General features: G+C 38.2%; 2 protein-coding genes across 2 annotated transcripts; one reads left to right on the top strand and one right to left on the bottom strand.

Moving 5' to 3' along the window:
• Nucleotides 1-43293: 43293 nt before the first annotated feature.
• On the bottom strand, nucleotides 43294-45797 carry SIX6 (SIX homeobox 6). Its single transcript, XM_053602770.1, has 2 exons — nucleotides 45063-45797; nucleotides 43294-44004 (listed from the first exon to the last, which is right to left on the bottom strand). The coding sequence occupies exons 1-2, from the start codon at nucleotides 45632-45634 to the stop codon at nucleotides 43836-43838; spliced, it is 741 nt and encodes a 246-aa protein (XP_053458745.1). The 5' UTR covers nucleotides 45635-45797; the 3' UTR covers nucleotides 43294-43835.
• A 29728-nt stretch (nucleotides 45798-75525) lies between these two features.
• Nucleotides 75526-138925, top strand: C9H14orf39 (chromosome 9 C14orf39 homolog). The gene is made up of 17 exons (XM_053602669.1): nucleotides 75526-75706; nucleotides 75798-75854; nucleotides 77225-77351; nucleotides 83278-83367; nucleotides 86679-86866; nucleotides 86961-87003; nucleotides 88755-88875; nucleotides 91417-91508; nucleotides 93301-93431; nucleotides 94140-94216; nucleotides 107913-107998; nucleotides 108095-108153; nucleotides 111840-111901; nucleotides 118422-118600; nucleotides 120287-120431; nucleotides 126366-126417; nucleotides 137879-138925. The coding sequence occupies exons 1-17, from the start codon at nucleotides 75655-75657 to the stop codon at nucleotides 138073-138075; spliced, it is 1758 nt and encodes a 585-aa protein (XP_053458644.1). The 5' UTR covers nucleotides 75526-75654; the 3' UTR covers nucleotides 138076-138925.
• The last annotated feature ends 217 nt before the right edge of the window (nucleotides 138926-139142 follow it).

Genomic DNA, 139142 nt, shown 5'->3' with positions numbered 1-139142 from the left:
TTGCGCTTAGGAAGTTTCTACCCTATTTTTGATTATTAGTTTCCCCCTGAAATTATCATAATATTCTGTACTTATTTATTGGTAAGTATATAAGGACAATATTTTAAATGAATGCAGGCTTGAAAGTTTGAGTTTTTACTATAGAAAATGGCTAATAAAATTTGTGGTACAGGGCAGAGAGGTGAGAATTAGTAAAGTTTTTTTAAAGAAACTGTTCCAGACTCTTGGTTTCTGTTTGTTTTGGTTTTTCCAGACCAAGAAGCTTGCATTCAGAGTTAGTATTTCATAGGTAAGATGTTTTCTCTGTAGTGGATGAGGATATGAAATGAAAGCCCGAATGTCTTTACATATTTGTTCTGGAGTTCAGCCCTTTGTCACTTTTGACAGAGGGACAGAGAAAACTCTTTAAATAGACAACGATATTGTTCAGAGATTAGTTATTTTGGAGCCCTAAGACATAGTAAACACCACACCGAGAGAAGAGAACATATTTCCTAGTTATTCCAAAGAAATTGGTTCCTAAAACATAGAGTGAAATAATTTGATTTAGTACAGAATGAAGTCAGAGCTTGTTTCATAGCTGTGTGACATGTGCAGCCACACAGGGCCCTGTGTAGAGGGACCCTATGTGTGATTAAATGCTTTTCTCTCATCTTAAATTCTAATTTTTTTTTTTGAGACAGACTCTCATTCCGTCACCAGGGCTAGAGTGCCGAGGTGTCAGCCTAGCTCACAGCAATCTCAAACTCCTGTGTTCAAGTGACCCTTCTGCCTCAGCTCCTCAAGTAGCTGGGACTACAGGCATCCTCCACGTCCCGCTAATTTTTCTGATTTTAATAGAGACAGGGTCTCAGTTTGCTCAGGCTGGTCTCAAACTCTTGAGCTCAAGCAATCCACCTGCCTCAGCATCCTGGAGTGCTAGGATTACAAGTGTAAGCCACTGCACCTGGCCTCCTCTTAATTTTGCACTGTGTCCTGAAAATCCTGTAGGCGGTTTGAATGACATAATAGACTACTGTCTTCCATCCTCCTGTTGGCTTTCTTTAGCGAAGTACTAGCAGTTATCATCCTTAGTTGCACTTTAGAATTACCTGGGGAGATTTTGAAAATTTCAATGCCCAGGCTTCCCCAGACCAAAGACATCACAGTCTCCGGGGGTTGGTTCCAGGTACTGCTATTTTTTAAAGTCCTCATATAATTCCAATTTGCAGCCCAGGTTGAAAATTATTATACATTTTGGAGCTTAGTTTCTAGACCGTTCCTTCTATACCAATCTGCCATGTACCAATCTGCCATACTTGGATTGCTCTTGCAGTTTAATGGATCTGTAAGATTTTAGATTCTGCACACAGGCTTATGCATTAGAAGAACAAAAGTGCATGGAATTTGAATCCTTTATATGATGTGCTTTTTTTTTTTTTTTTACTATTACTTTAAAGATTGTGGAGTTACAAAGAAAACCATCTTTCTTAACTATGGGTCTAATCACTTTTGTATTCACTTTAAAGTAGCAAATTAATGTCCTCTGGAAAGAAAAACCTCAGATATTTAGTGAAATTAAAACTAAAGAGAGAAATACACAGTCTTTCCTGTTCTTTGCTAATGGCTGAATGTTGACTAAGCACCCTGCCCTGTCTGGGCCTGCACTGGATTTCATTAAATGCCTCTTTTCTATCTGAAGGGTTTTGGGGGCACTAATTGTTTTTTCCTTTTGAGTCACCTGTGGGCTTTGGCAATAATCTAGAAGCGTCTCGTCTCAATCCTTCTGGATTACAGGAATTGAAGGCCCCAATTAGAGACCTGGGGTCCTGCAAGGGCAAATCCTTTTAACCTTAATTCACTGGGGGCCTCTTCTGAGCAGAAGCTGTTTTTCTGCCTTCCCTCTGACAAAACAGCTCTCTGCAGTATGTCTTCCCCAAGTTGTGTCTACACGCAGGTAATTTAGGGATTAAGTCCAACCCCAGATATTTAACTATGAGAATTATATTAAATCTTTCCACTTGTTTAGCTCTGAATTGGGCATTGAGCAGAGATATAGTAACTTTACAGCAAAGTAATTAAATGTTTAATGAAAATATTAGTTAGCTGTAACCGAAAGAGGATGAAAAATAAAATAATCCTTTGGCTCTTGGAGCTTGAGATTCAAAGTCACACAGAGGCAGTGTTTTTATGGTTATGATTTAAGGCCAGCGAGAAAGATGGCCTGAGGAGTGACCTAAATAATTTATGCATATAATTTCAGATTTCAAAAAGTGGATTGTTTTTTATATATGTCATTGTCTGATTGGAAGTGTGCATTTTTTCAGGTTCATATGAATATCACTTAATGAGCCCCTACTAGATACGGGATATTATGCTGGGTGCTTTATGCATACATAACCCTCAGGACAATCATTCAAAGTCCTATTTTGTTTCTTCCTCAACTTTTTGGAAGAGTTTGAGAGGGATTGGTATTAGTTCTTTAAATATTTGGTAGAATTCAGCAGTGAAAGCACCAGGTTCTGGAATTTTCTTTGATAGGAGACTTTTTATTACAGACTTAATTCTGCTTTTTACTGGTGTGTTCAGACTTTCTGTTTTTTCCACGATTCAGTCTTGGTAGGTTGTGAGTGTGGGAATGTATCCATTTCTTCTTGGCTATCCAATTTGTTGGTATATGATTGTTCACAGTAGTCTCTTACAATCATTTGTGTTTCTGTGATTATTAGTTGTAATGTCTCCTACTTCATTTCTGATTTTATATATTTGAATCTCTCTTCTTTTCTTAGTCTAACTAAAGGTTTGTCAGTTTGCCTTTCCAGAAAGCCAACTCTTAGTTTCATTGATCTTTCTATTGTTTTTCTAGTCTCTATTTCATTTATTTTTGCCCTGATCTTTATTATTTCCTTCTTTCTGCTAACTTTGGGCTTAGTATTTTACTTTTTCTAGTTCCTTGGGGTGTCACATTAGGTTGTTTCTTATTTTTTTATTTAGGTATTCATTGCTATAAACCATTGTGTTAGAACTGATTTTTCTGCATCCCCATTGTCCCATTGTAGAGATGAAGAAACTGATCCTCTGAGAGGTGACTTTCCACAGGTCACACAGACTTTTAAGTATCAGAACTGGGACTCCCAAACACCTCTTATCTCCAGACTCTATTTCTACCCTACTACACAGTCTCTAGAAGTTACGGGTGTAGCATTTTTTGAAAATTGTGATAAATTATACATAACATAAAACTTCTGATTTTAACCACTTACAATGTACAGTTCAGTGGTATTATAGTTACGTCGTTGGGTAACCATCACCATTATCTATCTCATGAACTTTTTCTTCATCCCACATGGAAACTCTGTACCTGTTACATGGTAATTCCCCATATGCAGTTTCTGGGAACCATAGTTTACTTTCTGTCTCCATGAATTTTGTTACTGTAGGGGCTTCATGTAAGTGAAATCATACAATATTTGTCCTTTTGTGGCTGGCCTATTTTACTTAGCTTAATGCCTTTAAGGTTCATCTATGCCATAACATGTATTAGAATTTCATCCTTTTTGAAGGCTGAATAATATTCCATTGTCTGCATATATGTGTATCATGTTTAGTTTATCTATTCATCTATTGATGGACCCTGGGTTGTTGCCACCTTTTGGCTATAGGTGATCAGTGCTGCGGTGAACATTAGTATTCAAATATCCATCCACGTCCCTGCTCTCAATTCTTTTGGGTATAGACCCAGAAATGGAATTGATGGATCATATAAACACATAAGGTAATTCTGTAGTAATTTTGTGGGCAGACAACCATACTGTCTGGAAGGCATCAAATTTTATATTACGGTATTTGATTTAAAAAGCAAATACTCTACATAGAATGTTAGGTGAAATTCAACTACAGAATAACAAATTGGCCACCAGAATCAGGTTTGTCTCCTTGGTTTGTAAGATTCTTATCAGGCACAGAGGTAAGGGAGCCTAGAAGTCATCGAAAGGGAACAGGACGAAGAGATCTTCCTTCCCTCACTGTGGGTCCTTTATCAACAAGTGGCTTTACACATCTGCCTGGTTCTTGCCCTGGGTGTTCCACTAAGAAGGAAATTCTTTTGAAAGTATTGCATTGGTACGGTTATCTTTCTCAATAAAACTACACTGAACATTCTTTCCAGGCGCTGGAGGGAGCAAGGACCAATCTCTGCTGATTTTATTGTGCAAATTGCATTGATGCAGAACCACCCTCAACTCTACATATTGAATAATTGCCTTTTTAAACTAGTTGTCATCATGTTTTTGTATCATAATGCTGCTAATAGATACAGCGGCTGCTGTGGTCTTCTTTATCTGTGGGCCCCAGCCAAGTAAGAGCCAATGGTAAAACAAATGAATAAATAAATAAATAAAAACAGCATTTAGCAGGGTGGATGTTGGGCAATTAATGATGATTTACTAATAGATTTCAGCTGTGCCTCTAATGCCTTCTGCATTAATGGAAATTTAATGGCATCTTATGAATTTACTTTGGCAACAATCATGTGCGCTGGTATTCAATCCAGCAAACATTTATTGCATGTCTGTTCTGTCCTACTGTTAGAAGTAAATAAACAAAGAACTAAAGGGCACACCAGTGATTACCCAGACACTTACTCCCAGATTTTCTTCCCCATTTAAACAATGATAGACTATGAAGAGGAATCATAGAAGTTATACAGTTCAATCTCTCTCTTCCTGCTGCATTTTTCTTAAGTATTACAGATGAGGAAATGGGCCTGCAAAGATGAAGTTGGTATGAACACAATGATCTGGGTTCAAATCCCCGCTTATGTGTGTGCATTTGGGGGTAACATTTTATTTTATTTATTTATATTTTTAGTGACAGAGTTTCATTTTGTCACCCTCAGTAGAGTGATGTAGTGTCACAGCTCACAGCAACGTCCAGCTCTTGGGCTTAGGTGATTCTCTTGCCTCAGCCTCCCAAGTAGCTGGAACTACAGGTGCCCACCACAACGCCTGGCTGGTTTTTTTGTTGCAGTTTGGCCAGGGCCGGGTTTGAATCCACCACCCTTTGTATATGGAGCCAGCACCCTACTCACTGAGCCACAGGTGCCGCCCTTGTGGTAATTTTTTTTATTTTTATTTTTTGAGACTGAGTCTCACTTTGTCACCCTGGGTAGAGTGCTGTGGCATCATAGCTCACAGGAACCTCAAACTCCTTAGCTCAAGAGGGATCCTCTGGCCTCAGCCTCCTGAGTAGCTGGGACCACAGGCACCCACCACAACACCCAGCTACTTTTAGAGACGGGGTCTCACTCTTCTTGCTCAGGCTGGTCTTGAACTCCTGAGCTCAGGCAATCTATGCACCTTGCCTTCCAAAGTGCTAGGATTACAGGTGTGAGCCATTGCACACGGCTCCAATTTGGGGGTAATTTATTTAAACTTTCTTATTCCCAATTTCTTCCATTTCTTTCTTTCTAAAGCTTCAGACATTGTCCTTATTCTGAAATATTCTCTTCACTTTCTGTACCTTTTCACAGTCTTCTCATTTTTCTCTCTTTTCATAGCTCTTTCTCATTGACTTTGTCTCTTAAATGTGAGAATTCTTAGAACTCCAAAAGAGGCCTTCTTCTCTTACTTCTTTATATTCTTTCCTTGGACAATCTCAAGGAAATTAGCTGGTCACCCCTAATCTGCATCTCTCGCTCTGAAATTTGTCCTAAGCTCCAAACCACATGCCCATCTCTCTGCTTGGAATCTCTCTGGGGACATCCCATAGGTCCTTCTGTTTAAACTGCACACGACCAAAACTGAACTGAGGATCTTTATCTATACCTATTCCTTCTCCAGTATTTGCTGTCTAAATAAAATAATAATTTACTGAGTTTTCCAAGTCAGAAACGGAAGGATCTTTTATACCTAACCAAATCGCCAAGTCCTGTTGCTCTACCTACAAATATCTCAGTTATCTGTGTAATCCTCCATCCCTTCTGCCTCCCTATTGCCACCATCCTCATTCAGAGTCCTGAACTACCATCATGTCTCCTAAATGATGGTCCTGCTGCAAATCTCACTTCCTCCTGCAAATCATCAATCCATTCTGCAAACCATACCCAGAGTTAGCTATCACTCAAGTGCATCTTCAATAGAGGAGCATCTATTCCAATGGCCTCCTATTGTCCTTAGACAAAACCCAAACTTCTAAGCCTGTGTAGCAGAGTGGAACATTTATTATCCTAACAACTGGAACTAGAATTTCTGTTATTAAGGAGACAATGGTCTTTGTGAAGAAAAATACTCCAACAAATTACCAGAGGTGAGCTGAGAGAAACTCTGATGGCATGAGACACCAGAAGCCAAGGTAACAAAATAAATGTCGGTGAAGATAAAGGAAAGTATGTGGTTGATGGAAGTCCTGATGGTGAAGTGTTTGAGGACTTTAGAGGACCAAAATTCTAATGTTCACTTTAACTTGTACATTGCAATGATATAACTGTCTGATACACTGTAAAAATATACTACTTACACAAATTACCTGTGTGTGGGGGTGATTATGTGTGTGCACATGTAATATTGTGTGTGTTTATGTGTGCATGCAAAAGAAAAGAAAGTGTGTTGGTTAACATTATGTAGGAATAGGACCAGGACTCATTTGTTGCAGTGCTGACCTTTGAACGAATCAGGAGTTTACTGCCAGTGATAGAAACCTACCAGGAATGGGCTGAAATCTTGGGAAAGGTTTTGAACTTTCCATACTCCTGTGGAATGAGTTTTCATTTTGCTTATCTAGATCTTTATGACATTGCACCCGATTTACAATGTCTTTCCTTATCTCTTCACTGCCTTTCTCTTCAAGCTTATATCGTATCTCTTTCTGCTGGACTCCAACCACGATAACTTCTTCCATTTACTCAATCTTGACACAAATCATTGCTCTTCTCCTTGCTCTTGCAGATTGGAGAACTGTTCTTCTGATTTTTAACTAAGGTAACTCTCTTTTCCCTTCAGATTGCAGCTTAAATGTCATTTCCTTAGGAAATTTTGCCTGATCTTTAACGCTGTTTATAAGGTAGGCTGCAAGTGGATTAAGTACCTAATCTATACAGAAAAAATAAAACTATGAAGTTAATAGAAATAATATAGGAAAAATATTTTTATGGCCTGGGGGAGAAACAAGAAGCATAAGGAGAAACACTGATGTACTTGATTCTATCAATAATTGTTTTGGTCAACAAATAATAATATAGACAAAGGTAACAGTCATGACAGGTTGGGAGAAAATATTTGTAAGAACCTAATGTATAGAATATATAAGGCATTTCTGCAAATCAATGAGGAAAGCACAGAAACTCCAACAGAAAAAAACAAGCAAAGCTAATGAATAAGCAATACACAGAAAAAGAAACACGAAAGGTTAACAAACATGATGAAGATATGCTCAAACTTAGTAGTAGTTAGAGAAGTGGGCATAAAAATAACAACAACAATATCAGACATTAGACAGACAATGAGCCAGTTAGGTGGTGCCGAGTGCTCTCAGGGAATAAAGGTAGATGAACCTGCATGCCCCACTTGGCAATCTTTTAAGAGATCAGTCTGGTGCTACATGATCAAATTAAGATCAAATTAAATGTAGCATGAGCCACCAGTTCTCTCCTTGGCATAGATTCCTCTACAGGTCTATAAGGAAACGTGTTTTTTTCTTTTTTTTCCAGTTTTGGGCCAGGGCCAGGTTTGAACCTGCCACCTCTGGTATATGGGACTGGCGCCCTACTCCTTGGGCCATAGGTGCCACTGGAAATTCCCTGGTTGTTTATTTTTTTAAATTTTTTCACAGTTTTGGCTGGGGCCAGGCTTGAACCCGCCACTGCCGGTATATGGGGCCGGTGTCCTACTCCTTGAGCCATAGGCGCCGCCCCAGAAATGTGTTTTTTGATGTTAGCCCCTGAGCTATTTGTACACTGGGAAATTGGCAGTAAATTAGGTATCCATCAGTAGGGGAATAGAAATGGGAAAAATTGGTCAATACACAGTGTAGAATACTATAAAGCAAGTAAGAAATAATCCATTAGAGGCCACATAGCAACGTGGAAAGACCTTATAAACATGGCGCTAAATGAAAAAGTGAGAAACAGGGTGAGATCTTTAGCAGAATACCACTTAACAACAAAAAAAGTAGTAGAACCTGAAAGCTGACTACCCAAGGGACTATAACAAACTGATATGGACAAGGTCAACATAAGTAACTTCCATTGAGTACCTGGGGTGGTGCGTGTCTGGTCTATGAAAATTAGGTCAACTTAAAGAGGTGGTCAATGTAGGGAGTTGCTCAGCTAGGGAGGTTCTACTGTATAATTCGAATATTACAAGTTTTATAAAAACACATATGAGAAGACTTTTGGTTTCTAGTCAGACATATAAAGAACTTAGAGCTTGTCACTTTCATTCTTTCAATAAGAAAAAATCTGAGCAGTTCTTCTTAAATCCATCAGAGTGGTGATGTCACTGCCCCCAAACTGCAGAGATAGATAGGTGGCTACAGAGGATCACAGGTTCACAGAGGTAGAGGAACCCATAGCCGAGGCTAGTATCAGTAGGAATATTTTAAACTTTAATTGATACAATACTTGGAGGCTCAGCGTACACTAGTTTGAGAGTTAAAAAATGAGGAATCTCATGGTTATCTCATGGTTATAGTCTTAAGGGGAGGGGTACACTTTCATGTTTGTACCTCCAGATGCTGTACCAGGTTCTCAGCTGCAAAGACTGGAGGAAAACTGCCTGGTTCTACTGGGGTTGCGGGTAGCGGTTAGAAGGAAGGCAACCATTTTGAAATACTCCCAGGGTTCTCCCTTCACCTTAACAAGGCATGCTGGCGAGGAAAACTGTTTTACCAGAATCTAACCAACTGGGGTTTACCAAAGTCTAACTGATTTGGTGGAAGGAAAATATCAAATTCAGGCTCACTAAGAGACTGAGCCATAGTAATAGAGGTTTAGCAGACTCCCTCTCCCCCCAAACCCCAACAGGGCTTCTGTATAATATTAGACAATTGCAGCTAAAAGAACTGAAAGCCACAGACTCATTTAAGGAGTCTCTAAGGACACCCAGAAATAATAAGAGAGACAAAAATAAGGATACCAGAGGAAGTTTTAGCATCACAGCAAAATCAGAATACCATAAGGAAAAGAGAGAGGAGTCAAAAGAAACTGCTGCTACAAACAATGGCTGAGAATTTTCCAAAATTAAGAACAAACACCAAACCACAGATGCAAGAATCTCAGAGAATATCAAGCAGGATAAATACCAAAAGAACTACACCTAAGGATATCATAATCAAACTGCAGAAAAATCAAAGACAATAAGAAAAACTTGAAAGAATCCAGAGGGAAAAAACCACTTTACCTCCAAGGTAACACTTTACAAGCTAAGCCTTACATCAGACTTCTCTTCAGAAATCATGTAAGTAAGAAGAGAGTGCAGTAAGGTATTTAAAACGCTGACAGAAAAAACCCAACCTAGAATTCTGTATCCAGCAAAATTATCCTTCAAAATTGAAAGAGAAATAAAGATCAAAATTGCATGACTTTGTTGCCTGTAGACCTGCAGAGAGAAAGAAAATCTGGTCAGAAACTCAGATCTATATAAAGAAAGGAAGAATATTAGAGAAAGAATAAGTAAAAGTGAAATAACATCTTTTGTTTTTCTTCTTATTAATTGATCTAACAGATAATTTGTTCAAAATAATAATAACAATGTATTTGGTGATTACAGCTTGTGATAAGTAGAATGAATGACTGGATGTTAGGAATAACAGGAGAGAGGAACTGGAAATACTCTAAGATACGTGTACCACTCATAAAGTAGACTTATTTGAAAATGGATATAGATTAGTGGTAAATGTACTTTGCAACTCTAGGACAACTGCTAAGAATTTTCTAAAAAGAGGTGTAATAGGTATACTAAGACAAGGGAGAAAACAGAATTATATAAATTGCTCAATTAAAACTAGAGGTGGGGGCCAGGTGCTGTGGCTTACGTCTGTAATCCTGTCACTCTGGGAGGCTGAGGCAGGTGGACTGCCTGAGCTCAGGAGTTGGAGACCAGCAAGTGTGAGATTCCATCTCTACTAAAAATAGAAAAACTAACCCTGCATTATGGCAGGCTCCTATAGTCCCAGCTACTGGGGAGGCTGAGGCAAGAGGATTGCTTGAACACCCAGGAGTTCAAGGTTGCTGTGAGCTGTGACACCAGGCACTCTACCAAGGGTGACAGAGTGAGACTTTCAGAAAAAGAAAAAACAAAAAATGAACAAACAAACAAAAGACTCCACAAAATACCAAACCAGAAGAGGCAAGAAAAGTGTGGCAAACAAAAAGAGAAAGGAAGAATAAAAGAACAAAGCAAAGAACAGAGAACAGTTACAAATATGACAGATACTAATTTAATGATGCCAATAATTTTTTAAAATTATCTAAATATGCAAATTAAAAGACAGGCACTATCAGTATGGACAAAAACCAAAACATAAATATATATTCTGTACTAGAAACCTACTTTAAATATACAGACAGAGTAAAAGTAGAGGGATGTGGAAAGAGTAGAAAGCCCCAAAATAGACCACATAAATTCAGTCAACTGATTTTAACAAAGGAGCAAAGGCAATTCAATGGAGAAAGGGTATGTTTTTCAACAAATGATTCTGGAAAAACTGACATCCACATGAAAAATAATGAATCTAGACACAGACCTTACACTTTTCACAAAAAATTAACTGCAAATGGATTATAGACCTAAATATAAAATGCAAAACTGTAAAACCTTTAGAAGGTAGCATAAGAAAAAATCTAGGTTATTAAGAGTTTTGTGATGACTTTTAGACATAACACCTAAATCAAGATCCCTGGAAGAAAAACTGCCATGTTAGACTTAATGAAAACTAAAAACAAGCTGCTCTGTGCAAAACATTATTAAGGGAGTGAAAAGATAGGCTGAAAGACTGGGAGAAAATATTCGTAAAACACAAATCTGATAATTTGAATCTAAAATATACAAAAAACTCTTAGAAGTGAACAATAAAACAACCCAATTGAAAAATGGGCAAAAGATCTGAACAGGCACCTAACCAAAGAAGAGACATACAGCAAATAAACGTGAAAAGATGTCAACATCATGTAGCGTTAGAGAATTGCATGTTAAAAGAATGAGATGCCATTACCCATCTATTAGAACGGCTGAAATCCAAAACACTGTCAACATCCTGATGAGAATGTTCTGGTCAGTCCGTGGAGCAACAACGAGGAAATGTTAAAGCTACTTTGAAAGGCAGTTTCTTACGAAGCCAAACACAGTCTTACCATGCAACTCAGCAATTACACTCCTACATATTTATCTAAATAATTTTAAAACATTTGTCCCGACTGAAAATCTGCCTGTGATGTTTATTGCAGCTTTATTCATAACTGCCCCAATTTGGAAGCATCTAAGATGTCCTTCAATCGGTGAATGGGCAAACTGTGGCACAGAAACACAAAAGCATATTACTCAGTGACAAAAAGAAACGAGCTCTCAAACCATTGGTGAGCCACAAAGAAACCTTAAATGTGTATTGCTAAATGAAAGAAACTATATGCCAACTATGACATTCTGAAAAAGATAAAACTATGGAGACAGCAAAATGAGCAGTGGGTGTCAGGGTGGAGGGAGAGAGACGGGAAGGAGTGAGCAAGCAGCGCAGGGGAGGCTCAGGGTCTGGATGATACCGCCATGGTGGAGATGTATACCATAACACAGAATGCAAATCACAAAAACTGAACCTTCATGTAAAATACGGACTTCAGTTAATAATGTATCAATGTAGGCCCGTCGGTGTTAACAATGGAATAGGGGCACAGAGAGAGAAAGTATATGGCAACTCTGTGATTTCTGTTCCATTTTTTTCTATAAACCCTAAACAGTTCTAAAAAATAAAATTTATTTTTTTTAATAGCAAAAATCCCTCCAAAATGAAACAAAGCAGGTGCAAGGGCCAGCACAGGAGAGTGGAGAAGCCCATACACTCGGGAGCTTTCATTCTAAGCTCTTTCCACCTTTGGAGGTCCTGGTGTCAGTGATGATGACCTGGGAGATACTAAAGAGGCAGTGGTGCCCAAGGCAGAGCTCTGCCCACACTAGGAAGATGTATAATTTAGTACTCAGACTCTCTAGGGGGAAAACTGTCAGTGCCTGGGGACACTCCTTTAGAGTAGAGGAATGAGAAATTGGCTAAAGTTACATGGTTTGCATCAAATCTGGTGACGGGAATCTGCCCCCGCTGCAGAGTATAAAGACAAAAAGACAGCTGGGTGTGGTGGCATGTGCCTATAGTCCTAGCTACTAGGGAGTCTGAGGTGGGAGGATCATCTGAGCCTAAGAGTTGGAGGCCAGCCTGACGACATAAGGAGATGCCATCTCTTAAAAGAAAAAGATAAAAATGTTTTTAAAAATTAAATAAACAGTAGAAGATTAAAGGTTCCAACTATAGCCTATCATAAGGAAATGATGAGATGATAAGAGGTTATCAAATGCCTGAGGCCATTCTGCCACTTTCTAGTGATAGAAAGTTATTCATCTTCAGAGCGATAGGGTCCAGCCAGGGAGCATGAGGTTCATGCTACGTTTATTGTGGCAGCTAAAATCCTCTCTTCTCCACTTAGACACTGTTCTCACTTAGAAATACTTTTAAAACACATTTTGCTTTAATAATTGATTTTGTAAGTTGGCACAGATTTTGTAAGTTTCGCTTAGCACTTAGAGAAAAACTGTTTTTAATGCTTTTATGTATGATAACTGATCAATGAGCAAAAACCCACATGGGAATAAAAGGGGGCAGATCACACTGAACACATTAGAATGATCGCATGCTGGTAGGGAGGGGATAGGGACGCAAAGGTCTAAATCAACAAAACCAGCGATGACCTTGCTCAGACCAGTGATTATGTTGTGTCCTAATCCAAGGATGAGTCCTTTAACTCTCTACCATGGTTTTAAAAAATTATCAGTAATTTCCATGTGGGGAGAAGACTGGCATATTAGAATCTCTCAGGGGAATTAGGGCAGAACAAAGGCTGAAGAGGAATGAATTAGATGGTCTTTCCCACTGTAGACTTGTTGAAAATAGTTTGATGGAATGAGAAGAACGCTGGATTGAGAGTCAGAAGTGGGTTCTGCTGAGGCTACGGCAGCAGCACAGGTGAAAGCCTGGGTTAGGCCAGCGGCAGCAGGCCTGGAGCAGGGGTGGGTGGCAAGGGACACCTTGGAGGTGTAATCATTAAAACAGAAGATGTTTGGGGGGCCTGGGAGTAAAGAAAAAGAAATATCATGATCTCATTTCCTTAGGATGGCTAGGAAGATAGGGAACACAGAGAAGGAAGGTTTGGAAAGAAGAACTGACTTTGGGTGTATGAAGGTTGAGCTGCGCAGAGATGAGGACAAGGCCTCTCTCAGAATCTGCTGACTGAGGGCCGCTTGACTGACCAAAGGCCCTAGTGCTGCTGGTCTCTGACATCTGGTTGGTCCGTCAGCCCATGCCATCCTGCCCTGGGCTGCCCCCAGCCAGTGACTGGGTGTGGCAGGACTGCTGATCAAGCTGTCCAGGTAATATCAAGATTTTCCTCCTTTCATCAGCAACACTGACTTGAGGTCTCTCTATTGGCCTAGCTGAACTTTCTTAGAACTTGATAGCAGCCTCTGGCTCTTCCACCCAGGATTCTTTCCTCCCTCTCCCCCCTTCACAAGGGGGCAGAGCAGTCTGATGACTGACTTTCCCTGCCTCTCAGGCTTTCTCTCTGTTTTCCATCATCACAGGTCCTCCCGAGTCATCTTTTGCACGTTTAATCTTGTCTTGATTGTCCATACAGTCAGATTGTATAAAAAAATCAACACATCGTACCCCACATAAGCATAAATATATTCATCAGCTATGTGTATATGACTTAATTAAAAAAAAAAATCTTGTCTTGACACCTGCTTTTTAGACAACCCATATTTACACAAAGTGTTACTGGGACATCCATTTGGAGATGCCAGGGTGAACGCTGCAGATAGAGGCTTAGACATGTTAGACATGTTATGTCACTTGGAAAGCAAGTAATAGACCAGCTCAAGCTGGCCTAAATGGCAAGGAAATTCCTAACTCCACTTAGCAGTGGGTGCATAGAAAGGGTGGTTTCCAGACATGACATGATCAGGGCTCTAGCGCCATTTCTCTGAGATGTTAGGTTCTTCCCAATGCTCTGTGTGGACTTTGTCTACAGGCTGTTATATAAATCAGAAGCTTGCTCATTCTCTCAGCCTCAGCTCAAATGTCTCGCACTCTTTGGCTCACCGGTCAACCCACTTAGAAGCCATTTCTCTCTCCTCCAAACTTAAATCTGTTTGGTATTATTTTATTCTGTTTGTTAAGGTTCACCTAGATGTCTCCTTTCTAAACTGGAAGGGAAAGTAAAGACTATATTATATTAATTTTTAGTCCCATTTAATACCTCGCACATACTGGTATTTAGTATTTCTCTAATTAAAGTTATTGTCATTTCTTTGGATGGAGAAATGGAAACAGAATCTGTGCTAGAATTTAACATTTCAAAATTATTTAGAAAAGGAGCCACATAGGAAAGATTTGAAATGCATATGTGTTGTCTTGTCTCACTGGCTGGTGCAGCACCATGCTACTGTTGATGAACCGCAGAGAGGGATAATGAGGCTGTGGCAGATGGGCAACATATAGGACTTGCAAGTTGGGAATGATGCATATGGCTAATGAGTTCAAAGCTACGATTTCCAGCATAGGGACAGGTTTTAGGAGTCCATATTGATTATATCCTGAAGGTTTTGACCTAATATGTTGCCTCAGCCAAACAAACAAAAGCAAAGGCAAATAAAAGCATACATACAGAGGTGAAAAATAGTAACATCCTCATATTCAAAACTAGAAGTGAAGCAGAAAATACTATTCTACCTGTGTGCAAATTCCTATCTCTTAGAATCTTGAATGTTTCGAAATGAAGCAGAAAATATTATTCTACCTTTGTGCAAATTCCTATCTCTTAGAATCTTGAATGTTGAATCTAAAATTAAGAACTACAAAAGACTGTACATCTGTGAGAAGACTAGGCGAATAAAAGAATTGTTGCGTGAAGATAGATTGACAACACAGATCTTGGGTGTAGAATTACAAAAGTCTGAGAGAAAAGATAATGAAATAAGAGGCACTGTATAATATGGAAAAAGACCATTTCCATCAAATTCCAAAGTCCAAAAATTGAGCGGCATGCTTTAGTTTTAACAAAGCAATTTTACAACAAATAAGAACAAAAAACTTTTTGTAATAGGCAGTCATTCAACTCAATACTCCAAAACCAAGAGTGGGATTAACTTCAGAGCTATTCAATTTATGCTAAGTTATTAAACTAGGCTTGGTTTGGAAATACACAGAAATGTTTTGAGGTTGATGTCACGGGGAACCATCGGGCCCATCTGCCAAATACCTTTGACGTCATGGCCAGACGTGATTAAGGTGACTATTTCTCAGTGATCTGTAGCCAATTGGTCTTCTCAGTGGGCCATGAATGAATCCAAAAGTGGCTTTCAGTTTAATACACGTCTAAGGGACTATTTGCCCACTGGTATGGACTGAATTGTGTTTCTCCCCGCCCCCAAATGCATATGTTGAAGCCCCAATATGATTGTTTTTGGAGATAAGGTCATTAAAGAAGAAGATAATAAAGGTTAAATGAGGTTGATAAGTCAGGGCTCTAATCCTGGTGTGTTGATCTGAGTCTGCTCAGGCCGCCATAACTAAGTTCCCTAGAAAGAGTGGCTTAAACAACAGACAATTATTTTTCATGGTTCTGAAAGCTGGAAGTCCAAGTCCGTGCCAGCAGATTCAGTTCCCGGTGGGGCCTCCTCTCTTGCAAATGGCTTGTCTTCTTGTGTTCTCACATGGCGGAGAGATACCAGTAGATCTAGTCTCTCTTCCCCTTCTTGTAAGGACATTAACCGCACACGAGGGGGCCCCACCATCATAATCTCATCTAAAGCTAACTACCTCCCCACCTCCTGATATCATCACTTTGGGGTTAGTGCTTTAACGTGTGAATTTGGGGAGGATGCAAACTTTCAGTCTGTAACACCTTAAAGAAGAGGAGGAAGAGACACCAGCTGGTCTTCTTGTGCTTGTGCTCAGAGAGACCATGTGAGGACACAGCAGGAAGCTTTCATCTGAAGGCCAAGGAAGGAGGCCTAACCTGAAACCAGCTCCGCTGGCACCAAAAAAGGAATAAATCTTTGTTGTTTAAGCCACCCAGACTTAAACAGGGTGGCTTAAACAACAAATACATTTAGTAGGTGTATTAGTCTGCTCAGGGTGCCTGAGCAGACTAATACACCTACTAAATGAGTCAGTAAAATTAAATTAAATACTAAAATTTGGAGTCCATAAATGAAAATAAATATATGACTAGGGATACACACAAATACACATATAGTGGGAACACATTATGATGGCTTAGTGGGTGTCGGGCACTTTTCTATGTACTTCGCCTGTAAACACTCCTATAATCTCCACAATTACATATGATATGCATTATTAACTGTATTTGACAGATACAGAAAGTGAGGTCTCCAGATTTGCCCTTTTCATAGAACTGGATTTCAAATCCAGGCAGTGTGAATTCAGACCATGCTCCTAAACACGGAACACACAGGAGTATATAATAGTGCTGTTCAACAGAACTATGATGTAAACCACATATGGAATTTAAGAATTTCTATCAGCCACATTGGAAATATCATGAGAAACAGTTAAAATTACTTTAAAAATAGATTTCAAAACCAATATAATTAAAACATTATTTTTTTAAATTTTTTTATTGTTAACTCATAGCTGTGTACATTAGTGCAATCAAGGGGTACAATGTGCTGGTTTCATATACAATCTGAAATATTCTCATCAAACTGTTCAACATAGCCTTCATGGCATTTTCTTAGTTATTGTATGTAGACATTTGTATTTTGTATTTAGTAAGTTTCGCCTGTAACCCATTCTAAGATGCACCATAGGTGATTCAGTGTGTGCTCAATATAATTTTTATTTTGAAAGATAAAGTCTTGCTCTGTTGCCTAGGTTGGAGTGCAGTAGTGTCATTATAGGTCACAGCAACCTCACATTCCTGGACTCAAGCAATCCTCCTGCCTCAGCCTCCTGAGTACCTGGGACTACAGATGTGTGCCATCACATCTGGCTAATTTTTCTATTTTTTGAAGAGATGTGGTCTCTTTCTGTTGCCCAGCCTGGTCCCAAACTTCTGGCCCCAAGTGATCCTCTTATCTCAGTCTCTTAAGAGTTCTAGGATTATAGGTGTGAGCCACCATGACTGACGGATATAAATTATTGTTAATAAAATATTTTAATACATTGTTACTAAGTTTGCAAAATCCATTGTGTATTTTAAACTTACATCACATAGTGAACACAATTTACATTATATTTTGAGTGCTGCATGGCCACATGTGACTGCCATCTGCTATACGGAACCACAGAAGGGTATAGGGCACCATAGCTTAGTAACAAGTCTGGATAAGATGCCACTAACTCCTACTTTACATAGGTACATACAGTTGGAATTCCTCCTATTTTTCAGAAAGATGTTTTATCATGTTATATCACTAATGACTAATGCTGTCTCCAGTTGATTGTGGTTTTTCTTTCTTTTCTTTCTTTTTGTAGAGGCAGAGTCTCACTTTGTCGCCCTCGGTAGAGTGCTGTGGCGCCACAGCTCACAGCAACCTCCCACTGCTGGGCTTAGGCAATTCTCAGCCTCCCAAGTAGCTGGGATTACAGGCGTCTGCCACAACGCCCAGCTATCTTTTGTTGCAGTATGGCCGGGACCAGGTTGGAACCCACCACCCTCCACATACAGGGCCGGCGCCCTACTCCCTGAGCCACAGGCGCCGCCCTGCTTGTGGTTTTTAATTGCTCCTATTGGTGTATTAATGAAAATATTTACAGAATTGCCCTTATTTTTTCTTGTGAAGTTATATGTGGTTGCCATTTTGTTATTATCAACTTTTTTTCCTAGAAAAGGGGATTATGGAGGGTAGAAGGATTTTCTTGGCCTTTTCCCCATCTCAGTAAGATACAGTTAGAAAAAAAAAAAAAAGAAAAAGAAAACTATGGAAGGAGACAGGGCACTGGTCTGACCCAGACTAGCATTGTTCGTTTGTATTTTTATAACAAGTAAGACACAATTATGAAACATAAATGAGGGAGTTCCATGACCGTGAAATGCAGCCATGCTACCCGGTTTACACAGATCCATTATGTTGAAGGAAGGAGAATGGGCTGCCCTCTCGACAGCCTCGCTGTATGGCGGGGGGCTGGAAGTGTTTTTGAAGGAGTCTTTTCTCTAAAGTTAGTCGAGCTCCAGTGTTATAGAGAAGTGGTTATTTTTAAACAAAGTGAAAAGGAGCTTTGCCATGTTATACTGGCCACATCCCTCAAGATTTAAAAAAAAATGATTTTAGGTTATCTTCTGTCTGTTTCTCTGTATGCACCATTTGTTGTTCCTGGATTCCAAGGATAAGTGGATAAATGCAATGGTTTGCGTTTGCCCTGTAACTAGTTGGAATTGGCTTTCTAAAGCAAGTGTTTCTACTCCTTTGCTTTATCTTTACCAAATGATCTGAACTGAAGCAATCTTTTAAAATGGCCATGATGCACTCAATGTTTTTGAAAGCAAAGCTTTGTAACCATTTAGGTCTTTCATAGTTATTACTGCACTGTGGCTCTTCTGGTAGAATTAATGCATGGAGGCTCCATTAAGCGTTCTCAGAATCCACTCACATGCAGGGCCAATCTATTGTCCTCTCCACTAAGTGTTCAAATGTAAGACTTGGAGAATATTCAGAAATATCACCAATCAGGGAAGAAAAAAATCCACATGTAAGACTGGTAAGAAAGATGCTCTGAAGAGGGTTCTTGGGGAGGGGTGGGGGTCCCAAGGGAAGGTAGAGTAATAAATAGACTGTTAGGAAAAACAGCTAGGCGTTTGGAGATCCGATAGTAACATTCCAAAACCTCAAAATGGTTGTTGGTTTAGAAAATGTATGGGAAAAAAGATTACCAAAAATAAGCTGATTATATTAGTTTAAAGAAAGAGGAAATACAGCCTCTTCAAATATATGAACTGTGTATTAGTCAAGAAGGCTGGTTAAAATCCCAACTCAAACTAGCTTAAGTGAAAAAGAAACTTTTATCTGTTCACACAACTGTCCAGCCTGAGGAACTTCTGGCCCGGGGGTCCTTGGATCCAGGGTCTCAAACACTGTTTTCCTGGTTCTCATTCCTTGTCCCTTTCTCATGTCTGTCCTTCCTACTTAGTTGCATTCTTTTCCACTACATGAGACATTTCTTCCCATAGCAGCAACGTGTCCCTCAGCAACGCAGGCATCTTCACCCCACAACTTCAGCTCCAAAAGAAGAGAGACACCTATGCCTTAGCCTCCAATTTGGAAAATTTCATAAATTATTTGTTGTTCAGGGTTGGATTACTTGTCAAACTGATTCCTTGAACCAGTCACTGTGTCCAGGAGGCTGTCATCCTGTAATCAGCTCAGTCTGGCTCACAGGCATACCCCCTGCTGGTAGGGGCAGGAAAGGTGAGACCCTCTGATTGGCAGGTCCACATAGAAGGGCAGAAGGTGGGGTGGGGGCATGTCAAGTTGAAATAGTGTAAAGATAGTGAAAATAGCTATGCGTTTGCCATAGCTACTGAAGAAAACATAAGTAGTTAAGAGTTCGAGAAAAGTGCTTTTCAAATTTAAAGAGTATTTTTTTTGTTGTTGGTCTTTTTTTTTGAGAAAAAGTCTCACTTTGTGGGTGGCGCCTGTGGCTCAAGGAGTAGGGTGCCGGTCCCATATGCCGGAGGTGGTGGGTTCAAACCCAGCCCCGGCCAAAAAAAAAAAAAAGTCTCACTTTGTTGACTATGGCATCACAGCTCACAGCAACCGCCAGCTCTTGCCTCAGCCTCCCAAGTAGCTGGGACTACAGGTGCCCGCCACAAAGCCCAGCTATTTTTTTTTGTTGTTGCAGTTTGGCCAGGGCCAGGTTTGAACCCACCACCCTCACTATATGGGGCTGGCACCCTACTCACTGAGCCACAGGCGCTGCCTGGGTTTTGTTTTGTTTTTTTGAGACAGGGCTCTCTTGAGCCCAGAAGTGTAAGGTTGCTGTGAGCCATGATGACGCCACTGCACTCTGTATTATATTTTACCTGAGATATGTAATAGCCATGGTTCTTTGATTTCCTTGAGAAAACTGTGGGTATTTGATTTCCTGGAGATAACTACAGGAGTGGGGGAGCGACAGAATCTATGCAGAAAGCAGAAACAGTTGTACACATTTGGGAAGTAATTGAGACACAACAACATGTTATGTTTTATGGCTGAGAGGCAAGATTTTAAAGGATTCTAAAAAGCATTGATCACAGAACTCCACATTAACAAGTAGATACAAATTAAAAACCAATAGAGCCCAGGTGGCGTGGCTCACACCTGCCATCCCTGCACTCTGGGAAGCAGAAGAGGGTGGATCCCCTGAGCTTAAGAGTTTGAGAGCAGCCTGAGCAAGGGCAAGACTCTGCCTCTACTAGAAATAGAAAAGTTAGCTGGGTGTGGTGGTAGGTACCCGTAGTCCCAGCTACTCAGGAAGCTGAGACAGGAGGATCACTTGAGCCCAGAAGTTTGCGGTTGCAGTGAGCTGTGATGAGGCCACTGCACGCAGAGCAAACGTCTGTAAAAAACCAGAAACAAACTCAACATGCCAGTGGTGACTCATGGTCACTCAGCTGAGGTGCCCAAGACAGCGTGTACTTAGTGGTCCACCTCAGTCTTTTTGGGGGGCAGCAAGGTGGAGAAGGAGGAAGAAGGGAGGTCAATTTAATGTTTTCCATTTATAGGTGAATCAAAATTATACAAAATTACTTTTCTTGGTTTTTGTAGCTTGATTTATCAAGTGAATAAACGTGTGTTTATTTGATGGAAACTATTACTCCCATCTGGAGGTACAGACATGCTGGAGTCTTTCTATCAAGCAGAAGTGTGTTATTTGACTTCAGAATAGGTGATTTTGGCTCGGCACCTGTAGCTCAGTGAGTAAGGGCGCCGGCCACGTACACCGAGAGTGGCAGGTTTGAGCCCGGCCCGGGCCTGCTAAACAATGACAACTGTAACCAGAAGTAGCTGGGCATTGTGGCGGGCGCCTGTAGTCCCAGCTTCTTGGGAGGCTGAGGCAAGAGAATCACTTAAGCCCAAGAGTTTGAGGTTGCTGTGAGCTGTGACGCCATGGCACTCTACGGAGGATTACATGGTAAGATTCTGTAAATAAATAAATAAATAAAAAGAATAAGATATATGGAGAACACTCAGAGATCTAAAAATAGATCTGCCATTCAATCCTGTAATTCCTCTGCTGGGCATATACCCAGAAGACCAAAAATCACAACATAACAAAGATATTTGTATCAGAATGTTTATTGCAGCCCAATTCATAATAGCTAAGTCATGGAAAAAGCCCAAGTGCCCATCGATCCACGAATGGATTAATAAATTGTGGTATATGTATACCATGGAATACTATGCAGCCTTAAAGAAAGATGGAGACTTTACCTCTTTCATGTTTACATGGATGGAGCTGGAACATATTCTTCTTAGTAAAGTATCCCAAGAATGGAAGAAAAAATACCCAATGTACACAGCCCTACTATGAAACTAATTTGGGACTCTCACATGAAAGCTATAACCCAGCTACAACTTAACAATAGGGGGAAGTTGGAAAAGGGGGGAGTGGGTAGAGGGAGGGGATCGGTGGGATCACACCTGTGGTGCATATTACAGGGGTATTTGCGAAACTTGGTAAATGTAGAATGTAAATGTTTTGGCACAGTAACTGAGATAACGCCGGAAAGGCTATGTTAACCACTGTGATAAAAATGTGTCAAATGGTTTATGAAGTGAGTGTATGATGCCCCATAATCACATCATTGTATACAGTTATGATTTAATAAAAAATAAATAAAAAAAACTGTAAAAAAAAAAAGAATAGGTGATTTTGTTACTTTTTATTTTATAATAATTGGGGACATAGAAAATTTGCAAATACAGTACAAAGATTTCATATGTATGTTTCTCTTACTTCAATAGCTTCCCCTAATGTTAACTGTTGACATAATCATTGTACAGTTGTGAAAACTAGAAAATTAACATTGGTACCTTACTATTATCTAAATTATAAACCTTATTGAAATTTCACTAGCTTTCCCCGATGTCTTCCCCCCCCCCCTTTCAAGACCACACACTGCATTTAGTTGTGTTTCTTTTCTTCAAAGACATTTTTGGTCTTCTCTTGTCTGTCATAATCTTAACACTTCTGAAGAACACTGGTTAGCAGGTAGAACGTCCCCCAGTTTAGCTTTGTCTATTCCTCAAGATGAGATTATGCACTTTGGGCAAGAACACCGAGGAATTCACTCCATGTCCTTGTCAGTACACAGTGACAGAGACACACGGTGTCAGTGCATCTTATTACTGGTGACGTTAATCTTGATGACTCGCTTAAGTTGGTTGTGCGGGGTTTCTTCGCTGAAAAGTTACTATTTTCCTTTTTGTAATTGAGAACTATTTGGGGATACTTACAGAGTGTGCTAATATCCTGTTTTTCCTTAAACTTTTGCCTACTAATTTTTGCACCCGTAGGATCTTGTCTGAAACAATAATATGGCAGTATTTGCTCAATGGTGACTTTATTATTCTTCCTCTCTTTATAGTCACTCTACACATGATTAAAATTCCTCTCCATGGAAACTTTGCCCTTTCTTTTCCATTTATTTATTTATTCAATTATTTATGTTAGTATGAATACCTGATGTTTCTTTATTTTATTGGGTTGTAATGAATCATTTTTATTCATTGGGTTGTAATCCCAATGTCATTTATAATTTAGTTGCTACATTGTCTCAAATTTGTCCATTGGGGGGCTCCTTCGGTTGGCACCTATGTCCTTTTGACTCGCCCGCATCCTTTTTTTGAGAACTTCCTTGTTTTCTGGTACCACAAACTTATTCAGCTCATCCCTGCCCCAGCGCCTGGACTCAACCACTTCTCTCAAGGAGCCCGGGTTCCTTTTATTGGCTGCGCCTTGAAATCTTGTGCTGATCTCTGCCCTGGTTTGTATCTCCTCTACAGACGGTCCTGAGCAATAACTGATGAGCCCCTCCTGGTGACTTCATTGTTTCTCCAAGTGCCCCTCTGAACCATTTTCTTTTCTCCATTTGGCTCTTGGTGTCTCCTCGTTACCTTTTGCTACTGCCTTATCGGTCCTGGGACCATTGGGTCCCAATATCAGAGCCTACTCTTTTATTTACTGTATGACAGATACTAACACCTCTCAGCATAGTCTCTGCCCAGCCCACATCTCACCAGATGGCATAATTGCATATCATGAAGGAACTAACTTTCTTGCTAACTTTCACTGTGCTGATTAGACTTTGGTGGGGTATGGCAGATTTGTTTATCTCTCTCGACCTTGAAGAGGGGAGAATTTGGCTTGAAGTCTTTGTAGGTAGAGATGTCAGAGCATCTGGGAGACAGAGATTGGATAGTCCCAGGAGGTGGAGCCGGGCCAGGAGCTATCCACAGGACCCTAAGAAAGGGTCTGGTTTTGAACTCTGTTTGATAACAGTCACTTTTAGGAGAAATTGTGTTACCTGTTTTATACTTCCTTTCTGTTATCCTTTCACCTTAATTAAGATTGTATTCATATCATTCATGCTAGCTGTGCTTCAGGGATTTTAGTGGAGGGTCTGTCCCACCGGGATATTACATGCCAGGTTGAGACAGTAATTTCCCTTTTGAGGCAAGAGAAAAGTTGCTGCTGGTAATGTCAGCAAGGACTGGTGTACCTGGTGGAGTGGCAGTCTCTGCAGTGACAGGGGTATGGTGTCATGACAAGGTGGTCACAGCAGAAAAACATAAGCATGCCTAGAAAACAATCTGTGGATTTTTCTGGTAGTTACCTTCAAGCGAGCCAACAGAATCCATCGTAATTTTCATATAGAGAGAAAGTATATTCTGTGACCTTACTTTGTAGTTATAGATTGTTAAAGCCTGAAAATTTGGGATAGAATTATTATAAGCTTATCTTGCTTGTTTTCGCCTAATGTTCCAGTCTAGTCAGATCTTGTTGAATTTTGTCTCCGTCATCTATCATATTAATTATTCTTTTTTGTCGTAATTCTGTTCATTGAAAAAAACATGATTTTTTAAAAACCATTCAAGTCTAAAATGAAAATGTGACTTAGGATAGTTTACTTGTGGCACTATACTGTGGTCCTCACTGCAGACAGAGAGAACTATGGCTTAACCTACAGCATCTAAAATCTGCCCTTTTTCCTCTTTTGTGAGTTAATGAGATCACCTTCCCATTCCAGGATTCTAGCTTTTCTCCCTTGTTTGTAGATTCTCTAAGATTTGTGGTAGTGACTTAGAGATGACCTCACAGGTTCCCCTTGAGTCTCAGAATGTAATTCATCAGAGTTTGAATATTTAGATGCATTTAAGAGATTCATTTAATTGCTCTTTTCTGATTTCTACCTATTGGATAGTCATTTACCAATAATTACTTAAACTGTTAAAAGGTGACGAGGCTTTTAGTATGGGTAGAAACCTGAAAATACCTTGCACATAATAGATGCCCAATAAATGTTGAATGAATAAATGGATGATTACAGGATGATCAAATGATCGAATGGACTTCTGACTAATTTAATGACTGAGTTGTGTTAGTAGTACCCTTGGGGTATTGAGAGTAAAAATATTTCTTTATGAGAGAAATGAGATTTCTAACTTATACAAGTTAGGATATTATGTTTACTATTTTAAGATGTTATAAATCAAGCTGCTTTTTTTTTACCTTGCAGGAATGCATTTTAGCTAATCATTAATTAGGATAAGTAGATTATGTGTCAAAAGACCTGACTTTCAACTATTAAACTAGCAGAATGAGGTTAAGATTTTTTGTCTGTAAGTCTACTTAATTTAATTCTTACTAGCATTATCCATGACTAGTAGTTGTATGATTTCATGTAGGTGGCAAAATCCTTCATGATATGGGGTCTGTAACTGAAAACAAAATAAAAGAAATCCTTAGATGAAAATATTGGAGATCATCAGAAAAAGTGTCTAAAATCTCTTTCAATGTAACATTTGACATGTTTTTAAAATCAGCTTTATTGGGCCGTGCCTGTGGCTCAGTGAGTAGGGCGCTGGCCCCATATACTGAGGGTGGTGGGTTCAAACCCAGCCCCCCCAAATAGCCAGGTGCTGTGGTGGGCACCTGTATTCCCATCTACTTGGGAGGCTGAGGCAAGAGAATCGCCTTAGCCCAAGAGCTGGAGGTTGCTGTGAGCTGTGACACCACGGCACTCTACCGAGGGTAACAAACTGAGGCTCTGCCTCAAAAAAAAAAAAAAAGCTTTATTGAGATATAATTTATATATAACACAATTCACTTACCTGAAAGTATAAATTTCAAAAAGTTTTGACAAAAGGACATAGTTTTTAAGTAAAAAAATACTAATTAGTAAACAAAAAATATGAAGAATTCTGAATTCTCTATTATCCTTTATTATTTTTTAAATTTCATTTAAATATGAGGGTACGTATGATTAGGTTACATTGTTTGCTTTTTTAAGGTAAAGTCTGAGTTGTCCTTGAGTCCTTCAACCAGTAGGAGTGCCACACACCCCTATGTTGTACCTGTAAGGTGGGAACTTACTGAACCTCTTTCCTCTCCTTCTTGAATTTGTGCTTTTCTCTCGTGTGGGCCTGTAGTTGTTAATCTACTAGTTTCAATCTAGCACTGAGTACACGGGATACTTGCTTTTCCATTCTTGAGGTATTTAGGAGAATGCGCTCCAATCCTTTCAGGTTAATACAAAAGATGCAAAGTCTCCATCTTTTTATGGCGGAATAAAAGTACGTACAGTGTACAGTCCACAGTACATACACAGAACAGTTTATTTTGTTTATTTATTTTTTCTTTTTTAAAATTTCAGATTAATGTGAGGGTACAAATAACTAGGTTACAATGTTGGTGCTTGTTAGGTAGAGTCCCTTTTGTAGTGTGTCCCACAGCCAACAGATGTGCCATACACACTTACCGTGTGCCCTTTAAGTGGGAGCACATCAATTCCTCTCCCTCCTCCCCTTCCTTCTCTTATTCCTCCCCCCAGCTTGAATTGAATTGATTTTTTTCTCCTGTCTGGGCATGATTAGATTGTCTACTGCCTTCATATTAATATTAAGTACATTGAATATTTGCTTTTTCATTCTTGTGATACTTTACTAAGAAGAATGTGTTTCAACCCCATCCAGCTTAATACAAAATATGTAAAGTCTCCATCCTTTTATGGCTGAATAGTATTCCATGGTGTACATATACCACAGTCTGTTAATCCATTCCTGGGTTGATAGGCATTTAGGTTGTTTCCACATTTGGCAATTAAAAATCGAGCTGTGATAAACAATCTAGTGCAAATGTCCTTATAATAAAATGATTTTGTTTTCGTTCTGGGTAAATGCCTCCTAACGGGATTGCAGGATCAAAGGGAAGGTCTAATTTGAGTTCTTAAGGATTCTCCATACTTCTTTCCAAAGAGGCTGTATTAGTTTGCAGTCACTCCAATAGCACACCACAGTTTATTAATCCATTTATGGGGTTGAAAGGGCCCTTGGGTTGTTTCCATATCTTTGTGATTTGAATTGAGCTGCTACAAACATTTTAGTGTAAATGTCCTCATGGTAGGATTTTTTTTTTTCTGCATGATACCTAGTAATGCATTGTGGGATCAAATGGAAGGTCTATTTTTAGTTCTTTGAGGCTTCTCCATACTTCTTTCCAAAAAGGTTGTACCAGTTTGCAATCCCACCAATAATGCATAATCATTCCTGCCTCTCAGCACCCACACCAGCATCTGCAGCTTTGGGACTTTGCGATGTAGACTACTTTCACTGGGGTTAGGTGATATCTCAAAGTGGTTTTGATTTGCATTTCTCTGATGATTAGTGACAATGGGCATTTTTTCAGGTGTTTGATGGCCACTCATCTATCCTCTTGGGAAAAGGTCGTGTTCGTGTCTCTCGTCCAGTGATGAATGGGGCTGTTCGCTCTTTTCTTGTTGATTTGCCTGAGTTCTTTGTAGATTCTGGTTATTAGCCCCTTTCTCAGATTCACAACATATGAATATCTTCTTCCATTCTGAAGGTTGTCTATTTGCTTTGTTGATTGTGTCCTTAGCTGTGAAGATGCTTTTCAACTTGATCAGGCACCATTATTTATTTATTCTTGTAAATGAGGTCTTCATGAATTCTTTCCCAAAGTCAATATTGTTAAGAGTTTGTTCTACATTTTCCTCTAGAGTTTTTAATGTTTTATGTCTTAGATTTAAATCTTGTACTCAGTGTGAGTTAATATTTGTAAGTGGTGAGAGGCATGGGTCCAATTTCAGTCTCCCACATGTGGCTAACCAGTTCTCCCAGCACCGTTTATTAAATTGGGATTCTTTTCCCCAGCATATGCTTTTGTTTGGCTTATTGAAGAGCAGATGGTGGTATGAGGCTGGTTTCACCTGTAGGTTCTTGGTTCTATTCCATAGATCTATGTCTCTATTTTTATGCCAATACCATACTGTTTGATCACTATAGCCTTATAGTATATCCTGAAATCTGAAATTAACACCTCCAGAATTATTTTTATTTTGTACAATTGTGTTGGCTGTATTTTTTCCTGGTTCCATACAAAATAAAGAATGTTTTAAAAGTTCTTCAAAGTATGATGTTGGCGTTTCAATGGGAGTTGCATTAAATATATAGATCTCTTTGAGTATTATAGACGGTTTAACAATATTTATTATTCCCAGCCATGAGCATGGTATGTTCTTCCATGTGTTAACATCTTCTGCTGTTTCTTTTCTCAGGGTTTCATAGTTCTCTCTGTAGAGATACTTCACATCCTTTGTTAAGTATATTCGAAGGGATTTCATTTTCTCTGAAGCCACTACGAAGGGTATTGTGACTTTGATTTGATTCTCACCTTGATTGTTGTTGGTATATATAAAGGCTACTGATTTGTGAACATTTGATTTTATATCCTGAGATGTTACTATATTTCTTAGTCACTTCCAGGAGTCTTGTGGTTGAGTCTTTAGGATTTTCTAAGCAAAAGATCATGTCATCATCAAAGAGTGAAGATTTGACCTCCTCTTTCCCCATTTAGATACCCTTGATACCTTCTTTTGCCTAACTGGATTGGCTAGGACTTCTAGCAATATATTGAATAGTAGTGGCAATAGTGGACATCCTTGCCTATTCCAGTTCTAAGCAGAAATGTTTTCAGTTTTATTCCATTTCTTATGATAGTGGCTACAGGTTTGTCATAGATGGTCTCTATCATTTTAAGAAATGTTCCTATTTTCTTAAATGCTCTTATCCAAAAAGGATGCTGAATTTTACCAAATGCTTTTTCTGCATCTATTTAAAGGATCATGGTGAATTACATTTATTCGTCTCTTTTTAAGTTATTTCAGTCATAGAATATTTGAAAGCAGACTGTGGTGCTATCACTGCATGCAAATTACATTAGGAAACTTAGTTTTTCCTTTCCTCTTGTAGGTGAATAATCTCTACTCCTCCACCCCCCAAACCCCTCACTTTATGTAGTTACTATTTTATTCATTTAATTTTTTTTTACTTTTCATGTTTTATTATGAAATAATAGTACCATGATTATAAATCTTTGTAGACATTAATGATTATTTCCTTGGGGCAATTTCTTTTCTTTTTTACCTTTTTTTTGTAGAGACAGAGTCTCACCTTACCGCCCTCGATAGAGTGCCGTGGCATCACACAGCTCACAGCAACCTCCAAATCCTTGGGCTTAGGCGATTCTCTTGACTCAGCCTCCCGAGTAGCTGGGACTACAGGTGCCAGACACAACACCCGGCTATTTTTTTGTTGCAGTTTGGCCGGGGCTGGGTTTGAACCCACCACCCTCAGCATATGGGGCCGTCACCTTACCGGCTGAGCCACAGGTGCCGCCCTTGGGGCAATTTCTAAAACTGTAAGGAGGAAAGAGCATTTTCATTTTTTAAATTTTGTACAAATTTAAGCTCTACAAGTGTGCGTGCAACATGGATATATTACATATTAGTGAAGTCTGGGCGTTTGGAGTAACCCAAATAATGTACATGTACTTACTAAGGAATTTCTCATTCCTCACACTCTTCTGAGTTTCTAATGTCTATTATTTCACACTTTACGTCTATGTATACACATTCTTTAACTCCCACTTGTGAGAACATGTGGTATTCGACTTTCTAAGTTGTTTCATTTTGATGGCCTTAACTTCCACCCATTTGCTGTAAAAGACACAATTTCATTCTTTTTTACGCCTGAATGGTATTCCATTGTGTGTGTGAGCGTGTGTGTGTATACATGTGTGTATACCACATTTTCTTTATCCATTCATCAGTTGATGACACTTAGGTGACTGTCTTTGCTACTGTGAATAGTGCTGTGAAAGACATACAAGGGCAGGTATCTTTTTGATAGAAAAATTTCTTTTCCTTTAGGGTAGATATCGTAGTGAGAGTGCTGGATTGAATGGTAGTTTCATTTTTAATTCTTTGAGAAATCTCCATACTATTTTCCAAGAGACTGTACTAATATACATTCCCATGAACAGGTTATGAATTCCCTTTTCTCTGCATCCTCATCAACATCTCTTATTTTTTGATTTTTTAATAATAGCCATTCTGACTGGCATGCGATGACATCTAGTTGTGGTTTTAATTTGTATTTCTTTGATGATCAGTGATATCAAACATGTTTTCATATGCTTGTTGGCCATTTGTATAATTCATTTAAAAAATGTCTATTTACATTCTTTGCCTACTTTCTAATGGGAGTGTTTGGTTTTTTGTTGCTGCTGCTGTTGTTGTTGTTGTTTTAGTTATTTGTAAATTCTGGATATCAGTCCCCTGTTAGATACATAGTTTTGTTAATATTTTCTCCCATTCTCTAGGTTTTCTTTTCACTCTATTGATTATTTCTTTTCCTGTGCAAAACCTTTTTAGTTTAAACACATCTCATTTGTTTATTTTTGTTTCTGTTGCTTTTTCTTTTGAGGTCTTAGTTCAAAATTAGTTCTTTGCTTCAACTAATGTCCAGGTTTTCTCAAGGTTTTCTTCTAGTATTTAATTCTTCAATCTGTCTTGCATTGATCTTTGTATACGGTGAGAGACACGGGTCTAGTTTCATTTTGGGGCATAGGGCAATCCAATTTTCCTAGCACCATTATTGAAAAGAATGTCCTTTCCTCAGCTTATATTTTTGTTGGCTTTGTCAAAAATCAGTTAGCTATACATATGTGGCATTATTTCTGGGTTCTCTATTTTGTTCTATGGATCTATGTGCCTGCTTTTATACAAGTACCATTTTTTTGTTGTTATTACTAGTACTATAGTATAATTTGATGTTGATTAATATGATGCCTCCAGCTTTGTTCCTTTTGCTTTGGCTATTTGGGTTCTTTTTTGGTTCCATATGAATTTCAGGATTGTTTTTTATAATTCTGTGAAAAATGACATTGGTATTTTGACAGGGATTGCATAAATCTATAGATTGCTTTATGCAGTATGGTCATTTAAATGATATTAATTCTTTTGATCTTTCATCTCACTTGTTAAATATATGCTTAGAATTTTTCTTTTAGAGCTATAGTAAATGGGATTGTCTTCTTGATTTGGTTCTCAGCTTGGTTGTTTTGGGTATACAGAAATGCTACTGATTATTGTACATTCATTTTGTATCCAAAAACTTGGAGGAATTATTAGGGTTTCTAGGTATAAAATCATATCACCAACAAATGGAGATAATTTGACTTTCTCTTTTCCAATTTGGATGCCTTTTTATTTCTTTCTCTTGTTTAATTGCTCTGGCTAGGACCCCCAACATTATGTTGAGTGAATGGTGAAAATGGGCATCTTTGTCTTGTTCCAGTTCTAAGGGGGGTTGCTTTCAACTTTTCTCTATTCAGCATTATGTTGGCTGTGTGTTTGTCATATATGGCATTTATTATTTTGAAATACATTCCTCTTATGTCTGGTTTGTTAAGGGTTTTTATCATGAAGGGATGCAGGATTTTATCAAATGCCTTTTCTGCATATTGTGATGATCAGATGATTTTTGCCCTTAATTCTGTTTATGTGATGATCCACATTTATTGGTTTATGTATTCCTTGCATCCTTGGTATAAACACCACTTGATCATGGTGTATTACCTTTTTGATGTGCTGTTGGATTTTGTTTGCAAATATTCTGGTGAGTATTTATCCATCTGTGTTCATCGGGGATATTGATGTGTGGTTTTCTTTTTTTGTTGTATCCTTGTCTGGCTTTGGTATTAGGTTGATACTAGCTTGGTAGAATGACTTAGGGAGGATTCCCTCCTCAGATTTGTGGAACTATTCATTTAGTTTTAACTTTTGAATATGCATTGATTCACATGATTAAATACATTTAAAATAGACAAAAGTTTCCCTCTCCATCCTGCCCCCCATCTGTTCAGTTGCTCCCCCAATCTTGAAACCACTGTTTCTTGTGTGTCTTTCAAGAGTTTATTCAGATATGAGTAAATATAAATATGAAGTCTTAATTCACCACCTTTAAAAAAATATGGCACCCTTCTATATTCACTGTCTTTCTATAGCAATCAGTGGGTTATTGCTTCTTTTATTTTTCCTTTTGTTAAACATCTATTTTGTTAATTTTAATTAATTGTTTATTTATTTATTGCCCTGTGTAGAATGCCATGGCATCATAGCTCACAGCAGTCTCAAACTCTTGGGATTGAACAATCCTCTTGCCTCAGCCTCCTACTACAGGCATGCACCACATATCCAGCTAGGAAAACATTTTAAGAAGGAACTTTAGCTCATTTAGGCTAAAATTTCCTGAAAGATGAGAAGATTCTGACTATCCTTTAGTTATGATCATTCATTCATTTAATTCATTAATTCAGAAAAGATCTACTGATTTTCTGCTGTAGCAGATTTTACACTTGGTTCTTGGAGAATTACAAAGATTGTGGATCTTGTCCTTGAAGAATCTAGTTTAGTGGGAAATACAATGTATGAACCTAAATACTATGAGAGATGTCACAGCAGTTCAGAGAAGGCGGAGATTAAATTCCATGGATCAGGAAGGACCTGGGAGGAAAATGGCCTTAGAGATGAGCCATGAAGGTTGGCTCTACATACCTGTGCAGGGTAAAGAAATGACATTCTATATTATGTCCCAGCACTCTTGTTTGTAAGTGACAGAAAATTATAGCTTCAACAATCTGGAGGATATTATGTTAATTCCTATAACCAAAATACCAATCAGATAAGACCACAGCTGACTTTGAGTCAATAGCATACAAAGATTTTTATCAGCGTTAGCCTTTTCCAACTCTCCTTCTTCCATCCTGCTTCTCCTTGAGGCTCCCTTCTGTAAGAGGTGGTATGCCTGTGGCAACATAGTCTTACTGCTTTCAATCCAAAAGTACAGACAGAACTGCTCCTTTCCTTCCAATTCAGAAATTTCTGGAATTGACAGGCCTAACTTGGTAGTTATACATCCCTGTGGGTTGGGGGTTGACCGGGAGGTCTTGCGTTTGCTAACCTCAACTAGAAACACATTTGAGTTGAGGAGGAGCAATTCCTTAAGGCACCTGTGGTGGAAGAAGGTAGGAAGGGTTGCAGGTCAGTAACAAAGCGTGGGGGTGCGTTTACACCTGCATCATGAGCAAAGGCATGAAGGCTACACATCGCAGGCCATGCTCTGAATATGAAGAGAAGTGCACTTAAGTTTTAGAAGAAGGTGGGGACTAAGGTGAGGCAAGGGAGGCATCTAAGTGTAAAATTTAAAGAGTTACTTATTCTCATATGCCACCCCTGGATTTAGAGGATCTTGAGAAAGAGTGTCTTCTTAAATTTTATACTTCAGTTGCCTTGCTTGCCTCAACCTAATCTCGGCCCTATTTAGAAGGAAAGGATCCTCTTTACAGTAGGAGAGCAATGGGTCAAGTGGTTTGAGGGCCAAGCAGAGTGACCTTTCAGGCAACCATTTTAATGTAATAATGTATGAAGTCTGACAATTAAGTTCATGAACTTGCCACGGTGTGCTTATGTTGGCAGCACTGTACAAACAACTTGGTGAGGTTTCATAATCTCGGAATATCAGTGTCTCCCAGTTATGCTTGTATTGATGCATGGTGGTGTCTTGCTGAGTGGTGTTCACTGTCGTTGTATGTTCCTATGTCCTGCTGTGAGAATGTCGGAGCTTGAACTATAGCAGCAAACATTCACAAATGTCTTGTTAAACTTGGCAAGAAATACCCGGGCATTGTAGCAGGCGCCTGTGGTCCCAGCTACTTGGCAGGCTGAGGCAAGAGAATTGCCTAAGCCCAAGAGCTGGAGGTTGCTGTAAGCTGTGATGCCATAGCTCTCTACTGAGGGCAATAAAGTGAGACTATGTCTCTACAAAATAAATAAATAAATAAATAAACTTGGCAAGAATGGAAGTGGCTCAGGAATACATTAGTCCTAGTTTATAGAGATAATGCTGTGAAGAAAACAGCAGTGTACAAATGGATTGAACATTTTTCTTAGGGGAGAGAAAGTGTCACTGATGAAGAGAGGTCAGTGCAGCCACTAACAAGAAGAACTGATGGAAACATTGCAAAAATTTGTCAAATTGTGTGTCAAAATCATTGGTTGACTGCGAGAAGCGTAGCAGACCAAGTAAATATTGATAGAAAAACATGAGGAAAATCTTAACTGAAAATCTTGGCCAACAACGCATGGCTCTTGCATCATGACAATGCACTAGTTCACACAGCACTGTCTATGAAGGAGATTTTACTACTTAACTGACCTGGCCTCCAAAAACTTTTTTCTTTTAGCTGAAGATTACGGAAATAGTAAAAAGAAGACATTTTGATGACACTCAGGACATGAAGGGCAATATGATGACAGCTTTGATGGCTCTTCCAGAAAGAGTTCCAAAATTGCTTTGAAGGGTGGACTGGGTGCTGCCATTGGTGCTTACCTTCCCAACAGGAGTACAATATCCAGCAATGAGGAACGTAGCACTTTTCCTAGGATGAGTTTGCCAACTTCATTGTCAGACCGAAGATTTAAAATCCAGATTGTTAAGGAATGAATATATAGAGAACAACGTTAAGGAATGAATATATAGAGAAGTAAAGGCAAAGAATGTAGGCTAGTGTCTCATGAAGTTTGGTGGTGAAGAAAAAGATAGAGACGTTGCACGTTGAGGGGTCTGAAATGGTGTTTACTTTATTTTATCCTTAATAATATCTGACCCAAAAAGCAGTCAAATACTTCAGTGGATTGGTTTGTCGGGTAGCTGGCTCTTTTCCAACCAAAAATAATTTTCTACTAGTCTATTGGTGTTGTCTGAATTGGGGTTATTGAATTATAGGATTATCTCCTAGCAGTTAGGCAGTATTGTCCCAGGCCCCTTCTGTAGATAATTCATTAAGATTTTAGCAGCTCTATTTGTATATTTATTGGTGAATTGGTTTATCTGATTTTTGTGGCTGAGAATGGATTTTGATAAATCAGTGAAGAACACTGAAGGGCTTTTGACAGCTTGGGATGGGGCACCTTTAAGGAGGCGAGATGAAGGACCCTCAAAAGGAAAGGTAACCAGGTTTAAAGCTGTGACCTGTCTCCCTCACTGTTCTACCCAGGGCCAGCTCTCCATTGGTGATCTTAATATCTCCTTTACTCCATCAGTAAGTCACTTTTAAAAACACCTTTCTGTGTAATCTCAAAACTTTCTGGGGAAATACATTATATCTCAGGTAATAGACAAGTGTAATCAGTAGTCAGAAAACCTGTTCTCAGCAAACTCTCCCTGGGCCAGGTCAGAGGCAGAACCACCTTGAAATAAATGTTGCTTATACTTCAAAATCCTTCCCTTGCACAGGCTTCTTCTAAGGCCCTGGATGGGTTCCTAGCAATGTGTTCACAATATCATGCACTTTTTCTGTAATTTGTAAAATAAGGTAATTTAATTATAAGAGACCACTGTCTCTTTCCTCTCTGTTCATTTCCCCTTGTGCTAAGCAGCACTGGAGTAAACCAGAGTCATTTCAGGGATCTGGTAGATAAAGGGAAGTTGAGTTTGGAGATAGTTAGTGTAGTTCAGTGTTACATATTCTTAGGGTTTGCTGTCACTTCTTCACATAGTTGCTGCTATTCCAGGGGAAGGGATGTCAGGCAGGAATATTCCTTCTTCCCACTATGCTGATTTATTGTCACAAAATGTATGTGTAAGACCCTCAATCACAAATGGGTTAATGAGGTTGGGGCCTCACGGTGTATGGCACACCTTTTGGGAGTGGGACACAATTATAAGAGGGAATTTAACCTAACAAATGCAATCAGTGCAACCTAATTCTTTGTACCTTCAATGAATCCCAAACAACAACAACAACAACAACAAAAATAGGTTAATGAGTGTTGCCAATGCAATGATTATTTAAGATCATCATTCAAGGAAAGGGTCAATATTCAAGGGTCATTTTTCAAGGAAACGTGGAAGTACCCTAAAATGTTACTGCCCATATATGCAAGAAATTTCCCTGAGGCTTTTCCAAATTTGATAGTAATCCTAAAAATAGTATATACCAGTAATGAGGTATGAAGCCAAGAGAAACTTTTTAAAACTATCAATAACAAAAAATATTTAAATCAGCACATACTAGAAGAAAGATCAAATTATCTTTCTATTTGAAGGACATTAAAGTTGTTGTCATATAAAGAAGGAATCAAGGAGCTTACAGAAAAAAAAGAGAGAAAGCTATTCTCAAGGTACATAAGACAGTTAACAATATGATTTTATTTGTCTGGATTTTGAGGTTTGTCACATTTTCTAGTCTTAGTGAAATTTGTAATTGTTATAATTTCTTTTCTCATACCAATTTTGTATCTTTAATCATAAATATTACCCTCCCTCTCCAAATTACCTAAGCTTCCAGGCCTACAAAGTCTGGATTCTTTCCTGATCCTGTGACTTTGACCAAGTAGTGTGAGCCCCTCTCCTTATCTGGAAACTGGGAATCACTGTATATGTACCTTATCTCATCGGGTTCTGGGGAGGACGTGAGATTATGCTGTGCTGGTGACATAATTTTAACATTAGCCATGTAAGCAACATGAGAACACTGCTTTTACTCAAAGAAATGAGTTTGGCGTTTTTCCTCCAAAGGCTGTTACCTTTTCAATGATTGTCCTTTATATTGGGGGTTATACTGACTCACAGGATGGCCCAAGCTCCCTTGGAAAAGCTACATGTTGATGACAAGCAGCCCAGGGCAGAGTAAACAGGCAAGGAAAGAATAATGTCACATTAGGACAAGCCCATCCATTGGCACTAGTGGAAAACCAACTCAACCGGGGGTGGTTTGAGCAGAAGCTGCTTTTGATACCAAGGATTAAATGCATTTAGCATTTAAATTCAAGAATATTCCAAATATATAGAGGACCTCAATTAAAAACAATTTTAAAGGAGAATCATACAGCTTATTTCTTGGCCTTAGCATTTAACCAGGAAAAATGGGAAAAGGGAAGTTCTACTTACTGAACCCCTGGTAATTATTCGTGAGGGTCTGTGCGGGTGTTTTAATGTATTACCCCGGTAACAGTCACTATATTCCTGGATTTTACCAACCCCATTTTATATTTATTTATTTACTTATTTATTTTTGAGACAGAGTCTCACTTTGCCCCCCTCTCCCCCCCCCCCCCCAGCGCCAGTGACAGTTCACAGCAACCTCTAACTCCTGGGGTGAAGCAATTCTCTTGCCTCAGCCTCCCAAGTACTGGGACTACAGGCGCCTGCCACACGCCTGGCTATTTTTAGAGATGAGGTCTCACTCTGGCTCAGGCTGGTCTCAAACTTTTGAGCTCAGGCAATCCACCCGCCTTGGCCTCGCAAAGTGCTGGGATTACAGCCCTGAGCCACTGTGTCCAGCCTAGTACCAACAACATTTTGAAGAAGTAAAAACTAAGGCTCAGAGATTTGACTGACTTGCCCAAATTCACATTTCAAGCCAGGTTGGGTGATCCCATCTCCTCAGATGCCAGGCCATTGCTATAGGCTGCTTACTACATAGTTTTCTTTTTCCTATTTGAGCAACTGTTTTAAATTGATGGATCAGTTCCTATAGTCACGATTATCTGCAAAAATAATTTTTTAGATGAGTTATATACGTATGCATAAGTCTGCAGTTTAAATACATTATTTACCAGGAATTCATAGAAAATCAGGAATACATCCAATGCAATAAAATATGCTTTAGGTAGTGCTTAATTAAAATGGACAAACCTTTAATTTACAGAAATCTCAAATATCTGAAAATGTTTGAAATGCATAAAATAGGTTATCACCAATCAGACTGTTAATTACCAAATTATTGTATACCACTTGAACTTAGGTGATTGATTTTATGTTAGAAAATTTAATACTAATCTCTTCATTGAGAAAATGAAATGGTAATCAAGTATTCTGGGGTTGTAACTGACAGTGTCAGGCAGGCTAGAATGACCTTTCAGGAGGCACTGTTACATGCATTTTACAAGAAATTCGAAATTATATATAGTTCACTTGCTTCTGCTCATTGTATTTTAAAATTGAGATAAGTTTGTCATCCAGTAGATTTTCACAGAGCTCTTCTGATTTAAGATTTTAATGAAAACACTATTTTTTCCCCCTGTAGGTCAGCTTGAGTATGCGGATGGGAAGCCATTCCATTGTCTTAAAATTGTTCAACTTGTCTGAGTTTGCGATTCTTTTTGATTACTTTTTTATTTGTACATCAAGACTAGAGTAAAATGGGGGGAAAGGTGGGAGTTGTGGGAAGACAGGGATAGATAGAGAAAGGGTTATTATCTTAGTCCATTACTGATGCTATAATAGAGACTGGGTAATTTATAAATAATAGAAGTGTGTTTCTCACAGTTCTGGAGGCGAGGAAGTCCATGATCAGAGATCCAGCAGGTAAGGGCTGTTCTCCCTTCTTCTAAGCTGGTGCTTTCCTCATAGGCAGGACAGGAAGGACACAGAAGGACTAAGGGACTCCCCGATCCCTCTTATAAAGGTACCGATCACATCCCTGAAGGTAGTGAATCACTTCGTGAAAACTCCACTTCTCAATACTGTTGCCTTGGAGATTAAGTTCTAACATGAATTTTGGAGGGACACAAACATTCAAACCATAGCATATCTTGAAAGTGGAAACCTCTATCATTCTACAGCAGTCAAAACCATTAGCAATTCTATTTTATAGGGCTCAGGGAGTGTAACAAAATTTTCAAAACCTAAGGGATGACTCTTACCTTGCTGTTTGGGAACTGTGTTGTGTGAACCCAAAGCCACAGGATCCTGAACAGCAAATATGCTCAGAGGGAAAGAGCTTCCTATCCTGGAAACCTGACCAAGAAATCAGAACCCACAGCCTGAGCTGGGAGGATTTAAGTGAATAAAAGTCCCAGCCAATAAAAGTCATGTTTGCTGTTCAGATTGGGTTCAGATCTGGGAGAGGTTCTGCACGCATGTAGAGCAGACAGCTTTCGATGAGGACCCATCAAGACGTGGTTTTAAAATATTTATTGAGCACCTACTAGTTAGGCTAGGTGCTAGGAGTACAAGGACGAGAAAGTGTGGGTCCTTGCCCTTAAAGAGCTTACATTCTACGCGGGTGGGGGTGGGGGAGTCAAACAGAGACCAGTCAATGAACCAAGTGTTACAAGCGCTGAAACAGACGTCTGGATACGGTGCAGTGGGAGCATTAAAGAACAAGTGAAGATTCTCCGTGTGGGGCCCAGTGCTTTAAGAAAACCCTGGCGGGGGTGGGGTAGGCTTGGCGGATTGACAGGTTAGCAGTGGAGGTAGGACCAACGGAAACAGCGTTAGCAGAGACACGGAGGTGTGGAACTGCTTCCGCAGCGCTGGGATCGCCCTCTTATCACTTCGTCTCCAGACAAAGAGGTGAAAGGGGAAGAAAACCAGTGCGTTCCCTTGTGGTGGGGTACTGTAAAGAAATCTGGGACTATACACCCCAGCAAAGAGGGTCACAAGGCAGGACTAGACCGAGAGATCTGTGAGGCTGTAAACGGGAAATGGGAACCTCAAGGTTTCTGAAAGAACTGGGCCCGGGCAGCCAGCCATAGCTCGACTGTGCGGTAGCGCACGTCTGGTCCCCGCAGCGCCAGCTCCCACTTTCCGCCCCGACGGCCGACTCCCGGACCTGCCGGGCTCACAAAGCCCCCTGGAGGTCTCGGCGCCGGCAAATCCCCCTCCGTGGTTCCAGAACCTTCCTGCTGTCCCAGCCCTGCTCGGTGACTCGCTCGGCGCTGCCCAGAGCCGGTGGCGACCCTGTGGTGGCGCAGGCCGGCCCGGGCCGGGGGCGCCGCAGCCTCCCGCGCAGGCCCAGACCGCGCGGCTGCCCTCGCCTGGGGCTCCCGCCGCCGCGTCAGGTGCCCGAGGGCGAGCGCGCGCCTCCGCGGCCGCTGGAGCGCGCATGTGCGCGTTCATTCTCTCACCTAGGTTTGCTATTGAATCCCGTCCCGGTCCCCAGGTTTTGAGAGGTTTCCCTCCTCCGTCTGCGGGGTCAGACAGTCCCACAGTAGGAGTGGCTCGAGGCCTGCATGTCTGCGAGCTCGCGCCCAGGGCGCTGGACAGAAAAGGTGGGTGCGCGGAGTTCATTCCCTCCGGAGACGCGATCCGGAACTCAGAGAGTACCGAGGGCCCAGCCTGGGCTTCTTGGGAGCAAAGTTCAGGGCCGCCTCCCAGGGGAACCCACACGCGCCGCCGTTTCCCAGCGGGCCTCCCCGGTGGCCGCGGGGCGCGGGGACACGCCTGGGCGCCCGTGCCAGGGCGCGGACAATGACCCCTTCTCCCCTCGCCGCCGCCTCCTCCCGACACCGCCCCCTCGCCGCGCACAGGCAAACCTATTAGCCATTCAGGCTGACAAAACCCTGCGGCCCCGCGCTTTGTGCCGCCGAGCGCCGGCCGCCGTCATTAGCCCTGATTACGCGGAGCCGCCTGACAGCCCCGCGGGCCGCGGCACAGACGCCCCATTCACCGCCGCCCGGGCCCGCCTCGCAGGGGGAGCGGAAACCGTCCGCGCTCCCGCGTCCCGCCTGAATGGGGCGGAAAGCTGCTGCTTTTCTCCTCCTACCCCATTTACGTTCTCTTTGGATACAATATTTTTTTTTCCTTTTTGTTAAAATTAGGGAGAGAGAAGGAGGTCAAGGAAGTCTTTGCTGGAGCTCTTTGCCTGTCATTTGTTTAATGTAAACAAAGAGCAAGCCCTCCCCTAGCCCCAGCCCCTCGTCCCCTCCCGGCCAGATTTTTATAAACAAACTGTGGAGGGGAAGGGGGAGCGAGGGGTGAAAGCCGAGTGGGTCGTTAAAGAGCAGGCGAGGAACTGCGGCGCTGGGGAGCCGGGCCGTCGCCTTGTGGGTGGAAAGGAAATGTGGCTGAAATACAGTATTTATAAGCAGTTAGAAGAGACCAAGCGGGGGCTCAGGGTAAAACCTCACATTGGTTAGGTCCACTGAAATGTAAAAATACTCGTTTCCACTCTGCTGGAGGAACTGGTTTTTGGGAAACTGACAGAAGGAGGCCTGGAAGAGAAAGACAGGAAACGCGTCGTACGAAGATTCCCCAGATTCAGAAACCGTCAGCCTTGCTACTGCCTGGATTTATTTTTTTTTTTTCTTTTAACTCTCTCTAAACTAAAATGAAACTGCGTGAAAAAAAAATATTAAAAAGAAAGCCTTCACATGTCCATAGGAAGATTTGAACCGATTAAAATAAAATAAACCTCCTTGAAAATTTGGACTCATTTCCAACATTTAGTCGCTAAAGAATTGATTATTCACAAAGGCAGTTAGGTGTCACCTGGTTTCAGATTAACATTTTAAAAATTTTCTGTGACACCCTCTTAAGATTCTAAATTGAAATTAGGTAAACGAGTCTCCAGATTATTGAAACAGAATAGCTACTTTAAAATATAAGCCATCTAGGCAACATAGTAATTTAAGTAAATGGTAACTGTAATCTAAAGGCTTTTGAAAAAGCAGGAAGAGAAATCCTCCGGCACTGTTTGATCTTTTTTTGTCTAAGCAATTAAGTGTCATTTAAAAATTATTTTGTAAAAGGAAACCTTAGTTTCTAGCAGTATTACCCTATTTTTTTGACATTGCAAGATTGACATTTCCTTCTGCTTTAGCCATTATTTGAACTGACTGGGTTGGGATTTTTAGAATGCTCAAATTCCTTTACATCATGCCGCTAATTAGGCCTTTCTCAACCCTATCGGACCTGGTAGTATATATATTTAAAGGTAACATTTGCCCATGAACTTCTCCAAATACTGGTTCTGGATAGCACCATAGCTAGAATAGGAGTTTGAGGGTGGGGTGTTGCTGCTGGGGAACAAGATTTTGGAAATCCCGGGATACTTTTTGGCAGATTATGGCTGAGGCCTGAAAGGCACCCAGAGTGCAAAATTTAAGGAGGTACTCAGTCCCACTTGCCATACTTGCATAATCTTGAGATTGAGGACCTCCTTAAATTTTGCACTCTGGGTGCCTCAGAACCTCATGGAAGTCAGGGCCTTCCTCTTTTTGCCATTCTAAGAACTACCTGGGGTTCTAGGAAACAATATTGAGTCTTGAAGGAGCTCTACCAGGCTTGCCTTTCAGGACCCACAGAAGGGCATTTGCTTGATTTGGGGAAGAATACAAGCTTGATCTCTTTCCATCTAGAGGTCTTGTGCAAGAGAGTTTTGATTTTCAAGAATTCTGTGGATAAGGGCCACCTTACACAATGACAGCCATTTATAAAGCCCAACTGAGCCAAATCTGTTTAAAAGATTTAGAAATCAAAAGTCAAACCCTTACTTTTGTCTTGGGCTTCCACTTGCCTGCTTTATGTTTTCCATGACTTCACTCATTTTTATTTAATTTGCTCTTTGGCACTTCTGGTGAAAGAGTTAGGAGGCTTCTGATCTGAAGAGCATCTTATAAGGACAGAGAGGCAAAAGGAAAAAAATAAAGGAGGGAAGGTGGAAAGGGAAGTCCAGCTCAAGTGATGTAAAGCTCAATGACAAATTTTATGATATGCAATCTGTTTTACTAGGGGAAAAATTAGAGACTTTCTGGATAGCATTTACTTTCTTAGTGCAAGAGTGGTAGGTGTTTTGGTGGTGTGTGCTCATCTGCATAGGTGCATGCAGGTGCACACATGCTGGTGAACAAGGAAAAATTAAATGCTTAGAGTATTTTATATTTTTAATCGAGGCCATTATGAGGACAATGAGGCTCTTGATGACTTGTTTCCCGTTTCATGTAAAGATCAGTTTTTCTTTCTTTCTTTCTTTTTTTAGAGATGCAGTTTTTCAAAATGCCTGTCATTTCTCTGCAGCCTTGTTTTATATATACTGTGATTACATCCTTTCCCCATCTCAGAGTCTCTCTTGGAAAACAATTGGCTTGATTAAAACCTTGGTTGTGCAGCAAGAAGATGCTGGCTACTTACATCCTCTCTTCTTGTCTTTTATTTTAATAAAAGCACAATCCTAAATGCAGAATATGTTCACTTTAAAATGATCATGGGTGCCCACTGCTATTTGTATAGGAGAGGGCCTCAAAGGAGCTGGAAGCCTTTCTAGTGGCAGAGCCTATACCAGGATAGTTTTGCATTTTTATAAAATAGGATTTACTATTAATACTTGAGTCCCAGAGTTTAGCTTCCTAAATTGTTCATGAAAACCTTTGACACTTTGATAAAAACCGTAGTTGCCTATGCTGGGGATGTGGGGAATTGCTTTACAGGGCAGGCTCATGTGCCAACTCCTAGGCTGAAATACATCATAATGTGTATGTATGTGTGTAGGTGTAGACACACACACATGTAACTTGATGTGGGAGGTGGTTAGGATCTATCACCTGTTGTTTTTAAAAATAATACCAGGAAACACCAGAAAATGAAAAAGATAGAAGACTTTCCTGAGACCATTTACACAAAGGTTCCTGCCAGCGGAGGGAATGCTTTTTTTTTTTTTTTTTTAAGGAACCTGAGAGCAACTCCCTTAATTAAGAAAGGTTGCTCACCAGGTTGTTTTATTGTTTGCCTTCTCCACAAAGAACCCATCAGCGCCAGCCTGCCTGTTTAAAAGCAGGAAATTCCCCTAGCTACAGAGAAACCTACCATGGCAGTCTCTTAAATAAGTAAATAACAGCATATATGTTTTGTTAAAAAAAAAAACACAACTTTAAAGCAAAAGTTATACATATATAACAGTGTGCCTTTGCTCGTGAAATACCCATGGCGAGACTTAGGGCAGGCGCTCAGCTTGTAGTTCGGCTCCGGTTCTGAAGGCGTCTTTGCAGTAATTTCCTTGGGAAAAAGCAAAATGGTCAGGCCCCACCGCGGGCCCGTGCGGTCTCCGCCAAAGGGCACCAGTGGAGCCAGGCTCGCCTCTGGGCCGACACTGCACCCTGAGCCCGCGCGTCCCTGGTCACCTGGCTTCGCTGGCGCTGGGTTTCTGCTCTCTCATCCTTTCTCCCTCTTCCGTCTTGTTTATCTCGTTTTTACACCAGATTCTGTTACTGAGCATTCCGAGTGGGCAGCTCAGATGTCGCACTCGCTGTCGCTGGACGTGATGGAGATGGCCGACGTGGCCGCCTTGCTGGATAGACTGGCGGCTGGGCTGGCGGCGACTCCCAACGCCTCCGGTGTGCCCTCGCCCTCTGCCCGTAGCGCCCGCCCGGAGCCCTGCGACAGGACCTGCTGCTGGAGTCTGCGAGAAGAAAGGAGACCCTGGTCACAGCGCGTAACACAGCCACCAGGCTTCCACTCCCTCCCGTCCTTGGTCTGTGCTGTCCCTCCAGCCTAGCGGCCCGAGGCTTTTCCTTGACTGAGCAGTTAGAGCTGGGAAGGCAAGGCGGGGAGGTAGGGCTGGAGTCCCCAGCCGCCTCTCTGCGGACCCTACAGCTGTGCCCCGCTGTCAGTCACTCCCTCTATCAGTTCCTCACCTCCCCGGTCTTTGAGATGTTGGGCTCGCAGCGTCTTTCCAGGTAGTTGTCCATTTTGGGGGCGATTTACAGGATTGTCAGGAAATAGCTGTGGCGTAGGTGACAAGGGCGGCTCAGGACCTGGAACCCCCTTCCCAGTGGTGCATGTGAGTCTGTGCTCCTGGGACCAGTTCAGCCCAAACTGAAGGCAGAAAGGGTTGCTTGGGGGTCACACGGAGCGTTTGGGCCTGGGGGGATGAGGCTGTGCTCTTCGCCAAAATGTTTAGCTAGGGACTGTACAGCCTTGGCAGCTTAGTTTGCTGTTTTGACACAAGGGTCCCCTCTTTGTGGGAAGAGGAAAACTCAAACTTCCCACTTCTTCGACACAGGAGTCCATTGAAAATTGTTTTCAATACACTAAAGAGGATAAACCTGGGCTTTGAAAAATGATAATTAACACGAAACTGACGCATTACTAATAAGCCAGGCTTCACGTAACTAGGACCCTCCGCCCAGGCTGACAAGAACTGGCTTTATGTTTTGCAGTCCCTATTTGTTTCTGGAATTTTAAGTTTTATTTCTTGCCTCTTTCTCCACCCCTAAAGAAGCCTTGGTTTGGTGACCCGGACACAGCTGCCGCAGCTACCCTAAGGCACGAAGAAAGAGTGAGAGGGTGGGGACCCGCGAGCCAGGGAGGGAGCCTCGGTCCAGCAGCCCAGGACTCAGCGTGGTCCCCAGTCCTGCTGAATTGGAGTCACCAGGACTATTATGTAAGGGCTCCAGGGGTGCCTCCGCCCGCCACCTGCCCTGTGCCGGCAAAGCGCCGAGGCCTTAAGGTACCGACCTGTTCTTGGCCGCAGCCGCACGGTCCCTTTGTCGGCGGTTTTTGAACCAGTTGCCCACTTGCGTGGGGGTCAGTCCCGTGGCCTGGGCGAGTTCGCGCTTTTTGCTGGGGTTGGGGTACGGATCCTGCAGGTACCACTCGCGCAGCAGGTGTCTCGTGCGCTCCTTGAAGCAGTGTGTCTTCTGTTCGCCGTCCCAAATGGTGCGCGGCAGGGGGAACTTCTTCCTCACGCGGTACTTGTCCACCGGTCCCAGGGGCCTTCCGCGGAGCTTCTCCGCCTCTTGGTAGTGCGCTTCCAGCCACAGCGCCTGCAGCTTGGCGTGCGACTCCTTGGTGAACTTGTGGTTCTCCAGGATGTGGTAGAGCTCGCGGTAGTTGCCACCGTGAAAGGCCACAATGGCTCGCGCGCGCAGCACCGACTCATTCTTATTGAGGGCTTCGCAGGCCGCCGGGGCCACTGGCAGCGACCAGAGGAAGCGACCCAGGCGCTCCACGTCGCCACTCTCTTCCAAGGTTTCGCATACCCCGGCCACTTGCTGGGGGCTGAAATTCAAAATGGGCAGCTGGAACATCGAGGCAACGGCGGCGGTGGCGGCGGCCGGGGCACTGAGCCTGGAGAGGGACAAGCAGCAGATACCCGCGAACCTGGCCGGGTGCGCCAGGCTGTTCTCGGTGAGGCGTCTTGGGGCAGCGAGAACACACGGCCAGCTCGGGCGGCGGCGGGGTGGGGACGGCCGGGAGCAAGTGGCCCGAGCTGGAGAGATGCGAGCTGGGCGGCCAGGGGTTCGGCTGGACTTGGCTCCGGCGCGCTGGCAGGCAGGCTGCAGCTATTCGGGTGGGCGGTTTGGCGGCGCGGGCGCCATGGAGACCCCCTGTCAGTCACCGGTCGGCTCTGCCAATCAAGGCTGCGCCCAGCGCGCCGGGGTCATTTCAGCACCTCCCCGCGCTCGACAGCGCCCGCGGTTCAGCCCCTGGACTTTCCTCGGTGTTTTGCAGAACCTGGAGAATGGATGATAAGACGTGCGAGTGGCTGGGAGAAAAACAGAAGCCAGCGCGACTGTGTTTCACTCCATCTCCCCCCCCTTCCTTCTTTTTTTCCCACCAAAGAGGCAGTGAAGCTACAGAGATTCTCTTTGGCGCGGTGCGCACTCTCAGTGGAGGTCGAAGGTCTGCAGAGGACAAAGCGGACCCGGCCGCGTGGAAATACTCCGATGATAAGTCGCTAGTTTAGTTTTCGCGGGGATCAGGGAGGGGGAAGCGAATCTTCCCATTTCTTCCAAGCATTCCTCTCTGCACGCCTTCCCTTTCCCTTCTCCAAGTGCCCAGGCCGCTCAGTGGGTAGCAAACCTCAAGCTGAGGGAACAGCTTGCTGGATATCGGAGACCGGTAGAGGTCAGTTTGGACTCTATTCCAGTAAAATAATTTTAAATACGAGCAAGAGCACGCTTACACCCAACAGATGCTGATCACAAACATGTCAAGAAAAGGGGTGGCGCCGAAGGGTCCTCCCATCCAAATCAAGATTATGCTTTTTACCCCACCCCACCCCCACAGTTTAATGGACTTGAGCAAATGCGCAGCACAGCCACATCTAGAACGAGAAGTCGCTGGTAGGTCAGGACAGCTAATTAAAAGCTTATTTCCAAGATGTTTCTTAAAATACCAGTTTGCTGCTCTTCTTAGGACATACATGCAACTCTTGAGCTGGGGATAGAAACTCCAACCTTGGCTGCTTTAGCCCGGAAACAATTCAGTAAAGTAAATCCAGAAGGGCAGTCCATAACGATTTGGGGCAGGGGGGCAAAGGGTGTCCTAGAAAGGGCTGCCTGTGCTGATGGACAACTGACCACTCCTGCACAGAGGAAGAACCTTCTTCTTCTTCTTCTTTTTTTTTTTTTGTAGAGACAGAGTCTCACTTTATGGGCCTGGGTAGAGTGTGGTGGCATCACACAGCTCACAGCAACCTCCAACTCCTGGGCTTAATCGATTCTCTTGCCTCAGCCTCCCGAGTAGCTGGGACTACAGGCGCCCGCCACAACGCCCCGCTATTTTTTGGTTGCAGTTCAGCTGGGGCCGGGTTTGAACCCGCCACCCTCGGCATATGGGGCCGGCGCCTTACCAACTGAGCCACAGGTGCCGCCCGGAAGAACCTTCTTGGTGGCTCTGACGTCAGGCTAGTAGATTGAATTGGAAACGTCTATTAATTCCCAATTGCCAGTCCAGTCCTGGGTCAAAGAAACAACCATGTTAGCTGGGCCTTTGGTAGAGACTTTTTGGTACTAAAGTAACTGGTAGAAGGAGTGAGTGTTCAACTGAAACAGGAGGGAGCTGTCTTTGGAGGCTCAGCCCCAGAAGGAATCTGATGGAGATGTACCGAACTGCCCTGGACCCGACTGTCTTTTCTTTAGTATCAAGTACAATTTGTGTACGGCTTGTACAGATCTGGTAAATCAGAAGGCAGATAGATAGCACGGATGGTTGGAGGTGTCGGGTCAGATCATGCTCCGCCTGAGTGCAGGGCAAAGCTCGTTCTGACGGAATACCCTGATATTATTTTCACAGATCTTCACAGTTCACTCGAAAAAAATAGCAGAGGGGAAGAAAAAGGCCCTGCAACCATTTACATCATCTCTGTGAGATTGCCAGCAGCCTCCACGGAGAGGCTTTCTTTTCTAGGAGCTCATTTTCTTGAAATGAGATAGGGCAGGGGCAAAATAAAGGGGGCCATGAAGATAATGGCAAAGCATAAACCTTGGGAATCAGCCCGAAGGACAAATTTTAGTGAGTAGCCAGGCATACAAGGGCCCAGAACCCTCAGGCAGAGCAGAATCTGCGGTGCGGGACACTCAGGCCTCGAGGGCCAGGCGGGGATGGAGCCAGCCCCGGGAAGGCGGCCTTCCCAGACCCTCTGGCGAGGGAAGGGAAGCTTTGATGAGTTTGCAGAGATGTATTTTTCCTCGCCGGATCGTTCTCTGTCGGCTCCTGCTCGCAGACTCGCGGCTTCAGCCTGGTGCTTTTCCAGCAGAGCGGCAGTGGGTCCGCAGAGACCGTACAGCCGGCCAGTGCAGAGGGGACCGGCCCCTGCGCCCAGCGCGGCAGGTGGGAGAAGGCGAGCCCGGGAACCACGCCTCCCAGCGCCCTGCACTGTCTGCAGCGACTGTTCAGGGACAGCGGGCGCCTTACCCTTAGTCTTTGTGTGCGGCTCATGTTAATTTTATGAGTCTAGGCGCCCCATCCACAAAATGGGAATATTAATTATATTCTTGGACAATAGCTCTGCAAAAAGTAGGTAAGAAGGCGCTTTGGCCTCGGCGTGTCCGAGGCTCTCAATCTGTGGGGACCCAGGGGTCTGGGTTGGCCCCGCCGGAGCCCTCAGAAGGGAGCGCGGGCTCTTGGCGACAGACTTGGAGCTGTGTCCCCGGCGGGGGTGGCTCGAGAAGTGCCGGGAGGTTGGGGTCTCTGCCAGGAGATTCTGTTTTCGCCATCGTCAGGGACTTGTAATTTTATTAATTCAAAGAAAATAAACTGCACCAGACACCTTGGAATCACTTATTTGCTCACCAGCTTCACTTGGGGAAGAAACAAACAGGAAGAAATATGTGCGTCGAGCCCCCAGCCCTGGAGAGAAGCTTCACGGGTTCCTTGGAAATGAGCCTGCTGCGGAGAGGTGGAGACCCTCTCCCCACCCTCAAAACTCCCTTCTCTGAGCTTAGCCAGGGCCAAGGTGGTCCTCCACCTTAGCCTTAATTTTACAAAAAGGTAGATTTATTTTCTTTTATCAATTTTGGGGTTTTGTGGCAACCCCTTACGCCTCACCTCACTCTTCGCTTTCCTTTGCCTTCGACCAGGCGATGGGGAGAGCGAGAGCCCAGGGGCAGCCCCCGGCCCCCGGCCCGCCCAGGTGGCTTGCACTTGAGGTCCCGGGCAGACACTCGGTTCTTGCTAGAGAATCCATAGACATCTATTCGACTTTCTCTAGTCAAAATTTTATGGGAGAAATGAGTATGTAGAAAACAATGCCCACACACGATTCTATCTCTGATTGTTCGGTTCTGGATTTGAGCAAAGCGCCCCAGGGAGTTGGGAGTTCCCTGCCAGAAATCTGCAGAGCTCAGACTGGGGCTTCAGGCTTGTGCTCCCTCCCTCTCCCGGGTAGAGGCCCGTGGAACTGGGGTTAGGTTCCCGCTGAACTGCACCTCATGTTTGCCGGAGACTCCCAGGGTTTCAGAAATCCATACTTTTTAATCTCTGAATTCCAATCTTGTTTTATCTTTTCTTTGACTTTTCCTGAGTCAATCATCTTCAATTTAAAAAAGAGATGTGTTTTTGTTTTCCTTCCCACGCAATTTCACTTAGGGATTTTAAGAATGTAGCAATGGAGTCTATCTGAATTCCTTGATAAAGACGTTGGTGCTGTATCTGAGAGTCACAGCCTGGAATACAATGAGGCTCCCGGTCTATTGTGTGTGTTGATTTGGACTTTGGGAGACGAGATCTTGGTTTCCCTTTCCCGGTGTTGCCAGTGATGATTACCTTTTATTTATACAGCTTAATTTTAAATGATGTACAAATAATCTGGGAAGTTTTAAAAGGCATTCTAGTCTTTTGAAATTACAGTATTAAAAATTTACATTCTCAAACACTTACTTAAGAACTTAATATTCTGACTTTCTGAGGATACCATACACATGACTATAAATGTACGTTTGTTGTGTATTTAATGGTCCAGATCTTCATATTATGGAATGAATTCAATGTCCTATTTTTAAAGCCCTAACTATCCTAATAAATCCCCCAAGGTAGACTGCTTTATTTCACACATTCCTCCCCTGCCATTATGTACCTTGCAACAAAGAACAGAGAAGCCTCTTCACTGTGTACAGAGAACAAACACTATTTCAGAAATGTTGTGTAGATTTCCTGGTGCTGTAAATTTAACTGGCAAGACAGTATTACAATTAAAATATTGATCCAATTTTAAGAGATTAGAATATTTTGTTTTTATCTTGTTATAACTGCCACATTTAGTGACACTTTAAAATAATGATAAATTGTTTATGTTGTTAAGTGGAGGAATTTTTTTGTAAGTTTAAATGTGGGAAAATATGCTATTTGAAAGGAATGATTAATTAGCAGTAATTTTTTTCAATGTTAGGTTGCCTATTCAATTGTTTTGACAGCTGGTCTGTGGTTGATCCAATACATTTAAATGAGAATGTTTTTCAGTTAAAGAGTATATTACAAGTAACATAAAGTATAGTCTTAAATTCACTTTTTTCTGCTTCTTTAGGGAAAGGCCAAATGTGCACAAAACTAAACACAAATACAGCTTGGAATTTTGTATTGTTGGGTTCTTGTCCGAAGGATTAATGCTTAAAAATGCAGCCAGCCTGTCAATCCTAAACACTTTATTGTCAATAAAGAAATATATATTGAATGACTGAGAAATGATTAAATTCATAGTTCTCTACTGGAATTTTATTGTTTTTTTCCACCAGCAGGCCATTTTTCACCATCTTCAAATCCAAGATCAAAATATCCTTCTGAAATACACATGGAAACTTTAAAATTCAATACAGTGAAAGAATGTACGTTGTTTAATGTCTTCTGGGCTGAGGCAAACATTATTCACACTAAATTCTATGTGCCGTGTATATATTATATCTGTAGTAAATTATAATTCCCTTTCCAAGTACTGTAAAGTCAAATAGAGGCATTAGCTTGCAATAAATAACTTAGATTCACTGAGTTGATCCAGCTGAAAGTACTTTTAAAATATTGCATTATTTAAAAAACACTTGGGTAACATCCTATGCTTCAAAGTAGCAATTCTCCATTGAAAGCAATTTTCTCCCCTTCCCCATTCCCAGGGGACATTTGACAATATCTGAAGACGCTTTTGGTTGTCCCAATTGGCATCTCGTGAGTGCAGGGCAGAGATGCTGTGAACACCTTGCAGTGAACTCAATTGCTCTGCGGCCCCAAAGTCACTAACACTGCTGTGAAGAAACCCAGCTTGAAAGGTTCTCAAAATGATCACAAGTCACAGACATATAAAACCTGCTAAAATTGTTTATTCTAGAGCTGAAGCACTTTCAAAGGACTTGGTGCACTTTTAATTTCATTTTGGGTCTAGGCCATATTAATAAAATATGTTTTTAAGAACCTACTGAAATTTTGTTTTTTCTTAATTTGCTATAATTGATACCTATGGCAACTGAATTCTTATGAGCCTACAAACATCTGGGGGAAGAGTAGAGTCTTTATTTTTATCTTTTTTTTTTTTTTTTTTTTTTTTGCAGTTTTTGGCCAGGACCGGGTTTGAACCCACCACCTCTGGTATATGAGGCCGGTGCCCTACTCTTTGAGCCACAGGCACTGCCCCTGTTTCTATCTTTTTTGAACTCTCTCTGGAACGTCCATCAGAGCTGTCATTTTGTGAGGTCTGACAATTAAGTTTGAGAACTCTTCCTAGAAAAACTGCTTTGAAGGGTGGACTAGGGGCTGCATTGGTGCATAGCTTCCCAAAGGATTACCTCACTGGTGACCTTAGTGATATTCAGTAACGAGGTTTGCAGCTCTTTTTCTAGAATGAGTTTGTGAACTTAATTGTCTGACCTCTTATGTTCTTTGAGTAATTGGTGGGACATATGACAATGGTTGAAAGTTATTGACCCATTTCTTCCCATTTTACAAATGAATGAAATATGAAGACCAAAGAGTTTAAATGATTGTCCATATTACATAACTAATTAGTGGCAGAGAAAGGTTTAAAACACAAATTCAAACTTTTGTTATTAAATAGCTTGCTTTCCTTACCCAAGGAAGATAGTTAAATTCCAGTTGAGTTTCAGGGCAGAAGATCTGACTCACACACAATTATTTATTAATATCTGCTATGTGTTTCATGATGTGTGATTTTCAGAGTTGGGTACACTCTAGCTCAAGGATCTCAGAGAGATTTAAACTATTCTCGGTCTTGTCAGGTGATATAACCTTTAGGAACCCTAAAAAGCCCCTGAATAAAAAATGTGGCTCTAGGACTTCCCTTGTCTTCTTTGGGGTTCGGAAACTGTTGGGATCTGGGGTTATTTAAGACCTTCCCTGAGTCAGCACAGTACATACTAGCAGGAAAAATGGACCTGAATGCAGCCTCTGGGGGAGAACAGTTTAGACTTGAGGTGTTGTAAGGCTTAGTTTAAGTAAAAAAAAGAAAACAACTCTGAACTCTTTTGTCAGGTCTTTCAAAAGAATAACAGTGATGCTCACAAGCATTTCTATAATTAACAAGCTGTCAACATTTCTATTACAACTACAGAAGTCTATTACAGACCACAGAATTGGGATAAATGTTTCTTTAGGTCTGAAATGTTAGCCTTCATCTTCTTTTCAGCCTAAGGGCAATTTTTGAAACCAATTTTGTTTCAATCATTTTGGATCAGTTGTGTGGTAATTTTTGAAGTGCAGATGCTCTAGGCCCACCTATTGAAATAAAGATTTTTAAATGGAAACACAGAGAGGAGGCTGCTTAAGCCTCAGTGGGGACCAGCTGCAAAGCTCTAGCAGGGAATTATATAGGCAGACAGTGGGAGTAGATTTAGAAAAAATTGAGGGACAGAGAAACGTGCGCCTATTTCCTTTAACAGGAAATTTTTTCCTTCGATCTTTTAAACTATAAAATTTCAATCCTTTTTTTCTGTTTAAGTATTTCATCTGTTATTACTTTCTCTTATGCCTAGGTTTGGGTGAAATTAATGTAAGAGAATTTTTCACTACAGCTATTAACATTAGGGGTTGAACTGATTTTTTTAAATTTTAATATTTAATTTTTACCCTCCATCGAGTCAATTTTTCTTTCTGTTTCTCTCCTTTCTACCTGTTTACCTTTTTATCCTTATCAACCATTTTTGTGGCCTTTGAAAGTTATCTTTTCCCCCAGTGGATTGTATTTCTCTGTATTGTATTCATTCATATTTATGTTTTCTCTTCTCTTTTCTGTTTGTTCTGACCCTGTGACTCTTTCCTTCTGTTTGTTTATTCTCCATTGCCAAGTAGCTCCTCACTAGACTAAACCTTGTTAAAATTGTGAGGTACACAAAGACCCAGTGCTCACTCCTGAAAGTAGATAAGGGAATGGAGACCGATTCTCAGAGAACAGAGGTAATATCATATGGTTATATTTTAGTGATGCTTCTGTTACTAAACATTATGGAAGCAGATAAAATAGTAGAAACAACAAGGACTTTAGATCTTTTTAGGGTTTTCATTGTTGTTGTAGTTGTTTTTTTAAGAGATAGGGGTTTCCTATGTTGCCCAAACTGGTCCTAAATTCCTCAGGCCGACTGCTCACCTCAGCCTCCTAAGAAGCTGGAATTACAGGTGCCAGCCACTGCATCCATCTATTTTAGGTTTAAATCCTTGCACTAAGCATTTGATTTTTGGCCCTAGTTTCCTTATTTGATAAATAGTATAATATGGATACTTATTTTCTAGGACAACTGTAGGCTTTAAGTAAGATTATGAATGACTATTCCTTGCACGGTACCAGACACAGTAAAGTTCTTAACAAGTTCCTCTCTTGTGGGCAACCACATAATCTGTCCGTTAGGTCCTCTACTGTTTTAGTGAAGTCTCGTTTTCCATCTTGTCCTCGGCTTCATAACTCTTTGGTGTTCTTAGATCTTCTCAAAACTTTCCAAGCAATAGGTTCTTTTGAAGTAGGTCTTCTTATACTGTGAACCCACTATTTGCAATAAATTAGTCTAAAGAAGTCAAAAGATAGTATATATAAAATTCCCTAAATGCTCACTGTATTTGTTTCCTTTGCATGCCATATCAAATTGCCATTAACTGAGTGGCTTAAAACAAAAGAAATTGGCCAGGTGTGATGGCGCATACTTGTAATTATAGCACTTTGGAAGGCTGAGGTGGGAAGAGTGCTTGAGGCTAGGAGTTCAAGATCAGCCTGACAAGAGTGAGACCCCATCTCTCCAAAAAAGTAGAAAAATTAGCTGGATATAGTGGGGGCACATCTGTAGTTCCAACTTCTTGGGAGGCTGAGGCAAGAGGATCGCTTGAGCCCAGGAGTTGGAGGTTGCAGTGAGCTAGGCTGATGGCACTGCTGTCCAGCCTGGACAACAGAGCAAGACCCTGTCTCAGAAAACAACAAACAAAAAACAACAGCAATTTATTTTCTCGCAGTTCTGGAGGCAACAAGTCTGATTCAAGGTGTTGACAGGGCCATGCCCATTCCAGAGACTCTAGAGGAGAATTCGTTTCTCACCTCCTCAAGCTTCTAGTGGGTGCTGGCACTGCTTGACTTGGCTGCATCTCTCCAGTTTCGGCTTCCATTGTCATCTTCTCTGTGTGGGTGTGAAAACTCCTTCTGCCTATAGTTTATAAGGATCCATGTGATTGCATTTGTTTATTTATTCATTCATGCATTCGTTTTTGAGACAGAGTCTCATTTTGTCATCCTTGGTATAGTGCCGTGACATAATAGCTCGCAGCAACCTCAAACTCTTGGGCTCAAGCGATCGTCCTGCCTCAGCCTCCCAAGTAGCTGGAACTACAGGCACCTACCACAATGCCCAGCTAGTTCTAGAGACAGGGTCTTGCTCTTGCTCAGGCTGGTCTTAAACTCCTGAGCTCAGGGAATGCACCCGCCTCGGCCTCCCAGAGTGCTAGGACTCCGGGTGGGAGCCACAGTGCCCACCATAAGGACTAATGTGGTTGCATTTAGTGCCCACCTGGATAATCCAGAGTACCCTCTTCCTCACAAGATCCTTATTTTAATCACGTCTTTTGCCATATAAAGCAATACTAACCGATTCTGGATTAGGAAGTGAATATATCTTGGGGGGTCTTTTATTTTTAACCTACGACACTCACTTATATCATAAATATGCTAGTTTTAAATGTTTCTTGGCTTTGTTTTTATAAATTTAGACTTTTCATCTCAACATTATTCAGTGTCAAGATTGGTTAGAGGCCAAATAAAGGACAATTTTCATTAATTTCTTCATTTTCTCTGAAATAATTTGAGTTTTGCTTTTAAAGCTTCCCTTGGGACAATAATTGAAATGAACAAATAAAGTAATACATTTATGTACAGACAAGAGAAATGAGAAAAGACTCCATCCCCTCTCTGCATGTGTTATTCTTATATAAAGTACAATTCACAGATATAAGAATTTTGCAGTTTATCATATTTTTCTTTATTTCTTTGGGTTGAAATAGAACTCCCTCCTCTTTTTAGTGATAATATGTAAAAGTTATCTCTGTTCTTATGAGACAAAGAAGTCAGAAGAATCTCGTACAATAAATTTTTACACAAATGATTCAGTTCTTTAATACAATTTTTAAAATTTAACATATGACAATGACTGGGTGTAGAGCAAGTCCATATCAGCTAAGATTCTATTCTGGTTTGCCTAGAATAGAATTTCTTTTCCATTCTTAGTAGAAGGGAAGCTATTGTAGTAACAAGTCTTCTATTTATTAGTCATCACGTGGAAAACAGCTAGATGTCAAAAATGCATGTATCCAAACTATTTGCTTGATTTAAAAGAAACCCCTAGAGGCAATTTTGTTGTTGCAATTGCTATAGAAGTGTTCTTTATAAAGTCTCTCCCTAGGCCAATACCTTCAAGTGTTTTCCCCACACTTTCTTCAAGGATTTTCATTGCTTTAAGCCTTAGATTTAGATCTTTTATTCATCTTGAATCAATTTTAGTGAGTGGAGAAAAGTGTGGGTCCAGTTTCAGTCTTTTACATGTGGATATCCAGTTCTCTCAGCACCATTTATTGAATAGGGATTCTTTTCCCTAGTGTATGTTCTTGTTTTTGTTTTTTGTTTTTTGTTTTAATCAAAGATTAGATGGCTATAAGATTTTAGTTTCATCTCTGGGTTTTCTATGCAGTTTCAGATGTCTATGTCTCTGTTTTTGTGCCAATACCATGCTGTTTTCATCACTATGGCCTTGTTCAGCCTAAAGTCTGGTAGGCTGATGCCCCCAGCTTGGTTTTTATTACTAAGAATTGCCTTGGCTATATGTGTTTTTTTTCTGCTTCGATACAAAAAGAAGAATTATTTTTTCCAAATCCTGAAAGTATGATGTTGATATTTTTATGAGGATTGCATTAGATCTGTAGATTACTTTGGAGAGTATAGACATTTTCACAATGTTGATTCTTCCCAGCCATGAGCATGGTGTGTTCTTCCAGATGTTAATATCTTCTGCTATTTCTTTTCTTAGGGTTTGGTAATTTTCTTTACAGAGGTCTTTTGTCTCTTTTGTTAGGTATATTCCTAAGTATTTCATGTTCTTTGAAGCTACAGTGAAGGGAATTGTATCCTTGATTCACTTCTCATCTTGGTTGTTATTAGCATATACAAAGGCTACTAATTTGTGGGCATTGATTTTACATCCTGAAACATTTGTTGTATTTTTTTGGTCACTTCCATCAGTCTTGGGGTTGAGTCTTTGGGGTTCTCTAAGTAAAAGATCATATCATCAGCAAAGAGGGAGACTTTGACTTCCCCTGACCTTTATCTCCTTCTCTTGTCTGATTGTATTAGCTAGAACTTCCAGCACTGTGTTGAATAGTAGTGGTACTAGAGGACAGCCTTGTCTGATTCCAGTTCTGAGTGGAAAAGCTTTCAGTTTTACTCCATTCAGTATAATATTAGCTATGAGTTTGTCATAGGTGGCTTTGATCAGTTTAAGAAATGTGCCACCTGGGTGGCGCCTGTGGCTCAGTGAGTAGGGCACCGGCCCCATATGCCGAGGGTGGCAGGTTCAAACCCAGCCCCGGCCAAACTGCAACAACAACAAAAAAAAAAAAAAAAATAGCTGGGCGTTGTGGCGGGCACCTGTAGTCCCAGCTGCTCGGGAGGCTGAGGCAAGAGAATCGCGTAAGCCCAGGAGTGAGAGGTTGCTGTGAGCCGTGTGACGCCACGGCACTCTACCCGAGGACGGTACAGTGAGACTCTGTCTCTACAAAAAAAAAAAAAAAAAAGAAAGAAATGTGCCACCTATCCCTATTTTCTTCAGAATTCTGATTAGAAAAGGATGCTGAATTAACGAATGCTTTTTCTGCATCTATTGAAAAGATCATATGATCTTTGTTTTTTCTTCTGTTGATATGGTGAATTGCATTTATGGACTTGCATATGTTATGCCAGACTTGCATCCCTGGGATGAAACCTACTTGATCATGATGAATGACTTTTTTTTAATTTGTAGCTGTAATCTCTTGGCTAGGACTTTATTGAAAAATTTTACATCCATATTCATTAATGAAACTGGTCTGAAATTCTCCTTTTTAGTTGGATCTTATCCTGGTTTTGGTATCGGGGTGATGTTTGCTTTGTAGAATGTGTTGGAGATGATTCCTTTCTTCTCATTTTTTGGGGAATAATTTTTGCAGTATGGGTATAAGCTCTTCTTTGAAGGTTTGATAGAATTTTGGTGTGAAGCCATCTGGACCAGGGCTTTTTTTTGTTGGGAGATTTTTAATTTTTTCCTTGATCTCAGTTTTTGAAATCAGTCTGTTCAAGAGATCTATTTCTTCTTGATTAAGTCTAAGGAATTGGTGTGATTCCAGGTATTGATCCATTTCCTCCACATTGTCAAATTTCTAGGCACAGAGTTTCTTGTAGTACTCAGACTTAATCAGGAGATAATCTCTTGTATTTCTGTGGCATCTGTTGTTATTTTCCCGTTATCATTTCTGATTGAGGTTATTAGAGATTTTTACTTTTCTGTTTCTAGTTAATCCAGCCAAATTAATTTTATTAATTTTTTTGAAAAACCAACTTTTTGTTTTGTTAATTTTCTGAATGATTCTTTTGTTTTCAATTTTATTTATCTCTGACTTAATTTTGGTTACTTCTTTTCTTATACTAGGCTCGGGATTAGATTGTTCTTCTTTTTCCAGTTCCATAAGATGGTTCATGAGTTTGTTGATGTGCTCTCTTTCTGTTTTTCCAATGTAGGCATCTAATGTGATAAATTTCCCTCTTAAGACTGCTTTTGCTATTTCTCACAGGTTTTGGAAACTTGTGTCTTCATTGTTGTTATGTTTGAGGAATTTAATGGTTTCCTCTTGTATCTCTTCCTACACTCAGCCGTCATTCAGCATAAGGTTGTTTAATTTCCATGCCTTTGTGTGGGGATCAACATTTTTATTGGATTTCAGTTCTACTTTTATTGCCTTGTTTTCTGAGAAGATACAAGATGTAATTTCTTTTCTTTTTTTTTTTTTTTGTAGAGACAGAGTCTCACTGTACCGCCCTTGGTAGAGTGCCGTGGCGTCACACAGCTCACAGCAATCTCTAACTCTTGGGCTTACATGATTCTCTTGCCTCAGCCTCCCGAGTAGCTGGGACTACAGACACCGGTCACAATGCCCGGATATATAAGACGTAATTTCTATTCTTTTGATTTTGCTGAGATTTGATTTGTATCCTAGGATGTGATCTATTTTAGAGTAAGTACCGTGGGCTGATGAGAAAAATGTATATTCCTTAGCTATTTCTTTTCTGGTGTGTTCTGTATATGTCTATTAATCCCATTTGTTTTAGGTTCACATTTAAGTCCTTTGTGTCTTTGTTTAGTTTCTGTTTAAAGGATCTGTCAAGTTTTGTCAGAGGGATGTTAAAGTCCCCAACTATTATGGTGTTATGGGATATCGTATTGCTCAGACCCATCTAGGTCTATTTCATAAATTTGGGTGCATTTAAGTTGGGTGCATAAATATTGAAAATTGAAATATCTTCTTGTTAATTGTCCCTTTGACTGGGATATAGTATCCACCTTTGTCTTTCTTAACTCTAGTTGCTTTAAATTTGCTTGTATCTGAAAATAAAATTGCAAGCCCTCCTTTCTTCTAATTTCCATTTGCTTGAAATACTGTTTTCCATCCCTTAACCCTGAGTCTTGATTTGTCCTTCAAGGCTAGAAGTGTCTCCTGGAGACAGCATATGGGTGGCCTGTGCTTTTTTTAATACAACAGCCAGCCTGTGCCTCTTCAGTGATGAGTTCAGTCCATTGACATTTATTGAGAGAATTGATAAGTGTGGTGGAGTTCTATTCATCTTATTCTGTGTAAGTCCATGGTGTAGTGTTATCCTTTGGGCCATTGTGGAAGCTATGTTTTGACCTTTAGCTTCTAGGTGTTTACTTTTCTGGTGGTCCATTTTGGTGGTCAGCGTAGAGAATAGGTCTAAGTGTTTCCTGTAGAGCTGATCTTTTTGTGGGAATTTCCTCAGTGTCTGTATATCCACAAAAGATTTGCTTTCTCCATCAACTTTGAAGCTTAATTGAGCAGAATACAGAATTCTGGGCTGAAAATTGTTTTGTTTAAGAATTTTCAAGGTGGATGACCATGCTATTCTGGCTTGGAAAGTTTCAGTTGAAAAATCTGTTGTCATCTTAATGGCTCTGCCTCAAGGTCAGTTGTCAGTTACTCCTGGCTGCTTGTAGAATTTTTTCTTTCATCTTGACTTTGGACAGGTTCATTACAATGTGTCTTGGAGAGGCTCTGTTCGAGTTGAGATCACCAGGGGTTCGATATCCATCTGAAAGGAGTGTGTTGGAGTCTTTAGTAAAACTTGAGAAGTTTTCCTTTATCATGGTCTCCAGTAGGGCTTCCATTCCTTTGGGACAATCTTCTTCCCTTTCAGGAATCCCTGTTATTCATATATTTGGACACTTCATGGAGTCTCGTAGTTCTCTAAGTGCCTGTTCTGCTTTCTCTCTCTTCTTTTCTGCCTTCTTTAACTTCCTGGGTTAACTTGAAAACTTTATCCTTTAGCTCAGAGGTTCTTTCTTCTCCATGGTCTAACTGATCTTTGATACTTTCTACTGCATCTTTATATTCCCTTTTTGTCTCCTTCATTTCCTTTAGCTCCATCATATCCTTTCTGTATTATACATATCACTTTTCTGACTTTTGGCTCTGTCTTTCCATTTTTTCATCCATTCCTTTTATTGTCTTTATCATCCACATTTTAAATTCCCTTTCTGTCAAGTCCATTAATTCTTTATAGGTGGAGTCTTCTGCAGTAGCTGCCTCATGATCTTTTGGGGGAGTTCCTCTGTTTTGGTTTTGCTTTTGCTTTTTTTCTCTTTCTTTCTTTTTTTTTTTTTTTTTGAGACAGAGTCTCACTATGTCACCTTTGGTAGAGTGCTGTGACATCACAGCTCACAGCAACCTCAAACTCTTGGGCTTACGTGATTCTCTTGCCTCAGCTTCCCAAGTAGCAGCGACTACAGGCACCTGCCACAACACCCTGCTATTTTTCTGTTGCAGTTATCATTGTTGCTTAGCTGGCCTGGGCTGGGTTTGAACCTGCCAGCTTTGGTGTGTGTGGCTGGCACTGTAACCACTGTGCTACAGACACCAAGCCCTGTTTTTGTTTTTCATGTTGCCTGAACTTTTCTGTTTGTTCCTCCTCACGTGTTCTTTATTCTTGTTCACCACCTTGTCCTCCTTTTTATTTCTTTATTTTGAACATAAATCCTTGCTCTTGATGATGGTATGTTGAAATGTGTTGCCTGGACACCAATTTTTTTTTTTTTTTTGACAGAGAGCACAGCCAGCCAATAACCTCTGTGGTCCTTATCTCAAACTTAGTTGCCTTCAGTGATCACCTGATTGTTTCCTCAGCATTCAGACCCTGCCTCAGCCTGTCCCAAGTGGGGAATTCTGATCTCAGCAGGTGGAATTAAGAGGGCCGTGCTTTAGGCCCCTGCTAAGACCTTCACCTGATCTTCCTACAATGGCAGCCCCCTGGCCACCAAGACCTTCTCAGCAAACCTATGGCAAGTCCAATCCAACCAGCATTCAAATCTGGTTGCTGTATACTATTCTAGCCTGCCTACTCTTCTAAGCTTTCCACTTAACGTGCAGCTTCTCCCCAAAACTGAAAAGTCCAGAAAGGCTTCCTCCCATTCTGGGCCTCTGTGGGCAGCTAGCCAATCCCAGCTTGTCACAATCACTTGCCTAATTCATCAGATTTCCACCACTCTGTTTCATACACCATATCCAGCTCAGGGAGGAGCTCCCTGGGCTATGACTTTGGGTAAGATCCTCATGGCAGGTATGCCTGGGTTCTCTCTTTTTCCCCAGTTGTTCTAGGAGAGCTCAGCTGAACGATCCTTCTGGTCCATTTTGCTCTACTCCCTCTTTGGTAATTTTTGAAGAAAATATTTTGGTCATTCTATATCTTCTCCCAGGTAAAGTTTAAAACCATTTTGTCAAGCTTTTTCTGTTACTTCAGAATACATTGGGAGTTTTGAAGGAATTGAATTACATAAATAGAATGAATTGTGATAAATTATACCTTTTAAACATTGAATGTTTCAATTCAGGTACTCTGAATTGAATGGAATTCATTGAATGTTTCAATTCAGGTAGTCTGAATTGAAATGGAATATCTCCTACTTATTCAATTGTTTTAAGTCCTTCCGTAACAATTTATAGTTTTTCATGTAGGAAAAGCAGACATGTTTATTGAAAGAACATCATCGTTTGAGGTTATTATTGTAAAGGCCTTAAGTCCTGTAGAATTCCGTAGATTTTAAAGGCATCATTATATTATAGCATAATGCAATACTTAATATTTAGCATTGTTTAAAATGAATGAGAAAATTTTTCCATTGAGTCCTTCTGAGTTGATAGATACAGATAATTAGAAAGGAAGAGGAGCAGAAAATGAGGTTAGAGCTTGAAAAGTTAACTGAAGCAAGGCTGTGATGACTGGTCTCTCCTGTCCCTGCCTAGTCACATGAATGCACATAGGCCGAGACCTGAGAAATAGTCTTTGATGAAATTGAGTAATTAGGCTGGGAAGGTATAGGTCTCTCAAAGGGAAGGGAGCTTATTCTGGGCTTAGAAATTTTGTTAGCTCATTCAACAATTAGTAAGGACCCAAAGGATTTTAATGATACAAGGAAGAATATATAGGGTTCTTCTGTGTATAGAAATACACCAATAATTAGGAACTCCAGGGACAACAAAATCTGTACAAGAAATCATGGATAAAATATGAAAATGCTAAAACATGGCATGTTTATAATCAATTGACAGAGACTAAATAAAGAACATTTAATTGACTTGGTGCTTGGAAGTTGGGTTCAAATACATTTCCAAGTGGCATGACACAATTTTATCATCTCTACATTTCTGCATTTATTGGGACTCTGTAGGTGCAAGTGATGGACACCCAACCTAGACTACCTGAAACACAATTTATAGACTTACACAACTGAAAGTCCAGAGGTAGCTGATTCTTCTGTAGTTTATTTCTGTTTTCACTTGCATTGCCTTCATGGTATGGCAGGCTTTTTCCCTCTGGTGAGAAAGATATTAGCTGCTCCAGCACACAAGGTTTTTGGAATCCACCAGCTCAGAGAGATATTTTCTTTTACCTATCTACTCACACCATTTAAAGAAAGACCGCTCCTAGGGAAGGAGTGCTCTGATTGACCAGGCCAATTCACAAGTTTATCCAGGTCAGAACCCTATGGGAGCTATATATGGCTTGGTATAGGCTCCCATCAAAAAAGAGGAGTTCTGCTCTCTGAGAATGATTTTTTAATGTCATGAGGCTTTATTTTTCCATAGTTGATCTAATCTTCCTTTAGAGCTATTATCCTGATGAATGCCAGAAGCAGTGGGGTAGGAGAGGGAAAACTTTAAACTTCTCAGTTAGGATATCTTTGTTATGACCAATTTAAAGGTTTCATTTAGATTACTCAGTCTTTTTCAGAAAAATGATAAATCTTTTAGGCTTCCTCTGCCCTCCTCTGCCTGTCTAAAATGCTTTATATAAGTGATTTGGGGCAAATTTGACTTTATGATGGGATAGATGGGGCCTTTGATGTATATGATATTCTTTGGATCTTCTCTGGGGAATGAATGGTTTTATGATATGGGTTGGTGTGTGACTAGCCTTTCAAAGTGTTATCAAGTCTTTTGGAGTATTGTGCATGCCCCCACTGCTGGAATTTGGGCTTCTAGACATTTACCTTCAGGAGTGAAGCACCATATCCTTCGTCTCTGTCCATACCTCTGTAAGTAATCTTTTTACTAATGTCTCATCATTTGAATCCTCTGTTTGTGAATTTTGTTTCCTGCTGAGAGCCTGAACTACTAGCTGACTTTGAACTAAAGGCCATTGATTTAATATCCACCAAATACCCCAATCATATATGTATATCTCCATTACAGTATTATTCATCACTATCAGTAGCTGTCTCCACTGTTAAGTGATGAGGTTTTTGAGAGCAAGTACTTTCTTCATATTTGTAATCTAGTTCTTAACATACTATGTAATTAAGTACTACACACAGTGTTGTATAGAAAATGTCATAGACTTCAGAGAAAATGTTTATAATAGGCTGGGCTTTCTAGGGAAGTGGGACTTGAACACTGAGGAATGTATAGATCTTGATTGGGTTAAGAGGAAGAAACTTTCCAGTTGAGAGGAACAGCTTGAAGAGAAAGCCATGGAAACTTAAATAAGCATAATATCTTCATAAATCAGTGAGAGAAATAACTTCATTAGAGAGATTTTTGTCAGGAAATAAAGTTGATGTCAAATTATAGAAGGTCTTGAAAGAGTGCACAGGCATTCCAATTTGAAGTGAGGAAAATATAATATTTAATTTCATTTGAATTAGGTGCTTAATGTGATTGATTAGAGATAAGAAAAATCAGTGTTTGTTATAGGATAGAATAGAAAGAATATAGGTTCATCAAAGGGGAAGAGTCTATCTGAAGTCTGTTACAGTAATCCAGAGGAGAAATGATGTGGCCATATTTTGTGCACTCTGATTCTTCATTTATTCATCAAGTCAACAGTGTCTGTTGAGTTTCTATCATGTACTCAGCTGTACTAGGTGCTAGGGATAAATGGTGAGCAAAACAGAAGAATAGAATTAAAGAATTTGGTGGTGTAAGAGAATAATGGGGAATTAATTTAAATTTAAAATTCTATTCAATAAGATTTTAGCAGTAAGTAGACATATTTGAGGAGAAATAGGCTTGTACAAAAAGGGTACAATAACAGAATCAAAGGCATATACACAATAAAATAGTGAATGCATCAGCCTATTACTAAGTGGTGTCTACAAAATCTACCAAAGTGAAAAAATCTGTTTTTTGGTATTTATCTAATATAGTTTGCACATACTCATAAGAGAACTCACTAGTGTTAGGATTGTCAAGAAAGGATGGCAGAGTTTTCAAATAATTACTTGTGTTTTGTTGATAGGCGAGTTCAAGGAGGTGATGAAGGTATAAACCTAATTTGGCCAAGAAAATCAGCAGTACTGATGCAAAGGGATCAAAGATAAAACAAAAGAAGGGTTTTGTTTTGATATGAAAATTGAAATTCAAGCCTGAACAACATAGTCAGACCCTTTTTTCTACAAAAAGTAGAAAAATTAGCTAGGTGTGGTGGCATGTGCCTGTAGTCACAACTACTTGGGAGGCTGAGGCAGAGGATTGCTTGAGCCCAGGAGTTTGAGGTTGCTATGAGCTGCGATGATGCCCTTGCACCCAACCTGGGAACAGAGTGAAACCCTATCTTAAAAACAAAAATAAAACAAGTATATTTGAAAATCCTGTCCCACTTTAAACCAGTTGTTTTCCCCACTCTTCTGACAGCCATTCATGTAAACAAATTTGTCTTAGCAGATTCACATTGCTCACTTCCTCTTCTGTGACTGTTTTTCCTAAGAGAACTATTTGTGGATAGAGTGAAGTGCCATTTATTTCCTCAGAAGTGCTTGTGAATTGAATTGGGATTATAGCTATTATGATAAACTATTGCTGTGATCTCTTTGTTGTGGCTGCCAAGGGGTTTGTGTGTTAGTGTGAGCAATTGTACATCCTCTTATATAGAAGGGTATATATATCCTTCACAAGAGGATGTACACAGAGCCTGTAGTACCATCGAGATAGATATTTGTGTAATAAATATACAAATAATGGAGAATTACAACAGTGTTAATGGTTACGAAGAATGATGCATTACAAGAGTTTACAATGAACATTCCAGAGGCTGTGATACACACACACACACAGTGCCAAAAAATGTAAACACATTTTAAGAAAGGAAAAAAAACTATTAAAATTGCGATACTCTATATATACCAATAATAAAAGATGAACACAAGTCATGTTGAGCACCTTTTGCAATTGTAGAAATCAAATGTGACTTGAATATTACAAATTTAATACAGTGTAGTCCTTTCTTAAATGTGTATACATTTTTTTGGCATGCTCTGTGAGTGTATGTGTGTGTACATATATATTGTGTGTATATATGTGTGTGTGTGAATATGTGGTCTATATCTGTATCATCTGTATCCATATATTTGTTTTGTAGTTTGTTTATTTATTTATTTATTTTGCAGTTTTTGGCCGGAGCTGGGTTTGAACCTGCCACCTGCAGCACATGGGGCCAGCGCCCTGTTCCTTTGAGCCACAGGTACTGCCCATGTTTTGTAGTTTGTTGTTTTGTTATATCCTTGTCTGGTTTTGGTATCAGGGTGATGCTGGCCTCATAGAACGAGTTTGGAAGTATTTCCTCTTCAATTTTTGGAAAAGTTTGAATATAATTTGTTTTAATTCTTCTTTAAATGTTGGTAGAAAATTCAGCAGGGACACCATCAGATACTAGGCTTTTCTTTCAGGGGAGACTTTATTATAGATTTGATCTCATTATTTGTTAATTGTTTGTTGAGATTTTCTATTTTTTCATGGTCTAATCTTGGTACGTTGTATGTGTCCAGGTTTTCCAAGTTGGCATATAGTTGTTTATAACAGTCTCTAATAATTCTTCGTATTTCTGTGGTGTCAATTGGTGTATCCTTTTTCATTTCTAATTTTACTTATTTTGGTCTTCCTGCTTTTTTCCTTAGTATAGCTAAAGATTTGTTAATTTTGTTTTATCTTTTCAAGAAAGCAACTTTTTTATTAATCTTCTATATTTTTGAAGTCTCAATTTCATTTATTTCTGTTCCAATCTTTACTTTCTTTTTATGAGTATTAAGTCTGTTTTTATTTTGCTTTCCTAATTCATTAAGGTGCATCACGAGGTTGTTTATTTGAAGTTTTCCTACTCTTTTGAAGTAGGCGCTCATTACTATACCCTTCCCTCTTAGTGTTTTTTACTATATCCACTGATTTTTGTTTGCTGTCTTTTCATTTTCATTTATTTCAAGAAATTTTTAAATTTTACTCTTAATTTCTTTCTTGACCCATTGGTGGTTCAGGAGCATGTTGTTTAATTTACATGTGTTTGTGTAATTTCTGAGATTCCTCTTGTTGATGATTTCTAGGTTTCCTCATAGTAGTCATAAAAGATAATTGAGATGATTTTCTACTTTTTTGAGTTTGTAGGGATTAGTTTTGTGGCCTACGATATGGTCTATCCTGGATAATGTTCCATGCGATGATGAAAAGAATGTAGGCGCAATTGAGTGAAATGTTCGTAAATATCAGTTAGGCTGCAGCAATTGAGTGAAATGTTCTGTAAATATCAGTTAGGATTATTTGGTGGAGTGCATAGTTTAACTCCAACGTTTGTTAATGTTCTGTCCACACAACCTGTTCATTACTGAGAGTGCAGTGTTAAAGTCCTCTACTATTATTGTATTACAATATATCTCTCTCTTCAGATCTGTTCATGTTACTTTATATACTTTGGTGCTCTGGGGTTAGTTACCTAGATATTTCTAGTTGTTATACCTTCTTGCTCAAATTCCTCTTTATCTTTATATAGTGACCTTCTTTGTCTCTTTTTGTGATCTTTGACCTGTAGTCCATTTTATCTAAGTATAGCTACTTTATCCATTCATTTACTTTTAGTCTCTGTGTTCTTTATAGGTGAAGGGGGTTTCTTGTAAGCAGTCAGTCTTATTTCTTTATCGGTTCAGCAATTCCATGTCTTTTATTTTTATTTTTTTAGCAGAATTTATACATTTTTTAATTTAATTTTTTGTTAAAGCATACCTATACATTTATGGGGTACAATGTGATGATGATTTGATATACAATGTCAAATGCTTAAATGAAACTGATTAACATAACCATCACTTCATTTACTTATTTTTTGTGATAAGACATTTATAATTTACTCTTAATTATTTTGAAGTGTGCCCTTGCATTGTGCACATTAGGTGAGATCCCACCAAATGCCCTCCCTCCTCCCCCCAATTGCCCTGCCCCCTCCCTTCCTGTCTCCTTCCTTTCCTCTTCCTCTTGCTAGACTATATTTGTGATTTATCATTCATATGAATGTGTAAGTGTTTATATATTGGTTTCATAATAGAACATTGGATACTTTTTTTCCATTCTTGAGATACTTTACCCAGAAGAATATGTTCCAACTCTATCCAGGTAAACATAAAAGATGTAAAGTCTCCATTTTTTTTAATGGCTGAATAGTATTCACATATACCACAGTTAATCCATTCCTGGGTTGATAGAATTTAGGTTGTTTCCACATTTGGCAATTTTCCTTCCTTTCTTCCTTTGTGGATGAATTATTTTCTCTGGTAGTTTGTTTTAATTAATTGCTTTTTAGTGAATCTGTTATAAGTTTTTGTATGTCCATGAGGCTTACAAAAAACATGTTATAGATATAATAGGTCATTTTAAAGAAACAACTTATCCTGCATCACAAATAAAAAAATAGAAACAAAGAAAAAACCAAAATAACCCCCAAATCACCATTTTAACACCATCTTCCTGCTGACATTTTGTTGCATCAAGTTACTTGTTTTTATATTGCCGGTCTCTTAGCAGGTTACTGTAATTATGACACATATTGTGTTTGATATATTTATATTTCAGGTTTTATACTAGAGTTGTGAGTGGATTTGAACTGGGGTTTTCTGTATAATTAACTTTACTGGTGGGTTTTATATCTTCAAATGCTTTCTTATGCATTTTTTTTTCTTTGAGTTTCTAGAACTCCTTTTAGCAGTTCTTTTCAGGAAGGTCTGGTTGTGGTTAATTCTCTCAGCTGTTATTTGTTGCAAAAATACTATATCTCTCATTCATATTTGAAGGATAGTATTGCTGTACACAGCATTCCTGCATGGCAGGTTTCTTTTCTTTCATCACTTTAAAAATGTTGTCCCATTCCCTCTTGGCCTGGAAGGTTTTCTGTTGAGAAATCCATTTTTTTTTAAGACAGAGGGTCTCACTCTGTGGCCTGGGCTAGAGTGCAGTGGGATCATCAGAGCTAACTGTAGCCTCAAACTCCTGTGCTCAAGTGATCCTCCTGCCTCAGCCTCCCAAGTAGCTGAGACCACAGATGTGAGCCACTGGACTCAACTAATTATTTTTGTTTTTTATAGAGGCAGAGACTTAATATATTGCTCAGACTGGTCTCAAATTCTTGGCTTAAAGTCAAAGTCTGTCTTTGGATGCCTTAAAACAAGACAAGCTACCTCCTGCTGACACCTTTTCCACTGCCAGTTCTCCATGCCCAGGACTGATGCTGGATGGGACATGGGTGTTCCTGAAGGCCATGTCTTGCCTTTTGAGTGCTTTGCTACCTCAGGCTCAAGGCTTTGTGCTCTTCCAAAGTCCTTTCTCCCTACTGTGGTGTTAGACCCATCCAAGAAAGGGAAGGGAAGCAATAGAACATCTTGAAGTGGATGTCAAACCCAAAGGCAAAGATCTCTTCTACAAGTACAAATTTTATACTATAGCAAGGTATTGGGGACTGATAGCTCCTTGCAAGTCCAACTCTAATCACACACTAGAGAGAGACCCCTTGAGTGCTTTGTCTATGGTCATGACTTCACCCAGGGCAACCTCAATGAGTACTTTTATCAGCATCTTCAGATGAAGGCAAATTCTGACAGTTTACAAAATTTCAGCACGAAATGGGAGCAGGCAATGACATCCTCTGTGCCAGTGGTGACCCACAGGAACTGTATTAAAGGGCCGTGGCATTAGGAAGGTTGAGAACCACTGCTCTATGCACTCTTTGTACCTTTTCCCACAGATTGAGTTTCTCCTTAAACAGCAAAACTGTTTTTGTAACAGGGACCCCCTTTTAGGGTTATCTCAAAATCCCTCTTTGGGGACTAACTCTAAGGACCTCATGGGCCCACTGCCCAACAACCTGTGGCCTGGGCTTTCTCCAGAAAGTGAAAGTAGATTCGTATAACCTAGGGTGGGGCCAAACTATAATTCCTCAAGAGATAGTGGCTTCCAAGGAGTGGGACCCCCCAACCCAGATCAGACACTCTGAAATTGCAGCCGCTGGTGGAAAACACTGAGAAGGCCACCCCCGATCCCGAGAATGTCTCATTTATCACCAAGTCTTAAACTGCCATAGCTCCCTCAAAATGCATTGTCACCCCCACACTGGGGAGAGACTATTCCAGTATTAGATCTGTGGCTGAGCTTTTCCTTCCAAAGGAAGGTGTGAAGACACATCTTAGGGTTCACTGAAGCAATACATCCATCACAATGTGCCTCATTCAGCCAGAAGAAATTTACCAGGGAAATAATATTGCAGAAACATATTTAGCTACATGTAGGTAGCCATATTCCCAACACACCCTTGCCAAGGAATCTCTGTGACTTTATGGGTCCTGTGCTAGTGATGTCAGTGAAAGTGGCAATACAAGTGCCATCTATCATCATGATATTGTGAAAAGCTTTGATGTAGCAGTCAGCTTCCAGGATGCTCCCAGTAGCTCCCCAAAGGTCTCTGCTTCTCTTCCAGCATCTAACTGGTGTTACTCACACTAGGATTTGCCATGATGACTTCCTTACACATCCTGGGGAAAGTGGATTCTGACCCCTTTGGGCTAAAGCAGCACAGCAGGTGCACTAGAGAGTGACAACTTGACCAACAATTTGTCCTCACTGATGGGAGATCAGGAGATTCAGAGCCCAAATCCAGATGTCATGGAAACCAAATCCTTCTAAGGACTCTCCCCAGCCAATAGCCAAGAAGAGAAACACTTTCAGTTGTACCTTCTGATGCTGTTTGTTAAAAAATGAAATTTGAATGTTTTTTCCTAATTATAAAAAAGAATTTTTTCCTTTATTCTCAGAATAATAGGAAGCCATGGATGTGTTTTAAGGTATGTCAGTAGGGGGAGGATATTCAATTTGCATTTAAAAATTGCTCTGTTGTGGAATGGATAGAGAATGTACCAAAGGGCCAGAATAGTGGCAAAACTAGTTTGGAAGTTATTACAGCATTTAGGTGAGAGGGTGATGATAACTTGGACTAATATAGTGGTGATTGAAATGGAGGGAAATGGATGGTTTTGGAAGACATTTAAGAGGACTCATGATGGAGTCCTCTTAGGAGGAATGGACTAAGATGGATTGCCATACTGATAATTAGATAGGTGGGTCTGGAGCTCAGTATGGAAAAGTGCTATTCTTCTTCACTTCCAAGCATGTAAATCCACTTCTTAGGTTTGGAGAATTTCCTCCTTTAGTAGTCTGGGAGAAAGAAGAGATTGATGTGGCATAGGCTTCTTTAATCAAATGTGCCTACCCAAGATTTTGAATTGGGAATGAGTGATATCAGGAAGTGTGCCTTAGAAAGAATCCTCTCTGGCAGTGGTGACAGTTAAAGTAAGATACTGTTTCTAGGGCAGTTGTATTGCTCATGGTAGTGATAGAAGCTGCAGCCCTTATTGCTTGGTTGTGGGGGTGGTGTCTGACCACCAAATCTATGATGTGAGATTGGGCACTGCTCCTTACTGTATAGCCTCTTAGGTTGGGTCTCCTGCTATTCTTGGAATTTGTGATATACAGTATCTTTTTAACAAATTCTATTTTTGCTTAAATTGGTCATAATCAAGTTTTGTTGTTTGCAGCTATTGTCTTGGATTGATGCTAGAGGTCTGGGCTAGAGAGCATTTCTGAGTCATCTGCATAGTGGAAACCATGTACATAGAATACAGAATGAGAAAGGGCCTAAGTTTAACTGGAGGAATTGATAACATTTGATGGCTGAGTAGAAGGAGATGATCCTGAAAGAGGAGATAGATAAAATTATTACAGACAGGAGAAAAATCAGGTAAACACTTCTGTGTTTTAAGAAGGAGTTATAAATACTGTTCAGTGCTGCTGAGAGGTCATGTCAGGTAAAGACTGAAACACATTCATTGAATTTAGTGATATGGGGTCATTGTCATCATTGACAAGAATGAGTTTTATGGAATAAGAGCATTAAAGGGTAGATTGGATTAAGTTATGAAAAGAGTAAGGAGAAAGACAGTGTGTGTCTAGGAACAGGTCGGCTGTGAGAGAAATATGGGGGTGAGAGAAATATGATGTTGACTGATAAGACCTTTAGCTTCAAGGGAAGATCCTTCCTTCCTTCCTTCTCTTCTGCAGACTTTTAACAGAGCCAGATACAGAAAAGAGAGAAAATGGGTAGGAGAAGATTAAGATAGAAAAAGACTTGGAATAAAAATATTTTATTATCTGTAAAAGTAGTTACATGTGATGGGGATAGTAGAATTGTAAACGTCAGTGAGGGAAGGAGTGAAGAGGAGTTGTATGCAAGAGACACAAGCTAGAAAGTTTGATAAATTTAGCAAATTGGTTCTCAGCAAGATGGTATTTCTAGATTTTGATAAATCTTCATGAGAAAATCTAGCGTTAAGGCTCAGCGCCTGTAGCTCAGTGAGTGGGGTGCCAGCCACATATACTGGTGTTGGTGGGGTTCAAACCCGGCCTGGTTTGAACAACAATGACAACAACAACAACAACAACAAAAACAGCCAGGCCTTGTGGCGGGCGCCTGTCGTCCCAGCTACTTGGGAGGCTGAGGCAAGAGAATTGCTTAAGCCTAAGAGTTGGAGGTTGCTGTGAGCTGTGACACCATAGCACCCTACCGAGGGTGACATAGTGAGACTCTGTCTCAAAAAGAAAAAAAAAAAGAAAATCTAGCATTAAGTTCAAGAGGATTAAGTCTTTTGATTTATCAAATTTTCTTGACAGTCATAGCAATGTAGTGCCCTCAAGACTAAATGACTTTACTACTTATAATTATTCTCTTATGCTTTTCTTAAAAGTAGTTAATAAATATATTTTAAACAAATATAATAATAAATCTGGGTTAATAGATAAAATATACAAGGAACTCAAACAACTCAGTAGCAAGAAAACAAATAATCTAATTTTAAAAATTTCTGAATAGACATTTCTCAAATGACCAACAGGTATATAAAGAAATGCTGAACATCACTAGTCATGGGGAAATGCAAATCAAATGACAATGAGATAATTTACACCTGTTTGAATGGCTATGCTCAAAAAGATAAGTGTTTGGGGTGGTGCCTGTGGCTCAAATGAGTAGGACGCCAGCCCCATATGCCAGAGGTGTTGGGTTCAAACCCAGCCCCGGCCAAAAACTGCAAAAAAAAAAAAAAAGATTAGTGTTTGAAAAGGGAAAGTTATACACTGTGGGAATGTAAATTAGTACATAAATGCAGCCATTATGGAAAATAGTATAAAGTTTTCTCAAAAAGTTAAAAATAGGGTCCGTGCTGGTATCTCAGTGGTTAGGGCGCCGGCCACATACCCTGGGGCTGGTGGGTTCAAACCTGGCCTGGGCCTCCTAAAAAACAATGACAACTACAACAACAACAAAAATAGCCAGGTGTTGTGGCAGGCGCCTGTAGTCCTAACTACTTGGGAGGCTGAGGCAAGAGAATAGCTTAAGCCCGAGAGTTTGAGGTTGCTGTGAGTTGTGATGCCAGGACACTCTACCCAGGGCTACATAATGAGACTGTCTCAAAAAAAAAAAAAGTTAAAAATAGAACTATCATATGATCCAGCAATTCCATTTCTGAACGCATATCCAAAGAATATGAAGTCAGTATATTGAAGAGATATTTGCACTCCCACATTCATTGCAGCATTATCAAGATATGGAATCAATCTACATGATAATTCAAGGGTGAATGGATAAAGAAAATATGGGATATGTGTACATTCAATGCTATACTATCCAGCCTTAAAAAGACAGAAATCCTGTCATATGCAACAACACGGATGAACCTGAAGGACATTATGCTAAGTGAAATACATCAGGTACAGGACAAATACTTCACGTTCTTATTTATATATGGAATCTAAAGAACTTAAACTCAGAAACAGAATAGAATGGTGGTTGCCAGTCCTGGGGTGGGGGTGGGGGGGGAGAGGAGAAGCTCGTCCAAGGGTACAAAGTTTCACTTAGGATAAAAAAGTTCAGGTGAAGTTTACTAAGTGCAGAGTATAAGGGTTTGAACACAATAATTAAGAAAATGCCATGAAGGCTATGTTAACCAGTTCGGTGAAAATATTTCAGACTGTATATGGAACCAGCACATTGTACCTCATGATTGCATTATTGTACACAGCTATGATTTAATAAATTAAAAAAAAAGTTCCGGAGATCTATTGTACAGTATGGGGGCTATAGTTAATAATACTGTGTTGTGTACCTGAAATTTCCCCAGGGTGGATCTTGAACGTCAACATACACGTGAAAATGATTCACTATGGGAAGTGATGGATATGCTATACAAATTAATTTGATTGTGGTAACTTAAAATATATACATATATCGGGCGGCGCCTGTGGCTCAGTGAGTAGGGCGCCGGCCCCATATGCCGAGGGTGGCGGGTTCAAACCCAGCCCCGGCCAAACTGCAACCAAAAAATAGCCCGGCGTTGTGGTGGGCGCTTGTAGTCCCAGCTACTCGGGAGGCTGAGGCAAGAGAATCGCTTAAGCCCAGGCATTGGAGGTTGCTGTGAGCTGTGTGAGGCCACGGCGCTCTACCGAGGGCCATAAAGTGAGACTCTGTCTCTACAAAAACAAACAAACAAACAAAAATATATATACATATATCAAAATATTATATATTCTGTAAATACATACAATTATATTTGTCAGTTTTGTTTCAATAAAACTGGAAAACATAAGTAAAAGATTTTTCATATACACGGGAAGACTAAATCTGTTAAATACTTACATCAGCTTTGAGGACTACTGTTAATTCCATTTAGTGAGCACATTATAATAAAATTGGCTATGCGTATCTGATCTGAGGTTCTTAAGCAAGAAAAACTCCTAAAATTTTTCATTTTAATGTGAAACATGTTAGCTTGTGGCGACTCAAGGCAATTATTTATATCATTTAGGATTAAAAATATTTCCACCAGAAATATACGAAGTATTGAGGCAACTAGGGGACTGAACAGTTTAAATTATTTTGTGTCCACTGTATGTTTCACCGTGCATATTCCAAGTGTAAGAATATACATTGTCTAAAGACAGTATTTAGGACAGAAAATCAGCTTTATTTGAAACTAAAGAGTCTCAAAACGTTTGTTTAATCAAAATGTATTGTGCCTGCTTTTCAACTGGTTTTGAAAAATGCTGTTCAAAAATTCCATTTTGGTTTATTTGAATGTTTTTATTATTTTCACGTCATTATACCAACTTTGCGGTCCTCCAGAATACTTTTAAAACCTGTTGTGTTATAAGAGGAGTGAATAGATTTTTAAAAAACCCACTTGTGTTGAGGGCAAAGGAGAGCCCCTGGCAGGTCCCCCTCCCAAGGGAAAGCGTCACCTCCGCGCTCTCGGGTCGCGTTCCCGGGGCCGAGGGGGCCGGTCAGGGGAGGCGCGACGGCCGCTCTGGCCGCGCCTCGCTCTCGCGCAGCCTCCGCCGCGTGGGGTCTCTCGGGGCCTGCGCCAAGGGCCTGGGGGCGGGGCTCGGCACGGCGGGGCCCGACTGCGGCCGGTCGGCGTGAAGGTCTGCCGCCGCGTCCCGGGCGCCTGGGACGCCGAGTGGCCCTCGGGACCCGGGGAGGGAGGGTGTGGAAGTTCGAGTGCAGAGGGGCGGCTCAGGTGGGTGGGTGGGAAGGGAGCTGAGGCGGCGGTTATTCCCGGGCGGGCTCTGCGCCTCAGAACTTGGCGGCGCGTTCTGGGGCGTCCCGCGCGTCGCTCGTCTGGCGGGTTGGGCCCCACGCGGAGCCGCGGGCGCGGCCTCCGGAAGCAGCGACGCGGGCTGAGGCGAGCCGCGCGCGTGCGGGCGGCCCCGGGAGCGGAGCAGGGCGCGGCGGGCGGGGGGCGCGCTCGTGGGCGCCGAGGTCTGGCTGCCGACGCGCGGGCGGAGACGCGTAAGGCGGGGAAGGGGTCCGGGAAAACCTCCGCGCTGTTTCCCGGGGTGCAGCGTGCTGTAGGGGAGGACGTGTTTAGGTCTCTAGCCACCTGGGGCCGTGCACGCCCCAGGAAGGGGAAGGATGCTTCAATTTAGGGCGCTGCTGTTGCGAACTCCGGGCATCTCCGGACCCCAAAAGATCATTTTCCTGCAGCTCGGCGGATGAGCAGCCGTGTCCCCCTGCACAGCCTGCTCGGTGGTGTCGGGGGACCGTGCCCGCCGCGTCCCCCCGGTCCGCCCGGCTCCTGCTCTGCCCGTAGTTTTCTGGGAAGAACGCTCCTAAAAGGTGGTCATGGCCTCTGCGCGCCTGACTTAGGAAAATCTTTACTGACAATTTTTTTTTTCTTTTGATATAGTATCCAAAATGAGTGGTGACAGTCTATTTGCTAGTTTGGACAGACTTTTACTAGAATTTGGTAGGTATAAAATGAAAATAAGTTAACTATTTGTATTATCATTGGACATTTTAAATAGGAACTGAAATCACAAAAGAATTATTTATTTTAGTTTTCCAGTATGAGCAAGACATAAGTACTAAAGAAGATATTATTCAGAGAGCGAATAGTAAGTAGTTTTGCTTGATAAGGATATTTCAGTCGTAATTTTTTCTTTTTGGACTATGATATAATATTCAGTTGTCCTGTTTAGGGCAGCTTGGGGCTGGCCTTGTTACTCTTGTGTCACTTCTTTCTGGTGACTGTTACTGTGCTGTCTACCGCAGGCAGATAGCTCGACTTAACTGTAGTTTTTTGATAATAAATTTCTACATTCAGCATTTGATTATTTTGCGAAAATTTTTGCTTTAATGACCACTTAAGTGCAATTGAAAAGACACACAGGTGGTTTCAAATAGTCGAGTGAAAAACTATGTTTTATCTTGTGGGGCTGGACGCGATGGCTCACGTCTGTGATCCCTTGTATTCCGGTGGATTGCCTGAGCTCACAGGTTCGAGACCAGCCTGAGCCAGAGCGAGACCCTGTCTCTAAAAAATAGCCAGGCATTGTGGCAGGTGCCTGTAGTCCCTGCTGCTTGGCAGGCTGAGGCAAGAGAATTAATTGAGCCCAAGTTGGGCGGCGCCTGAGGCTCAAGGAGTAGGGCGCCGGTCCCATATGCCAGAGGTGGCGGTTTCAAACCCAGCCCCGGCCAAAAACCAAAAAAAAATTGAGCCCAAGAGTTTGAGGTTGCTGTGAGCTACCATGCCACCGTTCTCTGCCGAGGGTGACAAAGAGAAACTCTGTCTCAAAAACAAAAACAAAAATAATGTGAGAAATGGCAAGGCAAATTACGAAAGTATTGTATAGTATTTTAAGATCCTATGCAAAAAATATGAAAAATAGAGCTGTTAATTTCTTAATAGTTCTTTAAAGGTGGAATTTGGTTCTCTTTCCTGCAGTCTAAAAAGTATGCAGGACATTAAGAATTTATTTTAATCTTTGAAGAAATTTTATAGTTTTATTTTTATCTTGTATTTAATCACTGGTAACAAGTGAGTCGAAGTTAATAAATTTTGCAGTTAGTAATAAATTGACAAGGAGGCTGATGAATAGAAATCTTGAATTTGTCAGAAACAAAAGTTTTATGTCAGTGTCATAACTGACTAAATATTTGCATGATTCCTAGCCTGGTAAGATGCGAATGACCTTAGATGTCACCTTATCTAGCCCTCTTATGTTAAAGCTGAAATACAGGGGACATGCATTTCTCTTCAGTCCCAAACACAAATTCTTCTTAACTTCTGGATCTCAAATCAGGCCTGGCTCTGGTTCTCTGCTTTTTAGCACAGGGTTGTACCCATCTGAAGCCTTACTTTTTCTCTCTTCCCTGGCTCTTCTCTTTTTAGGTAAGTTGCCATACTCCTTTTTTTTTCCTTGTGTATTTTTTTATTTTAAATTTATGATTTTCACTTAACAAAATAAACATTTCCTCTTTCTAGAATGCTTTGAAGATATTAAAGAAACCAAAGCAACAATTTGTAAGATACATGAAACAATAAATAAAACAGATAAAGAAATTGATCATTATTATAAACATAGTAAGGAGATCAAAGACAACTGTAGTAAGTGAGTATTTGAAAGAAATGAACTTTCAATAATTGTCATTAGATGATTTAAAGTTTCTGAGATCACAGTTGAAGATGCTGTTGTTGCATCTACATGTCATCTCGGAAAGGGATCACAGGGGTTTCAAAAGAAAAATATGGGCTATAATATCTCACTAATTTGATGTTTCACTAATTCAGTTATGGTTAGCCTAAATACAGAATTATGAATAATGTAAGCTCATTGCACAAAATTCCTATTAGATAAATTTGAAATAGATTTCAACTTTGAATTCTTAAGATCTTAATATATATATTACTACATTTATACAGTACAATTTGTATAGCCTTAAATTTTTCAGAATGAAAGTATTCAGTAAATTAAGAATTCTTTCAATGTAGCTTCAAGTTCTGTATTCTAGTAATTAAATCTGGCACAAGGTAAACATTTTGAAAAAAAGATGTGAATAGAACTTTATTGTATATTACAAATACTTATTAAAAATTTACTAGTTTTCTGTACTTAATTTTATGTGGACCATTGACCTTGTATTAAGTACTATACTTTCTATTTTGAAAATATTTTGCTATCCAAAAAATTTAATAAGCCTTTTTAGTTTTTCCATTCCAAAAGTAGAAAAGGTTTTCCGTTATTTTCCCCACTGGTTTTAAGAAATTATATCAGTAATGTATACTGAATACAAAAATTCATAGTATTCTATACGTAATATACACATGTATGATGTGAAGTTTCTCCCTGCCTGCAGTTCCTATTTTCTGCCCACAGTTCCCATCCCCTGCCCTGTCCTCTCAGTAGATAACCACTCTTAACAGTTGTATCTTTTTAGACCTTGAATAGTCAACATCATTATTACACACACCAATATAGCTATCTTACTTTTTCACAAAAATGAATTCACACCATTCTGCAACTTGTTTTTTTAAATATAACAGTATGTGACATAAATAGTACTATGCATGTAATTATGTGTAGATTTCATTCTTTTTAACAGCTCCAAAGTATTTTATAGTATTGATATATCCTAAGTTGTTTAACCATTCCCCTATTAATGGATGTTTAGATTGTTTCCATTTTTCCTTATTGTAAACAACCTATACAGATATTCTTCCACATACGTATATGTTTTGTTATAGAGTGGACTCCTATAAGTAAAATTGCTAGATTAAAGAGTATGTACGTTTAAACATTTGATAGGTAAACAAAACTGCTTTCTGAAAAGATTATACTAATTTATACTCCCATCAACAATGTATAAGAACATTTTTTCTTTATATAATATATTGATTGAATTATTATAAGGAATATTACTCTTATAAATAGAAAATAAAATATTTAAAATGTAGGAGAGTTACTATTGTCTCATACCCTTGCCAATGCTAGAATTACCAAAGTTTAAATATTTGGGCAATCTGATTAACAAAAATTATATATTGTTGAACTTTTTCTTTTATTTTGGTTATGTTTTAGTAGGTTTTACCAGTGGTTTTCCTCAATTAGTTGCATTGGGTGCTGGAAAAGTACTGATAGTTTCCTCTCAGAACCTACCATGTCCTACTTAACTATACTTTGTGTAAATTGAATCTCTGCTGGGGCTCAGCGAGAGTTAGTAGGTTTTATTTTTTTTTTTGTTATGATTGAATTCATGAATGCCTCTGGTTCATGATTTCAGTATGCTGGTTAAGAGATTTAAATGGAAATATGAATACATTAAAGCACTAGAAAACCATGGGTGATCATATAATCTTTGAGAGAGGAAGGCCTTTCTAAGTGTCACCAAACTTAGTAATTGATGGATAAATATGATTTAGTAATTGATGGATAAATATGACTATGTAAAAATTAAAAAGAAAAACACTCCATAATGATATAAAAGACAAAAGGATAAGCTAGGAAAAAGTCAAGTAAAGGTTAATTTTATTTATTTTTTAAAATTTCAGAGTATTATGGAGATACACACATAGATTCTGGTTACATAATTTGCATTTGTACAGATTGAGTCAAAGTTTTAAGTGTGCCCTTCACCCAGATAGTGTGTATTATTCCTGTTAGGTGTGAATTTATTCATCCTGCTGTTTGATTTTCGTTGAGTTTTACTTCAATATGTGCACATAAGTGTTGATCAGTTAGTTCCAGTTTAGTATTGAATACATGTGGTGTTTGTTTTTTCATTCTTGCGATACTTCACTTAGAAGATTGGTCTCTAATTCCATCCAAGTTGTTATAAAAGATACTAGATCACCTTTTTATGGCTCAGTAGTATTCCGTGGTATACACATACCACATTTTATTAATCCATTCATGTATTGGGTGGTTCTTGGGTTGTTTCCACATATTTTTTTTTTGTTTGTTTCCACATTTTTGAAGTTGTGAATTCTGCAGCTGAAAAGATATAGAAGTTAGCTAAAAATAGAGTACTTAATGGAAATTAATAAAAAGAAAAAGCCCCATTAGAAAAATGAGTGAAGAAGGTAAGCATTTAGATATATATCCAAATAAAGAAACAAGTCTGAAAAAGAAGTGAACAAGTGTTCAATCATACTAATAGTCAATGATATCTAAATTTAAAACAATAATTTTTTGATACAGAATCTCACTCTGTCACCATAGATAGAGGGCTCTGGTGTCGTACCTCACAGCAACCTCAAACTCTCGGTCTCAAGCAATCCTCTTGTTTCAGCCTCCCAAGCAGCTGGGACAGCAGGCACCCATCACAGGCATTGGCTGGTTTTTCTATTTTCAGTGGAGGTGGGAGTCTCACTCTTGCTCAGGCTGGTCTAGAACTTTTGAGCTCAGGCAATCCACCTGCCTCGCCTCTAAGAGTGCTAGAATTACAGGCAAGAACACCACACCCAGTCCTAAAGCAGTAATTAAATGCCTTTTTTTTTTTTTTGCCTTTAAGTTTTGCAGAATTAAAGAAATGTAATATCTCCTTTTGGCCTTTTGGCCAGGAAATAAGAAAATCAACTCTCTCATACGCTGCAGAAGTGTTACAAGTTTCTTGGATGACATGTCAGCATATGTTTTGAAAAGCTTTAGAAATTAAGCATGACTTTTGATCACATTAGTTTTATTTCTGAGAATTTTCCATATTGAACTAGAGATTCTCTTAAAGATATACAATAAGATTTCAATATTTTTCCCTATCACAGAACATTTAAAAATTTATTTTTAATTGACAAATAGTAATTTTTTATGTTTATGGCTCACAATGTTTTGATGTATGTATACATTGTAGAAAGACTTGTCAAGCTAATATATAATTTCACCAACTTTCCATTTTTTTTTTTTTTTGTAGTGAGAACATTAAAAAGCTGCTCTTTTAGCAATTTGGAAATGTATTCGTTCAATGTGTTATTATTAACTGTGGTCAGCATCCAGTGCAATAGATTACTAAAACTTATTCATTCTGTCTGAAATTTTGTACTCTTTGATTAAACATCTTCCCTTTTCCTATCCCTCCTCTCATCCCATCCCTGGCATCTATTGTAGAAACCACTTTTCTATTCTCTGTTTCTAGGAGATCAATGCTTTTAGATTACATATTTAAGTGAGATCATACGGTATTTGTTTTTCTGCACCTGGCTTATTTTACTTAGCATAATGTCCTCCAGTTGCATCTATGTTGTCTCAAATGGTGGGATTTTCTTCTTTTAAAGGCTGTATAGTATTGCGTTGTGTGTATACATACACACACCACATTTTCTGGGTCTGTTCATCTGTTCAACACTAAGTTGCTTCCATAGGTTGGCTGTTGTGAATAATGCTGCGGTGAATGGGAGAGTGGTATATATCTTTCTCTTTCTTTTTTGGAGACAGTCTTACTCTGTTGTCCCAGGCTAGAGTGCCTTGGCATCAGCCTAGCTCACTGCAGTCTTCAAACACCTGAGCTCAAATGATCCTCCCGCTTCAGCCTCCCAGAGTGCTAGGATTACAGGCATGAGCCATGACACCTAGCCCAGGTATCTCTTTGATATACTGATTTTAATTTCTTTAAATATATACTCAGACGTGGGATGTCTTGATCCTGATTTTAGGTTTAGAAGGACTTTCATATTGCTTTCCAAAATGGATGTATTAATTTAAATTCCTACCAGTAGTGTGCAAGAATTCCCTTTCTTCCACTCAGCCATACTTGCTGTTACTCATTTTTTTGATAATAGCCATTTTCACAGGTATGAGATCATACCTTATTTTGGTTTGAATTTGAATTTGATTAGAGATAATAAACATTTTTTTTCATGTTTCTGTTGGACATTTGTATCTCTTTAGAAATGTCTTTTTAGAACCTTTGCCCAGTTTTAAATTGGGTTATTTGATTTATTTATTTATTTATTTTTTTTGCTATTGAGTTCTATTTCAGCCTTTTTTATGATAGGAAAACATTGGAAGCAACTCATGTTTTACATTATAGAAATGGTTAAATGAATGTTGGCATGTCCATGTGAACACTAGGCATTCAATAAAATTATGATATAGGAGTATACTTATTGACATTGAAAGATGTTAACAGTATATTACAAGTTGAACAAAGAAAATTACGAAACAAATTTCATAGTATGAACCTGACTTAGTAACTGTATATTTATATAATTAGAAAAAAGTCTAGAAGACTGTACATCAAAATGCTCTTAAATGAGAGTCTCTTCTCAGTAGGCATATATTTTTAACAGAATTTTTAGGCACTGAGAATATATGTATATATAATCTTTGACCATCTAATTCAGTTTTGGAGAATATTTTCTAAGGAAATGATCAGAAATTCATTTCTATTAAGTAAGTTCTGTTAAGTAAGTAATAAAGGATACATTGTTATATGTGGAGATGATCTCAGTGATATTAAAATATATAATTATACCAAAATTTGAAAATAATTTATTAAAATAATAATAGTGATTATTCGATGTTGAGAATATGGATGATAGTTATTCTCTTACATACACTTTTCTATGCTTCCAAAATGGGCGCGTATACTTTTTGAATCTGAAAAAATAACAAAAGATTAGAAAAAAAGGAAAAATATCCAAACAGTACTTAGAAGGAAGCTCTTATGGTGTATACTCATGTTATATTTTTTGTATTGATAATACTTTTTCCGGTTATGTAATAAAAAATGTAGAAGATGAATATTAATTTTATTCTGTCTGATTTTATAATTCATTTTGGCCTAGTTTCTTTAATTTCTAGCTCAGGATGTAACAACTTTTTCTAAGTATTAAAAGAGAAAAAAGCTTCTCTGTAGCCCTTATTGTAGCTCTTCAAATGCTTACTGCTAAAGAATTTTTTTTGATAAGAAAAGCCAGGCATGGTGGCTCACACCTTTTATTCTAGGACTCTGGGAGGCCGAAGGAGGTGGATTGCCTGAGCTAACAGGTTTGAGACCAGCTTGAGCCAAAGTGAGACCCTGTCTCTAAAAAAAAAAAAAAAATAGCCGGGCGTTGTGGTGGGCGCCTGTAGTCCTAGCTACTTGGGAGGCTGAGACAAGAGAATTGCTTGAGCCCAGGAGTTTGAGGTTGCTGTGAGCTATGATGCCACAACACTACCAAGCACGACAAAGTAAGACTCTGTCTCCAAAAAAAGAAATTAATTAATTAATAAAAATATGATGGGAAAGAAGGCTGATGTTGGAGAGTTATAATAGAAATGTCATAGCAGTAACATAATTCAGCTATGCCATGCTTGCTTTTTCCCAGTCATGGTATAAAACAGGTTTGATGTAAGAATTCATGAGAATTCGTATCAGAGCATGTGAGGACATGAATGGAGGTTGTGGTGGTGATGGGAGAAGGGAATATTTTTCCTGATGCAAGTTCATTTTCTCCAGGAAGGGAAAGATTTATTTATCTTTAAATGATCATTATTTTTTATTATCTTTGTCAATTTGTTTATCATTCTGAGGTGCTAACTACAAATGTATTTTTTTCTATAGCTGGAGGCCAACATGTGATGTTTTCCATAAACATGAAGATTATATGCAGGACCAATTTACTCTATATCAAGAAACTATTGAAAAAGACAAGTACAGTGCATATATTAATTTAAGCTTATCAATTCTATAAGTAATATTACTAAGGTGTGCTTTGTAAGAATGTTAACTGAAAAATGTAGAAATTTTATACGCTGAGGGAATTTTATTTTAAGTAAATATAGTATTTTGGACTTCCTGGGTATAATTATTAGTCTGCTTACTTGTTGTAAAGCTGTATATAATCCAGGATATGTTTAGATATGGCCTTAGATATAAATTATTTCTCAATAGTAGTTATTGTAGCAATATCCTTCAATTAAGTATTTTTATGACTGAACTATTATAGGCAAACATTGGGGTAATAGTTACCCGTAGAACTGACTTATGAAAAATTTAGGAGTGTTGGTTTTTGAAGGGTATTTTATATTAAACTTCTGTTTTTAGCATATTGATTTAGTGAGGGGAAACACCAATAATTGTGTGGATTTATTTTATTATGTGTATAAGTACATTGTCTTGGAGATGAAATGTGACTACTGAATATAATGAAACAAGGCAAGAGACTTTGAATACATATGTAGCATTAAAATTCCACTTAATTTGAAATGTTTTAATTTTTAACATAATTGGATGAGACAGCATTTATTTTTATATTTTAAAAACACACACATAAATTTTAGAATGCAATACCCATTATATTCAAAGATGAATCTTCAGCAAAGGTAGAAACTAAAATTATAGGTTTGGACTTCAAGGCTTGGAAATGATGGAAATAGATGAGAATGCTGTGAGAAATGTGTGGAGCAAAAAGGACAAAGCTACAGTATACCATGATCCAAAGAGTAGACAACAGTTGGAACCCTTGGAGACTGTTGACATTGTTATTTATAGACCCTGCTTCATTTCAAAAAGGATTTAAAATGATTCGTATAAATAATATCACAGGGTTAAAAAAAAAAAACTAGATTGAACATCAGGACTACAGGGAATTAAGGATTATGTAGGAAGATAAAGCCTTTGATCAGGTTAAAAATTCATACTGTGTGGTCCTGTACCTTTGTTAGATAGAGACACAAATTAAGCTTTGAAATTTTGCATAATCAAGGCATTTTGGAAATATAAGGGCTGTCCAGAAAGTATCTATTTTTTATATTACATGACTGGATACTTTCCGATAGCCTTCGTATGATCAGTTTGAGATTCAGAGTATTCATTTAAAAACAGTTCAGTTGCTTGGGATAAGTAGACATTCCTGAGGCTTAGAGAAATTTCCCCCTTGTGTCCTTGTGCAGCGTGGTGGTCAGTATCATTAGTGACCACTCCCTACTCCAAAACACGTTGTGTATAACTGCTTCTTATAACGTGTTTCTCTGTAAGTCATGGCTATAAAACATTCTCAAAAGTTATTGAGAAGTTACAGGAAAACAGTCCAAATATGTACCTCTCTGATGGTGTTTGTTACAGATGACTTCTCTGAGCTAACCAGAGCTGTGAAAATGGAAGCTATCTCTTTCTATCTTAAACTAGCAATGTAGGTTAATTGACTTGATGACTCAATCCTAGGTATTTATAAAAGGAAAGAATTCATTTTTTGGTATCATGGGATAATGGAGGAAGTAAAGATACCAGCTCCCTGTTTCTTTTAACTTCCCATCCCTGTCCCAGGCATTTATGAAGAATAGTATAGCTGGCAACAGGTGAGATAGTAGCTCTTTTTGTATTATACCTTAGCTATGCTGGGCTCTGCCGAAGTTTCTGCATGGAATATGTTAGAAGAGGGGGCATGAATATTCAGTAGGAGCGTGATGGCTGTGGTATGCTGATCTCATCTGAAACTGGTGACCCAGGCTTAATTATCTTATAGGAATTTCTCCCCTCCTTAGGCCATTTTACCAAGTTATTCATAATAAGTGGAGTCTTAATTGGTAAATATGTATTTAAAGGAATAGAAGCTTGTTTGTGGCTCAACTGCTTTATCTTGCTAAAGAGGATAGAGTTTAGTAATATTAGGAAATTATTAATAATATTTTCTTAAGATTCACACCTGCTCTGACCAGTACAAGGCTGTTACCCTTTTCTTCTCATATGAGTAGTTTGTGAATACTTGATCTTCCTTATTTTCTCATCTGTTAAAGTGAGGTAATCATTACAGTATCTTTTAAGAAATTCCCTCATACAGCATGGCTTGATCCAAGAAAGAAGAAAATCTTGAGGAATGTAAGGACCATATATTTTTTAAAAATTTATTGTGAATATTATTTCTTAAAATTATAAGAATTGGACAAAAAGGGTTTAAGGATTTAAGAATATTTTCTAAAAATATATTTTTTCAGTAAGAACTGGATTGCGCATTTTCAATGTTATAAATACAGATTCGCAAACTTTTTTAATAATGGACCAGATGGTAAATATTTTAACTTGTGGACCATATGGTCTGTTTTAATAACTCAACTCTCGCCTATGGCACAAGAGACCTTCAAAAATAGCTATGATACAATAAATCTTTATGGATGCTGAAGTTTGAATTTCATGCAATATCAGTGTGTCATAGGATATTCTTTTGATTTTTTTTCAGTCATTTAAAAATGTAAAACCATCCTTAGCTTATGGGCTGTACAAAAACAGGTGGCAGATTAGATACAGCCAATAGACTGTAGTCATCAACTCTTGTAGATCAAGCACAGGTCAAATAAGAAGGGTTAATATCCTTATGCAAGAATTAACTGTTCTACTCAAGACTTGTGCCTAGTGGAGTTGAGTGGACTTGAGTCCTACTGGAGTTGGACTGAAGGAGTTCTTCCAAACAGCTACGATTTTCTTCATGAAATAGTTGTGGGATATACATGAATGCTGGTGGACACAGAGGTCTAATAGATAGAACATGACTTCATGTGATAATTTTAGCTAAAGAAAACTGAAAGAAATGAAAAAGGTCTAAAGAGGTTGCTGAACTGGGGAGGATACAGACTCAAGACATAGGGAAGATAGAAGTTCAAGGAGCAAGTGATCAAAAGAACCAGGTTCTGCAGTGTCAGTTAGGATGAGCATTGACAAAATCATTCATTTGGATAAATTCAGTCGTTAGTGACCTTGTTAAAAATAGTGTCATTAAAACTGGTGGGAGTAGGAGTTAAATTTAAGAGAATTAAGGAGCGAATAACTCAGGTAATAAAAAAGGGTGGAGTTGAGAAGTATGGTGGAGTTAAGGGAAGTTTGAAAGGCAGACAATATTGAGTGAAGCAGGGATAAGTACATACTTGATTTACTTTTTATGTTTAATTTAGTAGAATTTAATAAGTAATGTTTACAAAGTTTAAAGATTTACTTTTGTTATATAGACATTTTTTTTAAATTTTTAACAGAAAAATGTATCACAGTTATGTATGTCAGTATAAAGATGTTTTGAAGCAATACCAACTAAAATACTTGGAAACACCCTTTTCACATGAATATTACGAGAAGAAAAAAGAACACGAAGAAATTCAAAACAGAGTTTTGGCATGTACTGAACAACTAAAAATAAATGAAACCATTTTTATGAAATTTCTAGGTATTAGCTTTTTGTTATATATTGTTTTAATTATGGTATCTTTGTAGTAAAAAGAATATAATAAATCAGTCTAAATTATGACTTTGTTTTTCAGTGCCTGCTCCCTTTCCATCAGTTACTAAATGGACACTACACATGTATCCACAATAGTATTTCTGCTTATAATTTTCTTAGATAAGTATTTAAAAAATTTTTAATAGTTTTTGTTTTCTTCATGAGAATCATATGGATTTATTTTTGTGTTAACTCCGTGATGTTAGAGGTCACTTTAAAGGTCATCTGGGACTAGTTTTCATATATGCGCATGTGATCAGAAGCAAGCATTTTAGTGAGAATAAAATGGTATGTGTATCTGGCTTTAAAGTGGCATATCTTAGAACCAAACCAATGAAACATGATCTTGCTTTGTGTTTCCAAAGAAAGTTCCAATAAATTTTTTTTGTTATTGTTTTTTACTTGTTAGAATGAAAGGAAGTAAGGAGGTGAGTCACAATTTTTCATTGGTCTATGGAAATTCATTGGGAACCTACCTTGTTCCAGGCAGTACTGAAGAAGATATGCAGCTTTCTTGCAAGGAGCTCACAGATTAAGTAGGGAAGACAGACATGTAAACAAATAATTTAATATACTGCTACTGTAATAGACACAAGTATTAATTGGTCTGAGTCTCACCTGTTTTGTTACAGAGCTCTTCCTGATGATGTACTTGAAACTTTAATCCTCTTTCAACCTATACAATCCTTCATATGCTTTCCTATCAGATTATAATTCCATTGGTTGTAGTAAGGCTTCTTTATCTCTGCATTCTACCTTGCTTCCTGTCTGCTTCATCCTAAACCATCTTTTTAATTTCTCTGTGGCTTGTTGTCTCCATGTTTTGGCTTTAGCCTGTTCTGTTTTTGATGTTCATTGGCTGCCTGTCTGTGCTTTAACTCCTCAGTCAGTGGGAAGGGACAGAGGTTGGTAGATGTTGATGATACTGCCAGGTTTTAGGGAATTGGACGGGTGGGAGGTGGGGGGTGGAGGGGTAGGATGGGATGAGATGTAAGGTTGAATGACAGACAAGAAGAGGTCAATAGAGTTAGGAAAAATTGAAGCTTAAGATGTAAATCCCTCATCTAGCATTTTAAGCTGAAACTTTTGAAAACCTCAGAGCCTTAAAACACCTCAAATTTTGTGTTCTAGCATATAAATCATACATTTTTAAGGTAGGATAGGGAAGGTCCAACAAATTTTCTCTGTAGGCCTTATTTAGTGTCACTATTTATATTGACAGTCCCTAAATGGATTGTAGAGTAATTTAGGAAATTGTATTAGCTAGTAACCAGGAAGGATATTTACTTGTAATTGGGCATAAATCCAGTTGAGGCAGAAAAGTCTAGAGGGAAGATCTTCTTCCTTTTCTAGGTTCTGTAGGGTACACTGATGAGTCTAACAGAGCAAGAAAATGGAAATTGGTTTGATTTTTAATGTTGAATTTGGAGCAAATAAAAATGGAAGTATAAGAAATTAAATTTGGACCTGAGTTGATTATGTTTTATTAGTCATGTCAGCTGACATAATAAGTTGGGTAAAACAAACAAACAAAAACCCAGCAAAATTCCCTGTGAAAATATTTAACTGAAAGGAAAAAGTCCTAACATATTTTGGATGCAATGTTATTTTTATGCTCAATGTATAGCACAGACAGATAATAAATCTTTGTTAGCCTGCCAAATGTTTATATTATTCTTCTGTTTTTAGAAACTGTTTTTTTCAGAGAATGTTTTTAGATTGCTTATTGTTTATGTGGAACATACATATAAATAATGTTACAGAATATTATTTCTGATGTAAATATATTATATATACATTTTACTTGCATGACATAGTTCCTTAACATAAAAAGGGTAAATCTGAGATGTAAAACACAAGATGTTCTTAAACATGCTAACAATTTTACCAAAAGTTCATCTGAATTGAAGAAAGAAGCAGATGAAAAGGAAATAGAAATAAATTATTTAAACCAGGTATATATTCTGTTATATATTTATATATCTTATAATGTATAAGTATAATGGTATGCTAGTTGACAGTCTTAGAAGAGCTATTTTTAAGACAGCATAAATGTGGGGGAAAGCTTAAGACAATTTATTTGCCTTTGAGTACCTTTGGACCCAAAATGTATTTTAGGTAAATATATTCAACTCTGAGTTTGGGGAACTAGTTTAGATCTCTATGGGGTATGAGGAATGAAGATGAGAAAAGTACAAAATGCAGCTTAATAACATGAATTTGAAGACATTAAAAGAGCTATACCAGTATTTTTTAAAAAGGGAGTAAGCTAGTAAACACCTTAAAGAATTTAATCTTGAAAAATTTTATGATTATAGTTTATAATCTTTAGAGAGCGAAACTAAAACTAGTTAAGCCTTTTAAGATTTTCTTGAATACATTTTTAGTGTCATTTATTGAATTGTGGCTTTTATTCACATGGGTATGAGAGCCCATTAGAGTCCCTCAATTTTTGAGAAAAAATCGAATATAATACTTAATTTTCTAATTTTTTGAAAATTCTATTAAATTTATCATTCATAGGTGTGCTTTACCAAATAATATAATTTTAGTAATGAGAAGAAAATAGATGCTATTTCTTTAAATATATTTGGTGTCTACTTTGCTAATGACTACCCTTGTTTAAAAAGACAGGAGTTCAGAGTGGTGCCTGTGGCTCAAAGGAGTAGGGCGCTGACCTCATATGCCGGATGTGGCGGGTTCAAACCCAGCCCTGGCCAGAAACTGCAAAAAAAAAAAAAAAAAGATAGCAGTTTATTGAAATCTACCTTTACTAATGGAGTTGTAAAGAAAAGTTAAATGGGTGTGATTTATTTATTTTTTAATTTCAAAATATTAAAGGGGTACATAAGTTTTTATTTTATTACATGGAGTGCTTTTAATATGCTTTTACACACGTATAGTCAGGGCTGTAAGTGTGCCCATCACCTGAATAATGTGTTGCCCCTCACCCTGCTTCCTGATTTCTAATGACTTTAATTCCCTCTGTGCACATGTGTGCTCATCAGTTACTTCCAGTTTAGAGTATGTATGATGTTTGTTTTTCCATTCTTGAGATACTTAGGGTAGTAGTCCCCAATTCCTTCCAAATTGCTGCAAAAGGCATTAATTCATCTTTCATGGCTCTTTAGTACTCCATGATATACATCTACCACATTTTGTTAACCTGCTCATTATTTGATGGATGCCTGGATTGATCCCAGATCTTTGCAGTTGTGAACTTTGTTGCAATAAACATTCAAGTGCAGGTGTCTTTTGATAAAATGACTTATTCCTTTGGCTGGATACCCAGTAGTAGTATTCTTTGGGAAATCTCTATACTGTTTTCCATAGAGGTTGTACTAATTTGCAGTCTCACTAACAGTATATAAGCATTCCTTTCTGTGTATCTGCACACTAACATCTATTGTTTTCAGACTTTTTGATAAAAGCCATTCTAATAGGAGTAAGGCGATATCTCATTGTGGTTTTAATTTTCATTTCCCTGATAATTAGTAATGTTGAACATTTATTTCTATGTTTATTTGCCATTTGTCTGTCTCTTTTTTTGAAAAACTTTGTTCATGTCTTTCACCAGCTGTTTAATGGGTTTTTTTCTTGCTGATTTTTTTGAGTTCTTTGTAGATTCTGGACATTAGCCCTTTATTGGATGTGTAGTTTGCATATATTTTCTCCCATTGTATAGGTTGTCTATTTGCTCTGTTGATAATTTCCTTTTTGTGCAGAAAGTTTTTAATTTAATCAAGTTCATTTACTCATTTTTATTGTTTCCGTAATTGCTATTGGGGTCTTAGTTATAAATTCTTGACCTAAGCTGAAATATAGAAGAGTGTTTCCTTTATTTTCTTCTATAACTCTATGGTTTCATGCCTCATATTTAAGTCTTTTATCCATTTTGAATTGATTTTTGTGAGTGGTGAGAGATAGGGGTCTTGTTTCATTCTTTGGCATGTGGCTATCCAATATTCCCACCACCTTTTATTGAACAGGGCTTCGTTGCCCTAGTGTACATCGTTGGGGTCTGCCTTGTTGAAGATCAGTTGGCTGTAAAGTAGATGGTTTTTTTTTTGTTTGTTTTTGTTTTTGCAGTTTTTGGCCGGAGTTGGGTTTAAAACTGCCACCCTTGCTATATGGGGCCGGCACCCAACTCTTTGACACACAGGTGCTGCCAAGTAGATGGTTTTATATCTAGGTTCTATATTTTGTTCCATTGGTCTGTGTCTGTATTTTTGTACTACTACCCTAGTGTTTTGGTTATTATAGCCTTATAGTATAGTTTGAAGTCTGGTAATGTGATTCTTCCAGATTTGTTCTTGATTTATTGTTAAATCAAGACTCCATTGACTCCATTTCATGAACTTCAATAAAAATAATACCAAAAATATAAATCTTGTGATTATATGGAAAAAATCATATTCATTAGTTGAGATAAAATGTATGTTTCTTACTACTTTGCAGGTAATTATTTTGTTTTGCTTTTCCATTTTTCTTTTTAGCAGATGGCAAGACTTTGTGAAAATAAGAATCTTTCAGAAACTCTGGAAGAAAAGAACAAAAATGTAGAAAAAAGAAAAGAATCAAAAGAAAGGTATAGGTAAATTTTAAAACTGGCTTTTATGTGAACAGATATTCTGCATCTAAAAGTTTGGTTCTATATTCTATTCCAAGCAATTAATGTTTACATAGTATCTATCTAATTTTTTTGTGCAGCCTATTTTGATTTCTTTTTTTTCTTTTTTTTTTTTTTTTTTGTAGAGACAGAGTCTCACTTTATGGCCCTTGGTAGAGTGCCGTGGCCTCACACAGCTCACAGCAACCTCCAACTCCTGGGCTTAAGCGATTCTCTTGCCTCAGCCTCCCGAGTAGCTGGGACTACAGGTGCCTGCCACAATGCCCGGCTATTTTTTGGTTGCAGTTTGGCCGGGGCCGAGTTTGAACCCGCCACGCTCGGTATATGGGGCTGGCGCCTTACCGACTGAGCCACAGGCGCTGCCCCGCCTATTTTGATTTCTTATGAAAAATAGTAATTTTATTATAGTAGAACCTCCATAGCTGACCTCCTCCCTACATTGACCACCTCCTTAAGTTGACCTAATTTTCATAGACTGGACATGCACCACATGTATGTATCAGTACAGTGGGCCTAGTTCCTTATGTCGAGCACCTCTGTGTTGATCAGTTTGTTACAGTTCCTTGAGTGGTCACCTTACAGAGGTTTTGCTGTAAACCACATCCACTCTTTTGTAACCGGTCTGTTATGTAATTCATTCAATTTTCCATGATGGATCAGCAGTAGGAGTAAAACAGAAGAAATAATGACAGAAACAGCAATGTATTTACTTTTATTTACCCTGTCACCATTTAGACCAGTACTTGCTTTGTTACAGAGAGTGAAAATTAAATCTGTGGCATCATATTTTCTTTTGTTCTGTTCTAATGGTGATGAGATAGACACAAGTGGTAGAAACATAAAAAGATGGCTGTTGGCCTGTTACTGTGTGACAGAAAATATGAAAAATGTTAATTTTACTATATTTATATAATTTATTACTGTTGCTGTTTCTGATCAACTTTCCACTTTTTCCTTCTACCTATGCCCTTTCTTGTTCTTAAATTCCTTCCCTCAGGCTCCATGGCCCTTATCTTGCTTTTTCAACTTTTTCCTTTCCCAAGTTAATTTCCCTGATCCCACTTCCTTAGATCTGTAATTTTCTTGATTCCCTTACTCCCACATATCACATCTATGGCAATGTATCTTTAATTTCATAGTGAAGTTAACTGAAAAGTATGTAAATATACAGAATTTTACTTTACTGATAACTTTAATATTATATAATTCTGTATATTGAGAGAAACTTAACATAAATTTTTAGTCATTTTTTACACAATATATGTTTTGATAATGTTTATTTCTTTGATTTACGTGAAACTCAATGACAACTATTCTTCCAGTAAAAAAACTTAAAAGGCCTATTTGTGATTTTAATACTGCTTCACTGATTTCTATATTTATGCTAGTTGATTTGGTTCTGAATAAGTTTTTCTAAAGTTTGAAGTACTCTGAAGGTTTGTGGTTAAATTTTTGGTTTAAAATGTTTTTGGTATGTTTAAAAAGTCTGTTACGATGATTATGTTTTAAAAATAAGAGTGTGGTTTATTGAGAAGAGTGCTAGACTTAATGAAATGTATGTTTTTGTTCTGACACTAATGCAAAATAATTTAATAATACTGAGCAGAGCTGTTAAATTCTCTGGCACCCAGTTTAATTATCTGCAAAATTGGGAGTTTTAACTGTATAGTATCTAAATATCCCTTCTAGCTTTAAAATATGTTAATTTGTTAGGTAGCTAATATTTCATGTTATTCACTCTTTTCTTTAGAATTTTTGATAAAGATGAACATTTACTTGTAGTGAATAAAACCTCTCAAAGCAGTCAATTATTTATACCTTATGAATCTCAAAAATTACTAAGATCATTAAAGATACATTCTTCAGAATCAAGAGTTACAGGTACAGCATCTGTTTATTATTTAAAAACTCCATTTTCTTTGCAAACACACAGAAGAAATAGAAACAATTCTATCATTTAGTATAAGCAAGAACAAGCAGTACTGGAGACCTATAGATTCAGGAAAGTACCACTTTGAATCTTTCTCAGAGTAACCAAGTAACCAAGTAACCAACCAACTATACCTAACATTTTTTCTCTTGGAGAAAAATGACACAATAGATTTCAAAATATCTGGTCTGGTTACATAGCTGTCAGGGGAGAATAAATAATTATATATTTTTCATCTGAGGAATTGTGTTATCAGTTTATGTGATATAAGCAGGTAACAGACTTGTGTTAATACTATTTGTAATTGGTCACTGAGATATTTGAATCATGTCTCATTTAATGGGTCTCCAGATTAGCGTAACTATGTCGTGTTTCCTTTTTCCTTGTCATTAACATTACCACTCTGTCTTCTTTGGTAACCCATTATAATAGTGTAGCTTTGTTGGTCATTTTGTCATTTCACATAGATAGTTACTGTCATAACTGTTATATGTATGGTAGGGAATTAAGTGTTCCTAAATATTTCATAATTCTATATTTTAACTTAAATATTCATGTAGTCTTGATTTTTTAAATTATGAGGTTAGGTTAAATGTTGGGAATGATAATTTCATCCTGTCTCCAAAATTGATTTAAAGTAGTACCATTTAACAATCTAGATAAAAAAGAAGAAAGTTCTGCGAAGCAGTTAAAACTTGATAATATTGACTTCAGACAAAAAGAAAATGATACACAGGTAAGTGTTTATTTATTAATAATATAAATTAAATGCTTGCATTAAGTAAGTTAATGAATGCACTGCAGTGCGTGTGTGTGTGTGTGTGTGTGTGTGTTATAAATATATTGAACAAGCCATTAGTATAATCTCGAGGTTGAAAAAATTTAAAAGAGTTTCAGTATGGCATTCTGAACATACACTGTAACCTACTTAACCTTACCTCTATAAAAATAGAAAAGACATTAAAAAATATCAAGACCTTTACTTAGTAGGGCAAAAACCTTGAGAAATCTCTGAACTAGGAAAACAGGGTTGAATTGAAGAGGGAAAGTTTAGCCTGGGACATGCACAGAATGCTCTTCCACAAGATAGATCCCTGGAGACAATGAATAGGGTAATCAGTTGAGTTACATCAGTAGGAGTTAGAGGAGTTAGTTTAGTTACATCAGTAGGAGTTAGTTTAGTTAACTCTTATCCATCCCATGTCCACTCTTTCCTTAGCAGAAAATAAAGCATAGCTTGTTTCATGCTAAGCTTTTACCTCCAGGTTATCTCATGGTCAGAAGATAACCATTTTAAGTTTGACATCATGTCTGTCTTTTAGGCTGGCTAGAAAAACGGGGAAAGGAGTTGCTGAGTCAGCACCATTTTTAAGGGTCTTTAATAAAAAATTTATAATGTAATATTGTTTCATTGGCCAGAAGGTAGTCCATAACTATCATCTATCTGAAGGAGAAATTGAGAAATATGGAGGTTTTGTTTGTTTTTAACGCAGAACACAGGGAGAAATAGATTTTGGATAGGATAGGCAATTGGCAAGTTGTGCCACAAGTAGATCAAAGGTAAGTATGGATGTATGAGGTCTACACAATTTGCAAACTTTGTGTCCACCATACGCAGAATGCAATTACTTTTTTGTTTGCAATATTCACCATAATTTATGATTTACCAAAATATAAAAGATGGCTGAGTGTGGTGGCTCATGCCCATAATCCTAGCCTTCTGGGAGGCTGAAACCAGTGGATTGCTTGAGGTCAGGAGTTTGAGACCAGTCTGGGCAAGAACAAGACCTTGCCTCTAAAAAATAGTGGGGCATTGTGGTGGGTGCCTATAGTCCCAACTACTTGGGAGGCTGAGGCAGGGGGATTGCTTGAGCCCAAGAGTTTGAGGTTGTTGTGAGCTGTGATACTACAGCTCTCTAATGAGGACAACAAAGTGAGATTCTTGTCTAAAAATAAATACATAAGTAAAATAAAACTGTATCTTCACTAGTTCTACAAAGTGGCTATTTACACATAGCATAATATAAAAAGTACAAAACAGATAGTTCTCCTCTAAAGAAACTAATTTGCTGAGGAAAAATAAATTCACACACTTTCAAATTACCTTTGGGTTATAAAAGAAATAAAAGTAGAATTTATAAACTATTTAATAGAAAACCTATTTATAAATGTAATGGAAAACATTTCAAAAAACCCAAACCAACGTAGCCTAAGAGAAAAATATGAATGATTGAAAACAAATGAGGTAAACTTTCACCTCAAGAAATATGAAAAGAACAAAATAATAAATGTAGGAAAGTAGGGATAAATATAGAGAATATAAGAAATTAATAAAATAAAAAGGTTGGGTTGGCGAATATAACCAAAAGCGAATAGCTTTTAAAGACCAATAAAGTTATCAAACCTTTGTCAGAAGCATAACCTGCAAATATAACCTTCTCCCATTATGAGGGCTTTCTGCTTGCTTTACTTACTGTGTTCTTGGCTGTGCAGAAGCTTTTTAGTTTGATCAGATCCCAGTAATATATTTTTGGTGTTGCTTCCATTGCCTGGGGAGTCTTCCTCATAAAGTATTCTCCAGGCCAATTTCTTCAAGTGTTTCTCCTGTGCTCTCTCCAAGGATCTTTATAGTTTCATGTCTTAAGTTTAAATCTTTTATCCAGTGAGAGTCAGTTTTTGTTAATGGTGCAGTTTTTGTTAATGGTGAAAGGTGTGGGTCCAATTTCAGTCTTCTACAAGTTGCCAGCCAATTTTTCCAGCACCATTTGTTAAATAGGGAATCTTTCCCCCAATTTATATTTTTGATAGGCTTATCAAAGATCTAATGACGATAAGTGTCTGGGTTCATCTCTTGGTTCTCAAGTCTGTTCCATACATCTACCTCTCTATTTTTGTGCCAGTACCTTGTTGCTTTGATCACTATAGATTTATAGTATAGATTGAAGTCTGGTAGTGTGATTCCTCCTGATTTGTACTTTTGTTTTCTTTTTTTGTTTGTTTTAAGAGACAGAGTCTCACTTTGTCACCCTCAGTAGAGTGCTATGGCGTCACAGCTCACAGCAACCTCCAGCTCTTGGGCTTAGGTGATTCTCTTGCCTCAGCTTCCTGAGTAGCTGGGACTACAGGCGCCCACCACAGTGCCCAGCTATTTTTTTTTTTTGCAGTTTGGCCAGGGCCGGGTTCGAACTCACCACCCTTGGTATATGGGGCCAGCGCCCTACCCACTGAGCCACAGGCGCCACCCTCCTCATTTGTTTTTATTTCTGAGTAATGTCTTGGCTATTTGAGGTTTTTTTCTGGTTCCATATAAAATGAAGTACTATTTTTTCCAGATGTTTAAAATATGACGGTGGTGCTTTGATAGGGATTACATTAAATTTGTATATTGCTTTGGGTAATATGGACATTTTCACAATGTTGATTCTTCCCAGCCATGAGCATGGTATGTTTTTCCATTTGTTAACATCTTTAGTTATTTCTTTTCTCAGAGTTTCATAATTTTCTTTATAGAGATATTTCATGTCCTTTGTTAGGCAAATTCCCAAATATTTCATCTTTGGCACTACTGTAAATGGCCTACAGACACATGAAAAAATGCTCATCTCTTTAATCATCAGAGAAATACAAATGAAAACCACTTTGAGATATTATCTAACTCCAGTAAGAATGGGTCACATAACAAAATCACAAAACTGCACATGTTGGCGTGGATGTGGAAAAAAGGGAACACTTCTGCATTGCTGGTGGGACTGCAAGCTAATGCGTCCCTTTTGGAAAGAAGTATGGAGAATACTCAGGGATCTAAAAGTAGACCTGTCATTCGATCCTGCCATTCCTCTATTAGGAGTATATCCAAAAGGCCAAAAATGACTTTATAACAAAGATATTTGCACCAGATTGTTCATTGCAGGTCAATTCATAATAGGCAAGTCTTGGAAGAAGCCCAAGTGCCCATCAACCCATGAATGGATTAATAAATTGTGTATATGTATACCATGGAATATTATGCAGTCTTAAAAAAGATGGAAACCTTACCTCTTTTATGTTTATATGGATGGAGCTGGAACATATCCTACTTAGTAAAGTATCTCAAGAATGGAGGAAGAAGTACCTAGTGTACTCAGTACTATTATGGAACCAATTTACAATCACTCACACTTTATATGAAGAATAGATCACAACTGTGGCCCAGGATGAAGGGGAGGAATGGGTGGGAAGGGAGGAGGTCCGATGGAGAGAGGGTGAATGGTGGGATCACACCTATGATGCATATTGCAAGGGTACATGTCGGATCTATTAAGTATAGAGTATAAATGTCTTAACAATAATTAAGTAAATGAGGTGAGGGATATATTAACCACTACGATGTAAGCATTCCAAATTGTATATGAACTCAGCACATTGTACCCATAAATGCATTAATGTATACATGATCTACCTCTTTATGATTTAATTTTAAAAAGACAGATAAAGTAAAATTTCAGAAAGTGTTAATATAAAGGATAACTTCTCCCTAAAAAGATAAAAATGGAGGTGGGAGTATATATCCACACATAGAAGAAATTTTTTTTTTTTTTTTTTGTAGAGACAGAGTCTCACTGTACCGCCCTCGGTAGAGTGCCGTGGCGTCACACGGCTCACAGCAACCTCTAACTCTTGGGCTTACGCGATTCTCTTGCCTCAGCCTCCCGAGCAGCTGGGACTACAGGCGCCCGCCACAACGCCCGGCTATTTTTTGGTTGCAGTTTGGCCGGGGCTGGGTTTGAACCCGCCACCCTCGGCATATGGGGCCAGCGCCCTACTCACTGAGCCACAGGCGCCGCCCAGAAGAAATTTTTTTAAAGTTCTGGGAGAATACTATATAAGACTTTATACAAACAAATTTGAAAATTTAGGTGAAATGGGCAATTATCTATGACAATATAAATTGCTTAATAGGCTGAAAAAAGATAAGAAAAATGCGAAAAAAGTAATGATCTAGGAAAAATTGAAATGTAAGCAAACATTTTCAATCTTTTCTCCTTTACCTCTCTCTCCCCCTCCTCCATTACATATGTGTACACACTTTTCAGGAAACACCAGTTTTTCATGTGAATTTCACCATATCTTAAGGGACTAGATTAGGATTTCTCAACTTTCACACTATTGATTGACATTTTAAACTGGGTAATTTTTGTTGTGGGTTTGTTATGTGACCTACTAGAAGTCAGTAGCAACTTACCTCCAAGTTATGACAGGCAAAAATACCTCCAAACATGGAGTTTTGGGTTCCAAAATGACAGCATGAAACAGCTGGCTTCTCTACCCAACCCCCACAAAACCAAAAACAAATAGTGCTGAAACTATCACTGGGAATATCCCAGAACTCAAATATGTGGATGAGACACTATATAGGGCCACAGAGAAATAAAAATACTGAGCAGATGGTAGGAAAATTGGATTTCCATATCCACAATACCCTTCAATCTGCCTACCACCAAGTGCATGGGAAATTTCTCCCCAACTTACAGTTTCTACACTGGAAAAAATAAGTTTGAGATGGACTACCAGAATCCCCCACTATCTTGGGTTCCCTAGCCGAAGATCCCTGCCTCAACTGATAGGAAGCATTGCTTGAAGAGAGAAATACTGCTGAGGATAGCCAGAGACAAAGGACCACAGAGTGGGATTACCATTCTCAGCCCTGAAAATTGTGCTGTGTAACTCAGCCAGAGGAGATGTCAAATCAGAATGAATGTCCAGCAACACTGCTTTGTAGGTCATTGCACAGGTCCCCTGGGCACAAACCCTGGCCCACATAGCCAGGATATTCCCACTGGTAACCTCCAACCCCAGGATAGGGGTTGCACTGATAGTTTGCTAGAGCTAAATCAAACCTAGCCTTAAGGCTGTCTAGTGCCAAAAAGGAGTTAGTGTCCTACTGGGGGAGGGGGGAGAGGGAGAGAAAGTAACTTAATAGGTAAAGTTATAAACACACTGTAAGGAAATATACCCAGTGAAAACCCAAACAAGCCAGATAGAGAAGACTGGAATAAATAATGCTTTAAAACAAATATATAGACATAAGTCCACAACAAATATCAAATGGAACCATGACCTCCTCAGCTGCACTAAGCAAGGAACTACTGGTATGTGAGCTCTCTGACCAAGAATTCAAAATTACAATTTTAAGGAAACTCGGTGATCTCCAATATAACACAAAAAAGCTATTTGAAATAGTAAAAAAAAATCCAACAAATCTTGGAATTAAGAAATACTTTTACTGAATTGAAAAATTCATTAGGGGCTCTCAACAGCAGAATGGATCAAGCAAAGGAAAGAATCAGTGACCTTGAATGAAAACAGCCTATTTGAAAATATACATAGCAGAAAAAAGAATGAGAAGGAATAAAGAACACCAAGAAGATACATTTACCTCAGAAGAACAAATCTATGAAGTATCAGTCTTCAAGAGGGAGCTGAGCAAGAGCAAGGGTTAGAAAGCCTATTCAAAAACTACCAGAAAACTTTTCAAAACTTGAGAAACATGTAAATATTTAGGTACCAGAAGAGCAGGTAACACCAAACAGATTTGATCCAACTAATATCACCCCAAGATATATAATTAAATGCCTGAAGGTCAAGAACAAAGAGGATCCTAAAGCAACAAGATAAAAAAAAAACATAAAGAAGCTCCAGTTAATCTGGCAAGAACAGACTTCTCAACAGAAAACATTGCAGCAGGTCGGGAGGCAGTGGGACATTTTCAAAGTGTTGTAAGAAATCAACTAGCACCCAATAATACTTTCAGGATAGTGTCAGCAACACTATCCTTCAAATACAGAGAGATACAGTCTTTTTCCAACAAACAAAAACTGAAAGAATTTGCCACAACCATACTCATCGTACAAGAAATGCTAGAGGCAGCTCTTCCACCCGAAATAAAAGAATTAACACTGTGGTAAAGAAAACATTTGAAGGTATAAAACCTACTGGTAAAATATATAGACAAACCCTGTGGTGTACAATCTACTCATAACTCTAGTATGAAGCCTAAAAGACAAATCTGTCAAACACAGTAATAGCTACAGTAACTTGCTAAGAGATAGTTAATATAAAAATAGGCAGGTGCAGTGACTCACAGCTGTAATTCTTGCACTCTGCGAGGCCAAAGCAGGTGGATTGTCCAGAGCTCACAAGTTCAAGACCAGCCTGAGCAAGAGCAAATCCTCGTCTCTAAAAATAGCCAGGTGTTGTGGCGGGCACCTGTATTCCCAACTACTTGGGAGGCTGAGGCAAGAGAATCATTTGAGCCCAAAGAGTTGGAGATTGCTGTGAGCTGTGACACTACTGTGAGCAGCACTCTACTGAGGGTGACAGAGTGAGACTCTGTCTCCAAAAAAAAAAAAAAAAACAAATAGATTAATTGAAACATCGAAAAGTGAAAATGTGGGTGAAGGATGGAGCTAAAAGTGTAAAATTTTTTAAGTTTTTTATTTCTATTTCTACTTGTATTCTTTGTGATGTAAAGATGTCATTTCTTTAAAATGACTTGTTATTTGTATCAGATGTTTTTTGTAAGTTTCTTGGTAACCACAATGCAAAAACTTATAAAATATTCACTAAAAATAAAAAGCAACTAATTAAAACATACTACCAGAGAAATCACTTAACCAGAAGGAAAACAGAAGGAAAAAAAGGGGGTGGGGGAAAGAGTTAACAAAACAACCAGAAAACAAGCAACAATATGGTGGTAATAAGTCCTTATCAACTTGCCAACAGTAACACTAAATGTAAATGGACTCAATTCTCTAAGACAGTGGCTAAATGGATACAGAAACAAGATATTATTAAAAGCTGCTTACGAGAAACCCACTTCATCTATAATGACACACATAGACTGAAAGTGAAGGGATACACAAAGATAATTCTTGCAAGACAGAACCAAAAAGCGAGAGTAGCTGTAGCAGGTATCATGTCTTTTATGACTATAATGAGGAAAATTAGAAATTAATATCAAGAGGAATCTTAGAAACTATACAAACACATGCTTCTGAGTCCCCAATTGGTCAAGGAAGAAATTAAGAAGAAAAATTAAAATGTTATTGAAACAAATGAAAATGAAAAGATAATCAGTACAAAAATCAGTGGATACAGTAAAAGCAGTACTAAGAAGTGTATAGTAATGAATGCCTACTCAAAGTAGAAAGACTTCAGATAACCTAATGATGTACCTTAATGAATTAGGAAAGCAAAATAAAAATAGACTTAATGTTCATAAAAGTAAGGAAATAAGAGCAGAGCAGAAATAAATGAAATTGAGACTAAAAAAATATAGATCAACAAAAAGTTGCTTTTTTTAAAAGATGAAACAAAATTAACAAACTCAGCTATCAGAAAAAAAGTGAGAGACCCAAATCAGAAACAAAATTGGGGAAATAACAAAGACCACAAAAATATAAAGAATAATTAGAAATTGTTACAAAGAATTATATGCCAACTAGAAAAACCTAGAAGAAATATATGAATTTCTGGACATGTACAACCTACCAAGACTGAAGCATGAAGAAATAGAAAACCTCAAAAAACCAACAGGACGTCAAGAGATTGAAGCCATTATAAAAAGCCTCCTATCAAAGAAAAGCCTAGAACCTGATGGATTCTCTGCTGAATTCTATCAAAATTAATACTACAACAATACCAGTTCTTTCTACTTAAACTTCTCCAAAAAATTGAAGAGGAGGAAATAACTTGCAGACTCATTCTGTGAGGCCAGCATTACCCTGATAAGGACACAACAAAAAAGGAAAATTACCAACTATTATAACTGATGAGGATAGATGCAAAAGTCCTCAACAAAATAGTAGCAAAACAAAATTCAACATCACATTAAAAAGTTTACTCACCATGATCAAATGGCATTCATCCCAGGATGCAAGAATGACTCAACATATGGTAATCAATAAACATGAGATGCACATACATTACATGAACAGAACCAATAACAAAAACTCCTTGATAATTTCAATAGATGAATGTGATAAAATTCAACATCCTTAGAATAAAAACCCTCAAGAAACTGAAAATAGATGAAAGCTACTTCAAAATAACAGAAGTCCATATATAAGGCACAGCTGATGTTGAAAGCCATTCCTCTAAGATCTGGGATAAGGATTCCCTCTTTCATAATTTTTTTTTTTTTTAGAGACAGAGTCTCAGTTTGTCACCCTCGGTAGAGTGCTGTGGCATCGCAGCTCACAGCAACCTCCAACTCCTGGGCTTAGGTGATTCTCTTGCCTCAGCCTCCCGAGTAGCTGGACTGCAGGTGCCTGCCACAATGCCCGGCTGTTTTTTCTTGCAGTTTGGCCCGGGCTAGGTTTGAACTCACCACCCTCGGTATATGGGGCTGGTGCCCTACCCACTGAGCCACAGGTGCTGCCCCCTCTTTCATAATTTTTATCTGACATAATACTAAAAGCCCTGGCCAGAGCAATTGAGCAAAGGAAACAGATATTATAAAATGTATCCAAATTGGAAAGGAAGAAAAATTATTCTCGTTCACAGAGGACGTGATCTTATACTTAGAAAAACCTAGAGACTCCATCAAAAAACTGTTTGAACTGATAAATTCAGTAAAGTCACAGAATAAAACATACATAAAACCAACATAAAAAAAATCAATAGCATTTATTTATGCCATCAGTGAACAATCTGAAAAAGAAATCAAGAAAGCAATCTTGGCCTCCAGTGGCGGAAGTATCTTGCTCTGCAAGTCTATATTTTGCTCTTACTCTGTATACCTACCTTTTTCTTCTTTAATAAACTTTGTTCTATGCTTTCCTTAAAAAAAGAAAGAAAGAAAGAAAGAAATCCCAATTATAACAACTATAAAGAATATGAAATACCTAGGACTCATTTAAACCAAACCATGGAAGATCTATGGAAGGAAAAGGATATAACACTGATGAAAAATTAAAGGGGACATAAGAATAGGAAAATGGAGGGCGGCACCTGTGGCTCAAAGGAGTAGGGCACTGGCCCCATATGCTGGAGGGGGTGGGTTCAAACCCACCCCTGGCCAAAACTGCAAAAAAAATAAAAGAAAATGGAAAGATATTCTATGCTCATTGATGGAAGAATTAATATTGTTAAATATTAATTGTTATTAATATAACAATAAATATTGTTAAAATGACACTCCCAAAGCAATTTATAGTTTCAGTGCAATCTCTTATCAAAATACCAATGATACCAATGTCATTCTTCACAGAAATAGAAAAACAGTCCTAAAATTTATGCAGACCAACAAAAGACCCCACATAGCCAAAGGAATTCTCAGCAAAAACGGCAAAGCTGGATGCATCATACTACCTGACCTTAAAATATATTACAAAGCTATAATAATTAAGTCAGCATTGTACTGGCATCAAAACAGACCTATATATCAATGTAACAAAGTAGAGAATCTAGATATAAATCCATGCATTGGCAGCCAACTCATTTAACAAAATACTAAAAGCATACAATGGAGAAAGGCTATTATCTAAATGTTATGGGGGAAACTGGCTAACCATATGTAGAAGAATGAAACTAGATATCTAACATACAAAAATCAAAGTGGGTCAAAAACTTAAATCTAAGACCTGAAACTATGAAACTACTAGAAGAAAACATTGGGAAAATGCTCCATGACATTGGTCTGGGCAAAGATTTTTTGTGTAAGACCCTCAAAACACAACAGAAGTAAATATAGGCAAATGGGATTCTATCATGTTAAAAAGATTCTGGACAGCAAAGGAAACAACCAAAAAAGTAAAGAGAAAACACATAGAATAGGAGAAAATATTTGCAAACTATCCATCTGACGAATAATAACCAGAGCTCAAATGACTCAGTTGCAAAAAAAGCAAATCAGTTTAAAAATGGGCAAAGATGAGAACAGACATTCATCAAGAGAAGACATACAAATGTATGAAAAAATGCTCAACATCACTAATTATTAGAGAAATGCAAATCGAAATTCACCCTAGTTGAAGTAAATGCTGGAAAGTATGTGGAGAAGGGGAACACTTGTACAATGCTGGTGGGAATGTAAATTTAGTACAACCTCCATGGAGAACAGTATGGAGTTTCTTCAAGAAAGTAAAAATAGAACTACCATATTATCTAGCAATTCAACTACTGGGTATATATCAAACAGAAATGAAATCAGAATACCAAAGAAATATCCTCATTCCCATGTTTATTGCACTATTCACAGTAGCCTAAATATGAAATCAACTTAAGTATCCATCAGTGAATGAATAAAGAAAATCTGGTGTATGTATACTCAATGAAATGTTATTCAGCCATTAAAATAATGAAATCCTGTCATTTATAGCAATATGGGTGGCACATATGAGATCATTAACATATGAGATTAACATATGAGATCATTATGTTAAGTCAAATAAACCCAACAAAGACAGACAAATGTCAGATCTTCTCACTCGTATGTGGGAGCTAAAAAATGGATGTCATGAAGAAAATAAGCAGATAAGTTAGTGGTTACCAGAGGCAGGGAAGGGTAATGAGGAAGGGAAAATGAAAAGAGGTTGATTGTTGGATACAAAAAGTATAAGGTTAGATAGAAGAAATAATACCTATTGACAGTAGATGAATAGGGGGACTATAGTTAATAGTAATCTGGTATACATTTCAAATCGCTAGAAGAGAATAATTTGAATGTTCTTAGCATAAAGAAAGGATAATAATTTAGGTGATATAAGAAAGAATATATACAAAGAGATAGTTTTAAGAGAAGCAGGGCTCAGGAGGCGGTACAGAACTTCCTCCTGAGGCTTCCAGTATGCTGCACTGAGTATCAGGCTAGCTCTATTTATTTCATACATCAGTGTTAGAGTCATAAATCTCATGAAAGCAAGGCAAACAATCCCATCAAAGTTCTTGCTGCTCTTGCGTTCCTACTAACTAGACTAACTACAGCTTATTACCTTAATTGCATGGATTTACTTGTTGCTTTTTACTGCTTCAAAGTATTATGGTCTTAATGTAAAAAAAGTCTTGATAAGAAGGCCAATCTGAGGCCGACTCAAGGACCAAATCCTAGCTGACCCACAGTCACACACCACACGTGATGTTTTAATACTCTGACAGCCTGTGTACAAACATATAGACTCCTCTGGCCCAATCAAGGTGACAGAAGAAAAGAGATCTTTCTTCTCCTTATCTGGTCCAGAGTAAGTTGTCCTGAGTTGGACAAAGTTCAAAGAATTCACATTCTTAACTCCCCAAAACCACTCCCTCAGAGCACACATCCTTTCCCTGATAGAAAGGGCAGAAAGCAGGTTCAAGGCCTCTAGCCAGCTGCAGCGCTGCAGCTGTGAGGGGGGGAATATACAACACACAAATCTTCAGAAATATTAAAGTGATAGGATCTTGCATTTTGTGCTCAAAGCCAGAAAAATGGATCCGAATCAGTTCCCCTAACTGTCTCCCTTTGTCTGGACTTTGTTCCCTATTCCTAATAATATTTTTAATCTACTAACTATTGATAATTAAATATTAGTTTCAAATTTATAAAATCATTATTACTAGTAATGCAAGCACATCAAGATATGACTTCTTCCTTAAGTATTCCCACATGCACTCTTCCAAACTCTATCAATGTGATTCCCTACAGTAACATATTAATAAAATATTTTAAATAATTTAAAATAAAAGTTTTGTTTGTTTTAGAGACAGAGTCTCACTTTATTCTCCTCAGTGGAGTGCTGTGACATCACAGCTCACAGCAACCTCCAAAGTCCTGGGCTTAGGCAATTCTCTTGCCTCAGCCTCCTGAGTAACTGGGACTACAGGCACCCACCAGAACGCCTGGCTATTTTTTTGTTTGCATTTTGGCTGGGGTGGGTTCAAACTCGCCACCCTCACGGTATGGGGCCCGCACCCTACCCAGTGAGCCACAGGTACTGCCAAAATAAAAGATTTTTAAAGGAATGTTAAAGAGAGGGCTTGTACTTTCATATATCAAAATGTTGTTCTTTTTTTTTTTTTTGCTGCTTTTATTGAGGCGTTGTTCATGCACCACAACATTTGCCTTTAGAAAGTGTATATATCATGGCTTTTAGTATACATAAGGTTGTGCAACCATTGCGACTGTTTAATTCCAGTATAATTTAAAAATACTAATATTATCTAAACATAGTAATATTGTGGTGTAGGAAAAGACAAATTGATCAATGGACTACATCAGAATAAAACAGGTATTACAAAAGACACTAACAAAGTTAAAAGACAGTGAAAGGATGAGCAAAGATTTGGTATCCAGAATGCATAATATATAAAAAAATACGTAGTAACTCTTAATAAAGAGAGAGTAAAAACAGGCAAATGATAAGAAGACAATTTACAGGAAAGGTAAAGGCAAAGGGTCTGTAAATATAACAAGATGTCTGACCCCAGTGGTACAAGGACATGCAAATTAAACCATTGAAATACCTGCTTTCACCTGTCAGTTTAGCAGGCATTAAAACATATGGTAAATAACTAGTGAGGTCAAGAATAGTGAGCATGTAAATTGGTACAACCACTTCAAACAGTGCTTCAAAATAAAATGTGTACTTAACAAATTTCACGTCTTGGCATCTACTCCAAATACTTGAAAAACTTCTACAGATACTTGTACCAGGAGACATATACAAACATGGATAGTGTTTAAAACATGGGAACAGTAGCATCACTTGGTTAAGGGAGGTGACTCTTTTTCTGATAGTAAAGCACAATAAGATGGCAGAGTTAAGACCACTGTCTGATTTAACAAAAATAACTTGAGACAAGCTTTCCTGTTAAAGGAAAGATATTTTCATTTTGAGTCAAATAACAAAAAAATCAGGGACTCTTAAAAATGAGTGACTCGGGGAGAATTAAAGGCTTGGAACAAACATTAATAAAGCCATGGTGTAGATATTAACATTAAACAATTTAAAGTTAAAAGTGGAATATTAGCTCTTTTGTATGTGTATAAAAACTTTAATCTTTCAATCTGTCATTTTGCTTTCCTATGTTCAGTTTGAGAAGTTGTAGGGAATAGGAGGACATAGAAATCAGGTAATCAGTTGAGAAAATAGTAGAACTCACTTGATTAATCATAAATATGAATGGTATAAAATTTAAAAAGGTTTATAGAACTAAATGTAGAACTTAAATGTTGAACTATTGCTGTGTATAGTTACCATACTTAACAAAATCATCGAATTCTTTGACAGTCTTAAACTTTTTTTGTTTCCCAGTATTTGACTTAATGTTTTGTATGTAGTGGTTTCAGTTAATGTTTGTAGTTGTAGATATTGATAATGATAAGGATGAAATGCAGTGCCTGAGTAGCTATGGCAAGTAAAAGAATCTTTATTGTTTTGTGTAGCCTATTCTAATGCTTAATTTCTTTCTTTTAGATATTTAATAACTCTTCTGTGAATAGTCATTCAAAATGTTCACAAGTTACAACTAAAAAAGGTTCACAAAATTTTATGCAATTCAGGTAACCTTTAAAAATTAGAAAATGACTTAATTTCTGAAATAATTTATGAATATCAACTCAGAAAAAACTATAAAAATTATTTTTATTGCATTTTAGGTTGTTGACCCCCCAGAAACAATTAAATTGCAATCAGTGGTTTGAAAAAGGAGATACAGGTATTTGCTTAATGTTCATATTTTTCCTAAGAAGTAGGGGTAATATATTATACCCCTGAATTATATTAGGCGTTCATACTGTTCAAATAAATCATTTGAGTTGTTTCTATTTCTGGTTAACTGAAATTAACTATCTTAAAAACACATTTTATATTTGTCTTTAAGATATTTTTTCCTTAAATGTAAAATAAATACAGTTTATTGTAGAATATTTAGAAAATGAAGAAAAATATAAAGGATACAGGGCGGCGCCTGTGGCTCAGTCGGTAAGGCGCCGGCCCCATGTACCGAGGGTGGCGGGTTCAAGCCCGGCCCCAGCCAAACTGCAACCAAAAAATAGCCGGGCATTATGGCGGGCGCCTGTAGTCCCAGCTTCTCGGGAGGCTGAGGCAAGAGAATCGCTTGAGCCCTGGAGTTGGAGGTTGCTGTGAGCTGTGTGAGGCCACGGCACTCTACCGAGGGCCATAGAGTGAGACTCTGTCTCTACAGAAAAAAAAAAAGGATACAAAAATACCACCGCTCAGACATAAATGACACCATACACACTGGTATATGCCATTTTAAACTTTTGTTTCTTTGCATACTTATGTTTAGGTCTTTCTTCACCCAGAATTTAACCATTTATACATATACATATATACACACACACACATATATATATATAATTTTGTGTTCTTTTTTCCCACTTGACATACCATTAAAGTTTTTTCACCATGTCATTAGTAACAACTGTGATGTTCCATTGTGTGGATGTGCATAATTTATTCAGCCATAGTGTCGTATTCAATGTTCTGTTGTTTCTAGTTCTTTTTACTATTATAAGCAATTCTACTATACTCTTTTACATTAATATTTTACTATTTTGGCCTTTTTAAAAAATAAAACCACAGAAGGGTCACAGGATATGTGTATGAGTTTATTATCTGTGAATCACCTAGCTGTCGGAACTTTGACACACCCTTAAAAATACCAACTTCTTCTCTTTTTTCTCTCTCTAAATATACAGGTGGTGCCAAAAAAAGTATACATGTTTTGAGAAAGGAAAAAAACTGTATTAAAATTATAATAATATATACTGATAACAAAAGATGAATATAAGTCACAATTGAGCACCTCTTGTAATTGGAGAAGTCCAATTTATAGGGTATATAAAAGCTTTGCTACCTCTTGTCTGATTATTGACTTTTATTTTGAAATTTAAAAATAGCTTATTCTGATGACATGAAAATTCTGTAAATAGATGTATATTTAGCATGGCCAAATAATATACTATTTCTCTCACTCTTAGCATGGGATTCAGGCAATGCAATATGCTTCTTTCACGCAGATGATTATTTCCTCTGCTTTATTCTGGGAGAAAAAAAATTGTATTTTACCTGTAAAAGTGATCTGTTCCACCTGTTTATAATCTTTTTACTTACATATGCCAAGCTGACAGAATGTTAGACAAGAAGGAATAGCTATTCTGTAGGAATAATGCACTCTTGATGTAGAGATGTGGGAAATGTATATATTTGGCATAGTCTTTCCTGATGTTCAGTATATATACTGAGGCTTCATACCCAAGAAAGCATATAATTATTTTGGAAGGAAAAGAAGACTCTTCTACAATCTCTAAACCCATCTTTTGAAGAAATTAGTATGTGGTGAAAATAATGTTTATGACTTAAATAGAAGAGACAAAAAGTATAAAGATTTTGTAAGATCAAATAGAAAAATATAGTCATAACTTTAAGATAAGAAAGGAGTTTTCAAATAAGAATTTAAAAACCTAATCATTAGACTGGGTGCGGTGGCTCATGCCTGTAATCCGAGCACTCTGGGAGGCTGAGGAGAGTGATTGCTTGAGCTTAGGAGTTCAAGACCAGTCTGAGCAAACGTGAGATCCCCATCTCTACTAAAAATAGAAACTGAGGCAAGAGGATTGCTTGAGCCTAAGAGTTGGAAGTTGCTATGAGCTATGATGCCACAGCACTTTACCCAGAGGGACAGCTTGAGACTCTGTCTCAAAAAATAAAATAATTCCAATCATAAAAGAAAGATTGATAAAATTGGCTAAATTAAAATGAAGAACTTCAGTCCATCAAAAGATACTATAAAAATAGTAGAAGGCAAATGAATAAGCCAAAGAATAAAACTGTCCAAAGATTAGTTTCCAAAATGTGTAGAGAACTTCTACAAATTAAGAAAAAGATAATCCAATTGAAAGTCTGTACAAAATCTGTGAATAGGTACTTCAAAAAGGAGAAACTTTTGTAGCAGATGAACAAATGAAAAGATGCTTAGAAAATGAGGGAACTGCAAAATAAAATCACAGCGAAGTATCATTATACATCTAACAGATTCGCAAAATTCAAAAAGTGTGACACTACTCAGTATTGATGAGAATGTAGGACAGTAGGAACTCTCATAAACTATTAGTGGGAATAGTCATTAATAAATGTTTCTACATTGAGAACAAACCTAAATTGTAATTGGAACTAATAATTTTGTTTGGTGAGACTGAATGAATTCCTGGGGGTAGTTTAAGATGACTAGTACAACAAAAATTGTCAGAACCACTTTGGAAAAATTTAGCATCTGGTAAAATGGGAGATATGCATACCTTATCCCTCATAATTCCACTCCTAGGCATACAAGGTAACACAATTGAGTTCTTGAACTCATCCTAGAAAAACTGCTATATTCTTCATTGCTAAATATCACTACGGTCACCTTAAAAGTACTTTCCTGTGCAAGTGCATAGTCCACTCTTCAAAACAATTTTGGAACTCTTTTTCTGTAATGATCATCAGAGCTGTTGTCCTAAGAGGTCTGACAATTAAGTTTGTGAACTTGTCACAATATGTCTGCATTGGCGGCACTGTATTAACTCAGTAAGGTTTCATAACCTTAGTACATCAGTGTCTTGCTGTGTGGTGTTCATCATTATTGTGTGGTTTTGTGTGCCATAAGACAACAGCTTTGATGGCCATTCCAGAAAAAGAGTTCCAAAATTGCTTATGAGTTGGACTAGGTGCTGGCATCTGTGCATAGCTTCCCAAGAGCTTCATAGTAATAATAAGCAATGAGGTAGGTAGCACTTTTTCTGAGGACGAAATCGCAAACTTAATTATCAGACCTTGTATACCTAGAGAACAAGTACATGTATACAAAGATATATGTAACAGAATGTTCATAACATCATTGGTTGTAATAGCCTGATAGCGGAAACACCCCAAATGCCCATTTGCGGTAAAATAAATAGATGTATTATGTTTGTACAGTGTCTCTGTGCAGTGATATGGATGAACCTCACAATCATATACAAAACAAAAAAGCAAGCCATAAGAACACACATGTATTATTTCATTATATGACATTAAGGAAAACTAAACTCTATTAGGTGATAAAACTATATATAGCAAATTAAGGAAATGATTATCACAAAAGTCCAGATAGTGATTGCCTCTGAGCAGGATGACGTGGAGAATATGGAACCTTTTGAGAGCTCATGATGTTCTGATTACCTGGTTGTTCTCTTTATAATTTTGTTAAACTGTTGGTATTATGTTTTATTGTCTTGTAGCCATTTTTGTAGGTTAAAAACATTTAGGAGATTGGTAATTTCAAATGGCTAGATTAATATGTTTTATTTTACAATAAAATTGGAAGAAGAAAATAATTGTTCTCATGTAATGAAACAGATGCTGAGTATGGAGATAAAGGGACAGTAAGGCAAGTAAGAGAATCAAAATGTACTTCACAAGTAAGTCAAATGTTTGATTTTTTAATTTCTAAGTAAAACATTCTACTTTAAAATATTCTATATCCATTTTAATTTCAGATTTAATATAATGAAGGTTATTTATGTGAGATGATAACTTGATGGTCAGATTTCTAGGGAGTTACCGATTTCATTTTTCATGTTAAAAATTAAGCTACAAAAACTTTATGTGAAAATGTACCATAAGTTGTCCCTAAGTTGACTATGTATTGAGAGCAAAACTAAACATAATTGAAGAAAACAATTTTTTTGGTAAGATGGAATGATTTTCCATGGCAGTTCAAGACCATTCATATCCTGGGGGTGTTTTCTAATAGTGGAAAGCTTTAATGTTGGTGGATGAAAACAATGTTTATCAAGTTTACCCTAGCTTCTAAAGGTTAAAGCAATAGAAATAATATAGTAGCATTCTGCTGTAAAGAAGTACAGGTAACAAGCACATTTTAATTTTTTGACAGTCATACCCAGTTGTTTCTTTAAGAAGATATGATGTGGAATTGGTTGGGATGAATACGAAAAGAGACTCTTTTACTGTCTCCTTTTTTACTGGAATTGGCTAGCTCCAGGAGGAGCAGTCTCTCAAGATAAAGTTTCACAAACTAAAAGGCTATATACTCTTGAAGGACATTGGCAAGATGGCAGCCGAGTAAAAGCTTCCTTGGATCTGGGCACTGTGAGTCTGGGGAGATAGGACTCCAGGCATCTCTGCCTGGTGGGATCTACCTATCATCACCCTTGTGAGGATACAGGGAGTCAGCGAGAGACTTCTGGACCCCAAGAGGAGGACTAAAACACTGGAAAAACGGCAAGTGGACGCGTGTGTTCAATCGGTTTAAACCCACCCGCAACTGCACGAGAACTTAAAGAGCAAGAGGAAGTAAAAGGAAAATTAGGGCAAGGAAACAGATAAAAGAAATCACTCATGAGGAAGAATCAGCAGAAAACTCCAGGCAACATGAAGAACCAGTCCAGAACAACCCCGCCAAGGGACCATGAGGTAGCTAATGCAGAGGATTCCACCTGAAAGAAATGTTACGAATGACAGAAAGGGAATGTAGAATACACATGTTGAAAACAATGAAGGAAATGATGGAAACAATGAAGGAAACTGCTAATAAAGTGGAAAATAACCAAAAGGAAATCCAAAAACAGAATCAAATAAGAGATGAACGATATGAAGAATATAAAAAGGATATAGCAGAGCTGAAGGAACTGAAACAAAACAGAATCAAATAAGAGATGAACGATATGAAGAATATAAAAAGGATATAGCAGAGCTGAAGGAACTGAAACAGTCAATTAGGGAACTTAAAGATGCAATGGAAAGTATCAGCAACAGGTTAGACCATGCAGAAGAAAGAATTTCAGAGGTAGAAGACAAAGTTCTTGAGATAACTCAGATAGTAAAAGAGGCAGAAAAGAAGAGAGAGAAAGCAGAACGTTCACTGTCAGAATTATGGGACTTTATGAAGCGTTCCAACATACGAGTTACAGGAATCCCAGAAGGGGAAGAAGAATGCCCTAGAGGAATGGAAGCCATACTAGAGAATATTATAAAAGAAAATTTCCCAAATATCACCAAAGATTCTGACACACTGCTTTCAGAGGGATATCGGACTCCAGGTCGCCTCAACTCTAACCGAGCTTCTCCAACACACATTGTGATGAACCTGTCCAAAAGTCAAGACAAAAGAAAAGATTCTGCAAGCTGCCAGGAATAAGTGCCAGTTGACCTATAGGGGTAAATCCATCAGAGTGACCGCAGACTTCTCTAATGAAACTTTCCAAGCAAGAAGACGATGGTCATCTACCTTTAATCTACTTAAACAGAACAATTTTCAGCCCAGAATTCTGTACCCTGCTAAGCTAAGCTTAAAAATTGACAGAGACATCAAATCATTTACGGATATACAAACATTGAGGAAATTCGCCACAAGAAGACCGGCTCTATAGGAAATACTTCAACCTGTTCTGCACACTGACCACCACAATGGATCAGCAGCAAAGTAAGAACTCAGAAATTAAAGGACAGAACCTAACCTCCACACTGATGCAAAAGATAAAACTAAGCAATGGACTCTCACCAAATAAGACGAATAGAATACTACCACACTTACCAATTATCTAAATAAATGTTAATGGCTTGAATTCCCCACTGAAGAGACACAGATTGGCTGACTGGATTAAAAAACACAAGCCATCCATTTGCTGTCTGCAAGAAACACACCTGGCTTCAAAAGACAAAGCTCCGAGTCAAGGGTTGGAAGACAATTTTTCAGGCAAATGGAATTCAGAAGAAAAGAGGAGTTGCAATCTTATTTTCAGATTCATGTGGATTTAAAGCAACTAAAGTCAAAAAAGACAAAGATGGTCACTTTATATTGTTCAAGGGAAAAATACAACAAGAAGACGTTTCAATTCTAAATACTTATGCACCCAATTTAAATGCTCCCAGATTCTTGAAACAGACCTTACTCAGTCTGAGCAATATGATATCTGATAATACCATAATAACAGGGGACTTTAACACTCCTCTTACAGAGCTGGACAGATCCTCTAAACAGAAATTAAACAAGAGATTTAAATGAGACCCTAGAACAACTGTGCTTGATAGACGCATATAGAACACTCCATCCCAAAGATAAAGAATATACATTCTTCTCATCACCCCATGGGACATTCTCCAAAATTGATCATATCCTGGGACACAAAACAAATATCAACAGAATCAAAAGAATTGAAATTTTACCTACTGTCTTCTCAGACCATAAGGCACTAAAGGTGGAACTCAACTCTAACAAAAACGCTCGACCCCACACAAAGGCATGGAAATTAAACAATCTTCTGTTGAATAACAGATGGGTGCAGGAAGAAATAAAACAGGAAATCATTAACTTCCTTGAGCATAACAACAATGAAGACCAAGCTACCAAAACCTGTGGGATACTGCAAAAGCAGTTTTGAGAGGAAAATTCGTTGCTTTAGATGCCTACATTCGAAAAGCAGAGAGCACATCAACAATCTCACAAGCCATCTTATGGAATTGGAAAAAGAAGAACAATCTAAGCCTAAACTCAGTAGAAGAAAAGAAATATCCAAAATCAAATCAGAGATCAGTGAAATTGAAAACAAAAGAATCATTCAGAAAATTAATGAAACAAGGAGTTGGTTTTTTGAAAAAATAAATAAAATACATAAACCATTGGCCAGACTAACGAGGAATAGAAAAGTAAAATCTCTAGTAACCTCAATCAGAAATGATAAAGGGGAAATAACAACTGATCCCACAGAGATACAAGAGATCATCTCTAAATACTACCAGAAACTCTATGCCCAGAAATTTGACAATGTGACGAAATGGATAAATATTTGGAATCACACCCTCTGCCTAGACTTAGCCAGGAAGAAATAGAGCTCCTGAAAAGACGAATTTCAAGCACTGAGATCAAAGAAACAATAAAAAATCTTCCAACCAAAAAATGCCCTGGTCCAGATGGCTTCACACCAGAATTCTATCAAACCTTCAAGGAAGAGCTTATTCCTGTACTGCAGAAATTATTCCAAAAAATTGAGGAAGAAGGAATCTTCCCCAACATTCTATGAAGCAAACATCACCCTGATACCAAAACCAGGAAAAGACCCAAACAAAACGGAGAATTTCAGACCAATCTCACTCATGAATATAGATGCAAAAATTCTCAACAGAATCCTAGCCAATAGATTATAGCTTATCATCAAAAAAGTCATTCATCACGATCAAGTAGGCTTCATCCCAGGGATGCAAGGCTGGTTTAACATACGCAAGTCCATAAACGTTATCCACCATATTAACAGAGGCAAAAATAAAGATCACATGATCCTCTCAATAGATGCGGAAAAAGCATTTGATAAAATCCAGCATCCTTTTCTAATTAGAACACTGAAGAGTATAGGCATAGGTGGCACATTTCTAAAACTGAAGCTATCTATGACAAACCCACAGCTAATATTTTACTGAGTGGAGTAAAACTGAAAGCTTTCCCTCTTAGAACTGGAACCAGACAAGGTTGTCCTCTGTCACCTTTACTGTTCAACATAGTGCTGGAAAGCCAATGCAATTAGGCAAGACAAGGAAGTAAAGGGAATCCAAATAGGAGCAGAGGAGGTCAAACTCTCCCTCTTTGCTGACGACATGATCTTATACTTAGAGAACCCCAAAGACGCAACCACAAGACTCCTAGAAGTCATCAAAAAATACAGTAATGTTTCAGGATATAAAATCAATGTCCACAAGTCAGTAGCCTTTGTATACACCAATAGCAGTCAAGATGAGAAGCTAATTAAGGACACAACTCCCTTCACCATAGTCTCAAAGAAAATGAAATACCTAGGAATATACCTAACGAAGGAGGTGAAGGACCTCTATAAAGAAAACTATGAAATCCTCAGAAAGGAAATAGCAGAGGATATTAACAAATGGAAGAACATACCATGCTCATGGATGGGAAGAATCAGCATTGTTAAAATGTCTATACTTCCCAAAGCAATCTACCTATTCAATGCCATTCCTATCAAAATACCAACATCGTACTTTAAAGATTTGGAGAAAATGATTCTGCATTTTGTATGGAACCGGAAAAAACCCCGTATAGCTAAGGCAGCTCTTAGTAATAAAAATAAAGCTGGGGGCATCAGCATACCAGATTTTAGTCTGTACTACAAAGCCATAGTGCTCAAGACAGCATGGTACTGGCACAAAAACAGAGACATAGACACTTGGAATCGAATTGAAAACCAAGAAATGAAACTAACATCTTACAACCACCTAATCTTTGATAAACCAAACAAGAACATACCTTGGGGGAAAGACTCCCTATTCAATAAATGGTGTTGGGAGAACTGGATGTCTACATGTAAAAGACTGAAACTGGACCCACACCTTTCCCCACTCACAAAAATTGACTCAAGATGGATAAAGGACTTAAATTTATGGCATGAAACAATAAAAATCCTCCAAGAAAGCATAGGAAAAACACTGGAAGATATTGGCCTGGGGAAAGACTTCATGAAGAAGACTGCCATTGCAATTGCAACACGATAAAAATAAACAAATGGGACTTCATTAAACTGAAAAGCTTCTGTACAGCTAATGAGACAATAACCAAAGCCAAGAGACAACCTACACAATGGGAAAGGATATTTGCATATTTTCAATCAGACAAAAGCTTGATAACTAGGATCTATAGAGAACTCCAATTAATCCACATGAAAAAAGCCAACAATCCCATATATCAATGGGCAATGGACATGAATAGAACCTTCTCTAAAGATGACAGACGAATGGCTAACAGACACGTGAAAAAATGTTCATCATCTCTATATATTAGAGAAATGCAAATCAAAACAACCCTGAGATATCATCTAACCCCAGTGAGAATGGCCCACATCTCAAAATCTCAAAAGTGCAGATGCTGGCATGGATGTGGAGAGAAGGGAACACTTTTACACTGCTGGTGTGACTGCAAACTAGTACAACCTTTCTGGAAGGAAGTATGGAGAAACCTCAAAACACTCAAGCTAGACCTCCCATTTGATCCTGCAATCCCATTACTGGGCATCTACCCAGAAGGAAAAAAATCCTTTTATCATAAGGACACTTGTACTAGACTGTTTATTGCAGCTCAATTTACAATCGCCAAAATGTGGAAACAGCCTAAATGCCCACCATCCCAGGAATGGATTAACAAGCTGTGGTATATGTATACCATGGAATACTATTCGGCTATTAAAAAAAATGGAGACTTTACATCCTTCGTATTAACCTGGATGGAATTGGAAGACATTATTCTTAGTAAAGCATCAGAAGAATGGAGAAGCATGAATCCTATGTACTCAATTTTGATATGAGGACAATTAATGACAAGGTTATGGGGGGGGAGGAAAAGCAGAAAGAGGGACGGAGGGAGGGGGTTGGGGCCTTGGTGTGTGTCACACTTTATGGGGGTAAGACATGATTGCAAGAGGGACTTTACCTAACAATTGCAATCAGTGTAACCTGGCTTATTGTACCCTCAATGAATCCCCAACAATTAAAAAAAAAAAAAGAAGATACGATGTAACAAGCATGTGTGAGCAATCATATCTCTGGTCTATGCTTTCAAGGAGGTAGCATATATTAATGCAATTCTTCGCCCAGATCATAAGGTGGAAATTTAAAAAGCAAAATTATTCTTAACCATTTTTTCAATGAATTCTAGTATACTCTGGTTTTCATTAATTTTTCAGGTTGGGTGAGGAAGATGGAGTAGGAAAGAAAAGAAAAATCATTCCAAAAATTATTTTTCTATTTTTGTTATATGTATTTTAGTATCATTTTTACCAGTTATCCTTATACTTATTTTGTTCATGAAATGATAACACCATAGATTAATACCGTGTTTTCCACCTCATGCCTTTATGTATATGTCATTTTATTAATGAAGTAGCATTCATTTTATAGTGTTCTGTTGTTTTGATTTTGCAGGCTGTGTATACAGAACATATTGGGAAGCCAACAGAAAATAATAGTGATGAAGTAGAAGAAAGGACTGATAATTTTCCACCAACTCCTGAAATTCCTTCATTTTTAAGAACTCTTGAAACTGTGAAAACACCAGAATCTTTGAAGAAATTACAGCTCCCCAAAACTCCCTTATTTGAAAGGTAGGATTTTAATTAATAATTATAATTAAATTATCTATACATTTAGTTGTATGAATAAGTAAGAAGAATAGTAAATGCTTAGTCCTTATAATTTTAAAATGTTTTTATAATGTAGTATTTCAGACATACATAGAGAGAAAACTAGTATAATGAACCTTCATGTACCCCATCATCCTGTTTGAACAATTACTAACATTCTACTATGCTTGTTTCATAGACTATTTCCCCCATTTTTTCTGCAAAATTTAGCTGGAGATGGCATAGAACCCAAGTACTTTTCCAATGCAAAAATATATAGATTTAAGATTTTCCAAAGGATAAAATATGAATGTAAAAATTTTAAATATTAAGCTACTGTCACATGTAATAGATGGTGCACTTATCATTAACATGTAATACATTGTGCACTTACCATTAAGTAAAGTTTCAGCAGTCATTTTTTCATGTATTGTAGTATCTGGAGCAAGAATTGCCATTCTGATAGGTAAACTCTTTAGTCATAAATATCTCTAACAAGGTTTTTTAACTTTGGAAACAACAGATTTATAACTTGCAGCCAAGAAAATAGTGCCACATTAAACCTTTTGTTTAGTTTATTCTCTTCCTTAACACTGGATCCTGAGATTCCTCTAAACAGATGTCAAACAGATTTCACTTCATCAGAGATCTCTCACCTATATTCTACATCTGTATTTTAAGTTGGTAGCAAGAGTTTTATCTGTGAATGCCATGCTTTTGACTTAAGCATAATTTGTTCAAAGTGGAGCTCATCATCAAATCCGGGAACTAAGAAAGTAAAATCATATGCTAACTAAAACCTCTTTCATGTATGAGAAAACTACGATTTGAAAAATTAAGCAATCCATTCGTGGTCGTAGAGATATTTACAGTAGTATTGTTAGACTTCTGTTATATTGAACAGATACTTATGTAGCACTCTGTGCAACGCACTGTTCTAGACATTTTATAAATATCATTTAATATTCATGACCACCTTATGAGGTGTAGCTACATTATTATCCTGATTTTTTAGATGGGGAAACAGAATCACAGGTGTTACAACTAGTCAATGTTAATGTTGAGATTTAAACTCAGGCAGTTCTGGTTCTAGTATCCATGGTTTTAACTACTATATTATATGCTGTATTTTCTAATTCTTTTCCCTAGATCATTTCATAGTTTAACTCCCATATACAATTCTCCATAATGGCTGCCTTCTTATCAAGATTAAATAATCTTGTGATTGGATTTTAAGATCTTGAAGACATTTTAGTGTCAGGGTTAAGAGATTAGACTTTGAATCAGAGTTGCTGCATTTATTATCCTTTTGGGCAAATCATTTGATCTTTTTAGTGCTTCAAAATACTCTATTGTGAAATGAAAGTGATAAAAAACTATTTTACAGAGTTATTGTGAGGAATAAGTAAGTTACGCCTTTGGAAGCATCTAGAATAGGTATATTTTCAGTAGGTATTCATAATTATTATTCCAAAATGATTGTTCTAGTTTATTTAACATTATTCTTTACCCCAAACCATCACTTATTATTGTCACTTTAATAACTACTTCCTATCTTTCCTTACTATGCTAATCCTTACCTCTGTGCTGTTGTTTATGTGGTCCTTATCAGTCTGCAGTGTGTAATAATGGATTTTTAACATTTTGATGATTTTTTTAATTTCTCAGTAACAGAAATAGAAATGCAGTACCTGAAGTTCAAACACAAAAGGAATCTCCTGGATTTTCTTTTCTTATGAGTTATACTTCTAGATCACCTGGATTGAATTTATTTGATTCTTCTATATTTGAAACAGAAATCTCATCAGATCAGGTAATATGAGAAGCTGAAGTTTCATTTCTAAAAACTGTGCATTGGAACTTTGAGTATCTTCTTGTTCTCAGCTTCATATGCCCCAAAAACATCCATTCATTAACAAGACTCTTAAGGATGATTGAAATTGTAATAGATCATACTTTAAAAATGAATTTAACTACTTGGGAGGCTGAGGCAGGAGGATTGCTAAAGCCCACGAGTTTGAAGTTACTGTGAGCTATGATGCCACAGTACTGTACCCAGGCAACAGAGTGAGACTCTGTTTCAAAAAAAATGAATTTAGCTTTATAGTTAATATTTCTAACTTCTAAATAAACTTTGTATGTTCTCAATGTGAAAATGCTGCACATTATAAGCTGGTCTTTCCAATTACATGTGTGTACATAGCAACATTATCACTGGTTAAACTTAATGCTCTGATAATAATTTTAGAAGATTTTCTAAAATTAATTTCTACTGTTCAGTGATGTAAATTATGATAAAGTGCTTCTTCTTCTTCTTTTTTTTTTTTTTTTTTTTGAGACAGAGTCTTACTCTGTTGCCCAGGCTAGAGTGCCATGACATCAGCCCATCTCTCAGTAGTCTCAAACTCCAGGGCACAAGCAATCCTCTTGCCTCAACCTCCTGAGTAGCTGGCACAACAGGCACCTGCCACAAAACCCAGGTAGCCTCGCTTACCTATTTTTAGCTAGGGGAGTCTTGCTCTTGGGGAACCTGGTCTCAAACTCCTGAGTTCAAGCAATCCTCCCACCCCGATTTTCCGTGTTAGGATTACAGGTGTGAGCCATCAAGCCTAGCCTTAAAGTACTCATTTTTTAATTTAGCAATTACCAAAAATTAAGATATGCTTTATTGGAAAATTAGAGATAATATAGTGTAGTGGTTAAAACTAGACTCTGAAGGCAGACTACTTGGGTGTGTACTAGATATGGGATTTGGGTAAGTATAATGAAAATTATAATAGTTACAGGGTTTACGGATATTAGTTTACGCACATGCAGTATTTAGAAAAGTGCCAACCACTTAATAAGGCTATATAAGTATCAGTGTAATAATGTTGTTATTGTTCATTTAGTCACTTTTAGCCCATTTTATGTAGATCACAATATTTTATTCCTATATTCCCCACGATACTAAATTGTCAAAATTATAAACTTATTGATGGATGATACAGTACTATATGTTTTATAGTATTTCATGTCTTCAACTTTTGTCTCAATTTTTATCTAAATGCTTATTTTAAAAACAAGTAATTCCTAGAAAGAGTATGCTGGGTGTGAAAAAATAGACTACAGTTACTTAATTCTCATTTACAATAATAACACAAATGCAAAATACAGGTGTATAACCTTAACAGGAAACATGTACATTTTAGGTAAGAAAAATTATAATAAAACTTCTGGAAAAATCTATGAATACATAGATATATGCAGTACTTATGTAGGAGTGAAATATTATAAAGATAAATTTCTTCCCCAAATAATTTATAATTGTAATCCAATTCAAATATAATTAGATCCTGGCAAGACTATCTTGAAATTTGATTTGTTTTTGTTTTGACCGGTGGTGGGGTTAGGAAGGAGATTGGCAAAGTAATTAGTAACTTTCCTATGGAAAAGTAGTCAAGAATAATCAAGAAAATGTTCAAAAATAAGATTTAAAGTAAAATAGAATTCTAAAAATATCTAAGCAAAAAGAAGGCAAAAAAGAAGGAATAGAGTAAAAAACCACAACATTAAAAAATAGTAAACTGTTAGACTAACTAACGAACTTTTAAAATAATTACGTTAATATGAATGGGCTAACAATTAAAAGGCTGAGATTGTAAGAATGAATAAAAATGCAGACACAATCATAAGCTGTCTGTAAGAAATGTAGTTTAAATTTAAAGACAAAGGTTGAAAATAAATAGATGGAAAGTGATATATCTTGAAAACCATAAGCATAAGAAGGTTATAGATCATATATTAGTATCATTTTTGGTTTTAGTAATATCAAAGATTATTACTAGCAATAAGAGGAATATTTCGTAAAGTTATAAAGGTTAGTTTGTAAGGAAGATGTAACAACAACAATTATGTACAAGCCTAATAACAAATTCAATATACATGGAACAGAAATTGGCAGAATTAAAAGGAGTAATAGATAAAATTTCAAATATAATTGGAAGTTTTTAATACCTCTCTCTAAACAATTGATAGAGTTAGACAATATGATCGATAAGGATCCTCTGTAAGATTTTAATAACATCATTAATCCCTTTGACCTAATTAAACTATAGAATACCACATCCAACAACTGTAGCATATATATTGTTTTCAAGTGCTGATCATTCAGCAAAATACCATATTCTGGGCCATAAAATGAGTCTTAATGAATTTAAAAGAATTGACATCAGTGTTGGGGGACCTAATGCAGCTACACGTGAATTCTTTCCCCTCCTCCTCCTCTTCTCCTAAGACAAAGGATCTGGTTAGCCCCACCCCACCCCAAAGTTCAAGCCAAAGGATCCTAACTTTCTCAGCAAGCTGTGGAATTTGCCCATCCCTTACAGCCCCATATAAAAGGGGTTTCTAGCTGCCCCCACCCCAGGCACAGATGCCACCTTCACACTGCCCAGGTGGGTTGTCTTCCCTTTCAATAAAGCAGACCTGAATATCTCTACTACAGTCTCATCTCTGAGCACCACAGCTTGCACCTTTTTTTTTTTTTTTTGCAGACAGAGTCTCACTATGTTGCCCTCGATAGAGTGTTGTGGTGTCACAACTTACAGCTACCTCAAACTCCTGGGCTTAAACAAGTCTCTTGCCTCAGCCTCCCAAGTAGCTGGGACTACAGGCGCCCACCACAATGGCCTGGCTATTTTTTTGTTGCAGTTGTCATTGCTGTTTAGCTGGCCCAGGCCAGGTTCAAACCTGCCAGCCTGGGTGTATGTGGCCGGTGCCAGCTTACAGCTTTCAATCAGAGAATTATCTCTGACCACGGTGGAATTAAATTAGAACTCAGTAACAATGAGATATTTAGGAAAATTTTAAATATGTAGGCTATGCGTGGATCAAAGAAAAAATCATGAGTGAAATTAAGAAAGATTTTTGAACTGAATTATAAAAATTTAGCTTATCAAAAATTGTGTGATGCTGCCAAAGCCAGAGAAAAATGACAGCTTTAAATAATATATTAATAAGTTAAACAAATTAATAGAGAAGAAAGGTCTAAAATCAAAGGTTTCACTTTGAGAATCTAGGGAAAGAAGAACAAAGCAAACAAATATAATGAAGAAATAAGGACAAGAGAAATCAATGAAATGGTAAAACAATAGAGAAAATTAACAAAATCAAAGTTGTTTTTGCTTTTCTGCCTATAAAGATTGACAAAATTGATAAACTCCCTACATTAGAAATGAAAGGATGCCGTTATAAATCATTATAAATATTATGAAATAGATTGGTGAGAGGAGCTTCATTCTCTGCATATTAAAACATCCTATAAACTTAGAATAATCAAAATGGTGGGATAGTATTTTTAAAGATTGATATACTGATCAATGATATAGGCTAGAAAGTCTTGAAATTGAAGAATTTAGAATGAGAAGAAAACTGTATTTTTAGACAATCTGTAAGTTTTCCTCCTTTGCAGGTGAAGTAATAAATTTCCCTTTCCGACTTCTCAAAAACCACTTTTTTTTTTTTTTTTTTTTTGATGTGGTCTCTGAGAACTTTTGGTAACAGATTTTGGCGTTCCCTGGTGGGCTCATTGGCTTTCCAATGGAATGGCACCCTGCTGAAGAAGCAGGGAACAGCCTGGGACTGAATGGTGGGTCTTCACAGGAAGAAGAGGCTTCTTTTGAGGGTGAAAGAGTATGGGATGGTCCCAGCATGTGCTGGGACATATTTTAGCTCTGAGGACCTTCCATGTCTGTCTCCCTGTCTCTTAGAAGTAAATGCAATTCCTTGCGACCTGAACTTAGTTGAGAAGGAAATGGATTTGGAAAGAAAAGGTCTGGACACCAGGCCTTTTTTATTGGGTGAGTTCCCCAGTGTGCAACCCAAGGCCCCCACTTCACCCATGAGGGATGTTTTCAGAACTTCCTGCTCTGTGGCAGGGCTTTTTGTTTGAATTTGTTTGGAGGTACAGTCTATGGTGGAAGTCACAGGTCCAGTGAAACTAGTGAACTTGGCTTAAATTTGGAGCTCATTTGCAGTTCCCTGGAAAAGGCTAGGTCACTATTTGGGAAGGTTTACCTTCCAGCCCTATAGGTATTTGGAGCATAAGGTCTGAGGTGCCATTTCGGGTAGCATTTTTGTCCTCTTTGGATTGCCATTTGTTTGATAGGTCCTAGCATTTTGTGTTGAGAATGCTCTGTATTGTCTGTGTTACTCGTGGGTTCTGTGGCAACATAGAAAAGTTCCTTCTAAAAGTCCATTAGGAAAAATTTTGTCTGAATGGTCCTCTATAGCTGAGAATCTTTGTCTAAGGAGAATGATATTATTGTAATCCAATATATGTGCTGGAGGGTGAAGAAAAATGACTGTTAAATGAAACCTTAAAGTGTAACTTGAACTTGTAAACTATCTCATGGCTAGAATTTTATGGTAAAACCTGTTGAAATTTAAACACAGAAAGAATTTAGAATGCGATAAAGATGGGACTACTAATTAGTAGGGGTAAATTAGGCACTCATCTTACAATGTACACCAATAGAAGTTCTAGATTAATAATGTGAAAAAAGTTAGCTATAAACTATTTGAAGTTACAGTATTATGTGAAAAAAGTTAGCCATAAAATATTTCAGAGGAAATATAAGTGAATATTTACCAGCGCTTATAAGGAAGGATTCTCTAAACATGAAAACAGTAGAAGAACCAAAAGAAAAACAAGGTGGGTTAATTGCATATAAAATCTAAACTTCTGTATAGTAAAAAATTGTAAAAGCAAAATGATAATGTGACATAAAGTATTTGCAATAACATTACCGAGAATTGATTAACATATTTATATATAAAGAATGTACATATTTATGTATATAGTATGAAAAAGAACTCAACAGAGGAATGGATAAAGTCCATTTGATGAATAGATAATTCACTGAAAAGGAGGTTCAAATGACTTATAAAATCAGTGGAAACAACTTTCCTTATTGTCAAAGACTTGTAAATCTGTGTATAAAAGTATTTATTTGTTATTTTGACATTAGAAAAAAAAGTTGGGACAACCTAAATGTCATAAATAAAAGCATGGTTGAAACCGTATTTTATGGCTATGCGGAGGAGGAATATTAAACTGCCATGAAAAGAGTCATGTTTGAAAAGAATAACAAGATGGAATAATGCTTACAATGCAATATTGAGAGGAATAAAAGAGTACAAAGAACTATGCTGTCATGATCCCATTTTTGTAAAGCCTATCTTGCTAATAAATAGACTCTTGTAGCAAAACTTGATCTGAACTGACATGAAGCCATCAGCTAACTTCCTTGTTTTTGTTCTTCTTTTTTGCTAAGCAGGTCCGGGCCAGGTTCAAACTCACCACCCTGCTGGTTCATAGGGCTGGCACTCTAACCACTAAGAAACTCAACCAAACTTCTTATTACTAACCACAGATACCCAGTCAAAATTCCTATTACTTTTATAGGCAGAAAGCACAAGTTAATTAGAATTTTAGGTCATGTTAAGATTCTAAAGTAGGATTCTATTTATACTTTATCTATTACCAGAATCTAATCAATAGGCCTTACTTTAATATAAAGAAATGACAGGTTTTGAAGATAGATCTCTTCTTAAGTACAATAGTGTAGAAAATAGTATAGTATAGAAAATTGCTACATGTCTAATTCTGTATATTAGAAGAACTAGGCTTTAGATTCAAATATAAAAGTTGTATATACTGTTCCACTGATGTCACAAGTAATATATAATGGAAATTATTTTCCAGTTTAGTGAACATTCTGCAGAAAATCTAAATCCTCTGTCATCACAAGAAATTGGTAAGTGACTTAAAGATTGCTACATTTAAAAACATTTTAACTTTCCTTCTTAGTACAGTATTTATCTTCTGTAACTGATTTTCAAAGATGCTCAGTTTATTCTTTAAAAATACAGTTACTTCCATACTACTCACTAGTCATTTCTATTTTTAACAGTTTAGCTGCTTCTCTCACTACTATACCAAAACATACTTTCTCTGAGATTACTAATGACTTCCCAATTACCAAATATTATGGCTTTCTTGTATTTATTATTATATTCAGTCTCTTTGCATCATTTGATATGGTTGATTATTCCCAGCTTCTTTCCAGAATTGTGGATTTCCTCCTCTTTCTTTCTTTTCTTTTTTTTTTTATTAAATCATAGCTGTGTACATTAATGCAATCATGGGGCACCACACACTGGTTTTATAGACCTTTTGAAACATTTTCATCGCACTAGTTAACATAGTCTTCCTGGCATTTTCTTAGTTATTGTGTTAAGACATTTATATTCTACATTTACTAAGTTTCACATGTACCCTTGTAAGATGCACCGCAGGTATAATCCCACCAATCACCCTCCCTCCACCCATCCTACCCCCTCCCTAACCTCCCTTTCCCCTTTCCCCCTATTCTTAGGTTATAACTAAGTTATAGCTTTCATGTGAAAGCCATAAATTAGTTTCATAGTAGGGCTGAGTACATTGGATACTTTTTCTTCCATTCTTGAGATACTTTACTAAGAAGAATATGTTCCAGCTCCATCCATGTAAACATGAAAGAGGTAAAGTCTCCATCTTTCTTTAAGGCTGCATAATATTCTATGGTGTACATATACCACAATTTATTTATCCATTCGTGGATGGATGGGCACTTGGGCTTTTTCCATCAACTTAGCAATTATGAATTGGGCTACAGTAAACATTCTGGTACAAATATCTTTGTTATGATGTGCTTTTTGGTCTTCTGGGTATATACCTAGTAGAGGAATTATTGGATGGAATGGCAGATCTATTTTTAGATCTCTAAGTGTTGTCCAAACATCTTTCCAAAACGAATGTATTAATTTGTATTCCCACCAGCAGTGTAGAAGTGTTCCCTTTTCTCCACATCTATGCCAACTTCTCTGGTCTTGGGATTTTGTCATATGGGCTAATCTGACTGGAGTTAGATGATATCTCAAAGTAGTTTTGATTTGCATTTCTCTGGTGATTAAAGATGATGAGCATTTTTTCATGTGTCTGTAGGCCATGCTCCTGTCTTCAGAGAAGTTTCTCTTCAAGGCCCTTGCCCAGCCTGCGATGAGATCACTTGTTCTTTTCTTCCCTATATGTTTGAGTTCTCTGTGGATTCTGGTTATTAAACCTTTGTTGGAGACATACCCTGCAAATATCTTCTCCCATTCTGAGGGCTGTTTTCTTGTTTTACTTACTGTGTTCTTGGCTATGCAGAAGCTTTTTAGTTTGATCAGGTCCCAGTAGTGTATTTTTGAAGCTGCTTCAATTGCCCGGGAGGTCCTCCTCATAAAATACTCGCCCAGACCGATTTCTTCAAGGGTTTTCCCTGCACTCTCTTCTAGTATTTTTATAGTTTCGTGTCTTAAGTTTAAATCTTTAATCCAGTGAGAGTCTATCTTAGTTAATGGTGAAAGGTGTGGTCTACATTCAGTCTTCTACAGGTTGCCAGCCAGTTCACCCAGCACCATTTGTTAAATAGGGAATCTTTTCCCCACTGAATGTTTTTAATTGGCTTGTCAAAGATCAAATAACAGTAAGTAGCTGGATTCATCTCTTTGTTCTCTATTCTGTTCCAGACATTTACTTCTCTGTTTTTGTGCCAGTACCATGCTGTTTTGATCACTATCAATTTATAGTATAGTCTGAGGTCTGGTAGCGTAATTCCTCCTGCTTTGTTTTTATTTCTGAGTAATGTCTTGGCTATTCAAGGTTTTTTCTGATTTCCATATAAAACACAGTATTATTTTTTCAAGATTTTTAAATATGACAAGGGGGCTTTAATAGGGATTGCATGAAAATCGTATGTTGCTTTGGGTAGTATGGACATTTTAACAATGTTGATTCTTCCCAGCCATGAGCATGGTATGTTTTTCCATTGTTAACATTTTCAGCTATTTCTTTTCTTAGAGTTTCATAGTTCTCTTTATAGAGATCTTTCATGTCCTTTGTTAAATAAACTTCCAAATATTTTATTTTCTTTGGCATTACTGTGAATGGAATAGAGTCCTTAACTATTTTTTCAGCTTGACCATTGTTGGTATATATAAAGGCTACCAATTTATCAATGTTGATTTTGTAACCTGAGACACTGCTGCATTCCTTGATCACTTCTAAGAGTTTTGTAGTAGAATCCTTGGTGTTTTCCAGATACACGATCATATCATCTGCGAAGAGCAAAAGTTTGATCTCTTCTGACCCTATATGGATACCCTTGATTGCCTTTTCTTACCTAATTGCGATGGCTAAAAATTCCATTACAATGTGAAAAAGCCGTGGAGACAATGGGCAGCCTTGTCTGGTTCCTGATATGAGGGGAAATGGTTTCAATTTAACTCCATTCAATATGATATTGACATGGGTTTGCTGTTGATGGCCTCTATCAGTTTAAGAAATGTCCCTTCTATACCAATTTTCTTAAGTGTTCTGATCATGAAGGGATGCTGGATATTATCAAAAGCTTTTTCTGCATCAATTGAGAGAATCATATGGTCTTTGTTTTTTAATTTGTTTATGTGCTGAATTATATTTATAGATTTACGTATATTGAACTAGCCTTGAGACCCTGGGATAAAACCGACTTGGTCCTGACGTATAATTTGTTTGCTGTGTTGCTGGATTCTGTTTGTTAGGATCTTGTTGAATATTTTTACATCTATATTCATTAGTGATATTGGTCTATAGTTTTCTTTTCTTGTTGGGTCTTTCCTGGTTTGGGGATCAGGGTGATGTTTGCTTCATAGAACGTGTTAGGTAGTCTTCCTTCTTTTTGTAAATTTTGGAACAGGTTGAGTAATACAGGTACTAATTCCTCTTTAAAGGTTTGGTAGAATTCTGACATGAAGCCATCTGGCCCCGGGCTTTTCTTTTTAGGGAGATTTTGTAAGGTTGATGCTATTTCAGAACTTGATATGGGCCTGTTCAACATTTCTACTTGATTCTGGCTAAGTCTTGGAAGGTGACATGCTTCCAAGTATTGGTCAATTTCCTTCAGATTTTCGTATTTCTGAGAATAAAGTTTCTTGTAAAAAATCATTAAGATTTTTTTGAATTTCTGAGGAGTCTGTTGTTATTTCATTTTTGTCGTTTCTAATTGATGCGATTAGAGATTTTACTCCTTTTTTCCTGGTTAGGTTAGCCAAAGGTTTATCTATTTTATTGATCTTTGCAAAAAACCAACTTTTTGATTTACTGATCTGTTGTATTATTCTTTTGTTTTCAATTTCATTTAATTCTGCTCTAATTTTGGTTATTTCTTTTGTTCTACTGGGTATTGGGTTGGAATGTTCTATCTTTTCCAGTTGCTTGAGATGTCCCATTAAGTTGTTAACTTCCTCTCTTTCCGTTCTCTTGAGGAAGGCTTGCAGTGCCATAAATTTCCTTCTTAGGACTGCCTTTGTAGTATCCCAGAGGTTCTGATAATTCGTGTCTTCATTGTCGTTTTGTTCCAAAAATTTGGCAGTTTCGTTCTTAATCTCATCTCTGACCCAGCTATCATTCAGCATAAGGTTATTTAACTTCCATGTTTTTGTATGAGTATGCAGATTCCTTTTGTTTCTGAGTTCATCTTTTATTCCATGGTGGTCCGAGAAGATGCAAGGAATAATTTTTATTCCTTTAAATTTACTGAGGTTAGACCTGTGACCTAAGATGTGATCGATTTTGGAGTATGTTCCATGGGCTGATAAGTATATGTATTCAGTTTTGTTTGGATGAAATGTTCTGTAGATGTCTGCTGAATCCAGATGTTGGATGGTTAGGTTTAAATCTAAAATTTCTTTGCTCAGCTTCTTATTGGAGGATCTATCCAACACTGCCGAAAGAGTGTTGAAATCTCTGACTGTTATGGAGCTGGAGGAAATCAAGTTGCTCATGTCTGTTAGAGTTTCTCTTATAAATTTGGGTGCATTCTGGTTGGGTGCAGAAATATTAATAATTGAAATCTCATCATATTGAGTATTACCCTTAACAAATATGAAGTGACCATTCTTATCCTTCCTTACTTTTGTTGGTTTAAAGCCTATTGTGTCTGCAAATAGAATTGCAACACCTGCTTTTTTCTGATTACCTTTTGCCTGAAATATGGACGACCATCCTTTCACCCTGAGTCTGTATTTATCTTTTAAGGTAAGATGTGACTCTTGTATGCTGCAAATATCTGGCCTGAGTTTTTGTATCCAGTCAGCTAACCTGTGCCTCGTTAGAGGACAGTTTAAGCTGTTCACATTAATGGAGAATATTGATAAGTCTGGTAAAATTTGGGGTATTGAGTTTTTTGAAAGTCCAGTGGACATTTTTAATCCTTTCACCACTGTGGAAGTTGGAGTTTGATCAAAAGTTTCTGAGTGAGTTTACTTTTGTGGTAGAGGATTGGGATGGTCATTATAGGGATAGGTCTGAGAATATCCTGAAGAGGTGGTTTGGTTATGGCAAATTTTTTCAACATATGAATGTCATTAAAGTATTTAATTTCTCCATCATAAATGAAACTCAGTTTAGCTGGATACAGGATCCGGGGTTGAAAATTACTTTGTTTTAGGAGGTTAAAAGTTGATGACCACCCTCTTCTGGCTCAAAAAGTTTCAGCAGAGAGATCTGCAGTCATTCTAATATTCTTCCTTTTGTAGGTAATGGATTTCTTATGTCTGGCTGCTTTCAGAATTTTCTCCTTCACATTAACTTTAGTGAAGTTAATTATGATATGCCTGGGGGATGTCTTACTTGGATTGAGTCGTGCTTGGGTTCTGAAACTGTCTGCCATCTGAATTTCAGAATCTCTTGGCATGTCTGGAAAATTCTCTTTCATAATTTCATGGAGAAGGGCCTCTGTGCCTTGCAAGGCCACTTCATCACTTTCAGGGATTCCAATGAGGCTGATATTAGCCTTCTTCGAATTATTCTAGAGCTTTCTGAGAGAATGATCCGTTTTTGTTCTCCACTTCTCTTCCTCTTTGAGAGTTTGGGAGCATTCAAAGGCTTTGTCTTCAGTGTCAGAAATCCTTTCTTCTGCTTGCTCCACTCTGTTACTGAGGGCTTCTACTGTATTTTTCATATCTTTGAGGGCTGCAAATTCTCGCTTCAGTGCGTCAAAATCTTTGGTGATTTTGTCTTTAAATACGTTAAATTCTTGAGACAGCTTTTGAATTTCTCCTCAAATTTCTAATTACGACTTTTGAATTGCACCTCAAATTTCTAATTCCAAGTTTTCCTCCATTCTATTAATCTTGTTTGCAATCCAAATTCTGAATTCAATTTCTGACATCTCGGCCAGCTGTTTATGAATGGGATCTTCAGTTACATCTGCCATATCTTTCCTTGGTGGGGGGTGTTATCTATTCTGTTTATTTATGTTACCAGAGTTTTTCCACTGATGCCACCCCATGATTATTTTACACCGTTTGATTTTTCTCCCTGGAGCTTTGTCAAGGACCCATACAGTGCTATGGCTTTGAGAAACTGGGGACCTGTTTGGTGTGGTGGGGCTAAATGGTTCTGTCATGTTTTCAGCTGGTCTCTGTTTGACCCTAGTGAAACAATTACTCTGGGTTGAAGTCTCAGCTGTGGAGAAATACCAGCAATTAAGTCACCCCGCCTCCCGCAGGAAACAATTGAAAAAGGAAAATCAAACCTTCCTACAACCACACACCCAGGGCACCACCTGAATAGTCCTCGGGTGATTGGCTCAATTGAGAAGGTCCAAATCAGTTGTCTCAGTCAACACCAGTCTCAGGTGGGAGAGTTTAAAATGTCTCTGGCAACTGGATCGCAGGGGTCTGGTGATAACTCAGATATGCCTTGCTCTGGTGCTCCGTGGAGTCAGGAGGACCCACCGAGCAAATAGATTAGTCTGGGAAGGTTGATGCCTCCTTCCCCACCTTGCACCTCTGTCACACCCAGTCACTGATAACCCTACAGGGCTGTGACCCAGTTGCCTCTGTGGACAGATACTCAGGGGTTTGCACCTGCCTGAATCACAAGGAAATCTATTTCTACTCAGGCAGGCCACTACACTCTGCCTCTATCCAGCAGGGGGAGAGGAGGCCTGACAACCTCGGGCACTTGATGGAGGCTGGGGGATGTTTGCTCAGTTCCAGCCCCGCCCCTGATTGATGCTACTGACAGAACAGAACAGAACAACTTTGGGGGAATTTGTTTCTGTCCCTGCTCAATTCCCTGCAGAAGAGAAGCTGTTTTTAGTTTCCAGAGCCTGCGCCTCAGGCCCTGTCTTTGTTCCTGCAGGTTTGTATTCTGTTAGCTGTCAGTTCTAGCGTCTTGCTTTCCTTTGTGTATAGGCTGTCGATCCCCTGAGGGCTGGGTGCATCTTAGGCTCAGTTAAAGTGGTCCTCTGGGTCAGCCCCGCCCTGGGATTTTCCTGGTTCTGTGTATGAGATTTCTAGTCCCCTTGGTCCACCCAGGCTGGTACTGCCTCAGGCAAACCCTTTACTCACAGGGCCTGTGTTTCCATCCCAGATCTGTTCCGTGATGGTTGCCACCTGAGAAGATGCCTGGCCTCCTCTGGTTGCCCAGGGAGACAGGGGGTGTGGCTTCAGAATATCTGGGAGTGAGCCCTATTGTTGCCAAAAATGGGTGTTGCTCTGCGCCTTGGGGCACTGCCACTCCTGTGTGGTTCCCTCTCAGCTGACCGTCCACTCCTCACTCTGGTGCCGCAGAATCAGCACTGACCAGCTGCAGTCTAGGCCCTATCCACAGCTCTCGAGAAATCACCCAAAAATCTGGACTCCTGGGGGACAGGCCTTGAGACCTCAGAGTGAGACTGGAGGGAGTGCTAGGAGCTCAGAATTTCAGGTAGAGAATATATACAGTTCTATACAGTTTTATGCCTGGCAGGAGAACGCCATGGCACCCTAGTAGGGGAGGTAGGTCCAGTTTTTAGAGGCTTTCTCCCGCAGCGTGTAGTGGTAGGACCTTTGAACTCTGCTTATTTGTGGGACACTCCCAGCCATTCTCATGGAGGAGAGGACTCCTGTCCGCTTGGTGATGGATTTTGTACCTTTTGTTTGTATCCTTGGGGTCGCAGCTCACCTCAGCGGGGTTGATGTGCGTTCTTCAACCTTCTCTCTTGGTGCAGCTCTAATCCACCAGGTTACTTGCTAAATTTCTGTCCTTTAACTCTCCTTCTGGACAGGAGACTCTGTGGAAAGCTGGCTTCAGTCAGCCATCTTGTCTCCACCCTCGATTTCCTCCTCTTTCTCTGGTATTCATTTATTTTTTTGCATCTTCTTTGTTCCTTTTCCCTTGATTATTTAATTCATTCCACATATGAATATTAATATGCATATATATTGTATTTTAAATCAGGTACTGCTTTAGGCTCTGGTGATAGAACAGTGGACAAGAATTCAATGTTCTCATAGCATTTACATTCTTGTGGGAGAAACTGATAATAGACAAATCCATGTATAATATTACTCAGTGCACTAAATAGGTATGGGTTTGAAATGGCAGTCAGACTCATAATTTTAATCAAATACTACAGTTTATTTACAGAAAAATATGGGATAGGAGATAACAGGAAGTATAGCATCTTTGTCTCATTGAGGGTCCCACTAACTACCTAAATAATAAGCTTTTGTTTTTGGCCCCCTAACCCACATGGAACATGTCATGTTGCTATGGATAAGAGGCGTGGTGCATGTAAGTCTCCTTGACACACAAGAGTTGTTGCCTCAGTTTCCTATCAGTCTTTTATATGATTCTAGTTATGAGGCCCAAAGCCTATACACTAACTCACAGCTCCTCTAATTCAGGTGCAATCTCAAACAGCAGATGAGACATACATGCCATTGTACATTTATCTTAATTATACATTTTCTACAAAAACAGTGCTGTGAGAAGTCAGACTCCATTGTCCTTCCAGATGGGCCTGAATTAGCCCATGCCTAATGTTAATTATCTACTTACTATTGATGATAAATAGTATTATGAGGAAAAGTAAAGCAGAATAGGGGCAACAGGGAGTATTTGGATTGAGAAGGTGGTTGCTGTGTTACAAGGAAGTCAGAGAAGGCATCAGTAAAAGAAAACATTTGATCAGAGACCTGAAAGGAGGCACAGGTACAAGCTACTGAGAAAAAGTATTGCAGGCAAAGGAACACACTCAGTATGTTCATTGAACAGGAGGTAAATTGGTGTTACTGGAATGGAATAAGGAAGGATAAACTGGTGGGAGATTAAATCAGAGATGTGGAAGAGGAGCAAATAATGTGGGACCTGTAGACTATAAGGATTTTGGGGTTTTCCCCTGAGTAAGATGGAAGGCCTTTTGAAGATTTGAGCAAAGGACTGAAATGACCTGACAGGTTTTTAAAGAATTCCTCTGGCTGCTCTATGAAGAACAGGCTGTAAGGGAAACAAGAGGAGAAGCAGGAGGAGGCTATTAAAATGATACAAGTGAGAATTTAAGAGCGGCGCCTGTGGCTCATATGCCGGAGGTGGCGGGTTCAAACCCAGCCCCGGCCAAAAAAAAAAAAGAGAATTTAATGGCAATGGAAGCAATGAGAAAATGTCTGATTTTGTTTATACTTTCATGAAGATAGACCTGGGAAGATTTGCTTTATGGACTGGCTATAAATACTAAGAGAAAGAAAGAATTATGCCATTTATTGAAATATGAGAGGATTGTAGAAGAGGTTAATTTGAAGTTGGAAGGAATTGGACTTTTAATTTTGGAAGAGTTATAATTGAAAAGCCTATTTGTTAGATATACAAGTGAAAGTAAAGTAGAAAATTATAAGTAAATCTAGAATTCAGTAGGATGGAGACATAGATTTTAGAATTTTTATAAATGATATTTAATACTATGAGACCAGAATGAATCTACCAATTGTAGGCATTCGTTACATTTTAAACACAAAATTTTAAATTTAGATTTTAAATCTATTTACATTTTCTTCTTTGACACTTTCATTCATTTGACACGGATTCATTTTGGTGCTTTCAAATATAATACATACAAGTGATGACCAAATTTACATCTTTCTGCACTGACTTCTAAATTCTAGGACCTTATTTCTGATTGTATTATTGAAATATCTTTATATCTGAGACATTAAGACAATAACAACTGAGAATATCTGATATCAAACTCATTCTCCTTTGAGGTCCCTAATGGTATCTTCATTGTTCTAGTTGCTAAGATTCAAAACATAGAAGTAGTTTTAACTTCTCTCTATGACTGTGTTCAGCTAGTTACTAAGTTTTATCAGTTCTCTCTCTAAAATATTTCTTTTTCTTTTATGTTTTCATTGAAAGCACTGTATTTCAAAGTCTTAATACCATTTACTTGGGTTATTGTGGTAACATCCTAAGTCTTTCCATCCTCTCAGCTTACCTATACTATTTATTGATGAATCTTCCTAATGCATTATATTGGCCACATCACTTTCCTAATCCCCAAATTCCTTCAGTGACTTTCAAATTATGCTCCTACTTTTCTAACCTACTTCTAATATACACTTTTAAAAAAATTGATGCATAATAGTTATATGGGGTATTGGTGATATTTTGACACCTGTATGTAATAATCAAATCAGGGTAATTGGGATATCTTTTTATCTCAGGTGTTCATCTTTCATTTGTGTTGGGAACATTGTAAAGCTAGCTATTTTTAAATACGTAATACTATAAAATTCTTACAAACTATAGTTGCCCTATTGTGCTATTGAACATTAAAACTTATTCCTTCTAACCGTACTTTTGTACCCATGAACCAACCTCTCTTCATCCCCTGACATAACTTTTAAGCCTTTTCTCTTATAACCTCTGCTTTGGCCACTGAAGAACTCAGTATCTCAAATATGCCTACACTTTCTTACCTGCTTTTTTTCTTCTTGCAGTCCTCAGTGTCTGTCACTTTGTATCTTTCAAGACCAAATTCTCTTCCATAAACCCTTTTGTTTATCACTCAAGCATCTATTCAAAAAAGATTTCTCCCTCACTTTTCTGAATGTCTCTTCCTTTTCATACTTTTTTTACATCCTACCTTCTACCAGTTATTTATGAAAATATATGAACTCTCCTCTAAGTCACAGGTTTTTTCAGGGTAGGGACTCTGTTTTATTCACCTTTGAATTCCCTACGGCACCTAGAATGCTGGCTTTCATGGTAATCTATTATTTTATTAATGATGAGCATAGAAATTTTATGAAGACCTTATATAAACTTCTCCTGAAATTAAAAGCAAAATCAAACTAATTTATTCAAAGTGAGATTGAAGATTTTAGTTCTTTCTGGATCTGTGTCTACATTATACCTTTTTCCTTTACATCTTATGGGTGTATACTAAAAAATACACAGGTGGAAAAATGAAGTGCAAAAGGGAGAGAGAGAGAGAAAGGACATGAATATCTGGTAATCAGTCTGTCAGCCCATCCATCCATCTGTCTGGCCACCTGCTAATACTTATAATTCAAATCATGTTTCTGCTTGAAAATCTTTTTTTTTTTTTTTTTTTTTTTTTGTAGAGACAGTCTCACTTTATGGCCCTTGGTAGAGCGCCGTGACCTCACACAGCTCACAGCAACCTCCAACTCCTGGGCTTAAGCGATTCTCTTGCCTCAGCCTCCCGAGTAGCTGGGACTACAGGCACCCACCACAATGCCCGGCTATTTTTTGGTTGCAGTTTGGCCGGGGCCGGGTTTGAACCCGCCACCCTCGGTATATGGGGCCGGTGCCTTACCGACTGAGCCACAGGCGCCGCCCAAAGTCATCTTTTCTTTTTTTTTTTTGGCCGGGGCTGGGTTTGTTGAAAATCTTTAATGGCTTCCTGTTACCTATTAAATGAAGTTCAGTTTTATTATATAATGAGACATTTCACTATGTTTCTAAGGTCATCCTAATTCCCATTTAATACATTTTTATTAATTTTTCGGTACTCCTGACAAACTGAATTGATTTCTTTTACACTGGCCTAATACTTTCATGCATGCCTATTTTTGTGCCTCTCTGCTATTCTTTTCATTTGAGGTGTTTTACCCCACTTTCTACCTTATATGCTAGTTCTTTGTATACTGGAGTTCAAATTACTAAAAATAGAGTTTATGTTTGAACCTGTTTTTAACCTTATTAATACCCAGTACAGTGCCTTGTATTTATGAGGTGTACAGTTAAATATCTACTAAATAGAGGAATGATTCAATGTTAATATAGGAAATATACTATAATGCAGTAGGTTATATAAATTTTATATACCAAAAGTAATATATTATAATCTTCATCTTCCTTAGGAAACTTATTTGAGAAACCAGAAGAAGATACATTTACATTTTCGTTTCCATCAGTCACTTCAACTCATACATTTGGAGCTGAAAAAGATGATTTTAGTTTTCCATTTTCATTTGAACAGGATGAAAATGCGATACCTTCTTCTTTGAAAGGTTTTTCATCTTCCTCACAAAATACAACCCAGTTTACCTTTTTTTGAACTAGTTTTTAATTTCTTGAATTATATTACTGCTCTGTAATCTTTGAGGGCAAAAATTATATTATTACCTTAAACATGAAAATCATCTACTTTCTTGTTGATTAAAGCAATGATGGATTACCATGGTTATATTATTGGATTATGTTTACTGTCATACTGAATATTTAGTTTTTATTTGTGGCATCAGCTAATCCTTATTTATTTTGGTTTTGATTTTGCAATCCACTTTCAGGTAGAATTATTAATCTTAATAGAATTTGATGCTTTTTTCATAAATCTTTATTTTAAATAGTAAGCCTGCTTCTTCCTGGAACTTAAGTTTCGTTCTGGTAGTATTATAGGTGCTTTGATAAGAATAAAACTCTGCCAGACCATCAGAAGACTTTTTAATGGTAACTGCAGAATTAGTGCTGAGATATACTTTAGCTACTAAAAAATTCTTTCAAAATTACTGGGATTCACTTATGCTTCACTGCTACAGTATACAGACTTTGTGTCAATAGTAAATTAAGTCTGTGTTATTTTCTTGTAATACAACAAATGGCAAAATTCTAAATTTATTAGTTATACATATATCTTTAATATAAGAAAATTAAGTGGGAAAGGGTAAAGTAATTTTTAAAAATTGGATTGGTGTAATAGCAGTGATCCTGTTAATGTAGTTTTAAAACATTTTTTTGAAGAACATTTGAAATTTTTTCTGTCTTTGATAAAAATAATTTCATCTTTATATTTTATATTCAGTGTTTCTCAATTAAATATAACTTAAATTAGGATATTTAAAATTTGATAAAATTATATAAGCATATTGATCAATATCTTTGTATGGTATGCTTTTAGTTTTATTTGTATTGAGTTATCAAATAATAAAGAGTTTGACTTCATGTTTTGAAGTGTGACTGCTGACAGATTGTGCTCACTCCTTCTTTTTTCCTTTCTACTCCACACCTGGACAAGTTTCTAAGAAAGCCTGGTTGCTCCCTCCTTTATTGTCAGCAGGAAGTTCAATCATGTTTGGGAACCCTCACTCCATCCCCACTCTCCACTATAAAGACCCAAAGCCAATC

Source organism: Nycticebus coucang, chromosome 9 (genome assembly GCF_027406575.1).
Source record: "Nycticebus coucang isolate mNycCou1 chromosome 9, mNycCou1.pri, whole genome shotgun sequence".
NCBI lineage: Eukaryota > Metazoa > Chordata > Mammalia > Primates > Lorisidae > Nycticebus > Nycticebus coucang.
The sequence above is the reverse complement of the archived record's forward strand: the minus strand, read 5'-3'. Positions and strand labels throughout refer to the sequence as shown.

Bases quoted from the DNA above. Each gene is read 5' to 3' on its own strand.
- SIX6 (XM_053602770.1), bottom strand. From the start codon at position 45,634: ATGTTCCAGCTGCCCATTTTGAATTTCAGCCCCCAGCAAGTGGCCGGG. The intron at 44,005-45,062 runs GTCGGTACCTTA...TTCTTCTCGCAG, and splicing joins GCGGCTGCGGCCAAGAACAG to ACTCCAGCAGCAGGTCCTGT.
- C9H14orf39 (XM_053602669.1), top strand. From the start codon at position 75,655: ATGAGTGGTGACAGTCTATTTGCTAGTTTGGACAGACTTTTACTAGAA. The intron at 77,352-83,277 runs GTGAGTATTTGA...TTTTTTCTATAG, and splicing joins ATCAAAGACAACTGTAGTAA to CTGGAGGCCAACATGTGATG. The intron at 83,368-86,678 runs GTACAGTGCATA...AATTTTTAACAG, and splicing joins GAAACTATTGAAAAAGACAA to AAAAATGTATCACAGTTATG.